This window comes from Dermacentor andersoni, chromosome 5 (assembly GCF_023375885.2).
Source record: "Dermacentor andersoni chromosome 5, qqDerAnde1_hic_scaffold, whole genome shotgun sequence".
NCBI lineage: Eukaryota > Metazoa > Arthropoda > Arachnida > Ixodida > Ixodidae > Dermacentor > Dermacentor andersoni.
The window spans coordinates 43,827,786-43,970,571 of record NC_092818.1 but is presented as its reverse complement, the minus strand read 5'-3'; the positions used below and the strand labels follow the sequence as shown (position 1 = coordinate 43,970,571).

Genomic DNA, 142,786 nt, shown 5'->3' with positions numbered 1-142,786 from the left:
ACTAGGAAGAAGTTGAGCACTGTTCGCTTCACTTTGCTGAGTGCTTGTAGTCTCTGCCTTACGGGGCTATGAGCCATTGCATCTTTGGCTTGCTTACGGGAGCATGAATGCTTACGGGGGTTATGAGCCATTGACAATGATAGCGTTTGCTCACGGAGAAACAAAATGCACGGAACCTTAGCCATACACAGCTTCGCTGTTAAAGAAATGCCTGCGGTGCTTCCAGCGAGGCGCAGACTTGTGAGGCGCAGACGAATGCAAGCTTGGGCACTGTGGTAATGGGAAACGAATCGCCCGCATTTCACGATTTTTCGCGTTACCCTTGCACATCCTCTCTCAGTCGCCCCAATGACTATAAGCAAAAGTGCTGACTGGCCGTCTGTCCAGCCGGAAAAAAATTGCCTATGCACTATTTCTCAAACGCCCAAGAAGAAGAAAAAAAAGAAACGATCGCCATCACCTTCAGACGACTATGCTCGCCGCTATCGTAGTGCTTTCAGTATCACATGGTGTTTTCTTCTTAACACAAGTTAGACCAACAAAGGGTTAGCTTTGTCACTCGTAGTGTTTGGTGCTGCCCGATTCTTCACTGTCTGACATTGGGACTGTATAGATCAGCGCACCCATGAAAATGCCGAAGCTTTTCTTATTGTGAAGCATGTACGGCCTTGCTTAAGCCAGCCATCTATATCGCTCTAAGCAGGAGTATTTCTTTAAAAATAACACTAAACTGCCCCTCGCCCCCGTGGCCGCTGAGCTTGTCACCCCATTTACAGTCTCTTCTTTTTGTTTTAATTGAAGTTTTGTGACCTAGCATATATGTTTATATATATATTGTAACAGGCGTGTTCCTCTCAGCAACGTGTGCACGGCGTCTGGAAAAGGGCCACTAACAAAAGGCAGCCGCAGCCCGAAAAACCGCCAGAGCGAGACACACACGAACGTCAACTTCCTCCGTGCTGTCACAGAGCTGGCGCCGAAGTGCTCCGGTACAACACTCCCCGGGTAGAAAGTAGCCAACCTGGCGACCTACGTAGAAGACAGCGCAGGCGGGTCGTAGCACAATTTAAGCCATGCGACATGAACTGTTTAGCGCCCTCGGAAACGATTGTGGGGAGCTGGCTTGACCGGCTTGATGACATAAGTTCACGGGCGACGTTTGCTCTAGGACTCTGTAAGGACCGTGGTACTTGGACAAGAGCTTAATAGAAATGCCAAGAGTGGTGCATGGAACCCATAGCTAGACGAGCGTTCCGCGGGAATAGTAGGCAGTAGATGCAGAGGCGTCATGGCGAGATTTTTAACGACACTGGTCTTGCGTGGTAAACCAACGCACCAGTTTACGGCATTCTTCTGCATGAGCAGCCGCTTCAGAAATAGGTTTCGCTTCAGAAACGTCAGGTCGGTATGGCAGAATTGCGTCTATGGAGTATGATGGTTCAGGTCCATAGAGAATAAATAAAGATGAGAAACCAGTGGTAGCCTGGGCCACAGATTAATAAGCGTAGGTTATGAATGGAAGTATCCGGTCCCAATTCGTGTGATCGTCGGACACGTACACCCGTGAGCAAGAGTATACGGACCACAGGGTCGCCGAAAAAAACTAAATTTCTTTGTAATTAACCCGCGTAAACTAAAATTGACGAGTCCACTGGAAAGTTCACAATGACAAGTTTCGACCGCAGTCCTCAATTTCAAGTTTCATTCACAGGTGAAGGAAAAATTGGCTTTATCGGGCAATCCCTGGTCCAGGGGCGTAGCCAGGGGTGGGGGGGCTTATGGGGCTTCAGCCCCCGCCCCCGAAATTTTTTCGTGCTGTCCATGCACCGCGGACCAAAGCAACCCCCGGCGCCGGAAATCATACTGGATTTTGTCTAGAATGTCTTTTTCACGCTCGAAAAAACATTTCACCACGAGCATTGCGAACTGGCGCGTGATTTTGCGACAGCGTCCATGCACCGGGAGTTACATAACGCAAGCAGCCCCATCCGAGCACAAAGTTTCAAGGGCGTCTTGATGGCGAACGGGCTCGCCGTGGCATCTCGCGGAAGCTGCGGATTCTACGGAGCGCATGGATGTTAATTCCGAAATTTTATGGGTATAAAGTTCTCATAAACTTTTGATGCGAAACATGCATTGGCATTTTCAAAGTTGTGCTTTCGATCTTCAACTGCGGAACTTTGTTGGTTTAATGCTGTTATAAACATTTGACGCCAAAGGTGTATTGACTTTTCTAAAGTCGTACATCGGAACATACAACAAGGCAACCAAATCAACACGCTATCCGACAAGTTGACAAAGCACGCAGCGAGGTCCGATGAGACGAAGCGTTGTGATGATTTATTTGTGCCCGCCATCTCACACACACAAAAAAATATCAACATTTTTTTTCACCTACTCCAAAGCATGCATGTCAAGACACTGAAGCCATCAAAGGTAGCTACGTTCTTATTTATGTTTTCTACTTTGACTTTTATTCACGAGAAAACATTGACCCTCTTCAATTTTTTTTGTTCTCGCTACCCTACCCGCGGGCTGCCAGAGCCAGCCAGAGCGCATCCGTTTTTCTCGTGTTGCCCCGACCACCGCGCGGCGCAATTCAGTGCGCGTTCGGTTTTCTCTGGCCGAGCGGATTTTTGCCTGGAAGCGTTTGTCTTTTTCTTGGTAGCAGATGAGAAAAAGGAACAATGGTCGCTCGCCACCATCGCTGTGGGGACTCGACGGATTGGACCGCGTTCGCTTGAGAGCAACATCTCCGAAAAGTCTTGTCTAGCCGGTGTAGGATACCGATCAGTATGCGTATGGTTTTCGGTGTACCAAACGTCTCACGTTTGCTTCGATATTCCTTCGGTAGCCACATTATGGGCCCAAAGTAGGCATTCGATTATAGAGATACTTTCCTTTGCGTTTTCTCATTTCGGTGCCCCCGTCCCCAAGAAGGAAAAAAAAAGACATTGTTGTGGCACAGCGAATTGTTGCATGGCGAAAGTTCGATTTTGGACTTTTTTTTCCAGAAAGGAAAGCAATGGGGCCACGGGACGCTTCACTTGCCGGATGCTCTAACTATATTATTGCGATGGCAATTATATGGACACTACCCATGCATTCCTGCCGTCGCTCTCATGTTCCGTATAAAGCCCAAGGGCGCAAGCCCAACCGCGCGCCGCATACTGTATGTGAGAGTGAAAGAGTAGGGGGGGGGGGCTTGGGGGGGGGGGGTGACGACGGTGGCTCAGTCTTGTGCGCGCAAAGCAGAAAAGCGGGGAGGAAGCGCGCCGCCTTCGGTCGCGCGCGATACATTGGGGGGAGTGGATGGAATGGGGGCGGGATCTAAGATTACATGAATCTGTGATTGCGCAACATGTTTATTTGCCTTATTTGATGCATTATATACAGTGAATTTTTCTTAGATACATAGAGACTTATACGTATACTTAATTATCTTGTTGCGAGGTTTTGTGTATAAGTGCAGTGAACTTTGTTTCCAGTGACACTTTTCTGTCCTTTATCAAGCTGCATCTTCGCATTTCTAATGTATGAGGGCGAGTCAAATGAAAGTGATCCAACCAGCCCCGCGCAATAATGGTTCGGTTCATTATCTGCGAGGCACGCGCGTATCACACAGGCATCTATCATTCACAAAATTGACATGCAGGGGTGAGGATAAATGTTCTTTAATGATCTCACACACTGGGTTGAACATGGTTTCGTGACGTAATGGACGCTCCAGAAGTTGAGCAGCGTGGTGCCGTGAGGTTTTTGACAGCTGAAGGTGCTTCCTAAAAAGAAATTTGTCTCCGATGGCTGCCGCGTACCTTGAACATTGCATTTCATTGGCTACTGTGGAGAGTTGGAGCAAACGGTTCAAAGAAGGATGTGAAAGTTGCAAAGACGATCCAAGACCGGGCCAAAGCCACCGTGCAATCAACCACAACAAAATTGCAAAGGTTGATGAGCTGATGAGACAAGAACGGAGGATAAGCATCGATGAACCGGCCGAGCGTGCGAACATTCGTCACGGTTCCGTAACGAATGACGAATTCAATAGACAAACGCATGGAAGCATTGATATCAATTACTTTGGACACAATTTTCGCACATAAGAGCCTATTCTGTTATAAAAAAAACTAATTATTTTACTTGTTTTGACAGTGCGTAGCGTTCAAGAATTCGTTTGCAGCATCTTTGGCAACGGCAATGCCGTTATTATTCATCTATTTGATCCCTCGACAAATTGTTTAAGAGGAAGCTTTAGCTCGGGCTGAACTTCGATTCGATCTATTCAGATACATGTAAAACGCAGAAACGCTTTTCTGAGATAACCGCTGGATCGATTATAATGAAATTTGTTGCATTTGAGAGAGAAAGTTGAATTCTCGTGTCTGTTGGAAGCGGAATTTCAATTTAGGGCCTGAATTTTGTTTAAAACATTCTGAGAAATTCGAATGTTCGAAAAAATATAACCACGATGTTTACAAACTAATATGTCTGCAGCAAGAACAGATATCGCCGTTCTGTAAACGGCATCTACTCTAACAGTCAAAGCGGACAAATTCAGTATGTGAGTTTGTATCTTACATGAATTGGTTACGTTGTGTACAAGGGTTCTGCAAAAGCCCTATTTCCATAATACTAAATTTTTTAAGACTCATGTGTAACATATCAATTTTGTCGCTGTAGATGCACTATTAGGTGCAATTCACAGAATTGTGATATCATATTTTATTGTTGAGCAAGAGTTTTAAACTTGATAGTCTCATTTCCTGAAAATTTGTAATTTTTGCCAATTTTTAATAAAGAATTGACTACCTAAATAAAATCTTTGAAGCACAAAGTCACTAGAATGTAAGTTTTTCTTTTAAATGCAACAGACCTCGTCAAATTTGGTGGAGTAGTTTCCGAGAAAAACGAATTCTCCTTCTACATGTATTTAGATAGGAGGGCCAGAGCTAAAGCTTCCTCTCAAGCAGGAGGCCGAACTGCAACGTGAGCCCCCCCCCCCCCCCCCCCCGAACAAAATTGCTGGCTCCGCCACTGCCCTGGTCCGCATGCTTTTGCTCACGGGTGTACATCGCCAGCATGTCGGCAAGGGTACAATTGAAACGTTCCGCCATGCCGTTAGTTTGACGATGGCAGGCTGAGGCGGTGAGATGTACAATCTGACATTCCTTTAAGATGGCTTCGACGACGTTTGAGAGAAACAGGCGCCCACGGTAGCTTTGTAATTCGCGTGGCGGACCATGTCGCGGAATGACGTGATACGCAACGTCTTTCGCGGTGGCGGTTGGCAGCGCAGATGTTTCAGCATGCCGTGCGAAGTGGTCAACGGCGACAATGACCCACCGGTCGCCGTCAGGAGTGTTCGGAAGGGGACCGGAAAGACCGACTTCAACGCGGTCGAACGGTCGGGCAGAGCAAGGCAATGGCTGTAGAAGACCGGCGGTGCTGTGAGGAGGTGTCTTGCGGCGCTGACACGTAGGGCATGACCGAACATACTGGCGAACGTAGCGATACATGCCGCGCCAGTAGTACCGCAGACGAAGACGGGAGTACGTCCTGAATGTGCTAGCGTGGCCACATTAGGGGTCATCGTGGAAAACGCTGCAAATGTCCAAGCACAGATGACGAGGAATAACAAGAAGCCAACCACCTGTGGCCGTCTGTTAAGTAATTGCGACAACAAATTTCCTTTCGCGAATGACAAAGTGTGGAGCTTGACGACGAAGGGCGCGTGAGGGCGAGTCAGGTGAAGATCGAGATATATGGTCAAGCAGCGAAGTGATCCAGGGACCCTTGGGCTGTTCCGCCGGCATGTCGATGATGGCAAGGGATGACGAATCGCAGGTGGAAGTTGTTGAGCAGACAGGTTCAGAAGGCAGCGGCGAACGGGAGAGGGCGTCAGCGTCCGAGTGTTTTCTTCCCGAGCGATAAATGACACGAATATCATATTCTTGAAGGCGTAAAGCCCAGCGAGCGAGGCGTCGAGTGGGATCTTTCAACGACGACAAGCAACACAGGGCATGGTGGTCGGTGACAATGTCAAACTGACGACCGTAAAGGTAAGTGCGAAATTTACCGATTGCCCTAACAATGGCCAGGCATTCATTTTCCGTTACGGAGTAACTTGACTTTGCCTTTGTTAGCGTACGGCTGGCATATGCCACAACACACTCGTCAAAGCCACGCTTGCGTTGGGCGAGTACGGCGCCTTGTCCGATACCACTAGCGTCCATGTGTATTTCAGTAGGCACGTTAGGATCAAAGTGACGCCGTATTGGAGGGAATGTGAGGAGTCGGCGAAGCGTTGTAAATGACTCACCACACTCGGAATTCAAGCCAGAGGTCAGTGCCGCCGGCAAAAAACTAGGTCGAGGAAGCGATAATGAAGGCGAAATGGCGGATGAAACGCAGGAAATACGAGCGCAAGCCGACGAAGCTACGAAGCTCCTTTAGTGTGCAGGGCTTGGGGTACACGGCAACCGCACGAATCTTCGCAGGATCCGGTAAGATGCCTTCTTTCGAAACTACGTGGCCTAAGATCGTTAGCTAATGGGCGCAAAAATGACATTTTTTTTTCAAGTTTAGCTGTAATCCTGTGGCAGTGAGACACTCGAGAACTTGTTCAACGCGAGTGATGTGAGAGCAAAAATCGGCAGAAAACACTACTAAATCGCCTAAGTAGCACAGAGAGGTCTGCCATGTGAATCCTTTGAGAATAGAGTCCATCATACTCTCGAACGTTGCAGGCGCGTTGCGGAGGCCGAAAGGCATCGCGATAAATTCATATAAACCACCAGGGGTGACAAAAGCCGTTTTTAGGCGGTCGGATTCAGCCGTGGGCACTTGCCAGTAGCCGGAGCGCAGATCCAGCGACGAGAAATATTCGGCTCCTAGAAGGCAATCCAGGGCGCCGTCAAACGCGGTAGCGGATAGACATCATTGCCTGTAATGTTGTTTAGTCGGCGGTAATCGACGCAAAACCTGATCGAACCATACTTGGGTGATAGTCTGTGGGTTCTTGGCTACCAGCATATGGAAGACATCGTCGTGTAAGCCTTTCAGGATGTGCCTTATTTTGTCGGTTTCCGCCATTGAAGCGTTCGCCCGCCTACAGAGGTCGATAACGTCTACAGTATAGCTCGCGAAGGTCTCAGCATTTTGTTGAGCTCGGCCACGCAGGCGGTGTTCAGCGCGAAGCTTGCGCCCGGCTGGCCGACCGAAGTGAGCGTTTCCTTGAAAACCGACCAGATCGTAAAATCGGATTCGTGATTGTTAAACCATAAGCTGACGACATCAGTCAGGTAAAAGATGCCGTGAGTCAGCTTGGCAGCGTCATCCCACTTGTTCCGAGCGCTACAGCATTCATAGTCGGCCAGCCAGTCTTCGACATCGCGATCGTCAGTACTGCTGAACGTGGGAGGGTCACGCTGACGAACCACACCAGCATGGCAGGCGCGTGGTTGCGTACGGCTTGAGAGGTAGTGGTATCCTCAGTCACTGCAGCGGGAGATGGTAGAGTACGGCTGCGGAGCTCCAGGACGAGGAAGGGTACTACCCAGCAGCTTCACCAGATGTAGCAGGCGTGTTCGTCGCAGCAACGTGGGCACGGCGTCTGGAAAAGGGCCACTAGCACAAGGCAGCCACAGCCCGAAAAACCGACAGAGCGAGACACACACGAATGTCAACTTCTTCCTCCGCGCTAACACAGGACTGGCGACGAAGTGTTCCGGTACAATATATATATATAAATGCTCTGCCAGTTTGGGAGCGGCGGCGCTGGCTAACACTCCCAGGCTTCTAGTAGGAAACATAAATACCCAAGAAAGTGGATGGGGGGAGGGGGGGAAACGATGCCGCGGTAGCTCAATTGGTAGAGCATCACACGCGTAATGCGAAGACGTGGGATCGTTCCTCACCTGCGGCAAGTTGTTTTTTCATCCACTTTCATTTCCATTAATTGATAATTTCTTTAATTCCTTTAGTAAGTACAAGCAGTTTCCCCTATGTTGCCCTTGGTGTCAATGTTTGTTGGCTTCTTATGATATGATTGATAAAAGTCGGGCCCCTCTGTTAACCCCCTTTCTTCTAGTTTATTACATAACGAGGGTCTCGAATCTGGCAGCATTCATGCCTTCAGTTAGCATGCGTGGGTTTATTGACCAGTTGCCTTCACTCAAAAAGATCCCGTACTCTTGACGCCTGCTGCAGAAAGAATGTTCGATATCCGCCGCCAAGGTTTGTGAGTGGTGGCGCTTGCTAACACATTCAGGGTTCTAGTAGGAAACATAAATACCCAACAAAGTGGATGGGGAAACGCGCCGCGGTAGCTCAATTGGTAGAGCATCGCACGCGAAATGCGAAGACGTGGGATCGTTACCCACCCGCGGCAAGCTGTTTTTTTCATCCACTTTCATTTCCATTAATTTATCATTTCTTTAATTCCTTTAGTAAGTACAAGTAGTTTCTCCTATGTTGTCCTTGATGTAAATGTTTGCTGGTTTATGATATGATTAATAAAATCGGGCCCCTTGGTTAGCCCCATTTCTTCTCGTTTACTAATAAACGGGTTATTCATTGTGCAAACAGAGGATGGTGTGTCATCACAACACACCTACCGGGGCGTACCACAAGGTGGTCTTGAGTCCAACTCTATTTAACCTGGTGCTCATAGACCTCGTTCATTTCCTTCCACGATCCGACACACACCAAGAAACATAGCACCAACCCTACATTTAAAATCACTACGCCAGAGCAGGGGGAGGCTGTGCTGCTCAGCGCGTTCCCGGAGAACCAACTCTGGGCAGTCCGACTGGCCGACAACGCAGCGAAGACTTAAGGTATGGTCTCCGGAAAGGGAGCTCTGGTGGGGCTAGTCTCCCGGCCTACGCCCCCCTTGAGTCCACCTTTGAAATATTAATGAAGTTTTCCCTTTCTCACTCTCCGCAATCCGTCCATCTGTCGATCTATGTAGACGATATGCATGCCTTTGGTCAGCAGGAGCGACGCGTCCCCAGGTGCGAGCCATACTCCGAAAAGCGGCCACACTAACGTCAGATTTTTTTCGAGCACGAGGTCTGTAGGTGTCATCCGACAAGGGCTCTATGGTCGCTTTCACGAGCAAAGCAATGAGAACGTTCGTTCTCAAAATTAAAAGAGACCCTATCACCTACAAGAGACGCACCGCTTTGTAGGAATGATGATAGATCGAGACCTCTTATGGAGTCCTCACGTCTCCTACCGGAAAAAGAACCTAGCCATGATAACCCATGCCCTCATATTTCTTGCGCGAAAGTCATGCGGTGTGCCTGTGAGGGCGATGCTCCAACTCTCTAACGAACTGTTCCTTGGTCTCCTGCGCTATAGCTTGCATGTACTGGGTGAGACCGGTATTACTAACCTCCATGCCCTCAAGTCTGTGCACGCCCAAGCTCTGCGAATATGTCTTGACCTTTTCAGGTATGCATCCACGGCCGCAGCAATAGCCATCGTGCATGACCACCCCATCAATGCGCATGTTCAAGTAGGCGGATTAAGGATGCCCATCAGGCACCTCGACTCCCGTCCAGCCGCTCGACCTTATTCAGCGTTAAGCAGGATTATTCCCGCCAGCCACAGAAAGTTACCGTTGAACTTCGCGCCTACAGCACGACCATCTCTATCTCTATGCCGCTGTGGTGCCTGCATCCACTCCAAGCCCTTCTTGCCATGCCCGGCATCAAAAAGAAAACGGAGATGTCATCTTCCACCCTCAAACAAACCGTGCTTTCATTATTGCATGAGAAGCACAGAGAACGTATCCATTTTTACACGGACGGTTCTGTCTCCCCCAAAAGTTCAGCTGCAGCAGTGGCAATTCCCGTGAAATCTGTCACCACCCAATTCAAGACGTCTCACGTTACATCATCGACGGCTGCAGAAATCGCAGCTATCCGTGCTGCTCTGGAGTTTATCAGTCACAAATCATCACAGTCATGATACATCTTTCGTGATTAGAAGGGAGCTCTCCAGCGTCTGCTGTCCCCTTTCAACCGCGGACCTAACGTGCACTTAGTCGCAGACATCCGACTACTCCACCATCACACAATTGACAAGGGGCACAACATCATCTACGAGTGGATACCAGGTCTCCGTGGAATTTCGGGAAATCACAGTGCGGATGACGCTGACCCATCGGCGCACGATGGTGCCCATATTATACTAATACCAGTATCCGAGAACAGTTGTAGCTACAAGGTTTCACTTCCTCGCACGCGAGCCTACGCAGATGCTGTGGAACACCAGGAAATTAACCAATGCACCTCTCCACACATTGGATCCACGTCAGCAACTCCGTCTTCCACCAAGGTTTCGTAAGACAAAGATCTAGAACATCGCCACAGCAGTCCTCAGTGAAGTTAAGCTTCTGTAAGGAATTAAATGAGATAACGTCAAGTAAGGAGCGGCATTTTTTTTAATGTAGAAGGAATTCTGGCATACCGTACTATCAATTCATGAAATTTCTGGTACATTGAAGTTTCGAATATTTACCACTTTGTGGTTATTGTGCGAAGTTGTATCTTTTTTAAACTGATGCCAGGGTAAGACGAAATGCAGCAGGAGTTACGTCAGGTGCTACATAGAACGCACTATACAACAGTAGTTCACCAACTGAAGAGCCCACGTCTATGCAAACAGCCTCGTGATCGCACTCTAAGTACAAGTGACGGACGCATTCAACAGCGTAAGGACGCCACCACAGTTCTGCTTCCAGGAGGAATAATGTCGATCCTCACGAAAGACATTGTCATACGAAGGAAAATACAAAGCGGATGCTATTCCGGTAAAAGCCAGGTTTCACTGTAACCATTAGAAAATGAGCAGAAGAAACAATATTTGAAAGAAAAAAAAAAGAACTCGCTAAGATTAGCTCGTTTGCCTCGAATATTTTGGTAGAAGATGCAGAAGTCTGCTGCGTCACTGATATCTTTCCTGTTGTCTCGTCTGTCCCCACCTTTTTCTTGCAGCCCCTCGCACAAATTCATGCTGTCGTGGAGCTTACCGCAAAACTGCTTGAACAAGCAAGACCTTGACCACAGAGAAGAATCACTGAGCCGGTTGAAAGCACCGTCGGAGACGTTCAACGTGGAATGATGTATGCGCATCGTGCTTCGTCTGCGGGCATGTCGAAGCCTAAATGGCTTGTGTGACAAGGCCCGGCAGCGCTGGCAACAGCGATTAGGTCAGTGCATGCACATACAGGCGTTTCCCCAGTGCCGACAAAACATGGTGCAAACAAAAGGAAAATTAAATACATGTTATTACAATGTAGCGTGAACATATTTTCACGCTTATATAGATAAAAAAAATAATGCACGTTATTACAACGTAGTGAACATTTTTGTATGCTCATATATATATACAGGTTAAGATAACCAAATTACTTCAAATAAACACATATCCATACATAAAAAGAAAACTAAAACGGAAGATGACATTTTCTTTAAAGCCTTTTTTGACTGAACCGAGAAAAATTCATCAGGTCGATCATTAAAGATTTTTGGCACATAGACACATCGTCGTGCCTCGCCATACCTAGTTAAGGAACGAGGAACGTTCAAACGAATGTTGTCCCTCAAAAGTCGAGGGGCTACATATGTCTCTCTGAATTGGTCGTTCCAGAAATGACGAAGAACAACAGTTTGCTTAAATAACGACTGAAATGAAGAACAACCTAACGATGAAAATGAAATGTGTACCTGACGCCTGGACACAGCCATAGGCAACACTTTTCAATCCGAAATCGGCCTTCACACACTAAGCAGTCGTGCGATGCTGCACCGACTCAAATTTTTGTATCTCATCCTGCATAATAAGGTACATGTGGATTCTAACACCTATATTTCCTATAACACATCCAGAGAAACCCGTCACAAGCATCACCTAACACTCCAAGAATATTCTTGCACTAACAATACATTCGCCTTGTCGTTCTTCCCGCGAGCAGTTCGCGATTGGAATGCTTTAGCCCAGACGGTAGTCGCTCAGCCCACTGTTGACAAATTTGTTGAAATCGTTGGCGCAACAGTACTGTCAACCACTACTAAATGATGTTATCAACATTGTCTTTATCATTGTATTAATTACCAAATGTTTTTGGAAATGTGTGATGTGAAAGGATGTATGATGCTATCAATTGTATAACCATATGCTTATCCTTCTTCCTTTTTGTCTCTTTGCAAAACATTATATGTAATTGAAATAAGCTCTTTGTGCGGTATGTTTTTGCCATACTTATTGCTGTTAACATAGCTCCATGAAACTCTACTCTTGCCAAGTGCCCTTTTGTATTCTTATGTAAATGCCTGTACTACTATGTCTACAGACCTTTCTAACCCACTCCTGTAAAAATCCCTGATGGGATTGACAGTATCACAAAATAAAGTAAATAAAAAATAAAATATATTTTTTTAGTAAACCGTCAATTCTCGTTTGCCATCGCAATGTGCAGAAAGCGAAAACGGTGATTCGGTATCTCAATATGCTGTATGCGAGTGCATGCACTATGGTTTTCTTTACCGATAATGGCGTGAAACCTTTTATATTAAAAAGCAACCAAGCGACACTCCTAAGTCTGCCACACAGATATTATGCTGATGACATGCTGCAGAGATGATGCTGCCACGACATGCTGCTATCAATAAATAAACAGAGATATGTCACACAGTCTACATACTGAACAGGGGTACATGTACATGAAACGCAGTGCTGGTCGTGCAAGAATACTGGAATGTTTATTGCTGTGGTCTTTAAAGGATTTCTAAAACATATTAACTGTGTCTTCCTGATATTTGCATCAATACAATTTTTCGCAAACCAGTGCGAAAAATTGAGATTGGTCTATAGTTTTGAACCTTTTCTGTGTATTCACTGTTTATTGTATTTTGCAGGGCGCCCACAGATTTCTCATTATTTATATGCTTTGTTAATATTACTGTATCGTCAGCATACTGATAAATAGTGCCTTTAGAAATTACTAGAGGAAGATTGTTTACGAATATCTTAAATGAAGGAGGTGATAAAATCGACCCCTGGGGAACACCGGCTGTAAGCCATTGCTTGCTACTGACGGTTTCCTTGTCGGCCATAACTATCTGTGACCTACCACACATGTAGTTTCGCAGTACGTTGTGGAATGGTCCTCTTAATCCCTTTAAGGTAAGTTTCTCTAGTGGAATGTTATGATTCACTGTGTCAAAAGCTTTTGCTATGTCTAGAAGTAGCACACAGGTGAAAAAGTTGTTTTTAAGCGCAGAACATACTTCATCTGAGAATTCTTCTAATAGGAGTGTGGTACCTCGATTCGCGACAAAATCAAACTGCCTGGGCGATAGCATCGAAAACTTCATTAAGAAAGACGTCATGCATTCGTACAGGAATTTTTCTAGTATCTGGGAAAGTACTGGCAAAATTGAGATTGGTCTATAGTTTTGAACCTTTTCTTTCCTGCCTCCCTTATATAGTGGCTTAACTATAGCTGTTTTCAGAGCCTCGGAAATTACTGCAGTTTCTAAAAAGCCATTAATTAAAGAAAGCAAGATGTTCGCAAGCAAATCGAAGTTTCTTCGTTGAGTGCCTAAAGATGTGCCATCTATTCCTGGTGGTTTATTTTGCCGAAAACTAAAAAGAATCCTTTTCAGGTCAGGTGTTAATAAGCTAGGCATAAAAGCGGACGCCGACACAGATTTCTTCCATGTACAATGATTTTCATGTTGCGATAAAGCGTTTTCAGAAGCCCGCGAGAAAAAATGGTTGAATGCGTTAACTACCACTGTTTTGTCATCTAGAAATGAGTCAATGGGAAAAGAAAGCACGTCACTTCCTCTCCTAAGATTACTTATTATAGACCTCGTTCTGCGGGACTTTCGCGCGATTGGTTGAATTTATTTAAAAAATACATTTTCTTTGCTGTTCGCAAAACCCCGACTGCTCTGTTTCTTGTCATTCTATATTCAGCTTTTAATCTCTCAATTTTAGGAGACCGTTTGCAGCGTTTCCAGAGCCAATCCCTAAATGATATGGCACGCATAATATCGGCATTAAGCCAGCTAACATTATTTCTGCACTTTTTCATAACACTACATGTTCTTAGGCGCCCAAAGTGTTTAAGTTGAGTGGATAACTTTTCGTATACCTTATCGGGTGCACTGCCATCAATCAGCAAAGACTAGGCAAAATTATTGATGGGTTGGTCAAAAATTTTTGTATTAGTGATATGAATTTTCATTTTATTTCTTTTTGTGCTCCCAACCGATTAGTGTTCAACAGCTAGAGAAGGCTTCAAAAGGCGACAGGCCACACAATAGTGTTCGGCTAACCTCTGATTTATGACGCAAGCAGCCAAGGAATAGTCAGATGCGCGCACCGCAATGTGGTCTATGCAGGACGCTGCTATTCGGTTATTTAAGCACTCTTCTCCAGTCGGAGTGTTTATTAGGGATTCCAGACCATAAGAAGGCAAAATGGATAAGTAATCGGAAACAGTACTTGACGTGACGCATAGCGTATTTATGTTCAAATCGCCAGCTAAGCATAACTGCACAGCTGAACCGCATTTGGCAAGTATTTCATCGAGCTCTGCCAAGAATCGCCCCACACTGTTAAATAATAATAATAATAATAATAATAATAATAATAATAATAATAATAATAATAATAATAATAATAATAATAATAATAATAATAGAAAGAAGAAACACCCAAAATGACAGTCGCTACCGAGCCGAGTGCTTGCGAAACTGCTCAAGACGCTGTACATGTCAGAAATATCGGCGTTGTTTGTAACAGCGATCTGTTTGTAGGCCACTGCTTCCTGGAAGACAAGTGTTTTGCTCGCACGTGGGCGGGTGCCTCCCGATAGGAGCGAGCCTTCTTGAAATGCTTCGTTTGCGCGATAGCGATATGTGAGAAGGTAAAGTGGCGCGCCTGAGGCATTCATAATCGCAACTAAGCACGGAGAAAAAAAAAAGAGTTCGAAGCGACTGAGTGGCACCACAGGCGTACTCCGACCGTGCTAAGTTTCCTTGCTCCGTTTGAGTCTTGATTGTACGGGGCAGATTGGCAGCGCGGAAACAAAACATGGGCCACGATTTGTAGCGAGGCATTCAGCTGGATCCTATGTTCTTCTTATTATCCACAGTTCACGAGCAGTCCGTGCGATTGAAAACGCGGGCAAAGGGTCGCTCTGACCGCTGATGAAGCGCGAAAAACGCGAAAAGGGAATAGCATAAAAAATTATGCAAGTCCCACGCAGTGTGGGAATCGATGTAAGCGAAGCTTTCCTTGCTGGATGCTTTGATTGACGATAATTAGCGGTCATGTTGACGGCTAAAGCTTAATTTCTTCAACGTTTAGGTTAACACAAGAGTGGCGAGTTCATGTTAAACTTTACCTTGCGTGCACCACTGCTGTTTGTCTGCGTAGTTGACAGAACACACAGGGCGAGTTGTTTGCTTGAGGCGTTGTTGTGCGCCACATTTTATAACTCCTGGGAGGGTTGAGCGTTGTCATTTCCTCACATGGCACGTCGCATCATGGCAGAAGTATTAAACTTGAATTAGATTATGTGGCTGTACGTGCCAAAACCACACTCGTATTATGAGGTACGTCGTAGTGGTGGACTCCTGATTAATTTTGATACCGTGATGTCCTTTAGCCTGACCCAAAGTGTAAGTGCACGTGCGTTTTCTGTTTTCCCTTCGTCTAAATGCGGCTGCCACGATCGGGATCAAATCCACGAGCTCTGGCAATGCCATAGCCGCAAAGCTAACGCGGCGGGCACAGAATGTGTTGAATTGACAGTCGACCGCTTCCGTAGTGTCTTCTGGACTCTGCGGTGTGTTTTAATTAATGAGGCTCTGCTTCTGCGCGTCCTGTGTAAGTTGCCCGCCTGACATATTTGCATGGCGTTTATTTTTCAGAAATAACGGCAACGTAGCAGCAAGCTTATCCTGTGACTCCGCAACCACTGTCGTATAGTAGTGTTTTTTTTTTGCCTTCTCATATCAGCTCCCCCTTTCTTGTATGGGAACTGCCTCTTCTCCTACATCTCCTTCTTCTGCTTTCTACAGTTCTATCTGCGTGCCCTCTGGCCTCGCACGTTTGTAGAAAGGGAAGTGCTGCAGTTTCTGCAATGCTTCTGAGCGGAGTCGCGGATAATTACAGCTGTCAAGCGGCTAATGTGGCACCGGCCAGGGTACTCCAGAGGGTGTTGTGCAAATTCGACGCGGTGGGGTGAAAACGAGTTTCTCTCGTCGCCTTTCACCTCTTAATCGCGCCTGAACCACCCCCCGACGAGGTGTGTACGACAGCAGCAGCAGGAGCAGGGGGAAAGTCGAAGGAAGAAGCAAAGAAAGCGTCGCTTTAAAAAAGGCATCGCTATACAAAACTGTGGCCATGGACGAGAACGTAAACTAGGAACAAGCGGTGAAATTTTTTTTTGCCCTCTCCCTTTTTCTGAAACCATGTGATACGAAACCTTATAAGATCGACACACCATTTTCTGCCATAATATCAAAAAGGAGGACCTGGCAAACATTTGTTAAGTTGCAAGAAAAGCGGAAGTCAGCTCATGCCCTAGTTTACGTTATTCTCGTTTTTGTATTGTTTGCGCGTTGTGAATTGGCCATAATGAATAAAAAAATAGCCTCTTCCCATACTTTTTTACAGCTATGCGGTCACACGTAATTGATGTTGCAGTCAAAGGGTGCACATCCGTCCACGTAACACACACGAAAAAGTCACGCAGACTCCTGACTGCCAATAAGACTGTCAGAAATTTGAACTTGGGGAAAAAATAAAGGAAGTCTTCTATTGTTTTTTTTTTGCGTGCATGCGTATATGTAGTGAGAGGTGGGTCGGTGAGGGGCTCGAATCCCCGGCCACCTGTCGACGGGCTCGTAGTTTAAAGGTGCTCGCGTGTCGATCATTGGGTTCATGCTAAATAAACCTGCGTGGTCAATGCCCTCACCCACGACGCCTTTCATAGCCTTTTCTCTTCGGGAGGGGGGGGGGGGGAGGGGGCCAGGCCCCACCAGTCATTATTCTTGCTTGTCCCAGTCCTCAGGTAACCTCGATATGGCAACGCATATTGCTATGCGTGGTTTTGGGGGGGGGGGAAGACAGAAAGGCAGGGAGGTTAACTAGACTGAGTATATATAGGAGCGGGACGCAGGTAAAGTGTGCTGAAACAAGTCACGGACAGGGACAGTTAGATGGTCAATATTATTGCGGGGAATTAGGGTAGGTAAGAAACTGTTTACAAGGTATATTGACAAGAATAGCAAACACGTACTGACCGAGGTGGAAGCCAGCCCACGTAAAAGCAAGGCACTTCGTCGTGTTCATCCATTGGCCGTTAGCTTATATTTTTTCTATTTTTTTTGGTGTCACGGAGCAATATAACCTGAAAATCTTTTCCCTGTCACTTTTGTGGCCCCTATGTCATTTCAATATTCATATGTGACCACCGACCACCGTCGTCGCAGCCTGTGGTCTTCGTCCCGCATGCCGTCGTCTTTCTGGTCGTATCTGGTGTCCATCATCAAATATCCTGCGTCGCTTCCATGAATGTGTCACTGTAGATTCCTTCAACAGTGGAATGCCCTCTCGTACATGCATTTACTAGGATATATTCTATCACGATCTATACCTGTATTACATGTAGATCCCTCCTGCGCCACTTATATCTTAATCCTGTTATACTCCGTGTTCCGGTTCAGATCGGCTTTAAGCTTAACCTATCAAGTTCCGTTACATTACCTGGCCACGAATCCATCAAATCTGCAACGTGCGGCAACCAAAGCAATGTGTTCACGAGTATACACACGGACCTCACATATGTACTCCACGTAGAGCAGCCCCACGACGAAAACCGTTGCCACATGCTCAGAAACCTATACCTCTACAGAGCTCACTCACTGACTTAATGTGGTGCCGCTGTGTACCTCTGCATGAAGCGGCACCTTCACCGTTCTACAACCTTATGGTAACGAAACTAAGTTTCATTCCTGCAGTGCAATACCAAGTCACCCACCTTATCCATCACATTGCAATGTATCTCTAACCGTTTAATGCCAATGGTTAATCACACTTTTGCAGGCACATTGCGGTAGGCAGGTAAGTAGGTTCCTCTCTCGCTTCGTTTCAGACCTTCTTCGTAAAAAAGAAAATTCGAGGAAGAAGGCGGAATCGAAGCTCACGCTTGCAGCACCGCGTCCTGATGCTCCAACCATCAAATCACCATCGCACGCGTAATTCTCACATTCCAAAGCCGTCGAGCTGTTCACGAGAAGTGGCCGGTAGACTTAAAACAATACCGGCGAAATTACCGGCATTACCGGCATTGCGTAGCGTGGTTGACCGAGAGCACGTGTTCGCACGCCAGTTTCCATTACGCCAAAGGCGCACGAATGAAATGAGCGAATTTATAGTATTTCATTAACCTCTTCACCAAAGCTTCGCTTGAAGTTGCGTGAAGCACCCAGTATGTGCAAATCTTGTCGTCCCTCCCCTTTGTAATTTACGTATGCGCATTCGGGGCACAATAAATAAATAAATAAATAAATAAATAAATAAATAAATAAATAAATAAATAAATAAATAAATAAATAAATAAACTTTATTGTTACAGTTCGTATGCCTATTTCAACCATGACCGAACGAAAGCGTGAAGAACGAACGAAAAAATAAACTTTCCCAGCTTTTTTTTTTTATCTCATAGCAGCTTTTGTTTATTTGCGTTGAAAAGTATATCTGACATGAGGGCATTACGTGGGATAGGGAGGCGGGGAGTGACTAGAGCACACTGACCCAATTTTGTTCCTTAAAATATGCACTAACGCATTCTGTAAAATTAGGTCACATGCAATAAGGAGAACAACAGCACGCAGATTGTAATATAATGAAGGAAATGCGCAAGGAGTGAGGTAAACCGGCAAATAATAAGGTTAAGCTGACAAATATATACTTGTGAAATAAAGAAAGGAAACAATAGCAATGAAATGAATATGAAAAGGTGCTAGTTAATGCATGTTTTGGCATACAATACAAGACATCAAATCGAATATGGTTTACAGCAGAATAAAGGCAACACATCAACGTTAATGAACAGGAGTGCTGAGCAACCGAACCTAAAACTGCACAATAACCACTTGTGACGACAGAACATCAAGGAAATCACGAAAGCGACTACGATAAATTTTATATGAGACCTTATTTAAAAGAGTTATTAATTTTTTAAAAATCTTGTGACGTCGAGGTAGAAAACGACATGTCAGTATCTTACTCATTGCAAGTGTGTGTTATAAATAACTTTAAATGTGGGATGTTTCACACATAACGCGCTTGATTTTGAAGGATCGTTGCGGGTGCGGAAACAATGCTGCTTGTTTCAGACAGAAATCACCTCGCAGGGACACAACTTGTGAAGCAGTTAAAGGCGAGCACTGTTAAGGCGTCGTGGAAGGGGAGGCAATTCTTTCCGCGTTTTCAGAGCAGTGACGCCACAGTGTAACGCGAGTAGCCAGAGCAAACTAAGTGAAAAGCATTGTTTTCGCGAGCGCCTGATGTTAGCATTTATGTAAGCAGGCTCTTGGTTCGTATAGATGAAAGATCAGTGTTCTTGTATTTGGCGTATCAGTGCAGTGAAAGCAACCTTTGCGCACGTGGACACAAACGTGTTGGAGGCAGCGTTTGAGCAGTCCTATAGGGGGCGGTTGGCTGAGGCAAGGATAAGGTTAATGTTTCGGCGCCACCGTAAGGCAAACACTATATCGACGTTTACATGAATACGACGGAACGCGACAGTAGCGGATCACATGTCTTAGCGCATCACGAGTAACGCGATGCACCAGTGTTTTACATGTAGCGCATTACCCCTGGTGCATTGGTGGCGGAACGCGGTGCCACACATCGAAGGCAAAGCAGTGCTTCCGTTACGGAGAAACAGGGCGAAAAAAAAAACGAGACGAGACAAAATGGACAGGACAGAGGCCAGTCCTGTCCGTCTTGTTTTTAGCAGTGTTTCTCCGTAATTTTGCTAAAGCGACAAGCTCAAGTTCAGACCTTTTTGCAGGGCTTCCGCTGCGTCCGGCGCAGCCGATCCGCAGCAGATTTCCTTCCCATAATTCCTAATGCGATGCGATCGCGGTTACGTGCACTCCGAAAGTCGACTTACTCGTCTCAATCTGCCCCTCTTTGGCTTATTAATGTTACGCGCTTTCCCGGCGCATCAGCCCCGTTTACATGAATGCGATGCGCTTGAGAGCTGATGCGACGCTATGCGATGCGCCACTTGTCGCAGCAATCTAAACGCGACTGCAGTTCAAGGACTGATTGTTTACTTTTTTTGTAAGTAGCTCTAAGCCGAGAGATGAAATTAGTGAAAGACATCGTTCAAGATGCAGAAAACTTTTAAACTATTGACCAGAACGTCCACAAAGCTAGGCGGTCAGCGTTACATGTAGTGTTGGTGTAAAGTACACAATAGTCGTCGAGTTATCCGACACTGAAAGAAACATGAGAAGGTAAGTCATCGATAAAGATAAGAAATATAAAGAGACCGATTCCGATTGCACTGCCCGAGGACCAGCTCCGCCTTGTGGACAGGACCCGGCGTCGGCTAAAAGCCGTGGTCACCTCTGGGTGAAGAAAGCGCGCAGTTGGTTACAAAATAAATTTATCTCATTTTTAGTTAGTTATAACTGAACTATATTTCAGTGTTCTCAATGCAGGCAGGGTGGGGACGTGCTAATTGCAACTCCCCACACCTTACGCTGCTATCAACTTCTTAACCACAGCAATGTAGAAATCATTTTCATCTGTTCGCAAGCTCTCCACTCATCCCTTAATGTGGGCACGTGTTACCGACCTCCGGACGCTAACTGTTCCTTCGTCAACCAATTCCATGATGCGCTACTCTCTATACTCGTATCGCATCCGTGCACAGCGTTAGTCTTGCTCGGCGATTTCAATTTTCCCTCAATAACGTGGAACCATCTCGCCCTCACCGCGTCGAAACGTTCTATCGAAAGCGATTTTATTGACACATGTCTCGCTTTTAACTTATCTCATTTTATCTCATCTTGTCACGAAGACTACAAGAGAAAGCGCACGTTCGCACAGCATGCTAGACCGCGTGCTCACAACCGATCCCGATCGCATTGCAGTACTTACCTGGCCTCAGTGATCACGCAGTACTTCACGGTACATGTTACTTAACATGCATTAAAAATAAACCAAAAGCGTTAAAACTTTATGATGAACGTAACTATGGCGCCATTAACAAAAAAATTAACGGCTTTTGTATACATTTTATGAATGACTTTTCTCAGCGTTCAGTCGAGTCGAACTGGTCCCTATACAAAAATAAAATAAAAGAATTAGTTGGTTTATACGGCCCAGCTCCACCGTGGTTTAACAACACGTTAAATCAACTAAAAACACGAAGAAACGGCCATTTCGTTCGGCAAAACAATCTGACACACTTGCCGCATGGAGTAGGTATCGCACCATCGAAAATGAATTTGATTCTCTTGCAGACAAACCTCAACGTTCCTTTCTATCATCCACATTACCGGCTATGCTACAAAGCAATACTAAACTTTATGATGAACGTAACTATGGCGCCATTAACAAAAAATTTAACGGCTTTTGTATACATTTTATGAATGACTTTTCTCAGCGTTCAGTCGAGTCGAACTGGTCCCTATACAAAAATAAAATAAAAGAATTAGTTGGTTTATACGTCCCAGCTCCACCGTGGTTTAACAACACGTTAAATCAACTAAAAACACGAAGAAATGGCCATTTCGTTCGGCAAAACAATCTGACACACTTGCCGCATGGAGTAGGTATCGCACCATCGAAAATGAATTTGATTCTCTTGCAGACAAACCTCAACGTTCCTTTCTATCATCCACATTACCGGCTATGCTACAAAGCAATACTAAACACTTCTGGCAAGTTATCAACCCTAAACCCAGTTCGCCTATTTCCCTCTGTGATGGCCTTAACATTCCCGTATGAAACGAGGAAATCGCCGAAACATTGAACTCTAGCTTCTCTTCAGTGTTTCTTTTCAGGAGCCCGTAGGTGTTCTCGCAGATTATCTCCGCACTGATCACGATGACATACTTGGCATAACATTTGAAGCTAACGGCATAATAAATATAATCGAGTGTCTGAAACTAACATGCTCAGCTGGAATCGACTGCATCAATGCAAAGATCCCAAAAACATACAAGATACATTTCCGGTGATATTTTATCTCACGTTTTCCAAGAATCACTCGTGGCCACCATTGTACACCATTACTGGAAAGTTAGAAAAATAATTTCTATGCACAAAACGACCACAAATCATCGCGAAAAAAACTGCCGCCCGATATCTATTACAAGTGTTATTTCAAAAATAATAGAGCACCTCATTTATTCACACATCACGAAATTTCTAATATCTGTAAACTTTTTGCACCCCTGCCAACATGGATTCCTAAACGATCGGTCGTGCTCTACCCAACTAGCCCGGTTCATTAACGATATCAGCTCCAGCCTATACGTTAAGGTACCCGTCGGCGCACTCTCTTTAGATTTTGAGAAAGCTTTTGACCTAGTTACTCATAGGCACCTTCTACTTAAACTCTCGAATTTAAACATTAACCCACTTGTTCTAAACTGTTCGTGTGACTTCCTTAATAGTAGTAAACAGTTTGTGTGGGCTAACAACCATGCGTTTCGTAATACACCGGTTGTCTCATGCGTGCCCTAGGGCACGGTTTTGAATCCCTTACTTTTCCTACTTTCCATAAATGATCTTCCCCATAGTACATCTTCTAACGTTCGTTTATTCGCCGACAAGTGTGTCATTTGCCGCCGCATCAATAACAACTTCAGATTAGAACTGCATCAAGTAGAAAAACTGTGCGACACGTGGGTGATGTCCCTCAACACAAAAAAAAACTGCATTCACTCCCTTCCACCGTCCGTCAACGTATCCCACAACATGTAACACCAATTTACGGTTCCCAACTATCTTCCCTACTTTCATAAATATCCTTGTGTCTGCCTAGCTCGTCATCTTACATGGTCGTCTCCTATAACTAACATCACAAACGATGCTAACCGCACCCTCGCTCATTTACGTCGAAACTTGCATCACACCTTGACCTCTGTAAAAATATTTGCTTACCAAACTCTGGCAGAACCAAAACTCGAGTAGGCCAGCACCGTTTAGAACCCACATCAGATTACCCTTTCAGAAGTGTTTGAATCAGTCAAAAAGCATGCTGCAAGGTTCATTTATTCAGAATACTCCCATCTAACTAGCGTCACAGCACTAAAACCTCACACCAACCTTCTGAGTCCTGAATGCCACCGCAAAATTTCGAGGCTTTACAATTTTCACAAATTTTATCACTCCTCAATTAACCCCGCTGTCATCACTCCCGCTCATCGACTATCGTTCCGCACAAGTCACCAAAAAGCAGTTCATCGCTCACATGCCCGTACTTCGGCGCATATGACTTCATTTTTCGTGGAAACAGCAAACGATTGGAACAATGTACCCGTAGATGCTGTAAACAATACCGAACCTGATATATTTAAAGCCATTCTGGCTGACATTCTAAAAAGTTTTATGCATTGCTCGCGCTCTCCAGGTTCTAACACGCTGCATTGAAACCTTTATACTACTACGATATCATCAAGCGATGCTCAAGAGACGAGCCGCCGCGAGAACGACGATGAAGTTGGTCGGTGCGCTTGGCGCGAGCGAGTGTCGGCCTGGCTGCCTGGCTCCAGTGTAAATAGCCTGTAAATAGCCTCTTCTGCCTGTGTCTTTCCACACGCAACATTCTGGTGGGGGTCAGCGATCCCCGTCCTCACTACGGAACTCCGAAATGGTCGGCACACCGAGCTTGTCACCATGACGCACCCACCTCTGCAACGGCTTCGGCTTGTCCCACTGCTCCAATCGTCACGGTCGCCCCACATCGCGACCCAGGTGTGTGTTCTCTGGCCTGGGGGGACAGGATGTTGACGACTGGATCAAGCTGTATGAACACGCCAGTGCTAATAACATGTGGGAACCACACTCGCATGCCTGCCTGTAACTTTGGATTGGCAAAGCAAATTCTACCGCAAGGTATTTGCCTTGCCACCATTGATCGTCTCGGCGACCAATACGTGGCAGCGTTATCCACCGATGGTTCTCGCGAGCTTAGCATGCCCCTCGCGCCAGCCTCGGGTGCCGATCCCAACATAAAGAAAATGGTTGCGACGGACCTGTCCTCTGCGCAGGCTGGAGAGCTTTGCCAAGTATTATCGTCCTACCGAGATATTTTCGACATCGACGATCGCCCCTTTAGGCCAGACGCTCGCGGTCCAGCATCGGATTCTTACTGGCGATGCTACGCCTATTTACCGACGACCGTATCGAGTTGCTGCGTCGGAAGGCCGAGTAATTCAAAACGAAGTCAACAAAATGCTAGCCAAAACATCATTGAGCATTCTTCGAGTCCCTGGGCGTCACCTGTAGTGTTGGTTAAGAAGAAGGATGGCACGTGGCGCTTCTGTGTAGACTACCATCATCTGAACAACATTACTAAGAAGGACGTCTACCCGCTCCCACGTATAGACGACGCCCTTGACTGCCTCCATGGTTCCAGCTATTTCTCTTTTATTGATCTTCGTTCAGGATACTGGCAGATTGCTGTTGACGATATGGACAGAGAAAAAATCGCGTTCATCACACCTGATGGCCTCTACCAATATAAAGTAATGCCATTTGGATTATCCATCGCCCCTGCCACCTTTGAGCGTATCATGGACTCCTTGCTCCAAGGTTTCAAATGGTCCACATGCCTCTGCTACCTTGACGGCTTCATCGTCTTCTCGCCAACGTTCGACACTCACCCTGAACGTCTCACAACTATACTTGATGTATTTCGAAAGGGGAAGCTGCAACTTAAGTCGTCCAAATGTCGTTTTGGCTACCGGCAAATTACTCTTCTGGGCCATCTCGTTGACGCTTCCGGAGTACAGCCTGATCCCGGCAAAACTCGCGCTCTCAAAGAGTGTCCGGTTCCGAAGACAGCCGCAGGCGTTCAAAGTTTTGTAGGGCTATGCTCCTACTTTCGTCGTTTCTTTCCAGATTTTGCGACAATTGCTAGACCCCTAACTAATCTTTTGAAGAAAGGCGTACAATTCTCGTGGGGAACTGGAGAAGTCGCTGCCTTCTCTCGTCTCATCACTCTTCTAACCTCTCCACCCATTCTCGCCCACTTCGACCCTGATGCCCCTACAGAACTGCGTACAGATGCCAGCGGTCATGGCGTAGGTGCCGTTTTAACCCAGCATCAGCGTGGCCAGGATCGCGTTAATGCTTATGCGAGCCGCTTCCTAGCACCATCGGAGCGCAACTATTCCATTACGGAACGAGAATGCCTTGCTGTTGTCTGGGTGGCTGCGAAGTTCCGTCCTTACTTTTACGGTCGCCCTTTTTCCGTAGTCACTGACCATCATGCTCTCTGCTGGCTCTCATCGATAAGTGATACTACAGGCCGGCTTGGTCGATGGGCTTTGAGGCTACAAGAATTTTCATATTCCGTGGTGTACAAGTCTGGCCGCCAGCACCAAGACGCTGACAGCTTGTCGCGTTAACCTGTTGACGACTCTGACTCCTCCAATATTGCCAGTGCTTGCGTATTCTCTGCATCACAGCTGCTTCTTTGCGCCGACGAGCAACGCCGTGACGCCTACATCAGAGCACTCATCGACTGTTTATAACGAGTAGCATCCGACCGATGCTACTCTACGCCTCTTTGTCCTCCGCGACGGTACTCTGTACCGTTGTAACCTTCATCCGGACGGCTCTGAGTTCCTACTTGTAATACCTAAACACCTCCGCTACACCGTTCTAGAAGAACTCCACGACGCACCAGCGGCAGGACATCTCGGCGTATCTCGAACCTATGACCGTGTACGTCGCCGTTTTTTCTGGCCGGGCCTTGCCCGTTCCGTACGACGTTACGTCGCCGCTTGTGAACTTTGCCAACGACGCAAGAAGCCTTCCCAGCTCCCCGCTGGTTACCTGCAGCCGCTCGACATCCCTGCCGAGCCCTTCCATCGTGTCGGCTGAGACCTTCTCGGCCCATTTCCGGAATCTACATCAGGAAACAAGTGGGTTGCAGTCGAGGTGGACTACGCGACCCGCTACGCCGTAACCCGTGGTCTTCCGACCAGTTGCGCAACTGATGTTGCGGACTTCCTCCTACATGATATTATTTTGATGCATGGTGCTCCGCGTCAATTGCTAACAGACCGTGGCCGTACCGTACATTTTTGGCCAAAGTCATCGACGACATCATGCGTGCCTGCTCAAAACGGCATAAATTTACTACCTCCTGCCACCCCCAAACGAAGGGCCTCACTGAGCGCTTGAACCGCACCCTTACAGGCATGCTATCCAAATACGTTTCCGACGACCACCGTGACTGGGACAGGCTCTACCTTACATTACCTTTGCATACAACTCTTCCCGTCTCGAAACTGCTGGCTTTTTCCCGTTTTACCTCTTGTATGGCCGCGAACCAACGCTACCACTGGACACTGTGCTCTTCCGTCCGCCACAGCTTCAACTAGCGATTATGCCCGTGATGCAATCACTCATGCTGACCACGCTCGCCAACTTGCGCGTGCTCGCCTGCAAGTGTCTCAAGCCAAGCAGAAGCAACGCTACGACCACCGTCACCGTGATGTCCATTTTGTGCCCGGCAGCCTCGTGTTGCTTTGGTCACCTTCGCGTAAAGTTGGCCTGTGTGAAAAACTGCTATCTTGTTACACAGGCCCATATCGCGTGCTCCGCAAAGTGACCGATGTCACCTATGAAATCGTTCTAGCCCCGCCCACTACGTCCTCCGCTGTGGCAACCAGTGACATTGTACACGTCGCCCGACTCAAGCCCTACAGCTCTCCACGCGCCCTGGATATTTAACAGCACCGTGACGGTGCTTTTGCCGCCGGGGGGGGGGGGGGGGGGGGGTAATATTACGATATCATCGAGCAATGGTTAAGAGACGAGCCGCCGCGAGAACGACGCTAAAGTTGGTCGGTGCGCTTGCGCGAGCGAGTGTCGGCCTGGCGGCCAGGCTCCAGTGTAAATAGCCTGTAAATAGCCTCTTCTGTCTGTGTCTTTCCACACGCAACAATACGCACACATCAAGTGAGGAAAAATTTTTTAATGCGTTAAATATTCTATATATCCGCATTTACTTATTTTACTACTACACGTGTTGTGTTTACTATTTGGTTGCATTTGTTATGCCGGTATGCATAGTTATTTTGCATTCATGTAATTAGCATTTCTTTCCGGTGATTGAATTGTTTCAACGTACGCTTGAACATAATTCATTTAAAACCCCAGAAAAGTGCTATTTTGAGGTCCTTTAAATAAATAAATAAATAAATAAATAAATAAATGTATCTCAGAACATACAGCAGAGATAGCGGTTATTGAAAAAGACGGGTCGGGACTGCTGACAATGGAAGGTGGAGAAGCAGTTCTAGCTGGAAGCTGTCCACATAACCGACACATGTCTGCGCTCATCGAAAGGTAGATTTCCGTGCAACCGCTATTACGGGTGACAAAGCTCTGGGATTGGTTCCCTCCCGTCCCTCGCTTTGCCGTGGATTCCACTTCCGTCTGTCGAAGAGAGCGGACGTGGTCATCATGTGCTCCGATGGGGCGGTGTTTGCGGCAATGAATAGCCGCGGTAACAGGAATGCGACGCCTGCTGAACGTGAAGATTATGAGGTCATCTTGCCTACATTGCCTACAGGTCGTACAGTTTTGAATACCATATTTTTACATGCCGATATTCGGGCCAGGCCTTATCGAGTTGAAGACTTCAGGGATACGTTGGACCGTCTGGCATTGCTCCCTGAGGTGCTAGCCTTGGGGGCGTACCAGATGAGTCACGTATGGGCCGTCACCTTCAAGAATGCGGAAGGCGTGAAGAAGGCTCTGACCATCGGTGAAATGAAGGTGAAGGGTCGCCGCTGTGTTGTAGTTGACCCGGCGAACCAAGCCCTGTGCCTGAAGTTGCACTGGCTGCTTTTCAATGTTCCCGATGAAGATGTACGTGCTGCACTAGCCATGTTCGGGACGGTAACAGATGTCGTGAAAGAAAAGTGGCGTGTGAATGGCATCCACGAGAAAAGTACGACGACGCGGATGGTGAGCATTAAGCTCCATCCAGGTGTCAAGGTTGACGACCTCCCACACCAGCTTCGTGTTGGTGGGGAACTGGCGCTGCTAATTGCGCCAGGAAGAGCACCAGTGTGTTTGCGCTGTCACACCGCGGGACATATACGACGCGACTGCCGTGTCCCTCGATGTGCTCGGTGCCGTCGTTTTGGGCATGACGAGAGTTCGTGTGTGAAGACGTACGCAAGTGTAACAGGACCAGTTGGAAAAACTGACGCAGCAGAGCTCGTCATGGATGAAGCCGACGCGGAAGAAGCTGCAGGAACGTCGAGTCAAGTGACACAAAAGGAGATACGACCAGCAGACATGCCCTCCTATCCGCAAGAAAATGAACAGCAAGGAGACCATAGCCTTGTAGAAAAGCCCGACGTGAGGGAAGTGCCTGAAAAGACAAGTGTGGGCGCAGAACACGGTGAACCTTCAAAGGATCCAGCGAGCCAACACATGGAAAGCATGGACGTCACGGTACAATCCACCGGAGGCGCAGTCTGCAAACGGGGACGCGAAGCCACAACGGACGAGGCGGACAGACAAGACGTCGTTGGATCTGTGGAACCACCAACGAAAACGGTGGTGACTCGACGCGCGTCATTGAAACCCAAGCCCAACGTTCCACCAAACAGAAAAGCGGTGTTGAAACTGTCAACGTAGCCGCTAGCTTTGACGCTCTGCGGTTCCTTAGGGACTACGTCGACGCACATCAACTATTGAATAAGGACAATTATTGGAGCCTATTGCTGCGCAACCCAAGCCGAAGGTCGAGGATTGCAGGCATCGGGAATCGGTTTGCTTCTTGAAAATAAGCTGCAGGCTTTCTGGTGTGCCTGCGCTCACGAGGTATGCACCATGGCGTATATGCAATTTTAATATATGGCGAGAAATCTCAGCACAGCACTAAAAATTGCGACTATCAATATTCGAGGCTTAAATGCTAGAAAGAAACAATATCAGCTAAATCGCCTTTTCTTGGAGAACGACTTGGACGTAGTAGCTGTACAAGAGACGAAAATAGATAGCGAGGAACAAACTGACCGCATGGTGCTGCCTTTCCGAGCAAGGTACGATGTTTGTGTTTCTCATGCTTTCGGCACATCAGGCGGATGTGCCATTTTCATTAGAAACAATTTAGGAATAGTTGTTGAGACCGTGCTTGTGTGCCAAAGTGGTAGATTTGTTTTAGTGGATTTTGTTATGTCCGAGTCTTGCTGGCGAATAATCTGCCTATATGCGCCGAACGCCGAAAATGAACGTGACGTGTTTTTTGAACGGCTCGAGCAGTACCTGATATGTGAAAGACAAATAATTATGCTTGGAGATTTTAATTGTGCTTGCTTAGTAGCTGATCGAGTGAAAAATGTCCCACTAAGGGATAAGAGTGCCTCACGCTTGATTGCAATGGTGCAAGATCATAATCTAGAAGATATAGGAAATATATTAACTAATGGGACGCAGCCAGTCTTTACACACTACCAGCGTGCGAGCCACGCGAGATTGGATAGGGTATACGTTTCATTGCATTTAGTAGCGGCGTGCCATAGTTATGCCGTTAAACATGTGTCATTCAGCGACCATTGTTTGGTGTCAGTCACAATTGGGACGCATAAAGAGGCCTCGCGCTTTAATTGGGAAATGTGGCTATTTAATGACAAGCTGCTGCATAATGAATCATTCGTAGAGTGCGTAAAGGAAAAGTTCGAACAGCTATTGGCGAAACATGATGACGTGATAGAACGGTGGGAGCTTTTTAAAGAAGCAATAAAGATTTGTGCAATAGAAAAAGCGAGTGTAATGAAATACGAAGAAAGGAAAAAGCAGAAAGAAATACAACGAGAATTGGATTTTATGTACAGAGTGGAAGCTGATAGGCCTGGTACATTCACAAAGCAGATCAATGAACTTAAAAGCCAACTGGAGCTTATCGACGAAGATAAGTACAGAGGAGCGGTTATCCGAGCAAGAGCCGAAAAGCTATGGCTCGGCGAAACGCCCACAAAACGAGCTATTGCAGATGAAAAGGCTTATGCTAGGCAAAACGTAATACGGAAAATAAGTTATAAGAATGAAGTCACTGACGAACAAGCAAAAATAGAGAGAGCGTTTTTAGAGCGCTATAGCGAATTATTTCGAAGAAGTTGCGATGTCCCGGAAGAGTTCGAACGAGAGTTCCTTGCTAGCATGACAAAACTAGATGATGTTGACCGCGAATGTCTGGAAGAACCGATCAGCCATAAAGAAGTTGAAGAGGCCATTGACGATTTAGCTCGAGGGAAGTCTCCTGGACCTGACGGGTTGGGAGCGGCCTTCTATAAGGCCTTCAAAAAAGATGTGAGTCTAATTTTGTACCAGGTAATTGCTGAAGCATATAAACGAAAATATGCACCTCCGCCCTTTGGCCGGTCGCATATAGTGCTCATTCCCAAAACGGAAGACCCAGGGAAATTGCTGTCAGTAGGGTCTTACCGCCCAATAGCATTGACTAACGTTGATTATAAAATATTTACTAAAATCTTGGCAAAGAGGTTGCAGCGAGTTATAACACGAATTTTAGGACCACATCAGACATGCGGAATCAAAGGTAGATCAATCTACACAAATATTCATGTTGCACGAACCATTCTAGAATGTTGCGATGCGTGGGGCGAGCATGTAGCAATGCTGCAGCTTGACCTACAAAAAGCGTTTGATCGTGTATCCCACAATATCCTTTTCGCAGTTCTTGATTATGTAAATGTTGGTTTAGTGTTTTTAGAAGGAGTTAGGATGTGTTATGCTAACTGTACCGCTAATCTTATAATAAATAAGGAGGTAGGTGAGAGATTTCACGTATGCTCAAGTGTGCGCCAGGGGTGACCTTAAGTCCTTTATTATTTGCATTATACCTTGAGCCATTCTGCAGAAAAATTATTTATAACAACAGCATAATAGGTTTTCGTTTGCAGTCAGCGGAAGTAAAACTGCTAACATATGCGGATGATATTGCTTTGTTCTGTAGCGATAAAGAAAGTGTCGCGACCGCGGTAACGGACGTCTTATCGTTCTGTAAAATGACGGGTAGCGTCATAAACTTTGATAAGTGCCTGGGAATATGGCATGGAACCTGGGAAAACACCCCACCTATTTTTGTAAATGTGAAGTGGACCGTTGCGCCGACAAAGTATCTTGGGGTGCCGCTTGAGCACTACAAGGAGACTGCGGGATTCTGGGAAGACGAAACAAAGAAAGTGCAAGAAAAAACAGTTAAATGGGGTGGCCGTAGTCTTTCAATGTTTGCCCGCGCGACGGTCTGCAATTTATTCTCCGTTGCAAAAGTGTGCTATGTATTTGCAAGCATTGTCTATGACTAGATTGCACGTGCAGCGTTTGCACAGGGTACTGGCAGTGTACGTATGGGGGTCAAAGTGGGAGCGAACCAGTCGAACAAATTTATTTCGATCCGTCAAAACAGGAGGGCTTGGACTGGCACATCTGTTCTTGAAACAGATAGTATTTCGTTTTGCGTTTCTTAGAGACCAAAAAGACCCTTTCCTCATTAATGTGATGCAACTGAGACTAGGTACGGCTCTTCCTGAATTCATTATATCTAGTTGCGTAGTTAACAGTGGCCCTATGAGCGGATTTCTGAAAGAAGTGATATGGGCATTTCGATTCTGCTTCCGGCTCCCGAGCTGAACGGATCGCGGGATCATGGGCTCCAATGGAGCGGCATATGCGGCTGTTAGCCGCGGCAACAGGCTTTCGACGGAAGAAGATAAGGATTACCAGATAATTTTGCCTCGGCTACCTACAGGACGTATTGTTTTAAACACAGTTTTTTTGCACGGCGACGCTCGTGTTCGCCCGTTTCGTGTAGAAGATTTTCGAGACGCGCTTCAAGCTGTTGGTATGCTCTCTGGCGTCGTCGCCCTTGGAGCATACCAAATCAACCATGTATGGGCGGTGACGATGAAGACAGCCGAGGCTGCCCAAAAGCTGGCGGCCCTGAAGGAGCTGCAGGTGAAGGGGCGTGGCTGCCTGGTCATCGACCCCAAGGAACAACAGGTGAAGCTTCGTATCCACTGGCTTCTGCATGGGGTGGACGACGAAGACGTGAAGACCGCGCTGGCCTCCTTCGGCAAATTGACGGAAGTGACCCGGGAGCGCTGGCGAGTGGATGGCGTTTCCGACAAGGGCTCGACGACCCGAGCAGTGCTGCTGCAGCTGAAGGCAGGAATGAAAGTCGACGACCTGCCCCACCAGATCCCCGTCGCCGGCGAGCTTGCGCTGGTGGTAGCCCCAGGACGTCCCATGCAGTGCCTGCGCTGCCGGGGCTCTGGCCACGTTCGTCGTGAATGCAAGGTTCCCCGTTGCTCGCGGTGCAGGCTTTTTGGACACAACGACGCGGACTGTGTGCGTTCATACGCAGTAGCCGCGGGTTCGGCGGAGAGCGAGCCGTCGACGTTAGAGCATGTAATGTAGCGGCCACGGGAGCTGGAAACGGCAAAGTGGCGGCAGAAACCGGCGCGACGACCAAGCAAGCCGAAGGAGGAAGGAATATCCCTCCCCCCAAAGAACCAGCAGCTACAGTCGAGAGCGTGAAGACGGCCCCGCAAGAAAATGAGAGCCACCAGCCAGTTACGGATGCAACGCAGGCAGAGGCGGACGACAACGCGACCCCTGCTAGCGCCCGCGCCGAATCCGTCTCGGCACCGGTCAAGAGATCCCTGCAGCACGAGGAGAAAGTCGACGGAAAGGCCGGCGGTGACTCCGAGGCACCACCCGCTAAGACGCTACCTGAAAGGCGCTCCACCCTCAAGCCTAAGCCGAACCTGGAGACTGACCGTAGGCTTACCCCGAAGCCGACCAAAGAGGAACCCGGGCGACGCCCACCGGATGGCCACGGAGGCGTCTAGCGGTCAGCTAGACGTTAAGGTGAGCACCATGCTCCGGGCCTTCTCCCCTCCGGTTTTCACCAATAATGGCTACCAACCCGTCGCTTAGCCTCGGCACGCTAAACGTTCGAGGTCTGGCCGCCAAAAGGAAACAGAGTCAGGTTTACAGACTACTAGTGGACCACGACCTCGACGTTTTAGCCGTGCAAGAAACCAAGGTAGACGGCGAGGAGGAGACCGGGAGCATGGTGCAAAGGTTCACGTATAACTACTATACGGTAGTGAGCCACGCCTTAGGGACTTCGGCAGGGTGTGTGCTGTTCGTGAGGAAGCTCCCTGGTCTTGTTATAGATGGTTACTTCTCCTGTACTTCTGGTCGACCTGTCTTTTGTGACTTCAGCTATTGTAATGTCCAATGGCGCGTGTTTTGCATTTATGCGCCTAATACTGGCAAGAGAGGGCAAGAGAGAACAGCAGAAAAGAATACGCCGCAGGCAGCGCCTAACGCCGTCAAGGGGGGCGTGGCAGCGACACAGACTGAAGACCAGACCGCTGCGTCGAAGCAGGCTGTTGTAGCCCCGAAGATTGACGCAGCGGAGCTAAGCACAAGTACTGCTACGGAAGAAGTACATGGAAAACCTCAAGAGGAGGGAGAAGGCATGGACGTCGTCCAAACAAGCATGAGTAGTGCTCCAGCAAAGAGGACACACGACAAGGCCTGTGTCGAAGAGGTTCAGCATCCTTCTGCGAGTATCGACGAACCACCCCCCAAATCGGGAGGGCAGCGCCGGCCGACGTTTCGCCCGAAGCCCAACATCCCGCCGGACAAAAAGCCGGCGAAGACTACCCCGACGTAGCAACCATGGCTCCCTTCTGGCTTGACAAGGGACGAGAGGCGACCCACAACGGGACTACGACGGCCAGCGCGCTGAGGCTGCGCCAGCCTGCTGCAGAAAGCGAGCACGCCTCTTGGGTGGTGTTGGGGTCTCGGTGCTGACGCCCGTTATTGCCAATGGGTCGCAAGCCCCAAGGGTAGCGTTGGCCTGGCGGCCTGGGGCACTGGAAGCATCCGAAGGTCCCGGCAAAGCAAGGGAAGACTGGTAACAGAACAACTTGTTTATTCTAACATAGCAAAAGAGCGGCCGGTCAGGTCGACCGAAGTGGAGAGACGGGAGAGCACGTAACTCAACAGTACAAATCGGAGCCTCTCTCCTGGCGTCCGGGGGCAGCTGCTCTTATACTCTCGGCGTCGCGGGCCAAAAGGAAGGTCACGGGATGAGCCCACGACACGGCGGAGCATGAGCCCACGACGGCGCGCACGGTCGAGCCGAGAGACCTGCTGAACCGAGTGTAGTGACGCATCGCCAACCCGCCGACGGACAGACCTGCTGGCTCCTCACTTGGGGAGCTCCGCTCCCCGGCTGCCGCGCTTTGACAAGCGTGGGCACACACACACACACGCACATATGAAGACACGTGGCACTGAAACACGCCTGGACACGCTTGGCGGGGAGGCGTTGCGGCGGCGTCGAACGGGCCAAAATGTCTGCCGCTTTGAGCGAAGCCCCGGCGTCCATTGCATCCGCGCCGGCATTACCGCGCGTTGTAGGCGAAACGTAACAGACCGCCCCGCCGGGGGAAGGAGATCCCGGTGGTCAGGGGACTGCATCCGCTGTCCGGAGGGATGTCGCTCGATGATGCTCATAACCGAAGTCGGGCGTCCTTTGGCATTTCTTGAGCGCAGCGCACAGAGAAGGCCTCGTTCTCACGTTCACGTTCACACAGGACACTGCAAAGTGACTTCGGGAGAGTTGACATTTTTGTTCTCGTTTCCGGCAAGCGTTAGAACTACGCCGAAAGTCAACCGCTCAGTCAGCAAGCACGGCACAACCCTCACTAAGCCCTGCCAGGCTCTTTCCCCTTTTATACTGCTGCCTAGTTCCTTACAGTAGTTTAGCAGCACTCAGAACGCGTCCATAAATCGGAAAATTGCACTAGAAAGCACATCATCACTTTGAAACACTACACAAAAGCAATAGGTTAAAAATCCTGCCTCAGGAAGAAAAACATCAGTAACAAGCAATTTTGAGGCTGATTCCCACGTTAGGGGCTTCGACTTAAGCCATCGGCGTTACCGTTGAGACTCCCCTTTTTGTAACGCACCTCAAAGGAATATTGTTGCAAAGCGAGGCTCCAGCGCAGGAGGCGGCCGTTTTTGGGAGAGATGGTCTTCAGCCATTGGAGAGGGCAGTGATCCGTTTCAATGATAAACCTCGAGCCAGCTAGGTAACATGACAATTTCTGAACGGCCCACACGATACACGCACACTCTTTCTCGGTGGCGCTGTACGCCTGCTCACGACTCGTCAGCTTACGACTAGCATACAGGACGGGGTGTTCTACTTCTCCATTTTCCCGTTGGCACAGTACAACGCCCATGCCTCGCTCACTAGCATCACACTGAACAACGAACCCTTTTGTGTAGTCGGGCGATCGTAGCACAGGCTGGCTTGTTAGGGCGCTCTTTAGGGCGCTAAAAGCTCTTTCCTTTGTCTCATCCCAGACGACTGTTTGCGGCTCTGTCTTTCTTAGAGCATCCGTCAAGGGAGCCGCGATATCAGAGTACCTGGGGATGTACCTCTGATAGTAGCCGGCGACACCTAAGAACGACCGAATATCGGTCTTCGTGCGCGGTTGCGGGAAGTCTCGCACAGCGGCCACCTTTATTTCAGAGGGGCGGCGACGACCCCGACCAATCACGTGACCGAGGTAGACAACCTCGGCCTGTGCTAACTGGCACTTGGGAGCCTTGACTGTCAAGCCCGCATCGCGCAGGCGGGTTAGCACTGCCCGCAAGTGCGCCATATGCTCAGGCCAGGATGCGGAGAATATCGCTACGTCGTCTAGATACGGTAAAGCGAATTCTTGCTGTCCCCGCAACACTTTATCCATGAGGCTTGAAAAGCAGTATGGCGCGTTCTTCAAACCAAAACTCAAAACTTTAGGACGGAATGTCCCCATTGGTGAAATGAACGCCGCATACCTACTAGCCTCTTCTGTAAGTGGAACCTGCCAATAACCCCTGACAAGATCTAGGGTGGAAATAAACTGAGCGCTACTCACTCTCTCAAGGCGCTCCTCGATGTTAGGGATCGGATAAATTTGATCCTTAGTGATGGAATTAAGCCTGCGGTAGTCGACGCAAGGACGAGGTTCCTTGCCCGGTACCTCAACTAAAATCAAAGGGGAGGTATAATCACTCTCACCCGCCTCAATAACACCGAGCTGTAGCATTTTCTTTACCTCAGCCTCCATAATATCGCTCTGGCGGGGTGACACCCGGTACGCCTTGGATCGTACTGGCTCTGGGGAGGTAAGTTCTATGTCATGAGTAAGGACAGAAGTCCTACCAGGCCTCTCAGAGAACAGACCTTGAAACTCTTGTAAGAGCTGGTGTAGTTCGGTTTTCTGCTCAGGCGACAGCGATGCTTTACTTATTAAGTCACTAATGACTTGATCGGTGTCTTTCCTGTTCGTCACTGAGCCTAGTCCCGGAAGCTCGACCGGAAGCTCTTCGGGAACGTTTACCAACATGCACACCACTGCTTCCCGTTGCTTATAGGGTTTGAGCAGATTACAGTGGTAAACTTGCTGTGCTTTCCGCTTTCCTGGCAGACTCACCACGTAGTTAACGTCCGACAGTTTTTGAACAATCCGTGCTGGGCCCTCCCACTGCACGTCGAGTTTGTTCTTTAGCGATGTGCGCAATATCATGACCTCATCGCCCACCTCAAAACGACGGGCTCTGGCTGTCCGATCATAATAAACCTTGGCCCTCTGCTGGGCCTCTGCCATTGCTTCACCTGACAACTCCTGTGCCCTTCTTAAGCGTTCGAGGAGCTTAAGCACGTACTCTACCACGACTGGGTCGTCGCCCCTGCCTTCCCATGATTCTCGAAGCATGCGAAGCGGAGATCGCAGCGAGCGACCGTACACCAGTTCAGCTGGCGAAAACCCCGTAGCCGCATGCGGCGCGGTCCTTAATGCAAACATCACTCCAGGCAGACACAGCTCCCAGTCAGTTTGATGTTCAAAACACAATGCTCTCAACACGCGCTTCATGACGGAGTGGAGCTTCTCAACGGAATTCGACTGGGGTTGGTGCACTGAGCTGTGTAACAGCCTTACCCCGCACCTTTCGAGAAAGGCTGTCGTCAAAGCGCTAGTAAACACTGTACCCTGATCTGACTGGATTTCTGCAGGAAAACCAACTCGCGCAAATATGGACAGTAGTGCATTGACTATCTCAACTGAGCTGAGTTCTTTAAGCGGCACTGCTTCAGGGAACTTTGTCGCTGGGCAGATCACAGTCAAAATGTGTCGGTACCCCGTGGCTGTTACCGGCAGAGGTCCCACTGTATCAATAACGAGCCGTCTAAAAGGCTCCGTAATGATAGGTACCAACTTCAACGGCGCCCTCGATTTGTCCCCTGGCTTGCCCACCCGCTGACAGGTGTCGCATGTCTTCACAAAGTGGTCTGCGTCCCGAAAACACCCTGGCCAATAGTACTCTTGCAAGAGACGGTCCTTAGTTTTCTTAACTCCTAGGTGTCCGGACCACGAACCCCCATGCGACAAGCATGAATTTTTCTAAAATTGCCGAACCACTCACGCGATTGACAAAAGAAGATGTCCCTTTTGTGTGGGAGAAAGAACAAGAAGGCGCCTTCTCTGAACTACGACGGCGTTTGCAGAGTCCTCCTATACTTGCCCATTTCGATGAAAATGCTGAAACGGACATCCACACCGACGCGAGTAACGTTGGTCTCGGTGCCATACTTATTCAGTGGCAGAATGGCGAAGAAAAAGTCATTGCGTACGCAAGCCGTACCTTATCGAAAGCCGAGACAAATTACTCAGCTACAGAAAAGGAATGTCTGGCGGTTATATGGGCCATCAGTAAGTTCCGGCCATACTTATATGGCAGACCGTTTCGAGCCATCAGGGACCATCACTCATTGTGCTGGCTGGCGAACCTCAAGGACCCTTCTGGAAGACTCGCTAGATGGAGTTTGCGTCTACAGGAGTATGACATCGCGGTCATTTACAAGCCCGGTCTCAAGCACAATGATGCTGATTGCTTATCACGCGCACCAATCGAGGCTACGTCACCTGAATACGAGCAAGATTTCCCATTTCTTGGGGCTGTGAATATGACGGAAATGGCTCATCATCAGCGTACTGATACGGAATTACTCCTGCTCATCGAGTACCTGGAGGGTCGACAAGTGAAAGTGCCTCGAGTTTTCGTTCGCGGATTGTGTTTGTATGTCCTCCGGAACAACGTCCTCTACAAACGAAACTTCGAGCACAGTGGTGACACGTTTCTACTTCTCGTACCATCATCGCTGCGAGCTGAGATCTTAGAAGCTTGCCATGATGACCCTGCAGCTGGCCACTTAGGCGTTAGTAGTACTCTGGCGAGAATCCGCCAGAAATATTACTGGCCGAAGTTGATGAATTCAGTGCAGCGCTATGCCAAATCGTGCCGAGATTGTCAAAGACGAAAAACACCGCCACTCAAACCAGCAGGTTTTCTGCAACCGATACAGCCACCAACAGCACCATTTGAACAAATAGGAGTGGATTTACTTGGACCATTTCCCGTTTCAACCTCAGGAAAGCGGTGGATTGTGGTAGCAACCGATTATCTGACCCGGTATGCTGAGGCCTCTTTTCTTACAAAAGGAACCACCATTGAAGTGGCTCAGTTTTTTGTCACACGCATAGTAATACGACCTGGCGCACCAAAAGTACTCATAACAGACAAAGGAACTGCTTTTGTGGCCCGTTTGATGCAGTCTGTTATGAAACTAACACATACTGCTCATAGAAAAAACCACAGCGTACCATCCACAAACAAACGGCCTGACTGAACGGCTCAATAGAACGCTCGCTGACATGATCTCAATGTACGTGGACGTCGAGCATCGGACATGAGACAGTATTCTACCATATGCCACCTTTGCGTATAATACTGCAGTACAAGAAACGACACATTTCACGCCATTTGAACTTGTTTACGGTCGGACAGTAACAACAACACTAGACGCGACGTTACCTGTAGACAACAGCACCGAAGACGACCCTGACGTTAGTGAGTACATAGAAAGGGCAGAAGAAGCACGGCAGCTGGCAAGGCACCGTATCATACAACAGCAATACGACGACGCAAACAGGTACAACCTAGGGCGAAGAGAGGTACAGTACAACGCCGGAGACAAAGTGTGGGTATGGACGTCTATACGTATACGCCCGGTCTTTCGGAGAAGTTACTGCGCTGTTACTTTGGCCCCTACAAAGTACTTCGCCGGTTAAGTCCCTTAAATTACGAGGTAACTCCTGAAGGCCAAGTCTGCTCCACACGACGCAGGACTCACCCAGAGGTCGTACACGTAGTACGAATGAAGCCATACTATGAAAGGCATTGATTAACAGAAGTTGCACATACGATCAAGCCTAACACCGGACATCCTCTGACCACTGTCCTTTTAAAGCAGTTGGCCCCTCTAGGCCTTTCCTACGCATCGGGACGATGCTTCTTCGGAGGGGGCTAATGCCGTCAGCATTGCGAGAAGAAAAGGACGACCGACATATCCCAACTGCGTAGCCGCCACACTGCGAGCAGCAAGCAAAGCACCGCTGGCAACGCTCGGCCGGTGCTGACAGGTCGGCTGCTCGTGCGCGAGAATCGGACGATTGGCACGCGACAGGAGGCGACAAAGAGGAGAACGACGTTCGAAGAAGCGTAGCTCGAGGAACGTTTTGTTGTTGCTGCTGAGTATTCAGTCGGGTTTTGTTGACGGGCACAGGTTCGCCCAGAATAAATTAGTTTTCCTAGAAACGGCTGTTGTAACTGTTGGTTACAATATTTTTTTATTTTGTTGATGCTCCAGCGTAATGGACACAGAAGTGTGTGGTCATCGAAAAGTAGATTTCAGCGCAACCGCTTTTACGGGGGGCACTTCCGGCCACCACAGCGTGCGGACGCGGAATGTCGGCTCCCGCAAGGGCGGTGTTTGCGGCCCAAAAGGGCCGCCGTATCAGGTTCATGGATGCTGCTACACAGAAGTACCAGATTATTTTGCCGCAATTGCCGAAAGGTACGACCGTCTCTAATACCGTCTTTTTGCACGGGGATGTCAAGGCGAGGCCCTATCGCGTAGAACATTTTCGAGACGCGCTAGTCCATCTGCAGTTGATGCCGGAAGTGTTGGCTTTAGGATCCTATCAAATGAATCACGTATGGGCTATCACCTTCAAAGATGAAAAAGGAAAGCAGAAGTTCCTGTCTACGGAAGCGTTAACTGTGAAGGGTGAGCGATGCTTGGTGATTGACCCACGCAACCAAGACGTACGCATGAAGCTTTACTGGCTGCTGCACACCACACCAGATGAGGACGTGCGAGCGGCGCTGGCACACTTCGGAACAGTGACCGAGATGACAAAGGAAAAGTGGCGTGTAGCCGGATGCAGTGACAAAGGTTCGCACACAAGACTCGTGTCTTTATGCTTGAAACCTGGCCTCACCACAGAAGACCTTCCGCATCAGCTACGTGTCGGCGAGGACCACGCACTCGTGTTGGTGCTTGGCAGAGCACCGCTCTGCCTCCGGTGTCACGGCACCGGTCATATACGGCGCGAGTGCCGCGTTCCACGTTGCGGGATCTGTCGTCGCTTCGGCCACGAAGATACCCAGTGCGTGCGAAGTTACGCGAACGTGACAGGATTTGCCAAGAGCGACGAGATAAACGAACACTTAATGGACCAAGCCGACGCAGAGGACACAGCAGCGGAGGGCGGTGTCCAGCCTAACTCTGACGAGGCGCTAGCCGCTACGAACCATGACAAAGAGCAGCAGGAGGAAGCCAGCAAAGAAGACAAGATGGCACCGAAGCAAGCGACAGAAAGCAGCAAAGAAGGCGAAGCTGTGCTCGGAACCGCTGAGGAGACCATGGACGACAGCCCTGGAATCGTCGGGGGCAGCGCAGAGGCGGTGAATAGCGGCCACTCAACCGCTGTCTCAAAATGACCAAGAGATGAAAGCGTTGGAAAGGCTGGAAAAGGAGAAGACCGGAATGCAGCTGAAGGACCGCCTGCCAAGACTACCACCTCTCGGCGGCTTTCGCTGAAGCCCAAACCGAACGTGCCACCGGACAAGAGGACACCGCCAGCAGTGCCGCTCCCATAGGGGACCCGCTGGTTTGTAGTAAAGAACGAATGAACTGAGGGTGGACGTGTACGTGGCAGTTTCCATGATGTGTGCCGACAAGGAAGACGCGAGGGCTTCGACCAGTGTGGTGGAGCCATTTAACGATGTCGTCCAGTCCAGGGCTGTAAGTCCGTTACCAGTAAACTTGCATCAGGCGCCAAGTAGTCCGTCTGTCCCTCAGCTTTCTAAACATGGCTTAAAAATAGGGACACTCAATGTGCGTGGCCTGTCGACGAGAAAGCGGCAAGCTCAGCTTAAAAGGCTGTTAGTTGACCATGACATTGATATTCTTGCAGTTCAGGAGACAAAAATTGAAGGTGAGGAACAGACGGATAGAATGGTTGAAATGTTTAAATCAAATTACAATGTTTGTGTTAGTCATGCTAATGGGAAGTCTGGAGGATGTGTTATTTTTCTGCGTAACACTGTCGGTATTATTGAGGAGACTGTAGTAGCGCTCGATAATGGCCGATTAGTTATGTGTGACCTATCTTGCAATGAAGTAGACTGTAGAATTATCTGTATTTACGCCCCGAACAAAGCAAGCGAGCGAAAAGTGTTTTTTGAATATATGGCCACCTTCATAAATTGTGATAGAAGAATTCTTTTATTACGTGATTTTAATTGTGTATATTTGCCCGAGGACACCTCTAAAGATGTGTTCATGAACCACAAGAGTGCAGAAATGCTCCGATCCACCGTTCAAGAGTATGACCTTGTTGATACGGGTGATGTACTACGTGAACACCAAGTAATGTTCACTCATTTTCAAGGGCGGAGTCACGCAAGGCTCGACAGGGCGTATGTGTCCGCGGAACTGGTACCGACTTGTAATCAATACACGGTTAAACATGTCACCTTTAGTGACCACAGTTTAGTGATGTTCACAATTGGTTCAAAAGTGAAGGAGTACCGTTTTAATTGGCAGCTGTGGAATCTCAATGAAAAGTTGCTACAGGACGAAAGATTCGTGGACGAAGTAACGGAAAAAATTAAAAAATTGCGTGCGAGAGAACGTAAAAAATGGTTCTATGCGTGGGATCAATTTAAAAGCGAGGTGAAAAGTTTGGCAATTCAAAGGGCATGTGTTTTAAGCCGTCAGGCTAAACAGCGAGAAATAGAACTAAACAGTATGCTGAAGTATCTTGTAGATGTTGAAAGCGCAGTCCCTGGGCATTTTACGACTGAAATCAAAGAAAAAAAAAGAGCAGCTGGAAGCCATTCAGACTGAAAGATACGAGGCAGCGGTGATAAGATCACGCCCCGAGCGCATCTGGTTAGATGAAGCCCCGACGAAACGGGGCCCTCGGAGACGAAAAGAGATATGCGACAAAAAAACAAATCAAAGAAATTTGCTATCGCGGCGTTCTTTCACGTGATCAAGAAACCATTCGAAGCGCATTCGAAGAAAGCTATTCTAACTTGTTTAACAATAAAGTAGAAATAACTGAGGAGTTCAAGACACATCTTTTGCCCCTCGTGCCAGTACTGCAGGACGAAGTAAAGACGGAACTCGAGAAACCTATAATTATTGAAGAGTTAGAACGAGCAATCGATGAGCTTAGTAAGACAAAGGCTCCGGGGCCCGATGGCCTAGGGCCTAGCTTGTACAAGTTTTTTCAAGCGTCAAATGGCGGAAATACTCTACAACATCATAACTGAAGCGCACGAAGTTAAACGCCTGCCTCCATCTTTCAGTTCCAGCCATGTCGTCCTGATACCAAAGACTGATGAGCCTGCCAAGTTGCAGTCGGTGGAAGCATATCGACCAATTAGTCTCACGAACGTTGATTATAAGGTGTACATGAAGGTCCTGGCCAAAAGGCTTCAGTCAGTTATTTCTTCTGTGGTTGGCCCACATCAGACATGTGGTGTTAAGGGGAGAACGATATTAACCTACATCCACACAGCGAGAAGCGTTCTCGAGTGCTGTGACGTAACCCTCGGACACGTGGCCATGGTACAGTTAGACCTAGAGAAAGCCTTCGATAAGGTTGCTCACAGCATATTGTTTGCTCTGCTCGAACACATCAGCATTGAAAAAATTATTCAAGAAGGGGTGCGAATGGCATACGCGGACTGCAGTGCAAGGCTCATAATTAACAACAAGCTGAGTGCGAGTATACCGGTTCGGTCGAGTGTACGTCAGGGATGCCCGGCCTCGCCCTTGCTTTTCGCCATATTTCTAGAGCCATTCTGTTTAAAAGTGTTGCAGAACGAGAAGATCAATGGATTCCGACTGCATATGCACGAAGTTAAAATCCTGTCATATGCTGATGACATTGCAATTTTTTGTGGCGATCAAGACAGCATTGTTGAGGCAGTCAAAGATGCAAAAATGTTTTGTAATCTTACTGGTAGTGCCATAAGCTGGCAGAAAAGCATCGGTTTTTGGCACGGAGAATGGGAAAGTACGCCTGCTTATGTGAAAAATATCAAATTCATCCAGAATCCCTCTCGATATCTAGGAGTCCCATTGGAATACTACCGCGATGCAAAAACGCATTGGGTAGGTGAAATAAAACGAGTCAAAGCACAGACGGTGAAGTGGGGTGGTCACAACCTGTCTATGTTCGGACGTGCAACAGTGTGTAATTTGTTTCTGGTAGCAAAGGTGTTCTACCTACTGCAAGTTTTATGTTTGTCCAGAGTATGCGTGCAGAAATTGCACCGAATTTTCGCTGTTTATATATGGGGATCGTCATGGGAGCGCACAACTCGTTTAAATTTGTTCCATCCCATGCGCAAAGGAGGCTTGGGCCTATCTCATTTATTCCTAAAGCAGGTAGTTTCAAGATTTTGCTTTTTACGAGACCAAAGAGATGTTTTTTTGCGATCCGTAATTCAATGGCGATTGTGTGATGCGTTGCCCGATTACATTGTGACGTCACATGCTGGACCTAAGGAAGCGATCAAAGGCTTCTGGTCAGAGGTGGTGAATGCTTATCGCCTCCTCAGTGCACATTTTTCCGCAGATTACTTGCATACTGCAAAACGAAAACGATTGTATAAAGACTTATTAGATATTATGTGCCCAGTGCCTGTGTACCGAGCTCTGTATAGCTTAGGACGCGAGAAGGACGTATTGAACCGGGTGAAAAAGATGCCTGTGAAGGCGACCACTAAATCATTTTTCTTTTGTCTGCACACTGGTACGCTCCCTGTCAAGCCGTGGCTCCAAGAGAAAGGATTCTTCCTTCCTTGGGGCGTTAACTGCAACATTTGCCAAAAGCCTGAAACAATAGAGCACATATTCCTAGACTGCTGGGATTCAGTATTTCTGTGGGACATTATCCAGCGAACAATTAAGAAGGATTTGCCGTTGACCACTTTTGGTATTAAGTTCTTGCCGGTGACTGACATAGAGGGCGTGCCGTGTGATATGGTGATGCTCCTCTGTATGCACAGCGTGTGGAAGACTAGGATGGCTGCAAGAAATGAGGAGCTGAATCCAAGACCAGCCAGGGACTATTTCATTGACGATATTATTTATGTGCGCGAAGTCTTAAAAACCCAAACAGAGCCACCACACTGGCTACCTATCCTTGATCAGCTAGTGATGATCAAGCTTTTTTAACTAAGCTCCACATTTGAATGCGCAGCGGTTCTTCTTTTTGACATCACTGCATGTGTTGAATTCAGAGATTGAATTCGTGCTTTGTATATCCTATATGTACAGTTCTCAAAACTGGAAATAAAGAAAAAAAAAAGTCCCTCGCTTTGCCGTGATCGTATAGTGGTTAGTACCTTGCGTTGTGGCCGCAGTAACCCAGGTTCGAATCCTGGTCACGGCAATATATTTTTTTTATTTTCTTGATGCTCAAGCGCAAAGGACACAGATGTGTGCGGTCACCGAAAAGTAGATTTTCGCGCAACCACTATTACGGGTGACAAAGCTCTGGGATTGGTTCCCTCCCGTCCCTCGCTTTGCCGTGATCGTATAGTTGCTAGTACCTTGCGTTGTGGCCGCAATAACCCAGGTTCGAATCCTGGTCACGGCAATATATTTTTTTTATTTTCTTGATGCTCAAGCGTAAAGGACACAGATGTCTGCGGTCATCGAAAAGTAGATTTTCGCGCAACCGCTATTACGGGTGACAAAGCTCTGGGATTCGTTCCCTCCCGTCCCTCGCTTTGCCGTGATCGTATAGTTGCTAGTACCTTGCGTTGTGGCCGCAATAACCCAGGTTCGAATCCTGGTCACGGCAATATATTTTTTTTATTTTCTTGATGCTCAAGCGTAAAGGACACAGATGTCTGCGGTCATCGAAAAGTAGATTTTCGCGCAACCGCTATTACGGGTGACAAAGCTCTGGGATTCGTTCCCTCCCGTCCCTCGCTTTGCCGTGATCGTATAGTGGTTAGTACCTTGCGTTGTGGCCGCAATAACCCAGGTTCGAATCCTGGTCACGGCAATATATTTTTTTTATTTTCTTGATGCTCAAGCGTAAAGGACACAGATGTGTGCGGTCATCGAAAAGTAGATTTTCGCGCAACCGCTATTACGGGTGACAAAGCTCTGGGATTGGTTCTCTCCCGTCCTCGCTTTGCCGTGATCGTGGATTCTGCTTCCGGCCACCGAGCGTGACGGACGCATGATGACGGGCTCCGTTGGAGCGGCTTCAGCGGCCTTTTCTGGCCGCGGAAACAGGACGATGGAACAGGAGGGCACCTACCAAGTTGTTCTGCCAGGTCTGCCAACAGGTCGTTATGTTTTAAATACAGTTTTTTTGCACGCTGATATCACGGCGCGACCGTACCGGATTGAAGATTTCCGTGACGCATTGGCACCGCATTCGCTTCTTCCGGATGTTATCGCCCTGGGGGCGTATCGCATGAGCCATGTCTGGGCTATCACTTTCAAGGACGCGGACGCGGTGAAGAAGATCTCGAGCATCGGGGAGCTGCGTGTAAAAAACCGGCGCTGCCTGGTGATTGACCCGGCGAACCAGGACGTTCGACTGAAGCTCCACTGGCTTCTACACAATGTGCCTGATGAGGACGTGCGTGTCGCCTTTGCGCCCTATGGAAAAGTTACCGAAGTAGCCCGGGAGCACTGGCGTGTACAAGGTATGACAGAGAAGGGATCAACCACCCGGCTTGTCACCCTCAAGTTGAAAGCGGGCGTGAAGTTGGATGACTTGCCACACCAGCTGAGCGTTGGCGGTGAGTTGGCGCTTGTCGTGGTACCAGGCAGACCCCCGCTGTGCCTTCGGTGTCGCGGTACGGGCCACATCCGCAAGGAATGTCGAGTCCCGCGTTGCGGAATCTGCCGACGCTTCGGGCACGAAGAAGACCAGTGTACTCGCACTTACGCGAGCATTACAGGCCCGGGAACCAGCGAGGACGCGTCCGAGATGCTGATGGACGAGACGGATGCTGAGGAAGCAGCCCGTGTGGGTGGACAACCACAGCGCCATACTCAGCCATCGTTCACGACTCTGGTGAAGCAGAAGGCGGGGCCCTCCGGCGCAACAGATGGTAGTGTACAGGCGCAGCATAAGCCTGAACAGGACGACGATGACAAGGCAAAGGAGGCGGCGAAAGCCGCGGACGCTAACGAAAGCAGCGTGGAGACCCCCGGCATTGATACCATGGAGACGAACCAGGAAGCGGCGAGCACCATTGCTGGAAAACGTCCGCATGAAGAAAGCGGGGACGTCAAGCTGCAGCCAGGCGGTAGCGGCGATGAGCCTCCGCCGAAGGCAGGGGGAGTGAGACGCTCGTCTTTAAAACCGCGGCCGAACCTTCCGGCCGACCCGCGGAAGGCGGGGAAACAGCCTCCGTAGTAACACAGTGTCCTGGTTGGTGTCAGCGCCGGTTGTGTTGGTCGACCGGTGTCAAGAGGTCCTGGCAGTCGTGAGGAAGGCTACGTCAACCATGAAGGTAGGCACCATGCGGATAGAGGCGTTTCTTCTTCTAAGACATGGCTTTTAATCTTATTGCTCCACTTCGAGTTGCGACTTTGAACGTCAGAGGTCTGGGAGCAAGAAGGCGACAATACCAGCTTAATCGCCTTCTTCTGGATAACGATATCGACATAATTGCTTTACAAGAGTCGAAAATAGAGAGCCAAGAGCACACTGACCGCATGGTGTCTTCCTTTCAAGCAAACTTTCATGTGTGCGTTTGTCATTCTGTTGGGACGTCGGGTGGGTGCCTTGTATTCATACGTAAGACGTTAAGAGTGAACGTAGAGTCTGTATTTGCATGCCCAAGTGGTCGCCTTTTGATTGCTGATTTCACATTTTCGAATTTTTGGTGGCGAATTGTTTGTGTATATGCTCCTAATGTAGAAAGCGAGCGTAAAATTTTCTTTGAATCACTTGAGCCATGGTTGAATGGCGACAAGCTTTTGCTTGTACTAGGAGACTTCAACTGTGTGTGCGCCGCAGCTGACAGAGTGAAGTTTAGGCCACTCAGAGACAAGAGCTCTGAAGTTTTGAATACTTTTGTGCATGAGTATGGTCTCGAGGATGTTGGCAATGTGTTTTCCACTGGGACCCACCCACAATACACGCACTTTCAGCGGGAGAGCCATGCGAGACTAGACAGAATGTATGTATCTGTCGATCTTATGCCGCTATGCTCAAGTTATGACGTTAAACCTGTGCCTTTCAGTGATCATTGCCTCGTGAGCATGACTTTAGGAATGAAGGGCAGGAAATTGCGCTTTAACTGGCACTTATGGAAATTGAACACAAAGCTTTTGGAGGATGAAGGGTTCATTATACAAATAAAGACCAAGCTAGACAAACTGCTAGACGCGCAGCCAGCTAGTTTTGCAACTGAATGGGAGGGGTTCAAAGAGTGGGTAAAAATGAAAGCAATAGAAAAGAGCAGCGTGGCTCGCTATAAAGAGAAAGAAAAAGAAAAAGAAATGAACGGGCAACTTGAATGGATGCTGAGCATGGAAAATAGCGCGCCGGGAACTTTCACGAAAGAAATACGGGAAGTGAAATGCCAGCTCGAAAGAATCGACGCGGACAGGTATGGGGCCGCCGTCATACGTGCAAGGTCTGAAAAATTGTGGGCTGGCGAAAGGCCGACAAAACGAGCGCTATCAGACGAGAAAAGATACGCTTGCCAGAAAGAAATTAGGAGCATCCGATTTGACGGCCGGACTTCGGAAGATGCGAGAGACATTCAGTGTGCTATAGCCGAACATTTCACAGAACTTCTTAGCAATAAGCTCGAGACCATAGAAGGCTTCCATGTAGACTTCTTGAGGCTGGTGCCAAGACTAGATGATGAAATTAAGGAACGTCTTGAACTGCCTATAACTTTACAGGAGATAGAAAAAGCAATAGACGACCTACCATCTGGGAAAGCTCCTGGACCAGATGGGCTAAGTGCGGCCTTTTATAAAACCTTTAAGCTTCCTGTTGCACAGTGCATGCTCCATGTGATAACTGAGGCTTATGAACGCAAACAGGTTCCATTGTCTTTCAACACGTCTCACATCGTTCTCATTCCCAAGACTGATGATCCGGAAGAACGACTGTTGGTGGGGTCATATCGACCGATTAGTCTCACCAACGTCGACTACAAAGTATTTATGAAGGTTCTAGCAAAAAGACTGCAGTCTGTGATCACGAAATTGGTAGGGTCTCAACAGACGTGTGGAATTAAAGGCCGTAGCATCGCTACAAATATACATGTCGCACGCAACGTATTAGAGTGTGTCGATGCAGTTGGCGGTCAGATAGCAATGATGCAGCTCGACTTGGCGAAAGCCTTTGACCGCGTCTCCCACGAAATCCTTTTTTTCCATCCTGCAACACTCCAAACTAGGCGACATTATAGTAGAGGGCGTAAAAATGGCCTACAAGAACTGTACGACCCGCATTATAGTTAATGGCGATCTCACTGACAGACTTGCTGTACGTTCTTCAGTAAGACAGGGATGCCCGCTTTCCCCCTTGCTTTTTGCAGTGTATTTAGAGCCGCTATGCCTGGCAATTATCAACTCTGACCGAATTTCAGGTTACAGACTGCAGTCATCACACGTGAAAGTACTCGCGTATGCTGACGATATAGCGGTTTTTTGCGCTGATAGACAGAGCATCTGTGAAGCGACAATTGTGATTGAAAAATTCTGCGCTCAGACTGGAAGTCAGATCAATTGGGGGAAAAGTTCCGGTTTTTGGCATGGCGAATGGGACGTAACACCGGGTTGTTTTTCTCGGCTTCGATGGTCCACCTTGCCAACGCGGTATCTAGGAGTACCTCTGGATTGTTATCGGGATCCCAGCTCGTACTGGAAAGAAGAAACTTCGAGAATGAAAGAGAAAGCGGTCGCGTGGCAAGGAAGACAGCTATCAATGTTTTCCCGTGCCTCTATCTGTAATGTCTTTTTGATTTCGAAGCTCTGGTATGTCATGAATGTGCTGTGTGCGACCCGAACAGCTATTCAAAAAATGCATCGTGTTTTTGCTGTTTTTATTTGGGCGTCCACCTGGGAAAGAACTAGCCGAACTAACCTGTTTGTTTCCGTTAAAAGCGGAGGCCTTGGCCTGGCGCATCTTTTTTTGCGTCAAGTGGTCTCGCGATTTATGTTTTTGCGTGATCAAAGTGATCCCTTTCTAAGATCTGTTATGCAAGTGCGCCTACAGAGACTGCTCCCTGGAAGGGTAGTCTCCTGTGATAACATGTGTGGTGCTGTGACAGGATACTTGCGCGAGGTTGTTCTTTCGTGCAAGATGCTGGAAGTACGTTTCAGCCCTGAATACCTATGTAATGTCAATAAGAAAAAGCTGTACAAAGCGTTGGTTGACGTGATGTTGCCGGTACCCATTTATCGGACACCACACTTTGGAGGCCCAGGGCAAGATATTTTAAAAAGAGTTAAGAACATGCCCGTTAGACCTGTGGTCAAAACCTTTTTTTTTAAGCTGCATTCCGGTACGCTGCCTGTTAAAACCTGGCTGCATGATAAAGGTTTTTTCGTGCCATGGACAACAAACTGCTTGTTATGCAGGAAGCCCGAGACAGTGGAACATGTTTTCCTAGAATGTTGGGATCCAATTTTTTATTGGGATGTCCTTCAGAGGACGATTAAAAAGGAACTCCCTTTAAGTCCTTACGGCATCCGGTACTTATCAGTTGAAAGTGAAGAAGTGCCCTACGATTTAATTATGCTTCTTGGCCTCCACAGTTTGTGGAAAACGCGAATGCAGGTGCGACATGCAGACATAAATACAAGATCCACACGTGAAAACTTCATCGAAAGTGTAGTTTATCTTCGCGAATGTTTCAGGGCTCAGACTGATCCACCAGAGTGGATATCACTGTTTGATGATTTGTCACAAATGAAAAGTTTTTAGCACCACTCGCCTCAGCCCAAGTGTGGCTGAAGTGTTTTACCATATGTTACTTTGTATTACACGTCCAAGACGGCAATAAAGAAAAAAAAAAAAAAAAAAAGCTTTGCCGTGATCGTATAGTGGTTAGTACCTTGCGTTGTGGCCGCAATAACCCAGGTTCGAATCCTGGTCACGGCAATATATTTTTTTTATTTTCTTGATGCTCAAGCGTAAAGGACACAGATGTGTACGGTCATCGAAAAGTAGATTTTCGCGCAACCGCTATTACGGGTGACAAAGCTCTGGGATTGGTTCCCTCTCGTCCCTCGCTTTGCCGTGATCGTATAGTGGTTAGTACCTTGCGTTGTGGCCGCAATAACCCAGGTTCGAATCCTGGTCACGGCAATATATTTTTTTTATTTTCTTGATGCTCAAGCGTAAAGGACACAGATGTGTGCGGTCAGCGAAAAGTCGATTTTCGCGCAACCGCTATTGCGGGTGACAAAGCTCTGGGATTGGTTCCCTCCCGTCCCTCGCTTTGCCGTGATCGTATAGTGGTTAGTACCTTGCGTTGTGGCCGCAATAACCCAGGTTCGAATCCTGGTCACGGCAATATATTTTTTTTTATTTTCTTGATGCTCAAGCGTAAAGGACACAGATCTGTGCGGTCATCGAAAAGTAGATTTTCGCGCAACTGCTATTACGGGTGACAAAGCTCTGGGATTGGTTCTCTCCCGTCCCTCGCTTTGCCGTGATCGTATAGTGGTTAGTACCTTGCGTTGTGGCCGCAATAACCCAGGTTCGAATCCTGGTCACGGCAATATATTTTTTTTATTTTCTTGATGCTCAAGCGTAAAGGACACAGATGTGTACGGTCATCGAAAAGTAGATTTTCGCGCAACCGCTATTACGGGTGACAAAGCTCTGGGATTGGTTCCCTCCCGTCCCTCGCTTTGCCGTGATCGTATAGTGGTTAGTACCTTGCGTTGTGGCCGCAATAACCCAGGTTCGAATCCTGGTCACGGCAATATATTTTTTTTATTTTCTTGATGCTCAAGCGTAAAGGACACAGATGTGTGCGGTCATCGAAAAGTAGATTTTCGCGCAACCGCTATTACGGGTGACAAAGCTCTGGGATTGGTTCTCTCCCGTCCCTCGCTTTGCCGTGATCGTATAGGGGTTAGTACCTTGCGTTGTGGCCGCAATAACCCAGGTTCGAATCCTGGTCACGGCAATATATTTTTTTTATTTTCTTGATGCTCAAGCGTAAAGGACACAGATGTGTACGGTCATCGAAAAGTAGATTTTCGCGCAACCGCTATTACGGGTGACAAAGCTCTGGGATTGGTTCCCTCCCGTCCCTCGCTTTGCCGTGATCGTATAGTGGTTTGTACCTTGCGTTGTGGCCGCAATAACCCAGGTTCGAATCCTGGTCACGGCAATATATTTTTTTTATTTTCTTGATGCTCAAGCGTAAAGGACACAGATGTGTGCGGTCAGCGAAAAGTAGATTTTCGCGCAACCGCTATTGCGGGTGACAAAGCTCTGGGATTGGTTCCCTCCCGTCCCTCGCTTTGCCGTGATCGTATAGTGGTTAGTACCTTGCGTTGTGGCCGCAATAACCGAGGTTCGAATCCTGGTCACGGCAATATATTTTTTTTTATTTTCTTGATGCTCAAGCGTAAAGGACACAGATCTGTGCGGTCATCGAAAAGTAGATTTTCGCGCAACCGCTATTACGGGTGACAAAGCTCTGGGATTGGTTCCCTCCCGTCCCTCGCTTTGCCGTGATCGTATAGTGGTTAGTACCTTGCGTTGTGGCCGCAATAACCCAGGTTCGAATCCTGGTCACGGCAATATATTTTTTTTATTTTCTTGATGCTCAAGCGTAAAGGACACAGATGTGTGCGGTCATCGAAAAGTAGATTTTCGCGCAACCGCTATTACGGGTGACAAAGCTCTGGGATTGGTTCTCTCCCGTCCTCGCTTTGCCGTGATCGTATAGTGGTTAGTACCTTGCGTTGTGGCCGCAATAACCCAGGTTCGAATCCTGGTCACGGCAATATATTTTTTTTATTTTCTTGATGCTCAAGCGTAAAGGACACAGATGTGTGCGGTCAGCGAAAAGTAGATTTTCGCGCAACCGCTATTGCGGGTGACAAAGCTCTGGGATTGGTTCCCTCCCGTCCCTCGCTTTGCCGTGATCGTATAGTGGTTAGTACCTTGCGTTGTGGCCGCAATAACCCAGGTTCGAATCCTGGTCACGGCAATATATTTTTTTTTATTTTCTTGATGCTCAAGCGTAAAGGACACAGATCTGTGCGGTCATCGAAAAGTAGATTTTCGCGCAACCGCTATTACGGGTGACAAAGCTCTGGGATTGGTTCTCTCCCGTCCCTCGCTTTACCGTGATCGTATAGTGGTTAGTACCTTGCGTTGTGGCCGCAATAACCCAGGTTCGAATCCTGGTCACGGCAATATATTTTTTTTATTTTCTTGATGCTCAAGCGTAAAGGACACAGATGTGTGCGGTCATCGAAAAGTAGATTTTCGCGCAACCGCTATTACGGGTGACAAAGCTCTGGGATTGGTTCCCTCCCGTCCCTCGCTTTGCCGTGATCGATTCTACTTCCGGCTTCCGTCCGGTACGGTCGTGGAATGTCGAGCTCCGCAGGAGCGGCTGTTGCGGCCCGTTCGAGCCGCGGAATCAGGTTTTCGGAAACGACCCAACAGGATTATCAACTTGTTTTGCCACATCTGCCATCAGGAACTACTGTACTTACTACTGTGTTCTTACACGGTGACTTGAAGGCAAGGCCTTATCGCGTCGAGCATTTTCGCGATGCACTAGTCCGCCACCAGCTCATGTCGGAAGTTGTTGCCCTCGGGGCCCACCAAATGAACCACGTCTGGGCCATCACCTTCAATGACGTTCAAGGCAAGAAGAAGCTTTTGTCTACCAACGCTTTTAGCGTGAAAGACCACCGTTGTACTGTGATAGACCCCTGCAACCAAGATGTGAGAATGAAGTTGTACTGGCTTCTCCACACCACGCCCGATGAAGACGTCAAAGCAGCCCTGGCACCATTCAGAACTGTGACCGAAATCTCCAGAGAAAAATGGCGTGTTACCGGTTGCAACGACAAGGGGTCACATACACGCCTAGTGTAGTTGCATTTGAAGGCAGGGATGTCAGTCGAAGACCTGCCGCACCAGGTGCGAGTAGGGGAGGATCATGCTCTAGTCATCGTGCCAGGAAGGCCTCCGCTTTGCCTGCGGTGTCATTGTACTGGCCATATACGTCGCGAATGTCGCGTGCCGCGCTGTGGGCTGTGTCACCGCTACGGCCACGAAGAGACCCAGTGCGTGCGTAGCTACGCGAACGTCACTGGGCCGGGTCGCAGCGACATATTAGACGAACACCTGATGAATCAGGTCGACGCCGAAGAGACAGCAGCAGCAAGCGAAACACATCCCAGCGAGGACAAGACGCCTGAGGCCACGCCCCCCGATGTAGACGAAGCGCAGAAACTTCAGAGTGCCATTGAAGAACTACCGCAAAAGCTTACACCTGCAAACGATGCCGTAAGCGTAATTACTGTCAAAGAGCCTGGGCCCAGCGAAACACGGGAAGGCAAGAAGGAAGAAACGTGCACCGACGTCACTATGGGAATGCCGGCTACGGCAGTCACTAAGCGCCCGCGAGAAAAAGCGAGCAGCGACGACCAGCGCTCTGACTCAAAGTGTGCAGAAGAACCTCCCTCCAAAACAGCGTCCACCCGTAGGTCTAGCTTCAAGCCAAAACCTACCGTGCCACCAGACAGGAAACCAGTGCCGTCCATGCCCCCGCATTAGCGGGAGCATGGTTCGGCTAATCACTTCGTTGCGGGACCGGTGAAAGACTTACATCTACAATGGACAATCACGGATGGCAACTCAACTAAGCGACGGGCTGCATCGGGTGCAGCAAAGACAGCAGTGGTCACTGGTCTAGCGTTGTAAGTTTCCACTCATCTGAACAGCATCCTGTGTCGGTTTGTGTAAACTTCACTTACAATGGCCGTTAATCCTGGAATAGCCCTTCGTGTTGCAACACTAAACGTACGCGGCTTCGGAGCCCGAAAGCGGCAACTACAACTGAGCCGCCTGTTATTAGAAAGTGATATCGACATTCTAGCTATCCAGGAAACAAAAATTGAAAGCGAGGAACAAACTGATGTGATGGTGGAAATCTTTCGGTCAAGATATAATCTCTGTGTGCCACGCCGTGGGTAAATCAGGGGGGTGCGCAATTTTCTTGCGTAACTCCGTCGGAATTGTAGAGCAGTCTGTCATCGCTTCTGAAAGTGGCCGCTTAGTACTTTGCGATTTTTATGTTAAAGAGGCACTATGGCGAATTATTTGCATTTATGCACCAAACAAAGCTAGTGAGCGTTTAGATTTTTTCCGATACATCGAAACCTTCTTGAAATGCGAAAGAAATGTGTTACTATTAGGGGACTTCAATTGCGTATGCATGGCTGAAGACAACGCCAAGAACCTACCGATACATGATAAGAGCGCATTGCAACTTAGCGCAATCGTTCAGGAATACGACCTAATTGATATAGGCGATGTACTGCGAGAAAAGCGAGTTCAGTTCACGCATTTCCAAGGCACAAGCCACGCCCGACTTGACCGAGTATATCTGACAGCAAGCCTCTTATCTTTTTGCACAACATATGCCGTTAAGCATGTAAGCTTTAGCGATCATAGCTTAGTGACTGTTACAATAGGCACAAAGCGTAAAACGAGCACCTTTAATTGGGACCTCTGGAAATTCAATGATAGCCTCCTGCAAGACGAAATCTTTATCGAAGTAATAACGGCAAAAATTAAAGAAATGCAGGAGAACGACTTCATCAGCCCTGTCGAGTTGTGGGAGCACTTTAAGTGTGAAGTTAAGATGAGCGCTATCGAAAGAGCTAGTGTCGTGCGCTACAAGGCAAGACAGAAAGAAACCGAGTTGCAGCGTACTCTAGACTATCTCTTAAATGCGGAAAGCACTGTTCCCCGTCTGCTTGCAAACAAAGTTAAAGAAGTCAAAAGGCAACTTGAAATTATTGATTCGGAAAAATATCAAGGTGCGATGATAAGGTCGCGTGCCGAGCGGCTCTGGATGGGCGAAACACCTACCAAGCGAGCGTTAAGCGACGAAAGAAGCTACGCTACGAGAAACGCAATAACAGAGCTGCGCTGCCAAGGTGCGCTTTCCACAGACCAAAAGGTTATCGAACGAGCGCTAGTGCAACGTTTCAGAAACTTGCTAGGCTGCGGGGCGAATGTGCGAGAGGGCTTTGACACCCATTTTCTGAAATTAATGCCACGATTAGAAGATGAAGTAAAAACACAACTTCAAAGACCAATAAGTGTTAGTGAACTGGAAAATGCGATAGATGACTTGCCTACAGGGAAAGCTCCGGGGCCCGACGTGCTTGGCGCCGCTTTTTATAAATTCTTTAAGCATCAAATGGCAAAAATGCTCCTCAGAGTTATAGAAGAAGCTTATGAATCCAAAATGATGCCTCCGTCATTTAAAAGAAGCCACGTCGTACTACTACCAAAGACCAAAGACCCTGTAAAATTACTGTCACCCGAAGCATACCGACCCATAAGTCTAACTAACACGGATTATAAGGTTTTATGAAAGTTATAGCTAAGCGACTTCAGTCGGTGATTACAAACTTGGTCGGTGAACATCAAACTTGTGGAATCAAAGGGAGAACCATACTCACGAATATTCATGTGACCAGAAGTATATTGGAACTATGTGACCTAATGCACGGACGGGTAGCCATGATTCAACTCGACTTAGAAATAGCTTTCGATAAGGTAACCCACAGCATTCTTTTCTCCCTCTTAGAACACATCAACGTAGGTAACATCATATATGATGGAGTAAAAATGGCCTACACTGGCTGTTCTTCAAAACTAATTATTAATAAAAAATTAACCGAAAGCATCACAGCATACTCTGGTGTAAAACAGGGATGCCCTGCCAGTTCATTGCTATTTGCAATTTACCTCGAACCGCTGTGCTTAAATATAATGATGAATAAAAAGATACGCGGTTTCCGGCTCTTATCACGTGAAATAAAGGTCTTATCCTATGCTGACGATATCGCAGTATTCTGCACTGACAAGGAAAGCATTCAGGAAGCTATGTATACCGCAAGAACTTTCTGCAGCCTTACAGGAAGTGCAATAAGCTGGCAAAAATGCTTAGGTTTTTGGCATGGCGAATGGGAATCTACGCCAGAAATTTTTGACACTATAAATTTCAGCGAGACAACTGCTACTTACCTCGGCGTACCACTCGAACATTACCGCGACACGACCGAGCAGTGGTCAGCAGAAACTGAGCGGGCAAACGAGCAAACAAGAAACTGGGTAGGAAGGAACCTCTCAATGTTTGCGCGTGCAACTGTGTGTAACTCATTCCTCGTGGCTAAAGTGTTCTATATGTTGCAAGTATTATGTATGTCTAGGATGTGTGTCCAAAAATTGCACAGGATATTCGCAATGTTTGTTTGGGGATCGGGATGGGAACGTACAAGCAGGCTAAACTTATTTCATTCCGTGAATAACGGAGGCCTTGGTTTGTGTAATTTGTTTTTAAGACAAGTAGTCTCAAGGTTTATTTTCCTACGCGACCAAAGGAATGCATTTCTACAAACTGTTATACACGTCCAACTACACAATGCCTTATCTGAGTTCATTGTTACATCATGTGGAACACCACAAGTAGTGGTGAAAGGATATACGCGCGAAGTGGTAAGCGCTTTTCGTTTGCTCAAAGCCCATTTCTCACTTGAATATTTGTCTGCTGTCGGCCGGAAGAAATTGTATAAAGACCTCGTGGATATTTTGTGCCCCGTGCCTATATACCGCTCAACATACACTCTAGGGCCTGAACGCAATGTCTTGAAACGTGTAAAAAGAATGTCTATCAGGCCGACTACCAAATCTTTCTTCTTTCTTGTGCACAGTGGCACGCTTCCCGTAAAACCATGGCTAAGAGAGAAGGCTCTGTTTGTACCATGGAGTATCGATTGCGGTATATGCCATAAACGGGAAACTATAGACCATATATTTCTAGATTGTTGGGACTCAGTGTTCTTGTGGGACATCCTACAAAGAACCATCAAAAAAGAATTCCCTCTGACACCATTCGGTATTCGCTTTCTGCCTTTTGAAAACACGGGAGACGTGCCGTGCGACACAATAATGTTGCTCTGCATGCACAGTGTCTGGAAGACAAGAATGGATGTAAGGCATGAAGCTCTCCACCTCGTTCTGCTCAGGAATATTTCGGGGAAAACATCCTGCACCTACGTGACATACATAAGGCCAAAGGGGAGCCACCAGCGTGGCTACCCATATTAGACAAATTAGCCACAGTTCGGTTCCCCTAACCAAGCTGCTTTACCCAATATGCAGCCGGTGTTTTTACCAAAGTACAACTACCTCTTTCTGTTTTTAACTCTAACGCGTGGAATGTTCTACTGCTGAGAGCAAACGTGTTACCTTTCTTGTACGTGCGTTGTGTGTAAAAACGGTAATAAAGAAGAAAAAAAACTCGCTTTGCCGTGATCGTATAGTGGTTAGTACCTTGCGTTGTGGCCGCAATAACCCAGGTTCGAATCCTGGTCACGGCAATATATTTTTTTTTTATTTTCTTGATGCTCAAGCGTAAAGGACACAGATGTGTGCGGTCATCGAAAAGTAGATTTTCACGCAACCGCTATTACGGGTGACAAAGCTCTGGGATTGGTTCCCTCCCGTCCCTCGCTTTGCCGTGATCATTCTACTTCCGGCCACCGAACGTGACGGACGGCGAATCATGAGCTCCAGTGGAGCGGCGACAGCGGCCTTTGTTGGCCGCGGAAACAGGTGGAACAGCGATGACGACGCAGGCTATCAGATTATTTTGCCTCCACTGCCAAAGGGGCGCGTCGTGCTAAACACCGTGTTTTTGCACGGTGACGTGCGAGCTAGACCCTACAAAGTAGAAGATTTCCGGGACGCTCTTGGCCCAACAGGATTGCTGCCGGAAGTGCTTGCCCTCGGGGCCTACCAGATTAACCACGTCTGGGCAGTGACTATGAACACCGCGGACGCCACGAAAAGGATGCTGAAAGTCAAGGAGCTGAAGGTAAAGGGGCGGCGCTGCATCGTGGTCGACCCTCAGGATCAGCAGGTGCGGCTGCGTCTCCATTGGTTAATACATGGTGTGGCCGATGAAGATGTAAGAACGGCATTGGCGGCTTTCGGTAAAGCCGTACAAGTCCCCCGAGAGCGATGGCGCGTTCAGGGTATCAACGACAAGGGGACGACTACCCGGTCCGTCTTGCTCAAGCTCAACAGCGGCGTGAAGGTGGAAGATCTCCCGCACCAAATTAGGGTCGCCGGTGAGTTGGCCCTAGTCGTCGTTCCTGGCAGGCCAATGCAGTGCTTGCGCTGTCAAGGCACTGGTCATGTACGACAAGACTGCAAGGTTCCCCGGTGCTCGCAATGCCGTCGGTTTGGACACGCCGAGGACCAGTGCGTACGTACATACGCCTCTATGACTGGGCCAGCCGAAGGCAATGACACAGCAAGGCTGGTAATGGACGCGGCCGAGGCCGAAGACGCGGCGAAAGGGGCAGGAGACCAGGCAACTCCATGTGCTGTAGGCGGTGTGCTTGCACCTGATGCGGGCGCGGGGACACCACCGGACAAGGAAAACTCTACGGAAGGTGTGGCAAAAACGCCAGCAGAAGAGACCAAGGAAGAAAGCAAGAGCAGCCTAACGGAAGCTAGCGAGCAAGTGAAGACAGCTGAGGACCAGTCGGCGCAGAACCACCCTATGAGCAGCAATGTCGGAGCCTCGGTCAAACGGCCTCTTGAGAAGGCTGCAGACAGCAGCGCAGTGAACCAAGGAAGTGGGGAAGACGGGCCGCCTTCGAAGACGCCAACGGGCAGGCGCAGCAGCTACAAGCCACGACCGAACACCGCTATCGCAGACAAGTCCGAGAAGAAGCAGCCACCGCTCTCCAGTGGTACCGGTCCACCGGGCGGCTCCGGGGGCGTCTAGCTGTGTGCTAGGCGCTAAAGGTAAACACCATGCTCCGGGCCAAAACCTTTCACTAGACCTATAATCATGGCTCCCAACCCGTCGCTTAGATTGGCCACGCTAAACGTTCGAGGTCTGGCCGCCAAGCGAAAGCAGAGCCAAGTGTGTAGGCTGCTGGTGGACTATGACCTTGACGTGTTAGCCGTGCAAGAGACAAAAGTAGATGGTGATGAAGAGACCCGCAGCATGGTGCAGCGGTTTACGCCACGGTACTATGCGGTAGTGAGCCACGCCTTAGGGACGTCGGCGGGCTGCGTGCTGTTTGTTAGAAAATTACCCGGTATAACGGTGCAAGGTTTTTATTCATGTCCAACTGGCAGATTAGGTTTCTGTGATTTTGCTTTGCATGGAATTGAATGGCGGGTGGTATGTATTTATGCCCCAAATGCGTTGGAGGAACGGGCTTTGTTTTTTTCCATGCTAAAAGAGTATATATCTTCTGAAAAGCAGATGGTGCTGTTAGGTGATTTTATTTTGTGTTCTCAATGCCCGAGATCGGTCTAATAGAGATTTAAGGAGCGATAAAAGTAGGGATGTCTTGAACGAGATAATTACTGAATGCGAATTAGCGGATGTGGCGGAATGTATGATAGGGACGCGAAATGTGCGTTTCACGCACTTTCAAGGAAACAGCCATGCGCGTTTAGATCGTACTTACTTGTCGCTTCAAGCAATACCAATGTGTAATAGTTACAGTGTATATCCTATTTCCTTCACTGATCATTGTCTGGTTAAATGTGGCTTAGGAAGGAAGAAAAAAGGCGGCAGCTTCTCTTGGGAGCTGTGGAAAATGAATTCAAACTTAACTACTGACGAAAGTTTCGGAGAATATGTATCGGACTGCATCAAAAAAATTCTAATGAGAGGCGAGGGTGAACTAAAAGATCGATGGGAAGTGTTTAAACAGTGCATTGAAATGAAAGCCATCGATCGTTCCGTCGCAATAATGCATGAAACAAAAAAGAAAGATAAGGAACTGCGAATAATCTTGGAAAAGCTGACAGAACTGGAGTGCCAAGAACCGAGAGCATACAAAAGCGACATACGGAATATTAAGCAGAAACTTGAACTGCATGATGAGGAACGCTGTCGCGGAGCGATAGTTCGTGCTCGAGCCGAATCCTTTGCGATAGGGGAGGCACCCACAAAAAGGGCGCTCGGACTGGAAAAATCGCACGCTCGACGTAATCATATTGACGTGATCGAGGTGGGTGGTAACGAAGTTACAGATAATGATAGTATCGCATGTGCGTTTTTTGAACACTACGAAAATCTGTTCGCATTTAGGCAGGTGGACCTAGAACGGTTTAAGACGAACTTCTTGAAAAGAATGCCACAACTGACTGAAGAAAGAAAAGTTGCATTAGAAACGCCGATAACTGTTTTTGAAGTGGAACGCGCAATTGACAGTTTGAATCCTGGCAAGTCACCGGGCCCTGATGGGCTTTGCGCTCTGTGGTACAAGCGGTTTAAAAAGAAATTGTCAGCAGTACTTGTAGCAATTTTCAACGAAGCATACGATGGTAAGGCGTTACCGCCATCTTTCGGTCAATCACACACGGTGTTGATTCCGAAGACAGAGGATGTAGATAAGTTGAAAAGTGTAACATCGTACAGACCAATAGCACTCACAAATGTAGACTATAATATACTAATGAAAGTCTTAGCAGCTAGACTTCAGTCGGTTGTTAAAGACATAGTCGGCCCACACCAAACGTGTGGAATTAAGGGTCGCACTATTGCGACGAATGTTCACAAGATGCGCTCAGTTCTTGAATGTTGTGACTCCCTTGAAGCGTGTGTGGCCATACTTCAATTGGATCTGGAGAAGGCATTTGATTGCGTAGCGCATGCTATTTTGTTTGCAGTGTTGGAAAACATTAATGTCGGATCCGTCATCACGGATAGTGCAGCTCTGGCGTATCGGAACTGCTCTACCAGACTAATTATTACCAAGAATTGGGGGCCCCCATTAAAGTGCAGCGTTCCGTGCGTCAAGGCTGTCCCATCAGTCCACTTTTGTTTTGTATATATATTGAAACATTATGTTTGTCAATTATTGAAAATAATTCTATCCGTGGTTTTCGTTTACAATCTTCAGAGGTAAAACTGCTCGCATATGCCGATGATATGGCGGTATGTTGTATTGACTACGAAGGCATTGAAGAAACCATTCGAAGTGTTAAATTTTTCAGCGACGTTACAGGGAGCCCGCTGCAGAGGGTGCTAAGAATACCTGGCTCCGGACAGGCTGCCATTGGAATCTGAACCTGGCAACGTTTAACGTTAGAACGCTATCTAGTGAGGCGAGTCTAGCAGTGTTATTGGAGGAATTAGAAGGTAGTAAATGGGATATAATAGGGCTCAGTGAGGTTAGGAGGACAAAAGAAGCATATACAGTGCTAAAAAGCGGGCATGTACTGTGTTACCGGGGCTTAGCGGAGAGACGAGAACTAGGAGTCGGATTCCTGATTAATAAGGAAATAGCTGGTAACATACAGGAATTCTATAACATTAACGAGAGGGTGGCATGTCTTGTTGTGAAACTTAATAAGAGGTACAAAATGAAGGTTGTACAGGTCTACGCTCCTACATCTAGTCATGATGACCAGGAAGTCGAAAGCTTTTATGAAGGCGTAGAATCGGCGATGGGTAAAGTCAAAACAAAATACACTATACTGATGGGCGACTTCAATGCCAGGGTAGGCAAGAAGCAGGCTGGAGACAAGTCAGTGGGGGAATATGGCATAGGGTCTAGGAATAGCAGAGGAGAATTATTAGTAGAGTTTGCAGAACAGAATAATATGCGGATAATGAATACCTTTTTCCGCAAGCGGGTTAGTCGAAAGTGGACGTGGAGGAGCCCGAATGGTGAGACTAGAAATGAAATCGACTTCATACTCTGCGCGAACCCTGGCATCATTCAAGATGTAGACGTGCTCGGCAAGGTACGCTGCAGTGACCACAGGATGGTAAGAACTCGAATTAGCCTAGACTTGAGGAGGGAACGAAAGAAACTGGTACACAAGAAGCCAATCAATGAGTTAGCGGTAAGAGGGAAACTAGAGGAATTCCGGAACAAACTACAGAACAGGTATTCGGCTTTAACTCAGGAAGAGGACCTTAGTGTTGAAGCAATGAACGACAATCTCATGGGCATCATTAAGGAGTGCGCAATAGAAGTCGGCGGTAACGCCGTTAGACAAGAAACCAGTAAGCTATCGCAGGAGACGAAAGATCTGATCAAGAAACTCCAATGTATGAAAGCCTCTAATCCTACAGCTAGAATAGAACTGGCAGAACTTTCTAAGTTAATCAACAAGCGTAAGACAGCGGACATCAGGAACTATAATATGGATAGAATTGAACAGGCTCTCAGGAACGGAGGAAGCCTAAAAACAGTCAAGAAGAAACTAGGAATAGGCAAGAATCAGATGTGTGCGTTAAGAGACAAAGCCGGCAATATCGTTACTAATATGGATGAGATAGTTCAAGTGGCTGAGGAGTTCTATAGAGATTTATACAGTACCAGTGGCACCCACGACGATAGTGGAAGAGAGAATAGCCTAGAGGAATTCGAAATCCCACAGGTAACGCCAGAAGAAGTAAAGAAAGCCTTAGGAGCTATGCACAGGGGGAAGGCAGCTGGGGAGGATCAGGTAACAGCAGATTTGTTGAAGGATGGTGGTCAGATTGTTCTAGAGAAACTGGCCACCCTGTATACGCAATGCCTCATAACCTCGAGCGTACCGGAATCTTGGAAGAACGCTAACATAATCCTAATCCATAAGAAAGGGGACGCCAAAGACTTGAAAAATTATAGACCGATCAGCTTACTGTCCGTTGCCTACAAAGTATTTACTAAGGTAATCGCAAATAGAATCAGGAACACCTTAGACTTCTGTCAACCAAAGGACCAGGCAGGATTCCGTAAAGGCTACTCAACAATAGACCATATTCACACTATCAATCAAGTGATAGAGAAATTTGCAGAATATAACCAACCCTTATATATAGCTTTCATTGATTACGAGAAAGCGTTTGATTCAGTCGAAACCTCAGGAGTCATGGAGGCATTACGGAATCAGGGTGTAGATGAGCCATATGTAAAAATACTGGAAGATATCTATAGCGGCTCCACAGCCACCGTAGTCCTCCACAAAGAAAGCAACAAAATCCCTATAAAGAAAGGCGTCAGACAGGGAGATACGATATCTCCAATGCTATTCACAGCATGTTTACAGGAGGTATTCAGAGGCCTGGAGTGGGAAGAATTGGGGATAAAAGTTGATGGAGAATACCTTAACAACTTGCGATTCGCTGATGATATTGCCTTGCTTAGTAACTCAGGAGACCAATTGCAATGCATGCTCACTGACCTGGAGAGGCAAAGCAGAAGGGTGGGTCTGAAAATTAATCTGCAGAAAACTAAAGTATTGTTTAACAGTCTCGGAAGAGAACAGCAGTTTACGATAGGTAGCGAAGCACTGGAAGTGGTAAGGGAATACATCTACTTAGGGCAGGTAGTGACCACGGATCCGGATCATGAGACTGAAATAACCAGAAGAATAAGAATGGGTTGGGGTGCGTTTGGCAGGCATTCTCAAATCATGAACAGCAGGTTGCCACTATCCCTCAAAAGGAAAATGTACAACAGCTTTGTGTTACCAGTACTCACATATGGGGCAGAAACCTGGAGGCTTACGAAAAGGGTTCTGCTGAAACTGAGGACGACGCAACGAGCTATGGAAAGAAGAATGATAGGTGTAACGTTAAGGGATAAGAAAAGAGCAGATTGGGTGAGGCAACAAACGCGGGTAAACGACATCTTAGTTGAAATCAAGAAAAAGAAATGGGCATGGGCCGGACATGTAATGAGGAGGGAAGATAACCGATGGTCACTAAGAGTTACGGACTGGATTCCAAGGGAAGGGAAGCGTAGCAGGGGGCGGCAGAAAGTTAGGTGGGCGGATGACATTAAGACGTTTGCAGGGACAACATGGCCACAATTAGTACATGACCGGGGTAGTTGGAGAAGTATGGGAGAGGCCTTTGCCCTGCAGTGGGCGTAACTAGGATGATGATGATGATGATGATGATGATGATGACAGGGAGCCGAGTAAACTGGGGAAAGTGTCTGGGATTTTGGCACGGCGTGTGGCCGTTCACCCCGGGCATTTTAGCCAATGTTGTATGGCAGAAAACGCCTGTGAAGTACCTTGGTGTGCCACTTGAGTTCTACAAAAATAATAATGACTACTGGCAGCAACAAGCAGAACTCTTACGCGAAAAGGCGAATGCTTGGAGGGCGAATTATCTCTCTATGTTTGCGAGGGCAACCGTGTGTAACATGTTTTTTGTGGCTAAGCTATGGTATGCGATAGAAGTGATGCACTGTTCTAGGGTAAATGTGCAGAAACTTCATAGGGTTTTTGCGACCTTTGTGTGGGGATCGACGTGGGAAAGGTGCAGTCGCACAAATTTGTTCAGGAGTGTGAAGTGTGGGGGACTTGGACTGGCACACCTTTTTGTCAAACAATTAGTTAATAGATTTTTCTTTTTTCGCGAGGTCAGCGACCCATTTCTGCAAACAGTGTGCCAGGCCAGATTAGGGCGACTGCTACCTGAATATGTTATTAGCACGCAAGTTCTGACGGGGACGGCACAAGGTTATTTTCAGGAAGTAGTAGCGAGTGTGCGATTTTTGAGTGTGCGTTTTTCTAATGATTATTTATATTCTGTTAAAAAGAGGAAACTGTATAAAGACTTATGTGATATAGTGTTGCCAATCCCGTTGTACAGGGTGATATACAGTGCAGGCCTGGGTCAGAACATACTCAAACGGGTTAAAAGAATGCAAGTAGCACCAAGTGCAAAAACTTTCTTTTTCAAACTGGATACCGGAACTCTCCCTGTAAGAACCTTCTTAGAGGAGCGTGGGTTTTATATGCCATGGGGGTCTCACTGCATTATTTGCAAAAAGCCGGAAACGATCGACCACGTTTTCCTTCACTGTTGGGAAGCGGTGTTCTTCTGGGATGTGTTGCAGAGGACAATCAAAAAATAATTCCCACTAGACACGCATGGAATTAGGTACCTTGCGATAGACAACGAAGAAGGGGTACCTTTCGATCTAATCATGCTGACAGGCCTGCACAGTATATGGCGCTCAAGAATGACTGGCTTCTACTGTGAACCGGATGCAAGACCAGCAAGGCTGTACTTTAGAGAGAGCATTGCTCGGTTAGTAGAAGTGGAAAAAACAAAAGAATGTCTTTCTCCCTGGGTAGCCAGGGTAGAAACCTTAGTCACACTAAAGGAATTTTAAGCGACAACGTCAGTCAGAAGACGACTGATGGCTTTTAGCTCAATGTGTTGACAAATTGTATTGTAACCCCGTCTTGACTTTTCATGTGTTGTAAGTGTATTGTCGTTGCAAAACCGGTAATAAAGAAAAAAAAGTATAGTGGTTAGTACCTTGCGTTGTGGCCGCAATAACACAGGTTCGAATCCTGGTCACGGCAAAAATTTTTTTTATTTTGTCGACGAGCCCACATGACGGACATACATGACTGCGCTCATCAAAAAGTAGATATCCGTGCAACCGCTATTACGGGTGACAAAGCTCTGGGATTGATTGCCTCCCGTCCCTCGCTTCGCCGTGATCGTATAGTGGTTAGTACCTTGCGTTGTGGCCGCAATAACCCAGGTTCGAATCCTGGTCACGGCAAATTTTTTTTTTTATTTTGTCGATGAGCCCACATGACGGACATACATGTCTGCGCTCATCAAAAAGTAGATTTCCGTGCGACCGCTATTACGGGTGACAAAGCTCTGGCATTTATTCCCTCCCCTCCCTCGCTTTGCCGTGATCGTATAGTGGTTAGTACCTTGCGTTGTGGCCGCAATAACCCAGGTTCGAATCCTGGTCACGGCAAAATTTTTTTTTATTTTGTCGATGAGCCTACATGACGGAAATACATGACTGCGCTCATCAAAAAGTAGATATCCGTGCGACCGCTATTACGGGTGACAAAGCTCTGGGATTGATTCCCTCCCTCGCTTTGCCGTGATCGTATTGTCACGTAGTCGTGACGTCAAAGAACACAGTAGCAATACTGTGGAAAACAAAACTTTTATTGGGCGAACCTGTGCCCACAAATCAGGCTACACTTATAGCACAACGATAGCGGCGAACACGGTCGGCGATCGTCGAAATCTGATCAGCGGGTCAAGCGCGTCGGCTTTTATAGAGCAGTTATCGAATGTTCCAGACTAAATGCTGGGACCCGCATGCATTCTACAAAGATCTACACCATTCGTGTCAAGCGATGAAATCAGATAACACAAGGCTCGGCGAGAACAGACAGCGGATAGAAGCATCGATAACTTTCCAGAAACTTCGGATACATGCATGCGCGTCCCGCGCTGTGCGATAACATTTGTTAGGCGGCGAAACGTGGTCGCCCGGTAAATATAAGTACACGTGTCAATACCCCCCTCTTAAAAAGCATTGACCCGATGCTGCAAACCAAAGTAATACAGAAAAGCACTCGTAGCAAAGAAAACAACAAAATAAGGAAGTTCGTCAGCGTCCGTAAAAGGGTTTAAGACGCACCACGTGGACCACTTCAGATCGTGCGTGGCGCCGCTGTGAATGCAAAATGCCGTCTGGCACGACCTCATAGTCTAGTGCGCCAATACGTCGGATGACCTTGTAGGGTCCGAAATATCGTCGCAGTAGTTCTTCACTGAGTCGTCGTCGGCGCATCGGGGTCCACACCCAAACACGGTCGCCGGGCTGGTACTCGACGAAGCGTCGTCGGAGGTTGTAGTGTAGGCTGTCGGTCCTCTGCTGGTTCTTGATTCGCAGGCGGGCGAGCTGTCGGGCTTCTTCGGCGTGCTGGAGATAGGTAGCGACGTCAAGATTCTCTTCGTCAGTTGCGTGCGGCAGCATGGCGTCGAGCGTCGTCGTCGGGTTCCTGCCGTAAACCAGCTTAAACGGCGTGATCTGTGTTGTTTCTTGCACTGCCGTGTTGTAAGCGAAGGTTACATACGGCAGGACGGCATCCCAGGTCTTGTGTTCGACGTCGACGTACATTGCTAGCATGTCGGCGAGGGTCTTATTCAGCCGCTCCGTAAGACCATTCGTCTGTGGGTGGTAGGCAGTTGTCCTCCTGTGCCTTGTCTGACTGTATTGCAGAATGGCCTGGGTGAGCTCCGCTGTGAAGGCCGTTCCTCTGTCGGTGATGAGGACTTCTGGGGCGCCATGTCGCAGCAGGATATTTTCGACAAAGAATTTCGCTACTTCGGCGGCGCTACCTTTCGGCAGTGCTTTAGTTTCAGCGAAGCGGGTGAGGTAGTCCGTCGCCACGACGATCCACTTATTTCCGGTTGTTGACGTCGGAAAGGGTCCCAACAGGTCCATCCCCATCTGCTGGAATGGGCGGCAAGGAGGCTCGATTGGCTGTAGTAATCCGGCTGGTCTTGTCGGCGGTGTCTTGCGTCGCTGACAGTCTCGGCATGTTCTGACATAACGGGCGACGTCGGCGGTCAGGCGCGGCCAATAATACCCTTCCTTTATCCTCGACAGCGTCCGGGAGAATCCAAGGTGCCCAGCGGTTGGATCGTCGTGTAGGGCGTGCAATACTTCTGGACGAAGTCCTGACGGGACAACAAGAAGGTAATTGGCGCGCACTGGTGAGAAGTTCTTCTTTACGAGTAGGTTGTTTTGAAGCGAGAACGAAGATAATCCTCGCTTAAATGCCCTGGGGACAACGTCGGTGTGCCCTTCCAAATACTCGATGAGGTTTTTCAACTCCGGGTCTGCTCGCTGCTGTTCAGCGAAGTCTTCTGCGCTTAAAATGCCGAGGAAGGCGTCGTCATCTTCGTCATCTTGCGGCGGCGAGTCAATGGGGGCGCGTGATAGGCAATCGGCATCAGAGTGTTTTCGTCCGGACTTATAGGTTACAGCGATATCATATTCTTGCAGTCTTAGGCTCCACCGCGCCAGCCGTCCTGAAGGATCCTTTAAATTCGCTAGCCAACACAAAGCGTGATGGTCGCTGACGACTTTGAATGGCCTGCCATATAGGTACGGGCGAAATTTCGCTGTAGCCCAAACGATGGCGAGGCATTCCTTTTCGGTTGTAGAATAATTGCTTTCCGCTTTTGACAACGACCGGCTAGCGTAAGCTATCACGTGTTCATGACCACCTTTTCTCTGGACTAGCACGGCACCGAGGCCTAGGCTACTGGCGTCAGTGTGGATTTCGGTATCGGCGTGCTCGTCGAAGTGCGCAAGTACGGGCGGCGACTGCATGCGTCGTTTGAGTTCTTGAAATGCGTCGGCCTGCGGCGTTTCCCACTGGAACTCGACGTCACATTTAGTTAGCTGTGTCAGCGGCTCAGCGATACGTGAAAAGTCCTTGACAAATCGCCTGTAGTAGGCACACATGCCAAGAAATCTACGCACTGCCTTCTTGTCGATGGGCTGCGGGAACTTTGCAATGGCAGCTGTCTTCTGCGGGTCGGGGCGAACTCCAGACTTGCTGATGACGTGGCCTAGGAAAAGAAGCTCATGGTAAGCGAAGCAGCACTTTTCTGGCTTCAGAGTGAGCCCTGATGACTTGATGGCCTCTAGTACTGTTGCAAGCCGCCTAAGGTGATCGTCGAAATTTTCGGCGAAGACGACGACGTCATCCAAGTAAACAAGACAGGTTTGCCACTTCAATCCTGCTAACACCGTGTCCATGACGCGCTGGAATGTTGCAGGCGCCGAGCAGAGTCCGAATGGCATGACCTTGAACTCGTAGAGGCCGTCTGGCGTGATGAAGGCGGTCTTTTCGCGATCTCTCTCGTCGACTTCTATTTGCCAGTAGCCAGACTTGAGATCCATCGACGAGAAGTATTTTGCGTTGCAGAGGCGATCTAATACGTCGTCTATCCGTGGTAGGGGGTATACATCCTTCTTTGTGATTTTGTTCAGTCGACGATAATCGACGCAGAAACGTAAGGTGCCGTCCTTTTTCTTCACCAAGACAACAGGGGATGCCCACGGGCTTTTCGACGGCTGGATGATGTCGTCGCGCAGCATTTCTTCAACTTGTTGTCTTATAGCTTCACGTTCTCGCGGCGAAACTCGGTAAGGGCTCTGGCGGAGTGGTCGAGCGCTCTCCTCGGTTATTATGCGATGCTTGGCGACTGGTGTTTGTCGAATCCTCGATGACGTCGAAAAGCAGCCTTTGTATCGTTGGAGCAGACTTTTGAGCTGCTGTTGCTTAATCACGGAGAGACTTGGATTAATGTCGTAGTCTGGTTCGGGAACCATGGTCGTCGGGGTAGATGCGGCGGAATCCGAGAGGACAAACGCATTACTGGTTTCCAGAATTTCCTCGATGTACGCGATCGTCGTGCCCTTGTTGATGTGCTTGAACTCCTGGCTGAAGTTTGTCAGCAACACTTCAGTTTTTCCTCCATGCAGTCGAGCGATCCCTCTTGCGACGCAAATTTCACGGTCTAGTAGTAGACGTTGGTCACCCTCGATGACGCCTTCTACGTCGGCAGGCGTTTTGGTGCCTACGGAAATGACAATGCTGGAGCGAGGCGGGATGCTGACTTGACTTTCGAGCGCACTTAAGGCACGGTGACTACTAGAGCTCTCCGACGATATCGCTCGATCTTCCGACAGCGTTATGGACTTCGACTTCAGGTCAATGATTGCGCCGTGTTGGTTCAGGAAGTCCATGCTGAGAATGACGTCTCGCGAACACTGTTGGAGGATAACGAAGGTGGCAGGGTAAGTCCGGTCATGAACGGTAATTCTTGCCGTGCAGATTCCAGTTGGCGTAATGAGGTGTCCTCCAGCGGTCCGAATTTGGGGACCGTCCCATGCAGTCTTAACCTTCTTCAACTGGGCGGCGATGTGTCCACTCATTACGGAGTAATCGGCCCCTGTGTCGACTAAGGCAGTGACTGCGTGGCCGTCGAGAAGCACGTCGAGGTCGGTGGTTCTTTGTCTGGCGTTGCAGTTGGGTCTTGGCGTCGGATCACGGCTGCGTCGTGTTGAACTGAAGCTGGAACGTCGCGTCGTCAAGTCGTCTTTCGTCGGTGTAGTCTTGGCTTCCAGACTTCTTCGGGACGGCGGCGTGTCGTCATTAGGTCGTCGAGATGGTTTCTTCGTCGTCTTCGTCGGCGGCGGAGGATCTTCGTCAGTTCGACGACCAGCAACCGCACCTCCATCGATTGCTGCTTTTAGTTTTCCGGATATGGGCTCGCAGAGCGGCCCCGGGCTGGGCCGGTGTATGGTCGGCGCTGCGGCGACAGGTAGCGGCCTGGAGACGGCGAACGGGACGGTCGTCGAGGGCTCCATTGAGTAGCGGCGAGGTAGTCGGCGATGTCGCGGGGGCGTTCACCTTGCTGCGGGCGCGGAGCGTTCACGGCGAAACCTCGCAGTCCCATCTCCCGGTATGGACATCGTCGGTAGACGTGACCCGCTTCTCCGCAGTGGTAGCAGAGCGGGCGGTGGTCAGGAGCGCGCCAAATGTCCGTCTTTCTCGGGTAGCTGCGCTGGGCGACGGGTGGGCGCGTTGGCGGCGGCGGCGGTGGTCGACGGAATTGCGGCGTTGCAGGGCCCTGCCGCGGTCGTGGAGGGGGACCTTGACGGCGGGCGACGGCGGCGTAGGTCATCGCTTCTGGCTGGGGCTGCGATGATTGTGGTTGTAACTCGGGAACTCCGAGCGATCGCTGAACTTCTTCTTTGACAATTTCGGCGACTGTGGCCACTTGAGGTTGCGATGAAGGGAAGATCCTTTGAAGCTCCTCTCGTACGACTGCCCTGATGGTCTCGCGCAGGTCGTCGGTGGCCAGTGACTGAACTCCGGCGTAGTTTGTCGAGCTCGTGCGGCGGTTGAATTGCCGGTTCCGCATTTCGAGTGTCTTCTCAATGCTCGTGGCCTCGCGAAGGAACTCTTCTACGGTCGTCGGTGGGCTTCGTATCATTGCGCCGAAAAGTTCCTCCTTTACACCACGCATCAGCAGGCGGACTTTCTTCTCCTCGGACATTTCCGGGTCGGCGTGGCGGAACAGACGGTTCATTTCCTCAGTGAAGATCGCGATCGTCTCATTCGGCAGCTGCGCTCTGGTCTCCAGTAGAGCTTGGGCTCGCTCTTTTCGCACGACGCTTGTAAATGTTTGCAGAAAGCCGCTTCGGAACAGGTCCCACGTCGTCAGGGTGGCTTCTCGATTCTCGAACCACGTCCTGGCGGCGTCCTCCAATGCGAAATAAACATGTCGCAGCTTGTCCTCGTTTGCCCAGCTGTTAAATTTAGCGACCCTCTCATACGTTTCCAGCCAGCTTTCCGGGTCCTCAAATGTGGAACCGCGGAACGTCGGTGGTTCCCTGGGCTGCTACAGCACGATGGGGGACGCTGGGGCTGCCATTGGAGTTGCCTTGGGCACAATCTTCTTGGTCTCAGGTAACAGTGCGTGCTCCGGGGGCAGCTGTTGAAGACGGCGGCTTGCTCGATGTTCCGGGACGGCGCTGGTGTTGTCTTTGCGGTCCGGGCTTGAGTTACGGCTTGTCGGGGGCGTCCGGTACATGAAGGTAAAGCACCTCCACCAGATGTCACGTAGTCGTGACGTCAAAGAACACAGTAGCAATACTGTGGAACACAAAACTTTTATTGGGCGAACCTGTGCCCACAAATCAGGCTACACTTATAGCACAACGATAGCGGCGAACACGGTCGGCGATCGTCGAAATCTGATCAGCGGGTCAAGCGCGTCGGCTTTTATAGAGCAGTTATCGAATGTTCCAGACTAAATGCTGGGACCCGCATGCATTCTACAAAGATCTACACCATTCGTGTCAAGCGATGAAATCAGATAACACAAGGCTCGGCGAGAACAGACAGCGGATAGAAGCATCGATAACTTTCCAGAAACTTCGGATACATGCATGCGCGTCCCGCGCTGTGCGATAACATTTGTTAGGCGCAAAACGTGTCGCCCGATAAAGACAAGTACACGTGTCAGTATAGTGGTTAGTACCTTGCGTTGTGGCCGCAATAACCCAGGTTCGAATCCTGGTCACGGCAAAATTTTTTTTTATTTTGTCGATGAGCCCACATGACGGACATACATGTCTGCGCTCATCAAAAAGTAGATATCCGTGCGACCGCTATTACGGGTGACAAAGCTCTGGGATTGATTCCCTCCCCTCCCTCGCTTTCCCGTGAGGGCATTCCACTTCCGGCCACCACAGCGGACGGTCACGGAATGTTGTGCTCCGTAGGGGCGGTTCATGCGGCCCAGCCGGGCCGCGGTATCAGGCTTACGGAAACGTCTTCACAGGATTACCAGCTGGTTTTGCCGCATCTGCCATCAGGTATGACCGTGTGTAATACCGTGTTTTTGCACGGTGATTTGAAGGCCAGGCCCTATCGAGTCGAACATTTTCGCGATGCGCTTGACCGTCATAAGCTGTTGCCGGAGGTGGTGGCCCTCGGGGCCTACCAGATGAACCATGTCTGGGCTATAACATTCAAGGACGAAGTCGGAAAAAAGAAGCTGCTGTCAGCGAAGGCCTTTAGTGTCAAAGAACACCGCTGCGTCGCCATTGACCCTTGCAACCAGGATATTAGAATGAAGCTGTTCTGGCTGCTTCACACGACTCCCGACGAGGACGTCAGAGCAGCCTTGGCGCCGTTCGGAACGGTGACCGAAATTTCCAGGGAGCGGTGGCGAGTACCAGGGTGCGGCGACAAAGGTTCTCACACGCGTCTGGTATCGTTACGGCTGAAGGCTGGTATGACCATGGAAGACATCCCGCATCAGCTACGAGTATCAGAGGACCATGCGCTCGTGATTGTTCCAGGCAGAGCTCCGCTCTGCCTCCGATGCCGCGGCACCGGCCATATACGGCGCGAGTGCCGTGTGCCACGCTGTGGACTCTGTCGTCGTTTCGGCCACGACGAGACCCAGTGCGTGAGAAGCTACGCTAACGTGACAGGGTCTGGCCGGAGCGACGCGTTAGACGAGCACTTGATGAATCAAGCGGACGCGGAAGAGACTGCTGGAGCGGGCGGAGACCCACGAGGCACGGAAGAGAAGCCAGTGGTCATGGCAAGCGTCAAGTGCCAACCCAGAAAGGGCAGTAGCGAGGCAGTGGCCAAGAATGAAGTGCAAAGTGAACCGTCTGCAGAAAATTCTACGGTGCGTGAAAGTGAGGGGGACGCGGAGGCTGCCGAGGGCGTTCTGCGACAGGGCAACTCTGGCGCTGCCTTCATCGAAGAATCCGACGAGAAAATGGACCAGGCCAGCGCCGTCTCAAAGAGACCTCGCGAAATACCCGATCAAGATGTCAGGCTTGAGCAAGACGACGGTGACAGCAGCGAAGGGCCACCCACGAAGGCTTCCTCTTTCCGGCGGTCTACACTCAAGCCCAAGCCGAACGTTCCGCTCGAGAGGAGGCCGACGCGAGAACATCCACCTGAGGGGCGCCAGACGCCGACCAATCCGCCAGACGGGCGACAGACGCCGACCGTCCCACCAGACGGGCGACAGACGCCGACTGTCCCACCAGATAAGCGGACAACGCCGACAGTTCCCCCGCGGTAGCGGGGTGCTGTTCGGTAGAAGGCTCACTAAGGACTAGGTGCTGCGGAACCTTTAAGTGAATGATGAGTAGCGCATTTGGTAACGTCATGCCTTCGCCGTATGAGACGGAGCTTATGATGGTGTAGGGTTTTGTTTTTTGTAAGTTTGGCGGTCTTTGATCTCCGAAATGTGTTGTAGTTTGTGCTTGCTCTTCTCTTTCAATGGCAAATAATCATGGAATAGCAATACGTATTGGCACGCTTAACGTACGAGGGCTAACGGCTAGACGGCGACAAGCACAATTAAGTCGCCTGATGCTGGAAAACGACATAGATATTCTTGCTGTTCAAGAAACTAAAATTGAAAGCGAAGAGCAAACGGACAAAATGGTTCAAGTTTTTAAATCCCGTTACAACACTTGTGTTTGTCATGGAGTAGGTAAGGCCGGTGGCTGTCTTTTATTTTTGCGTAATTCAATAGGTATTGTTGCGCAGAGTGTAATGTCGGCCCAAGATGGGCGATTGGTCCTATGTGATTGTCTGTGTGTACGATCCAAACAAAATTAGTGATAGGAAATTTTTTTTTAACTTTGTTGAGTCACACCTGACGTGTGAAAGAAATGTTGTTCTTCTTGGTGACTTCAATTGTGTTTGCATGTCCGAAGATAGGGTGCCCAGTAAAATAATACGGGATACAAGTGCGCATCAACTCTGCGCAATCGTGGCAGACTATGATTTAGTAGACGTAGGAAGCATATTAAGCGGTAACAGTGTTGTTTTTACTCATTTCCAAGGGCAGAGTCACGCTCGACTAGATCGTTTGTACGTATCAGCAAACCTTGCGCGAACGGTCAATAGCTACGCAGTAAAGCACGTGAGCTTCAGTGATCACAGCCTAGTAACGTGTACATTGGGCACGAAACATAGAGGGTCTCACTTTAACTGGGAACTGTGGAAAATGAACGAAATGATCTTAAGTGATGAAAGGTTTGTCAAAACGGTAAAAGGAAAAATTGACGTAATGCAAATAGATGCTACAACAAATTGGGCTGAGCTGTGGGAGCAGTTTAAAATTGAAGTGAAAATGAGTGCGATCGAGAGGGCTTGTGTGATGCGTCATAAAGCTAAACAAAGAGAGAAAGAACTGCAAAGCATGCTCGATTATTTTCTAAACGCGGAGTGCACAATACCGGGATTGTTTTCGAAACAGATTAGAGAAATTAAACGCGAACTTGAAAGGGTGGACGCTCAAATTTACCAAGGAGCCGCGATAAGAGCACGATCCGAGAGGCTGTGGCTGGGAGAGGCGCCAACTAAGCGCGCGCTCAGTGACGAAAAGGGTTACGCATCCAAAAACATAATAAAAGAAATTTGTTTTAACAACACAATGTCAAAAGACCCAGAAGTAATTGAAAAAGCTTTCGTTGAACACTACCGAGCGTTGCTCGGTAGGCAGGTGCCCGTAACAGAAGAGTTTGTGAACACCTTTCTAACACTTCTGCCAAAATTACAAGACGAAATAAAAGAGGGACTCGAGAGACCGATCTCTGCGAAAGAAATTACAGAAGCCATAGAAGACTTGGGTAAAGGAAAGGCGCCTGGACCAGACGGCCTAGGAGCAGCTTTCTATAAAACTTTCAAGGCCAAAATAAGCGAGATACTGCACTGTGTAATATCAGAAGCTCATGAAACTAAGCACTTGCCGCCATCATTCAGAAAAAGTCATGTTGTGCTTATACCGAAAACCACCGATACGGTAAAGCTGAAATCTGTCGCTGGATACAGGCCCATAAGTCTTACGAATTCGGATTATAAAATCTACATGAAGGTGCTCGGAAAAAGGATGCAGTCAGTTATTAAATCCATAGTAGGCCCACACCAAACATGCGGTATTAGGAATAGAACAATATTGTCGAATATTCACATCGCTAGGAGTATATTGGAATGCTGTGATGCGAACCTCGAATGTGTAGCAATGGTTCAGTTAGACCTAGAAAAAGCTTTTGACAGGGTTGCTCACAGCATACTTTTTGCCCTGCTAAAACACATTAATGTAGGAGAAGTGATTCAGGACGGAGTAGCCATGGCTTATGAGAACTGTTCCGATCACCTTATCATCAATAAAAGACTCAGCGAAAATATACCAGTATTATCCAGTGTGCGCCAGGGGTGCCCTTTGTCGCCCTTACTTCTTGCGATTTTTCTTGAACCTTTCTGTTTGAAGGTACGAGAAAACGAAAACATTCGCGGCTACCGTCTTTTAACTCAGGAAGTAAAAATACTAGCTTACGCAGATGACATCGCACTTTTTTGCATTGACCAAGAGAGCATTCGGGAGGCAGTCAAGGATGCAAGAAAGTTTTGCAGTCTAACGGGGAGTGCCATAAGCTGGCCAAAAAGCTTAGGCTTCTGGCACGGTGAATGGGACAGCCGGCCTGCAGTGTTAGAAACAGTACCGTTCACAGATACGCCAACCAGTTATCTTGGTGTTCCTTTGGAATACTATCGCGATACCACGACGCAATGGACTGAACAAACTGAGCGGGCTAAAGCACAAACAACGAAGTGGGGAGGCAAGAATCTGTCAATATTCACGAGAGCCACTGTCTGCAATTTATTTCTTGTCGCTAAAGTGTTTTATATGTTGCAAGTTTTTTGTATATCCCGAGTGTGTGTACAAAAGTTGCACAGGGTTTTTGCTATGTTCGTGTGGGGATCAGGATGGGAGCGCACGAGTCGTCTGAATCTGTTTCACGCTGTGCAGAAAGGAGGGTTGGGTGTGTCGCATTTATTTTTGAAACAAGTAGTGTCGCGTTTCATGTTCTTGCGCGACGAAAGCGATTGTTTTTTGCGGTGCGTTATCCAGACGCGATTAGGTGACGCACTGCCAGAATATGTTGTGACGTCGTATGGCATGCGTCAAGTGGTTGTCCAAGGTTTTTTGTTTGAAGTGATAAGCTCTTTCCGTTTTCTAAAAGTACACTTTTCTTTGGAATACCTGAACACAGTCGCAAGAAAGCGATTATACCGAGATTTAGTTAATATCATGTGTCCAGTACCAATATACCGTGCAGTATATGCACTGGGGCGTGAGCAGAATGTCTTAAAAAGAGTTAAGAAAATGCCTGTAAGAGCAACAACAAAAACTTTTTTTTTCATGCTACACACTGGCACGCTTCCTGTCAAGCCATGGCTGCAGGAGAAGGGGATCTTTGTACCCTGGAGTGTGAATTGCCAGATATGTCAGAAACCGGAGACAATGGAGCATATTTTTCTGGAGTGCAGGGACTCAGTCTTCCTTTGGGACATTCTATAAAGGACACTAAAAAAAAGAATTTCCTTTAACACCTTTTGGAATCCGTTTTTTACCGTTTGAAGAGACAGAAGGCGTGCCATGTGATATGGTGATGTTACTCTGCATGCACAGCGTGTGGAAAACACGAATGGTGGTGCGTAATGAGGATGTTGACGCAAAACCGGCCAAAGAATATTTTGCTGAAAATGTATTGTACATTAGCGAAGCGTTTAAAGCGCTCAGCGAACCACCTGAGTGGTTAACAGCATTTGAACAGCTTGCAAACATTCAGCCTTTTTAAACCAAAATTAAACGACAAGGTACACCCGCACATTGAACTGTCTTTTTTGTTTTGTAATCGCAGCGGAGAATAGCCGTGAATCGTGTATTTGTTATAAAACAGGCAATAAAGAAAAAAAACTCGCTTTGCCGTGATCGTATAGTGGTTAGTACCTTGCGTTGTGGCCGCAATAACCCAGGTTCGAATCCTGGTCACGGCAAAAATTTTTTTTATTTTGTCGACGAGCCCACATGACGGAAATACATGACTGCGCTCATCAAAAAGTAGATATCCGTGCGACCGCTATTACGGGTGACAAAGCTCTGGGATTGATTCCCTCCCCTCCCTCGCTTTGCCGTGATCGTATAGTGGTTAGTACCTTGCGTTGTGGCCGCAATAACCCAGGTTCGAATGCTGGTCACGGCAAATTTTTTTTTTTTTTGTCGATGAGGCTGCCGCTAGGGGGCTAAGCAGTGCTGACGCACTTCGCATGGGCTCCTGCATTTTTCGGCAATTTTCCGGACACCTGCTTTTATTAATCGAAACTGTGGCATCGACAGAAGCGGCACGGGAAGCGGTACCGGAGGATATCAAGTTTACGAGCGGTACGTGGAATTCTCGTCATTTTTTGCCATTTGAAGGTTTCACGCCACGCCAACGGAGCTAACCCTATAAGGCTAAGCGGCCAACCGAACGCGCGTGACCCGTGACCCGCGGAGCGTGTCCCGTGAGCGCTCGTGAGCCGCCGCTCGCTCTCTTCGAGACCGACTCGGCGCTGCCGCTGTGTACCAATGACTGAGGCATCCGACGCAGCAAGGACTGCACGAGAACTGAACCAGGAAAACAACAGCACTGAAATGCAGGTGGAGACGACACGAGAGCATCAACAACTGGAAGCGGAGTGGACGTATGACGAGAGCAGCGGAAAGGCAATAGACATCCAGGAAAAATGGCACACATGGGAGAGGAAAGGCAAGAAGACTCAGGCGCATATAAAACCCACAGCCGAGGAAGCAGACCAACTACGAACGCAGCAAGCCGGAGCAACAATACCTATTGCGGGAAACATGTGACATTATAGAAAACCAAGACTTCCGCCTTTGCCAGTGGACGACACGAAGATCATCTACAGACCTAAGGCAGGACTACAACTCTCCAAATGGACATTGGTGGCAGTGACACATGCCATCGGCCGAGCTAGCAAGTTGTCCCAAAAAGACTTCTATGACAACATCCGGATTCAAGTGCAACATGTCGAGAATATAATAATCGCAAGTACACCAAACAAAGACATGGCGTACGATATGCTCCTCAAGATCACCAGCATCCAGCTTGGAGGGTCTATTTACGAAGTTAAAGCACATGTCAGAACACCAGAGGGCATCAGCAAAGGCGTAATCTACAACATCCCGCCAGGCACGAGCGAGGAAGAACTACTACAAGGACTACGAGTACCCGCACGATACACGGTCCTCGCAGCACGCATGCTGGGAAGATCGTCTACAGCACTCATCTACTTCGACGGACCGCACGTCCCATACAACATCATATATAAATGCTGTGACTACCGCTGCAAACCATACAGGAAATCCGTGCAATACTGCCGAACCTGCGGAGAACTAGGGCATCGGCAAGATATCTGCCCGAAACCCCTCATCAACTTCTGCTACATGTGCGGGATGGAAAATCAACCGCAAGAACATGACTGCCAACCGAGTTGTAAAATCTGCCAACAACCCCATGAGACAGCAGGAAAGGGGTGCCGACACAAACTGAAACCAAATCCACCACCGTACAAGACCAGACTGCAATGGGAAAACAAGAACCAAGAGCAGCAACGCAGATGGAATACAGATTCAGAGTCGGACTTCCCGGCACTATCCGTATCAAGCAATACCTCAATACACAGTCCACGCAGATCCAGAAGTGACTCCAAATCAACAGGCGATGAAGCAAACAATAGACCCCGGTCAAGATCACGGTCTGGATCCCGTACACGCAACCCACAAAAGCGAGTCACGTATGCAGACGCTGCAGGAGGAAACGCACGAGCACAAGAACCCACGGAAACCGAACGAGATCTGCGAGCACAACTCCAAAACCAGAAAGCCCTCATTGACAAACTCATACAAAGGTGCCAAGAACAAAATACCGCCAATCAAGCTTCGAAACCTCAAGGAAAGCCAAACATCCCACCGCCCCTTACGGAAGAAAGAATCAAGGAAATCGTAACAATGGAGGTGCGGAAGCAGATACAGGAGGCCATGACCACTTTTGCAAAGGAGATAACGCAACAGCTCCAGCAACACATCACCGCTCAGCTGACCCCTATCCATGCTACCCTCCAAGACCTCAGCAACTTCATGTCCTATGCCAAGCAGAACCACGTAACGAAAGCCACAGTAGAAAAGCTGCTGAACAACACCGACACGGCTCGCAAGAAAGCACGTAAAGACCTCCACAATGCAGCCAGACCGGAATCTATGGCCCGGGGCGAAAACAACGATATCGGACAAGATGGCGAGTAATACCAAGAGATTACCACAACTCCCAATGAAGCTCTGGCAATGGAACTGTCGCTCTATCCGAACCAAAAGAACAAACCTCCAAGAACTGACCAAACTGGAACAACCAGATATCATCGCTCTCCAAGAAACTTATCACACCAATCTGCGCATACAGGGATATGATACACACACCGGATCTCAGAGAACAGCCATCCTAACGAAGAAAAATCTAACCACGCAAGGTCACACAATCCAGGGAACAACCGTGGAACACACCCTAGTGGAAGTGCTACCTGAGAAGAAGACAAACCAAAGACTATACGTACTATGCTTATATAGTCCACCCAGGGATCCATTATCCGACTTTGTAAACTTCATCACCCAAGCCAGAAGACTATCTAAAGGCCATAAACTCGTAATAATGGGGGATTTTAATGCCCCGCACACAGCATGGGGTTACCAGCACACGACGAAGAAAGGAGCGCGAGTGTACGATTCGGCGCAACAGAATCACCTCACCCTCTGGAATGATCCTAAACTAACGACTCGAATAGGCAACAGTGTGTCCACGGACACAAATCCCGACCTCACCTTTACAATAGGAATATCCAAGGCAGAATGGACCCGACTTGAAGAAAATCTCGGCAGCGACCACCACATCCTTCAGCTTGAAATCCTGCACCATAAAAAGCCGAGCAGAACCGGAACGGCAAGGCTGACGGACTGGAAGGCCTTCCGAGAGCATGACATAGAAGAAAACATCGAAAATATTGAAGAGTGGCTCACCGAAGTGGTCAAGGCGGCGGAGAAGCATACTAAAGTCATCCAACTCACAATGGACACGCCGGCCGTAGACTCTCACCTCCTACATCTTTGGGATGCCAGAAGAGGACTACTGAGGCGGTGGAAAAAGATGAAACTTAACCGCAAACTGCAGAAACGGATTGCTCACATAACAAAGAAAGCAGAAGAATACGGAGATCAACTGAGCAGTCAGAACTGGCATAAGCTGTGCGACCAACTTCAAGGCACACTCAGCACGAAGAAGACCTGGCATATACTGCGAGCACTTCTAGCTACCACCAAAAACAAGTCCCAGCAAAGACATGACCTCAAGAAAATCATTAACTCCCATCCAGGAACTGAGAAACAAATTCTGGAAGAAATCAAGCGTAAACTTGTCGGAGACAATGCCCCCAAGGTTACCGATCCCAGACCGTACAAAGGCGAACCAAATCCCACCCTCGACAGCCCTTTCACGCTTCCTGAACTCCATGCCGCCCTTGCCAAATTGACCCGTAACACATCGCCAGAAAATGACAAGGTGACCAACAAGATCCTACGAAACCTCCCAGACAAGGCCCTAAATGGGCTCCTCGACTACATGAATAACTGCTGGGAAAATGGCAAGCTCCCGGCAGAATGGAAGCACGCAGAAGTCATTATGATCCCGAAACACAACAAGCCACTACAAATCAGCAACCTACGGCCCATATCCCTTACTTCCTGCGCTGGAAAGCTTCTCGAACACATGGTTCACGACCGCCTCACCACATACCTCGAAGACTCAGGTCGCATGCCTGACACAATGTTTGGCTTCCGACAGCACCTCTCAGCACAAGATGTACTACTACAGCTCAAGGAAGACCTCTTGGACTACCTAGAACGCCACAAAAAGTTCTCTATTTTAACAATAGATGTTAAAGGAGCCTTCGATAATGTGAAGCATGAAGCAATCCTCCAAAATCTCCAAGACACAAACTGCGGAATCCGGACCTACCAATACGTACACGACTTTCTCAAAGATCGCACGGCTACGGTGGGTATCGGCAACATCCGAAGCGACAAGTTCGAAATGCCCAACAAAGGAACTCCACAAGGGTCAGTCATTTCACCTTTGCTGTTCAATCTCGCCATGATTAAGCTCCCACAACAACTCGAAGGAATCGAAGATTTAAGCCATGCAACATACGCCGACGATATAACGTTATGGACAAAAGCGTCCACAACCGGCCAACAGCAAACTACCCTCCAAGAGGCAATCGATCAGATAGAACAGTACCTCTCAAGATGCGGGCTCCAGTGCGCCCCCGAAAAATCAGAGCTACTTATACTCAAGGCAAGGACCCGGGGAAGACCACCAGCCTACGTCGCTCCAGATCCCAACGTCAGGCTCAATGGAATCGATGTCCCTCAAGTTGGCTCACTCCGCGACCTTGGCCTCGCAATACATAAAGACTGTTCTGGTGCAGCTACACTTCCGAAGCTTCAGAGGACCCTAACACAAGTAACCCATCTCATTCGGCGTATAACCACCCAAAGAAGAGGACTTAAAGAGCAAGAAACCGTCCAATTAATCCAAGCACTCCTTATAAGCCGGATCACATATGGCACCCCGTATCTACTCCTCAAGAAAGCTGAAATTGAAAAACTCAACATCATCATCAGAAAAGCAATCAAGAGCGCACTAGGACTACCCAGTACGACCTCAACCACGACACTCCTGAAACTTGGCCTTCATAATACCTGGGAAGAAATGAGTGAAGCGCACAGAGCCAGCCAGTTGGAACGCCTTAAGCTGACTCAAACAGGCAGAGCAGTACTTCGCAAACTCGCATACAGCGAAAACTTGATAGCAGACTCAGATGCGAAAGCCCGATTGCCGCCACTTCTTCGTGACTCTATCTCAGTCGCTCCAATACCTCGCAACATGCATGCAACATACCAGAAAGACAGAAGACAAGCAAGAGTCAGAGCGCTGAGCAAGAAATACTCAAAGGACCCCAACACGAGATATACAGATGCGGCAAAATACCCAGCTAGAAGAGCATACGCAATTACCGTGACCAACAACCAAGGGAAGGAGCTAATCGCTGCCACCATACCGGCCAGAAATCCAGAAACGGCGTAGGAAGTGGCCATCGTCCTCGGCATCGCCACATGCAAAGACACAGCAATCATCTTGAGCGATTCGCAAACGGCATGTAGAAACCTACGAAAAGGCCGAATTTCTGCCGCAGCAGTGAAGATTCTGAAAGAAATAACAAGACGTCAAAAACTACCCGAAACCTACGTCGTATGGACCCCAGGCCACGAACACCTGGCAGGAAACGAAGCAGCACACGCTGTCGCCCGAGAGCATACCAGCCGGGATTTCCTGCCACATGGTCTCCGGAAAGCGACGAGGGTGGAGGACATTCCCATCAATTACGCCGTAATATTGCAACATTACCGACTGGAAAGAAGACAATATCCTCTACCACATCCAAAATTAAGCAAGGAAGAAGCCACCGCCCTCCGCAGACTACAAACGAATACTTATGTCCATGGAATTATCATGCACCGAATGCACCCCACCGAATTCTCATACCTATGCCGATATTGTGAGGTACCAGACACCCTACAACACATGGTGCTGGTGTGCCCACACCGCGAGAACAACACTCAAGATGATGCCCCTGAACCGCTACAAGACACCGAAGAAACGTGGGAGGCAATGTTAAAGGCACAGAGCCTGGAAGATCAGCGAAGTCTGGTGGACCGGGCCCGGGCTGCGGCATTAGCCAACGGCTTTCTGGACTAAGAGAGCCGCCCACCTAGGGTGAAGAAAGAACACTTTCTCGCTGTTTCACACAATAAACGTTCATTCCTCCTCCTCCTTGTCGATGAGCCCACATGACGGACATACATGTCTGCGCTCATCAAAAAGTAGATTTCCGTGCGACCGCTATTACGGGTGACAAAGCTCTGGGATTGATTCCCTCCCCTCCCGCGCTTTGCCGTGATCGTATAGTGGTTAGTACCTTGCGTTGTGGCCGCAATAACCCAGGTTCGAATCCTGGTCACGGCAAAATTTTTTTTTATTTTGTCGATGAGCCCACATGACGGAAATACATGACTGCGCTCATCAAAAAGTAGATATCCGTGCGACCGCTATTACGGGTGACAAAGCTCTGGGATTGATTGCCTCCCGGCCCTCGCTTCGCCGTGATCGTATAGTGGTTAGTACCTTGCGTTGTGGCCGCAATAACCCAGGTTCGAATCCTGGTCACGGCAAAAATTTTTTTTTATTTTGTCGACGAGCCCACATGACGGACATACATGACTGCGCTCATCAAAAAGTAGATATCCGTGCGAGCGCTATTACGGGTAAAGCACTCGAGACGTAAGCAGATTGAGGCCATCGAATATGAAGGGGTGGTATTAACGGATAACAATGATATAGGGCGTGCTTTCTTTGAGCATTACAAAGAACGTTTTACATTCAGGCCTGTCAACATGCACGATTTCAAGAAATTATTTTTGCAACGAATCCCACAGCTGTCGAGTGAGGTTAAAGAAACCTTAGAACGACCATTAACAGAACATGAAGTGATGAAAGCCATCGAAGACCTGAATCCTGGGAAGTCGCCAGGTCCAGACGGTCTTTGTGCCGCTTGGTACAAATCGTTCGAAAGCCACCTAGCTCCTATCTTAACAGCAGTTTTCAATGAAGCATATGAACTGAAAATACTTCCACCATCCTTTGGCCAGTCTCATACAGTACTAATACCGAAAACAGAAGAGACCGAAAAGCTCAAGCAACTTTCCTCCTACAGACCCATAGCGCTTACTAACTGCGACTACAAAATATTGATGAATGTGTTGGCACGACGGGTCAGGTCAGTTATTCAGGAAGTAGTCGGCCCACACCAGACGTGTGGTATTCGTGGAAGAACCATTTTCACTAACATCCATAAAATGAAGTGTGTGCTGGAGTGCTGTGACGCCATGTGCGATGCAGTAGCCATCCTCCAGCTAGACTTGGAGAAGGCGTTTGATTGTGTTTCTCACGACATATTGCTTACCATCCTTGAACACGTTAATTTTGGCCACATAATCGCTGAAGGGGTGACCATGGCGTACCGGAGCTGCTATACCAGACTTATAATTAATCAGATGTTGGGGGCCCCCATTAACGTGAAGCGCTCCGTTCGCCAGGGTTGTCCACTCAGTCCACTCCTGTTTTGTGTCTACATAGAAACGCTATGTCTGGCCATCATCGAAAATGAATGTATTAAGGGGTTTAGTCTTCAATCAGCAGAAGTGAAGCTACTGGCATACGCTGACGATGTGGCTGTGTGCTGTAAAGACAAACAAAGTGTATTGAATACTGTTAATATCGTCAAAAAGTTTGGTAACGTCACTAACAGCTACGTTAACTGGCAGAAATGTTTGGGGTTTTGGCATGGAAGATGGGCGTCTACACCAGACCACTTTTCGAACGTAAACTGGGTCACGACGCCAGTTAAGTACCTTGGAGCACCCCTTGATGCCTACAAGGACAGTAGCGAGTACTGGAAGGAGCGTACAAAAGAACTAAAAGAAAAAGCCGACCGATGGAACGCCTGTCACTTGTCAATGTTCGCGAGAGCTACAGCGTGCAACATGTTTCTCGTGTCAAAGATCTGGTACGTAATGCAGGTCCTACAGTGCTCTCGTATTAATGTGCAGAAACTGCACCGCGTGTTCGCTGTATTCGTGTGGGCATCGAGCTGGGAGCGATGCAGCCGAGATAATCTCTTCCGACGTGTGAAGGATGGTGGTCTGGGGTTGGCGCACCTTTTCTTGCGTCAACTGGTGAATAGATTCTCCTTCTTTCGAGATACAAACGACCCATTTCTGCGCACGGTGATCCAAATGAGGCTGTCAAGATCACTTCCCGAATTCGTTGTAGGTACGAAAATAATGCCAGGACCAGTCCGTGGTTTCTTTCGGGAAATAGTTCAGAGTGTTTCTTTTTTGCGTGTTCGTTTTTCAAGTGCATATTTGTGGAGTGTAAAACGGAAAAAGTTATATCGTGATTTATGTGACAGTGTTTTGCTGGTACCTATGTACAGAGCCCCATACAGTGGAGGCCCAGGCCTAGATGTATTGAAAAGGGTGAAGAAGATGCCACTTCAACCAGCCACTAAATCGTTCTTTTTTAAATTACACACCGGTACTCTACCTGTTAAAATCTTCCTTGAACAACGTGGGTTCTACATGCCATGGGGAACCCACTGCCTTATATGTAAAAAAACAAAGCATAGATCACGTCTTCATCCACTGTTGGGAAGGGGTCTTTTTCTGGGACGTGTTACAAAGGACTCTAAAAAAGGAGCTACCTATAGATCCCCTCGGAATCAGGTTTCTGCCAGTATATGACGACGAAGGTTTCCCGTACGACCTGATCATGCTTACGGGCCTCCACTGTTTATGGCGCGCCAGAATGGCGGGTTACCATTGTGACCCGGATGCCCGACCGGCGCGTCTGTACTTTTGTGAATCCATGCAACGGTATGTGGAAGTTATCAAGTTGCAACAGCCTGTTCCTGAGTGGCTGTCGAGGGTTGAACCCCTTACAGCACTAAAGGAATTTTAATCCGACAACGTCGTGCCACAGTAGCGGACGGCAGCGAATGTAAATATTACTGTTCTTTGTTCCGTTTGTGTGTTCATCCCTTTTTGCTTCTTTGGTCTTTGTTTATATCATTTACGAATTTGTGTTGTGATATGTCGAGGGCTGGCAATAAAGAAAAAAAAAGAGCGCTATTACGGGTGACAAAGCTCTGGGATTGATTCCCTCCCCTCCCTCGCTTTGCCGTGATCGTATAGTGGTTAGTACCTTGCGTTGTGGCCGCAATAACTCAGGTTCGAATCCTGGTCACGGCAAATTTTTTTTTAATTTGGCGATGAGCCCACATGACGGAAATACATGACTGCGCTCATCAAAAAGTAGATATCCGTGCGACCGCTATTACGGGTGACAAAGCTCTGGGATTGATTCCCTCCCCTCCCTCGCTTTGCCGTGATCATTCTGCTTCCGGCAGCCGAGCTGATTGGATCGTTGAATCATGGCCTCAAGCGGGGCGGCGACAGCGGTCACTTTGGGCAGCGGAAACAGGTTCAGCAACGACGATGAAAGGGACTACCAGTTTATTTTGCCCCAACTGCCAAAAGGACGAATTGTTCTCAACACCGTCTTTTTACACGGTGATGTAAGAGCCAGGCCGTACAAGGTCGAGGATTTTCGGGATGCGCTTACGCCCACAAGCCTGCTGCCGGAAGTTGTGTGCCTCGGGGCCTACCAGGTCAATCACGTCTGGGCCGTGACCCTCAGTGACGCAGCTGCAACAAAACGCCTGCTGGCCCTGAAAGAGCTTCAGGTGAAAGGGCGTCGATGTGTCATCGTCGACCCGCAGGACCAGCAGGTGAAACTCCGGCTTCACTGGCTACTGTACGGCGTTTCCGACGAGGACGTCCGGGCGGCATTCACAACCTTCGGCAAGGTAGAAGAGGTGAGCAGGGAGCGTTGGCGCGTCCAAGGCATGGGAGACAAGACCTCGACCACCCGGACCGTGCTACTGAAGCTGAGAAGCGGCATTAAAGTGGAAGACCTGCCTCACCAGGTCCGCGTCGGCGGAGAGCTGGCATTGGTTGTCGTACCTGGGCGGCCCATGCAGTGCCTGCGCTGCCAAGGGACAGGACACGTACGCCGTGATTGCAAAGTCCCCCGCTGTTCGAGATGCAGACGGTTCGGCCACGTCGACGCTGACTGCGTTAAATCTTACGCGGCCGTGACAGGACCAGCAGCGAGTGATGTTGCTGCAGAGCACGTCATGGACGCAGTCGAGACAGAAGAAGCTGCTAAGGGAGCCGGTGTGCAAGTGCTTTCATTGACGACAAATGCCACGACGGTACCGGAGGTCGCTCAAGCCAAGGTAGTCGAGGGTGCTGAGCAGGTGACTGGGCCTGCACGTGTCGGGAGGGACGAAGACCCTGTGAAGGCAGGTGCTAATGAAGGCGAACGCGAGGAGAATGAGTCGGCGATGCAACAGGGCGAGGATGCAAACGACGGGGACCGGGCGGCTAGTCTCGGTGCCACCTCCAAGCGCCCCCGTGACGAGGGCGGAGACAAGGACAGCGCGGCATCCAGCACAAGTGATGGGCCACCAGCGAACACGCCTCTTGGGAGGCGGTCGGTCTTCAAGCCGAAGCCAAATGTTCCGCCCGAGAGAAAGCCTGGTGACAAAGCACAGCAAAAGAATAACGCCGGGAAGACGGGTGGTCCCGGAGGCGGCTAGCCGAGGGCTGGTCGTGAAAGGTAAGCAGCATGCTCCGGGTCTATCTCATACTTTAGTTCATAATGGCTCCTAATCCGTCGCTCACTATTGCCACACTAAACGTGAGAGGGTTGGCGGCCAAGCGTAGGCAAAGCCAAGTCCTACGGTTGGCCGCTGACCAAGACCTAGACGTTCTAGCTGTCCAGGAGACAAAGGCTGACGGAGAGGAGGAGACCGGGAGCATGGTGCGGCGTTTCATGACTAGATATTATGCGGTCGTGAGCCATGCGGTAGGGACGTCCGCCGGTTGTGTCCTGTTTGTTAAGAAGTTGCCTGGCCTTGTTGTTAAAAATGTATTTTCATGTCAAACCGGAAGGATCGTTTTGTGATTTTGTTTTTCGTGAATTGGAATTCAGAGTCATGTGCATATATGCACTGAATGCTGTGGAAGAACGCGCTTCATTTTTTGCGAACCTTTTTCAGTATATTAGCACTGATAAGTGCATGGTTTTGTTGGGGGATTTCAATTGTGTTTTGAGGGCTCGGGATAGAGTCAATAATGCTGGTATTCGCGATAAAAGCAGTAGTGTGTTGGCTAAGCTAATTAGTGATAATGAACTGGACGATGTCTGTGAGTGCCTGGAGGGGGAGCGGGAAGTCATGTACACACGATTCCAAGGTAGTAGTCATGCGCGGTTAGACCGCATATACGTATCGCAAGACATAATTCCAAAGTGCCATAGTTATTCGGTGGCACCAGTATCGTTTTCAGATCACTGCATTGTGAAATGTCATATAGGCACGGATAGGAAGAAACAAGATTTTAATTGGGAACTATGGAAAATGAATGCCTTACTACTAAAAGACGAGCCATTTGTAGAGGCAGTACGTGAGGCCGTCAGGAAAGTAAGTGAAGAAAACAGTGAAACAATAGCAGAGAAATGGGAATACTTCAAACAAAACGTAAAAATGAAAGCTTTAGAAAGATCGAGCTGCTTACGATTTGAGAAGGAAATGAAAGAAAGGGGCTTACGAAAGACACTTAAGCAGCTGATAGCGCTGGAGTGCGAAGAGCCTGGGACGTATAAGCAAGATGTAGGAGCCATTAAAGAAAAAATTGAGCAGCTTGACAAGGAACGGTATCAAGGTGCGATTGTGCGAGCAAGAGCAACTGCATTAGTAGCTGGAGAGACGCCCACTAAACGGGCGCTGGGACTCGAAAAAGCGCAAGCTCGACGGAATCATGTCGACAGAATTTTATGGAACGGCACAGTTGCCGACGATAGTAAGAGCATAGGCCGAGCGTTTCTAGAGTATTATCAGTCACTCTTTGCGTTTCAAGAAGTGAATATAGACGAGTTCAGAAGGGCCTTTCTATCTCGGATGCCGCGAGTGAGTGACGATACAAAACAACGATTGGAATGGAAAATAACAGAACGTGAAGTTGAAAAAGCGATTGATGATTTGAACCAAGGCAAATCACCTGGACCGGACGGTCTGGGCGCGTGTTTATATAAAGCTTTTAAGAAAGAACTGTCGCCGTTACTAACAGAGCTGTTTAATGATGCGTATGATAACAAAACTTTGCCGCCTTCTTTTGGAAAAGCTCATACCATACTCATCCCTATGAGTGACCAAGTGGAGAAACTTAGGCTAGTAACATCTTACAGGCCAATATCTTTAACCAATGTTGATTATAAGGTTTTTATGAAAGTTTTGGCTGCTAGACTTCAAAGCGTCATAAATGACATAGTGGCAGACCGCCAAACGTGTGGTATCAAAGGAAGGTCCATTTTTTCGAATATTCACACGATGCGGTGCGTGCTGGAGTGCTGTGACGCCACCTCGGGTGGAGTCGCGGTGCTCCAGCTGGACCTCGAGAAAGCGTTTGATTGTGTCTCTCATGATATTTTGTTTGCCATTTTGGATCACGTTAATGTTGGTTCCATCATCACTGAGGGAGTGGCCTTGGCGTACCAGAACTGCACAACACGCTTAATTGTGAATAAATCATTGGGGGCCCCCATTAACGTCATGCGTTCTGTGCGTCAGGGCTGCCCTCTCAGTCCTCTTTTGTTTGACATTTACATAGAAACTATGTGTTTGGCAATAACTGAGAATGAGCAAATACGCGGGTATAGCTTGGCAGCCACACAAATCAAGCTCTTGGCATATGCAGATGACATCGCGGTGTGTTGTACAAGCAAAGAAAGTGTGACGGAAACAATAAGGGTAGTGAAAAATTTTTGTGATGTGACGGGCAGTAGAGTGAACTGGGGAAAGTCCCTCGGTTTGTGGCACGGAGAGTGGTCTTCGGCCCCGGACCATTTTGCAAATGTGAGCTGGATAAAAACCCCGACCAAGTACTTAGGTGTCCCCATGGGCAGTTACAAAAATAGCGACGAATACTGGACGAACCAAGCAAAAGAAACAAGACAAAAAGCAGACAGGTGGAAAGGCATCAACCTGTCGATTTTCGCAAAAGCAACTGTGTGTAACATGTTTTTTTATTACGAAGTTGTGGTACGTCATGCAAACGTTGTACTGTTCAAGGGTAAACGTGCAAAGGTTGCACAGAGTGTTCGCGGTTTTTATCTGGGGCTCTACCTGGGAAAGGAGTAGCCGAACCAATCTGTTCCGGCACGTGAAGAAAGGGGGGCTGGGCTTGGCGCATCTTTTTGTACGCCAGCTTGTGAACAGGTTTTTGTTTTTTCGGGATGTGCGTGATCCGTTTCTGCGCACTGTATGCAACTCTGGTTGAGAGGTGCTTTGCCGGCACTTATTGTTAGTACAGATAGTATGCCCGGAACGCTTCGTAGCTATCTTAAAGAAGTTGCAGATAGTGTGCGCTTTCTTTCTGTGCGTTTTAGAGCGCAGCTCTTTGGCGTCCGTTCCTGGGTTTCGCGTCGTCGTCGGCGTTGTCGTCGGCCTCGTAACCAGCTCCGCCCCCCTTTCATCCCCCCAGCGCTAGCAGCGACCGACTGATACCGCTGGATGCCGCTGACGCCGCTAGAGAGTCAAGATAACGTGACTGCATAGAACACCGTCGCCGCCATGCAGAAAGAGGAGGAAAGGGTCCCCCCCCCCTGTTCTTGTGTGGCGGATAGGGTGCTCTTCAGTTGCCGACGCGCCGGTTATTTCACGTAGGCCCCGGCACGTCGACGAATACGTGACCACCTTCCCACGGCTAGACCTGGTTCTTAGCGCTGCGGAAGCGAGGGTATCATATTGTTTGTGTCGGCATCGGCGGCGTTGTCCCTGAAACCAACTCCGCAGCTGGGGTTGACTCACTATCGGCGTCAGCGGCATCAGTCAGTCGCTGCTATCTCTTCCCTCCTCCCTTTATCGTGTTGTCCGCTTGCTGCGCGCGCTTCTGCCCCCATCGTTTGCCGCTGGGTGTACACGCCGCCCCCCTCCCCCCTCTTCCTGCGAGTCTCCGGTTGTCAAAGCGCCGGCTCGAACTTAATTCCTTTCTTCGCTCCTCCTCCAATGCAACCCCTGTGCGGTGGCAATCAGAGAGCCAGATCGGTGGCGGCGGATCTGTATATGTGCACCGCCCGAGCCGAAATTTCCGCTGCCGTTCGCCCTGTGCGGTGGCAATCAGAGAGCCAGATCGGTGGCGGCGGATCTGTATATGTGCACTGCCCGAGCCGAAATTGCCGCTGCCGTTCGCCACTGCGAAATTATCTGCCAGTTCTTTCTGAGCCATGAGCGAGACGACCGATGGAAGTCCTCCGTCTGCTGCTGCTGCTGCTAAACGAGCTGCCAGAGCAGAGGCCCAGCGCCGTCGCCGTCAGAATCCAGAGGTGCGTGCCGCCGAAGCAGAAGCTTACCGTCGCCGCCGTCGAGATGATCCAGGAGTACTCACGAAAGACGTCGTGCACTTCCTGCAACTCGCATTAACCATCCATCGATCCACACCGATGTTAGTAGTGGGGGACTTTAATGTTGACATAAAGACAAACAGCAATTTCCTAACACTTATGCGGCAGAACATCCCGTTCCTCTCGCTCGTAACGCGTCCCACGGCTGTGACAACCTCGCGAGGCACTTGTATAGATCTCGTCTTTGAGAATCAAGCATTGGTGTACCAAGTCGAACATATATCAGTCTATTTCTCCGACCACAAAGCTTCCTTCATGACTGTCAAGAACTGTTAGTGGAGTCTTTGTTAAAGGAATACGTGTGAAAAATAAAAAAAAAATTCTGTGATAGCGCACACATGTGTTGCTCGGTTTCTTTGCCTCAATCTATCGAAAAGGTGAAACAGCTTATTTGCTGCGCTCAAATTTCGCATTAGGAAGTAACGTAATCGTCGGTAATTTTTTTCTTTTGAGTATTTATGTAACGTTAAAAGGAAAACATTGTATAAAGATATTTGCGATATTGTATTTCCAGTGCCATTGTACAGAGCGCTATACAGTGGAAGATCAGGACTGGATGTCCTTAAGCGAGTGAAAAATATGGAGGTGCCTACTGGGGTATAGACATTCTTTTTTAAATTACACACAGGAACACTCTCAGTGAAGACATTCATGGAAGAACGTGGCTTTCTTGTACCCTTTGGCTCGCACTGCTTGATTTGCAAGCAACCAGAAACAATAGACCATGTTTTTTTGCATTGCTGGGCCGGAGTGTTCTTCTGGGATGTCCTACAAAGAACAATGAAGGAGTTACCGTTAAATCCGCATGGCATCAGGTACTTAGCGGTAACGAATGACGACGGGGTTCCCTTCGACCTAATAATGCTCAAGGGCCTTCATAGTTTATGGCGTGCAAGGATGTCTGGGTTCTACTGCGACCCGGACGCTAGGCCTGCGCGTACGTATTTCCGCGAAAGCATGTCTCGTTTCATTGAAATAAAGAAAATACAAGAATCTGTACCCGAATGGCTGTCGAGGATAGAACCTCTGACAGCACTGAAAGAATTTTAATTAGACAACGCCAGTCCTTATAGGACTGATGGCATGTATGTTCTTTCAAAATGTTTTGTATTTGTTAATTGTGCATTGTAATTTTGTTCTGTATTAGGTGCTCTGTACAATGTCGAAGACCGGCAATAAATAAATAAATAAATAAAAAACGGGTGACAAAGCTCTGGGATTGATTGCCTCCCGTCCCTCGCTTCGCCGTGATCGTATAGTGGTTAGTACCTTGCGTTGTGGCCGCAATAACCCAGGTTCGAATCCTGGTCACGGCAAAATTTTTTTTTATTTTGTCGATGAGCCCACATGACGGAAATACATGACTGCGCTCATCAAAAAGTAGATATCCGTGCGACCGCTATTACGGGTGACAAAGCTCTGGGATTGATTCCCTCCCCTCCCTCGCTTTGCCGTGATCGTATAGTGGTTAATACCTTGCGTTGTGGCCGCAATAACCCAGGTTCGAATCCTGGTCACGGCAATTTTTTTTAATTTGGCGATGAGCCCACATGACGGAAATACATGACTGCGCTCATCAAAAAGTAGATATCCGTGCGACCGCTATTACGGGTGACAAAGCTCTGGGATTGATTCCCTCCCCTCCCTCGCTTTGCCGTGATCGTATAGTGGTTAGTACCTTGCGTTGTGGCCGCAATAACCCAGGTTCGAATCCTGGTCACGGCAAATCTTTTTTGTAATTTGGCGATGAGCCCACATGACGGAAATACATTTGTTTTTTTTTCTTTATTGCCGACTTCGACGTACTCAATCAAGGTTTACAAAGATAAAACGTGTGGACCACACTTTGGCCAACACGGTATTAAAATCTTTTTAACAATGCTAATTCATCAAATAAGGAGATCCATTGTGGTGGATCAGGCAGCGCTTTGAACGCATCTCTTACACACACAACACTCTCAATGAAGTTTTCCCGAGACGATCGAACAACAATGTCTCCGTTTTGAAATTGCAATCTAGTTTTCCACATAGCGTGGAGGCTCAGGATCATAATAAGGTCATACGGGACATCCTCGGCGTTATCAATCGGTAAGAAGCGTATTCCATATGGGTCTAGGGGTAACTGTTTTTTCAATGTTCTCTGCAGAACATCCCAGTGAAAGATGGCGTCCCAGCAATCTAAGATTGCATGTTCTATTGTTTCCGGTTTTTTACATAATAAGCAGTCGGTGCTCCAGGGGATGAAAATACCCTTCTCATGAAGCCAGGTCTTAACGGGAAGTGTGTTTGTGTGCAATTTGAAGAAAAAAGATTTAGCTGACGGCCGTATTGGCATTTTTTTCACCCTCTTTAAAACGTCTTGTCCTGGGCCTCCACGTTGCGGAGAACGGTACAAAGGTGGAGGGAACATCGTGTCCACGAGATCTCTGTATAGTTTTTTCTTGGTAACGGTGGACAGGTATTGCTGTGAAAAACGTACGTTCAACATCTTATATGAACATACCACTTCACGTAGGTAACCAGTCACTGCTCCTGGCATATTGTGAACAGTCGAAACAATGAATCCTGGAAGTTGTCTACACAGCCGTACCTGTATCACTGTCCGGAGAAACGGATCGTTTTGATCCCGTAAAAACACAAAGCGTGAGACGACTTGTCGCAGAAACAAATGAGCTAAACCAAGCCCACCTTTCTTGACCGGGAGGAACAAGTTCATTCGACTCATCCTCTCCCAGGTGGAGGCCCAAATGAAAATGGCGAAAACACGGTGAACTTTTTGTACGCTTACCCTCGCAGCACACAACACATTCATAACGTACCATATCTTAGAAACTAAAAAAAGGTTGCAAACAGTGGCTCTAGAAAACATTGACAATTGTTTTCCTCTCCACCCGTCAGCCTTTTCCTTTGCTTTCGACACTTGATCTAGCCAGTACGATTCAGGTTCACGGTAATTTCCGAGAGGCACACCCAAGTATTGGGTTGGTAACGTCGACCATTTCAGTCGATAAAAGGTCTCCGGCGTGTCTTCCCAACTACCATGCCAGAAGCCGTAACTCTTATCCCAGTTTATCTGGGCTGCAGTTGAATCACAAAATTTTTCAACCACAGTCGTTGCCTCCTTAATGCTCGCTTTGGTTGTTCAGAAAATCGCGATATCGTCGGCATATGCCAAAATTTTAACGTGTGCTGCCTGCAGCCGATAGCCTGCTATGCGCTCGTTATTTCTGATCGCCAAACAGAGTGGTTCGAGATAAGCAGCAAATAGAAGGGGCGACAGCGGGCATCCTTGCCGCACCGACGAGAGCACGGGAAAGCTATCGGTGAGCTCCCCATTAACAATGATGCGCGTTAAGCATTCTCTGTACGCCATCATGACGCCTTCCGTTATGACTTTGCCAACGTTCGCATGTTCCAGCATGGAGAACAAAGCCTTGTGCGAGACGAGGTCGAAAGCCTTTGCCAAATCGATCTGCATCATCGCGACGTGATCGCCAATCACATCGCAGCACTCAAGCACACTTCGAGCCGTGTGTACATTCGTTGCAATGCTGCGGCCTTTAATGCCACAAGTCTGGTGCGGCCCTACCAATGTCTTAATTACACTTTGCAGTCGTTTGGCCAAAGCTTTCGTGAATATTTTATAGTCGACATTGGCTAGAGTTATCGGACGATATGACCCTGGCAACGAAAGTTTTTCCTCGTCATCACTCTTCGGAATTAGCACGATATGCGAGGTTGTGAATGACAAGGGCAATCTTTTTCGCTCATGCGCTTCGCTGATAACTTCGTGAAGAACAGGGGCCAATGCAGACTTGAAGGTTTTATAGAAAGTGGCCCCCAAGCCATCTGGCCCAGGTGCTTTACCGATGGTTAACTCGTCTATTGCGCACTCTATCTCACTCAGGCTAATTGGCAGTTCCAGCCGTGTCCTGACTTCTTCATCGAGCTTTGGCATCAGCGAGAGAAATTCATTCTGGTAGTTACATTTAGGATTCCGCGGATGAGCTAAAATTGCTTTAAAGTGATCGGCGATCCCTTGCTTGATGTCATTTTTGTCCGATGTTATGTGATTGCCTTTAGCTAGCTGGCGGATTTCTTTCCGACAAGCGTACTTTTTCTCGTCTGATAAAGCTCGTTTCGTTGGAGTTTCTCCCGCCCACAACTTCTCAGACCTTGATCTCACAAGTGCTGCTCTGTATTTTTCTGTATCTATCCTTTCTAGTTCAGTTCTCACTTCCTTTAATTCGTTAACATACACACCAGGCTCGACACTTTCCATGCTAATAAAAAATTGCAGTTGCTGGCGAAGCTTTGTTTCTGCTTGTTTCAGGTTGTGTCGAATGACACTGCTTCTTTCAATGGCCATTGTTTTTACTTTCTGTTTAAATTCTTCCCATTGAATGGCAAAGCTTAATGGCTTGGCTGAAGTCAGGTTTTCTAGTTCCTTCGCTACAGCATCGACAAAAGGATCGTCATTCAACAACTGCGCATTCATTTTCCAGAGATCCCAGTTAAACGGCCGTTTGCTCTGTCCTTTCCCGAACGTGGCAGTTACCAAGCAGTGATCACTGTATGCTACAGCTTGCACATCATATTCGCAGCATAAGGGCACTAGTTCGGCTGACACGTATAATCTATCTAATCGAGCGTGGCTGTCACGTTGGAAGTGGGTAAAACGCGGGCGAGTACCGCTGGCAAAAACACTACCCACATCTTCCAGGTCATAATCATGCACCACTGCGTTAAGAAATTCGGCACGCTTATCACGAACGCGTGAACATTTTGCTCGGTCTTCAGCATAGCAAACACAGTTAAAATCACCCAGCAGTATTACGACCTTGGAACAGTTTACGTACGCTTCAAGACGCTCAAAGAAAGATCGACGGTCCGTTTCAATATTCGGCGCATAGATACAAATAGCACGGTAATCCACATCCTCAAAACAGAAATCAGCCACTAAGAGGCGCCCAGTTTCACACGAAAACACTGACTGCACACAAATGCCAAAATTATTTCTTAGGAATATAGCGCAGCCGCCTGATCCACCAACCGCATGACAAACGCACACGTCAAAGTGCGCTCTAAAATTGGACACCATTCTGTCGGTTAGCTCTTGGCTCTCAATTTTCGTTTCTTGGATTCCTACTATATGTAAGTCATTATCCAAGAGGAGACGACTTAGCTGACATTGCCGTCTTCTTGCACTGAGCCCTCGTACATTTAACGTTGCTACACGTAGCATTCCTTCGAAATTAACCGCCATGACTACACGGTAGAATGGTGCCCATCACAATTACACAAGTATGAGCGCTCATGAAGGTGCGCCGGCAACCACGTGGAATGCCTCTAAAGGAGACGCCGCTCGACCTTCCGGAAAGGGCACTCAAGTGCAACTTGGGCCCCCCTTCCTGGCAAGGTTCTGAAAAACTAGCGCTCAGGATGACGGCCATTGCACTCACCAACCCCCCAACCCCACTCGAATTAGACAGCACGGAATTACGGAGGCGGTTTACCCGCCTGCCGTGGATCGACCGTAACGTTCGGCCGAAGCTTCAAGGTCGACCTCCTTATACCTGGCGCTTTGGGCGGTGGCTCGTCTCCGCCGCTGCCGTCCTGTTTCGCCGTCCGGCTAACGGTCTGGTTGTGGGGCCGTTTCCCCGTCGGTTGGGTAGTTGGGCCGGTAAGGGTGTCCATGCCTTCAGGTTCAACGAGGCAGTAGGTCCCCTCCGCCTCAGGTGGGGTTTTCTCTTCAACATTCGGCATGGCCGCGGTACCCTCTGCAGTCGCTTGTTGGTGTCCTGTGACAACAGCCTGAGCGACTTGTTTCTCCTCCTGTTCAAGCCGCACCGCCGGCTTTGCCACGACGTCAACTGCATCACCCGCCGCGGACGACGTGTCTTCCATGTCCGCCTCGTCCATGAGTAGGGCGGAGTTGTCCTCGTTGCCCACGGGTCCGGTGACGCTAGCGTACGTGCGCTCACACTGGCTGTCCTCATGACCGAAGCGTCGGCAGGCACCACACCGTGGAATACGGCACTCGCGACGAATGTGGCCCGTGCCGCGGCAGCGTAAGCAGAGAGGGGCCCTGCCCGGCACAACCACGAGAGCCAGTTCGCCGGCGACGCTCACCTGATGCGGAAGGTCGTCGAGCTTTACGCCCGGCTTCAACTTCAGCGTAACGAGCCTTGTAGTTGAGTTCTTATCAGCCACGCCGTGAACCCGCCAGCGCTCGCGGACGACGTCGGTGACCTTTCCAAACGGCGCGAAGGCAAAACGTACGTCCTCGTCAGGAACGCTGGGCAGCAGCCAATGCACTTTCAGGCGTACGTCCTGGTTGCGTATTTTCATCCGCTAGCAGCTACAACGGGGCGTGCCACTTTTGACGGAGCTCGACGTTTCTGCGCAGGCGCGAGTAAGAGCGGGCGCGAGAGAGAAAATCTGGGGGCTTTTGCTCCTTGAATATATGACTCAGCCTAGGCACTACGGAGGAGGTTTCTTAGATTGCGTTGTATTCGTTTGTCCCCTGACATGCCGGCATTGCGCAGTTCGGTCGAGTTGGTTTATACGCTCCGCCGCTGGCTGCCCGCGCGGTGAGGCAGTGGGCGCGGACGCCGCTTGGTGATCGCTGTGTCTGAAGGGACAATGTTCTGACTGGTGTTTTATAAGTCACGGGTCGAATTTTCCGTCGCGACGATAGATCGGATTTTTTACAAGCACTGCTCCAGGAGGGCACATGTAACCGGCAAACGGAGGCCTCAGGAGAGCACCTGAGGTTATATTAAAGCAGGCGGCGCAGGATCTCCGGGGCACCCAAGCGGTAGCGGGGGGATCAAAGCTGGAAGCCGGGCGGCCCGTGGGTTGGGGCCGCAGAGGCCGAAGCGTGCCTGGGGGTGTTCGCATAAAACATTGGCTGTCCGCGATAGCGGACAGCCGATCTTATACTCCCCTGGCACGCGCAGGCCTCTGCGAGCCCCAACCCACGGACCAGTCCGGCTTCTAGCTTTGATATCCCCGTTGCCGCTTTGGTGTCCTGGAGGCGCCGCCAATAATGCGAAATAATGACACGTTGTTTTCATTAGTAAAAACATGATCGATTAAATATGATTGCGTCGAGCCGCCAACTTGCGATGCTAAGTTCAGCACAACCGCGCCCCGCGACTTCTGCCGGCACGGCGCGCCTAGGGACAAGCGCATACACCGCGCCCCAAGATACTCCTCCGTAGTACCTAGGCAGAGTCGTATTTTCAAGAATCAAAACTCCCCACATTTCCTCTCTCGCACCCGCTCTCACTCGCGCATGCGCGCAAACGTCCGTCGTCTCCGCAAGTTCCACGCCCCGTTGTACCTACGAGCAGTTGGAAATACGCGTCCTGGTTGGCGGGGTCGATAACGAGACACCGGCCCTTCTTGACCTGCAGCTCTCCAACGCTGACGATCTTTTTCACCGCGTCGCTGTCCTTGAAGGTCACGGCCCACACATGGCTCATACGGTAGGCCCCGAGAGCAGCCACTTCCGGCAGGAGCGATAACTGAGCGAGCGCATCCCGAAAATCTTCCACCCGGTATGGGCGGGCCCTGATATCACAGTGTAGAAAAACGGTATTCAAAACACAACGCCCTGTTGGCAGACTAGGCAAAACAACTTGATACTCGTCGTCCGAGGCAGAAATCCTGTTACTGCGGCCCGTGTGGGCCGCTGAAGCCGCTCCTACGGAGCCCATGATTTCCACGTCCGTCACGCTCGGTGGCCGGAAGTGGAAATACATGACGGAAATACATGACTGCGCTCATCAAAAAGTAGATAGCCGTGCGACCGCTATTACGGGTGACAAAGCTCTGGGATTGGTTCCCTCCCTTCCCTCGCTTTGCCGTGATCGTATAGTGGTTAGTACCTTGCGTTGTGGCCGCAATAACCCAGGTTCGAATCCTGGTCGCGGCAGAATATTTTTTTTTTATTTTGTCGATGAGCCCACATGACGGAAATACATGACTGCGCTCATCAAAATGTAAATAGCCGTGCGACCGCTATTACGGGTGACAAAGCTCTGGGATTGATTCCCTCCCCTCCCTCGCTTTGCCGTGATCGTATAGTGGTTAGTACCTTGCGTTGTGGCCGCAATAACCCAGGTTCGAATCCTGGTCACGGCAAATCTTTTTTTTTAATTTGGCGATGAGCCCACATGACGGAAATACATGACTGCGCTCATCAAAAAGTAGATATCCGTGCGACCGCTATTACGGGTGACAAAGCTCTGGGATTGATTCCCTCCCCTCCCTCGCTTTGCCGTGATCGTATAGTGGTTAGTACCTTGCGTTGTGGCCGCAATAACCCAGGTTCGAATCCTGGTCACGGCAAATTTTTTTTTTTTTATTTTGTCGATGAGCCCACATGATGGAAATACATGACTGCGCTCATCAAAAAGTAGATATCCGTGCGACCACTATTACGGGTGACAAAGCTCTGGGATTGATTCCCTCCCCTCCCTCGCTTTGCCGTGATCGTATAGTGGTTAGTTCCTTGCGTTGTGGCCGCAATAACCCAGGTTCGAATCCTGGTCACGGCAAATTTTTTTTTCTAATTTGGCGATGAGCCCACATGACGGAAATACATGACTGCGCTCATCAAAAGGTAGATATCCGTGCGACCGCTATTACGGGTGACAAAGCTCTGGGATTGATTCCCTCCCGTCCCTCGCTTTGCCGTGATCGTATAGTGGTTAGTACCTTGCGTTGTGGCCGCAATAACCCAGGTTCGAATCCTGGTCACGGCAAAAATTTTTTTTTTATTTTGTCGATGAGCCCACATGACGGAAATACATGACTGCGCTCATCAAGAAGTAGATAGCCGTGCGACCGCTATTACGGGTGACAAAGCTCTGGGATTGGTTCCCTCCCTTCCCTCGCTTTGCCGTGATCGTATAGTGGTTAGTACCTTGCGTTGTGGCCGCAATAACCCAGGTTCGAATCCTGGTCACGGCAGAATTTTTTTTTTTATTTTGTCGATGAGCCCACATGACGGAAATACATGACTGCGCTCATCAAAATGTAAATAGCCGTGCGACCGCTATTACGGGTGACAAAGCTCTGGGATTGATTCCCTCCCCTCCCTCGCTTTGCCGTGATCGTATAGTGGTTAGTACCTTGCGTTGTGGCCGCAATAACCCAGGTTCGAATCCTGGTCACGGCAAATCTTTTTTTTTAATTTGGCGATGAGCCCACATGACGGAAATACATGACTGCGCTCATCAAAAAGTAGATATCCGTGCGACCGCTATTACGGGTGACAAAGCTCTGGGATTGATTCCCTCCCCTCCCTCGCTTTGCCGTGATCGTATAGTGGTTAGTACCTTGCGTTGTGGCCGCAATAACCCAGGTTCGAATCCTGGTCACGGCAAATTTTTTTCTTTAATTTGGCGATGAGCCCACATGACGGAAATACATGACTGCGCTCATCAAAAAGTAGATATCCGTGCGACCGCTATTACGGGTGACAAAGCTCTGGGATTGATTCCCTCCCCTCCCTCGCTTTGCCGTGATCGTATAGTGGTTAGTACCTTGCGTTGTGGCCGCAATAACCCAGGTTCGAATCCTGGTCACGGCAAATTTTTTTTTTTATTTTGTCGATGAGCCCACATGATGGAAATACATGACTGCGCTCATCAAAAAGTAGATATCCGTGCGACCACTATTACGGGTGACAAAGCTCTGGCATTGATTCCCTCCCCTCCCTCGCTTTGCCGTGATCGTATAGTGGTTAGTTCCTTGCGTTGTGGCCGCAATAACCCAGGTTCGAATCCTGGTCACGGCAAATTTTTTTTTCTAATTTGGCGATGAGCCCACATGACGGAAATACATGACTGCGCTCATCAAAAGGTAGATATCCGTGCGACCGCTATTACGGATGACAAAGCTCTGGGATTGATTCCCTCCCGTCCCTCGCTTTGCCGTGATTGTATAATGGTTAGTACCTTGCGTTGTGGCCGCAATAACGCAGGTTCGAATCCTGGTCACGGCAATTTTTTTTTTTATTTTGTTGACGAGCCCACATGACGGACATACATGACTGCGCTCATCAAAAAGTAGATATCCGTGCGACCGCTATTACGGGTGACAAAGCTGGAGTCCACTTCCGGACGCGCTAGCGAAAGGTTGTGTCGCCATGAGCTCCGATGGAGCGGATACAGTGGCCCATATGGGTCGTGGAAACAGGTTTTTCGCCGAAGAAACCCAAGGATATGAAGTCGTTCTGCCACAGTTACCTAAAGGTGCGTGTATTACAAATACTGTTTTTCTACACGGAGATATCAGGGCAAGACCTTATCGTGTGGAAGATGTCCGAGACACGATGGTTCGTCTGGGAATGCTGCCCGAGGTGCTTGCTTTGGGGGCTTTCCAGATGAACCACGTATGGGCGGTGACCTTCAGCACAGCAGAAGGAATGAAGAAGATGCTCGCGGTTGGTGACGTCAAGATAAAGGAGAGGCGATGCATCGTTATCGACCCAAATAAGCAAGACGTTCGGCTAAAGCTACATTGGCTTTTGCATTATGTACCGGATGACGATGTACGCACCGCGTTTGCGGCCTACGGGAAGGTGACACAAGTATCGAAGGAGCGATGGCGCGTCCATGGTATCACGGACAAAGGAACTTCGACTCGTACCGTGGCACTGGAACTGAAAACCGGAGTTACTATCGAGGACCTACCACATCAGCTTCGAGTGGGTGGCATGACAACACTTCTGGTTGTGCCAGGCCGAGCACCACTGTGCCTACGGTGTCGCCGAACGGGGCATATTAGACGTGACTGTCGAATACCGCGGTGCGGTCAGTGCAGGCGCTATGGTCATGAAGACAACGAATGCACTCAGACATATGCTAAGGTGGCAGGTACGGTTACAGCCGACCGTGTCTCGGAGCACATCATGGACCAAGTTGCCGCAGAGGAAGCAGCCAGCAGCAGAATGCGGGAGCCCGTGTACACGCCCCTTTCTAAATTGTCGACGGAGAAAGAAAAGAATGTGGAACGCGCGGAAGAGGTCGGGCATTCTATCGAGCCAACCAAAGCGGTCAACGATGCTCCAGTGGACGAAAACAACATAGACGAAGGAAAGAATACCACCGCGTCAAACAGCCAGCCAGAAGACATGGACGTCGTGAGTGCAGACGTAAGTGGCGCAACTCCAAAGCGACCGATTGAAGAGGTCGCTCCTGACGGCGGCCGACTAGGCAAGGGGACAGGGAGTGAGCCGGCGACGAAGGTGGCCACGGGCAGGCGAATCAGCACTAAGCCCACACCCAACATCGGAGCGGGCACCCGACCGCCGCGGAAGCCACCCTCGTAGCAACGAGGGTTGTGCTTCAACCGAGGGCCTTAAAACCATAGACGGAAAAGGACACGGCTAGAATGGCTTCAGCATCATGTGACGTGTGTGGTGGGTGCACGCCGTGTGCGTGTATACCCGCAAGTCCTTCAAGGTTTTGCACCGGCGACGCCAGGCCTATGTGTGAGGTAGGAACCATGCGATTTGTTCCTACTGGCACGCGGACTTCGCAATCTAGAACCGCGTTACGGGTTGCCACATTGAACGTTCGTGGACTACGGTCTAGACGAAGGCAATATCAGGTCAGTCGTCTCTTCCGCGAGTATGACCTTGACTTGATAGCTGTTCAGGAGACCAAGGTTGAAAGTCAGGAGCAAACGGATCGCATGGTCGAACCTTTTAGGTATTTGTATAATGTTTGCGTATGTCACTCCCTTGCCACTTCTGGAGGCTGTGCCATTTTTGTGCGTAGTTCTTTAGGTCTTGTGGAAGAATATGTTTATTCTAGTGAAGACGGCCGAATTGTACTTTGTGATTTTCTGTTCTTGTTTCAGAAATGGCGCGTCATTTGTGTATATGCACCAAATAGCGTTAAAGATCGTCTCAGGTTTTTTGCAACTGTTGAACCATATTTAAAATGTGAAAGAAAAGTGATTCTTCTCGGTGATTTTAACTGTGTATGCCTGAAGGAAGATAGGACCAAGGGATTGCCAGTTCGGGATCAAAGTGCTTTGTTTTTATCTACGATTATGCAGGAGTGTGGACTAGATGATGTCGGAAGTGTACTGCAAAAAGGAAGTGGCACTGTCTATACACATTTCCAACGTGATTGCCACCCGTTTAGACAGAGCGTACGTGGCAGACGTGCTTGTACCACTTTGCAACAATTATGAGGTTAAGCCGGTAGCGTTTACTGACCACAGTGTCGTGATGTTTTCAATAGGCGTAAAAAAAAGTAGGTCAGGTTTTTCGTGGAAGTTGTGGAAACTCAATAACAAATTACTTAACGATAAAGTCTTTGTAGACAATGTGAAAGTACTTATAGAAAAATTGCACTTGTTTGAGTCGGGGAGATTTGTTGACGCATGGGAGCCGTTTAAGGAAGAAGTAAAAATTAGTGCTATCGAGAGATCTTCCATTTTACACCAGAATGAAAAAAGAAAAGAAAGGGAACTACAGTGTCAGCTGGAATTCTTGTTGACAGTCGAGAGCGCGCAGCCAGGCACTTTCAATAAAGAAATAAGAAAAATAAGGAATCAGCTTGAAATAATGGATATATAAAAATACAGAGGCGCAGTTATACGCGCACGCGCAGAACACCTCTGGCTCGGCGAAACACCTACGAAACGATCCTTGAGCGAGGAGAAGCGGTACGCTTCACGTAAGGAGATAACGCAGATAACGTACGGTGAAGAGATTACAAGGGACAAATTGATGATCCAACAAGCGTTTGTCGAATATTACAAAGGATTGCTGGGATGCAGCGGTAAAAGTGAGGCCTCTTTACACGGTGAATTTTTGACATCAATGCCTACATTAGATAACGAAACCAAAGTACGCCTTGAAATGCCAATTGGCTTAACCGAAATAGAAAGAGCAATAGACGATCTTACTGAAGGGAAAACGCCGGGTCCAGACGGACTTGGTGCTGCTTTTTATAAGGCGTTTAAGCATGACCTCTCGAAGGCTCTTTTGCGGCTTTTCGCTGAGGCGTATGAAATAAAAGATGCACCACCATCCTTTAGAAGGTCGCATATTGTACTGATACCCAAAAGTGATGATCCAGTGAAGGTTTTATCGGTGAGTGCTTATCGTCCTATAAGCCTCACCAATGTAAATTATAAGGTCTTCATGAAGGTGCTAGCCAAAAGACTGCAGACTGTAATACGACTAATCGTAGGACCTCACCAAACGTGCGGCATAAAGGGCAGAACAGTAGGAACGAACATTCACACAGCGAGGAGCATCCTAGAATGCTGTGATGCATGGGACAGGAAAATCGCGATGTTACAATTAGACCTCGAAAAGGCTTTCGATCGTGTAGTGCATGACGTACTTTTTACAGTATTGGAACATGTAAATGTCGGGAATGTTATCTTAGAAGGTGTGAAAATGTCATACAAAAATTGTGAGGCTAATATTGTCATTAACAAGGAAGTCACTGAAAATATTCATATTGCCAGGAGCGTTCGCCAGGGGTGTCCAATTTCTCCTTTATTGTTTGCTATTTACTTAGAGCCCTTTTGTTTGAGCATAACTCACAATAACAAAGTACATGGTTTTAAGCTTATGATGGCGGAGGTCAAATTATTGTCTTATGCTGATGACATTGCTGTTTTCTGTGAAAACAGAGAAAGTATTAGCGAAGCTGTGAGAGTAGTCGACAAGTACTGCAAGTGGTCCGGTAGTGCAATAAACTGGGATAAATGTGTAGGTCTGTGGCATGGCACCTGGGAGGCAATGCCAGATTTTTTCGAAAATGTGAAATGGAGGGACGTACCCACAAAGTATCTCGGGGTGCCACTAGAGGGATATAAAGATCCAGATGAATATTGGAAGGACGAAATAGAAATGCTGAGAGAGAAAGTAAATAAGTGGGGAGGGAAAAACTTCTCGATATTCGCCCGGTCAATAGTCTGCAATATCTTTTTAGCAGCGAAAGTTTGGTACGTGCTTCAGGTGCTGTGCATGAATAGGCTAAACATTCAGAAGATACACAGAATCTTTGCCACTTTTGTTTGGGGATCCCAATGGGAACGCACGAGTCGTACAAATCTTTTTCGATCAGTGAGAGCTGGTGGGCTGGGATTGGCCCATTTGTTTTAAAGACAGATGGCATCGAGGTTTACTTTTCTACGAGATCAGAGTCATCCATTCCTGCCCACCATGTTACAAGTTAGACTATGCTGTTATTTACCTGAATTCATTGTATCGACTTCTTGTGCAGGGCGAATGGGTATACGTGGTTATCTGCGCGAAGTAGTATCGGCGTTCAGTATATTAAAGGTTCGTTTTTCTCTGCAGTACTTGTGCGAAGTTAAGAAAAAACGGCTGTATAAAGATCTTATCGACGTAATGATGCCAGAACCCTTGTATCGCACCATGTATGCGATCGGGCCCGGAAAAGATGTCTTTAAAAGAATCAAAAGAATGGTAGTACGGCCATCAGCCAAGACCTTTTTTTTTTCAGCTACATACTGGTACGTTGCCCGTGAAACCATGGCTAGAGGAAAAGGGCCTATTTGTTCCGTGGAGTACTAATTGCCTCTTGTGCCGTAAGCCGGAAAGTATTGATCACATCTTTTTGGAGTGTTGGGATGCCGTATTTCATTGGGACATCCTTCAGCGAACTTTAAAGAAAGACCTCCCTATAACACCATACGGTATTCGTTTTCTGCCGGTTCAGTGTGAAAGTGGCATGCCGTATGATATGTTTATGTTGTTGAGTATGCACGCAATTTGGAAGACGCGTATGGCGGTGAGGCATGCGGATGTAAACGCACGTCCAGCCAGAGAATACTTTATAGAAAGTATAGCTCACACCAGGGATGTATATCGCGCAGGCGAAGAACAGCCGGAATGGCTACCCGTTCTGAATGACCTCATGTCATTATAATCATCCCCACGTCAAACAAAGCGTGTTTGACGTTTTTAAACATTTGTCAGTGTCATTTTTTCTGTAAAAGCGTTTTTTTCTGTTGTTCTTTGCACGTGATGTACCAATCAGCGAATAAAAAAAAAAGTCGGTTTGCCGTGATCGTATAGTGGTTAGTACCTTGCCTTGTGGCCGCAATAACCCAGGTTTGAATCCTGGTCACGGCAATATATATATTTTTTTATTTTGTTGATGCTCCCGCGTAACGGACACAGATGTGTGCGGTCATCGAAAAGTAGATTTTCGCGCAGCCGTTATTACGGGGGAAAAAAGCTCTGGGATTGATTCCCTCCCGTCCGTCGCTTTGCCGTGATCGTATAGTGGTTAGTACATTGCGTTGTGGCCTCAATAACCCAGGTTCGAATCCTGGTCACGGCAATATATATATGTTTTTTATTTTGTTGATGCTCCCGCGCAACGGACACACATGTGGGCGGTCATCGAAAAGTAGATTTTCGCGCAACCGCTATTACGGGGGGACAAAGCTCTGGGATTGATTCCCTCCCGTCCGTCGCTTTGCCGTGACCCACTTCCGGCCACTGTAGTGTACGGACATGGCTGTCATGAGCTCCGTCGGAGCGGCATCAGCGGCCCAGCAGGGCCGCGGTTCTAGGTTTTTTGTCAACGAGGATTCTGATTATCAGGTGCTACTGCCTCAACTACCAACAGGGCGACTTGTTACGAATACCTTATTTTTGCATGCTGATATGCGTGCAAGGCCATACCGGGTGGAAAATTTCCGTGACATGCTGTCAAGCATGAAGTTGTTATCTGACGTTGTCGCCTTAGGGGCGTATCGAATGAGCCATGTGTGGGCCGTGACTTTCAAAAGTTATGACGAAGTGAAGGAACTGCTACGGGCAAAGGACTTGAAGGTGAAGGACAGACCATGCATCGTCGTCGACCCTGGAAATCGAGCATTGCACCTCAACCTACACTGGATGCTACACAACGTGCCGGACGACGACATCCGTGAAGCCCTGGCGCCTTACGGCCGAATCACGGATGTGGCAAGAGAGCGGTGGCGGGTGCATGGCCTTCAGGATAAAGGTTCGTCAACGCGCCTGGTCACCCTGATGCCGAGGAAGGGCTTGGGGGCGGATGATGTGCCTCATCTGTTACGGGTAGCCGGTGAGGAAGCTCTCGTGGTGATTCCTGGAAGACCACCGCTCTGCCTTCGTTGCCGTAACACAGGACACATCCGGCGCGACTGCCGCGTCCCGCGCTGTGCCCGTTGTCGTCGTCACGGCCATGACGAGTCACAATGCGTGAGGACATACGCAAACGTGACGGGGCCGACGGCTGCTGATGAAAGCGCTGAACTTCTTATGGATGAAGTGGATGCCGAGGAAGCCTCTGCCGGGAGCGCCAACGAGGCGAAGGTCGCAGCCACACAACCACCGAAACCGCAGGGGCAAACGACTGCCGGAGCGGTGGGTGTGCCAGGAACGCCTACGCGACCTGTGAGCAAGAGCTCGGCCGTCGACCTCCATAAGCAAGACACCGTGACCAATGAAACGCCTGCCGTCTCGACTATAGCGTCAGCGGACAACGAAGCGATGGACGTCACCAATGCTAGTGTGGTGGTCCGGAAGCGAACACACGAAGAATCAACAAGCGACGGCGGGAAAACTGGCCAACCGAACAGCGAGGAACCGTCGCCAAAGTCGGTGGTAACGCGCCGGCCGTCATTACGACCGACGCCGAATATTCCGCCGGACAAAAGACCGGCGGCGCCGACGCCTAAGAAGTCGTAGGAACTTGTGCCTGCAAAGGCACTCAGACACGAGCTTGCGAGGGCCCATCGCTACCGAAGGCGCGGAGAGGTCCGCTGCTGCTCAGGCAAGGTATTTTGTGGACTGCACTTCAATGTGTCGCGAAACAATTGCTCTGTCGGTTAGCACTTGTAGACCAAAATATAAGTAGACCTAGAAGTGTTACGTGTTATTATATACGTTTTCTTTTGTGACTACTTTTCACGCTTATTAACAATGGATTTGAAGAGGGGAATACGAGTTACTACTATTAATGTACGCGGCCTCGCTTCAAGACGGAGGCAGTACCAGCTCAGCCGACTATGCGTTGAAAATGAACTCGATATTATAGCTATACAAGAGACGAAAGTTGAAAGCGAGGAGCAAACAAACAAAATGGTAACACCTTTTAGAACATATTATAACATATGCACATGTCATGCTGTCGGCACGTCTGGTGGATGCGCTGTCTTGGTTCGAAGGAGAATTGGTATAAATGAAGAAATGGTTACTGTGAGCGAAAGTGGGCGTTTTATTGTTCTTGATTTTTCTTTTAATGGAGCACAATGGAGGATTATGTGTGTATGCGCCAAATGATAACAATGAAAGATGTCGGTTTTTCTCGAATCTAGAAGAGTACCTTCGTTGTGACAAGTACATCATCTTTCGTGGTGACTTTAATTGTGTGTGTCATGCAGAAGATCGTTCTAAACGTAAAATCCCGCGGGACAAGAGTGCAGTGATATTGAACACCTTAGTAAATGATTACAACCTAGAAGACATTGGTCGCCTTTTGGCCAGTACTTTGCAGCCGCAATTTACACACTATCAACGAGATAGCCAAGCACGACTTGACAGAGCTTACATCTCGTTAGATCTTGTGCCTCTGTGCGATAACTATGTCGTGCAGCGGGTGTCCTTTAGCGATCACAGTATAGTGTGGTTTGCGCTCGGTGCCAAGCCAAAAAAGCCGCGGTTCGATTGGGCACTTTGGAAATTCAACCAAAAACACCTAAGTGATGACAAATTTATAAACGATGTAAACCATGAAATTAAAAACATGTTGAGTAATGAGAGTGTACCTTGGGCAGAAGTATAGGAAGTCTTTAAGGTTCGCGTGAAAATGGTTGCAATTGAAGTAGGAACCGTTAGACGACACAATGAAACAACGAAAGAAAATGAGCTCCAGAAGGAACTCAATTTTCTGATTTTCATGGACAGTGCGGAACCTGGAAAATTTAGTGAAGAAATCAGAGCAGTTAAAAGCGCGATGGAAGCTATTGACACGGAAAAATATAGAGCAGCGGTTATTCGAGCACGGACGGAAAGACTGTGGGTTGATGGAACGCCGAACAAACGCGCCCTTGCCGATGAAAAGAGGTACGCAAGGAAAAATGAAATAAGACAGATTAATTATCGGGATGAGGTTACTTCCGACTCGAATATGATTGAACAGGCCTTTACTGAACACTACCGCAAGTTGTTCGGCGTCCCAATCCACGTGGGAGCTGAGCTTGAAGCAAATTTCGTGAATTTTATGCCGCGCGTTAATGACGCGGTAAAAGCCAGTCTCGAGGAACCGATAAGCGTCCGCGAAATAGAACACGTGATCGAAGAACTTCCTGCAGGTAAATCACCGGGTCCCGATGGCTTAGGAGCCGCCTTTTATAAGGCATTTTCACCTGGGGTTGCTCAAGTGTTGGAACATGTATACTCAGAGGCACATAAAAATAAGCGACTGCCACCTTCTTTCAGAAGTGCACACATGGTTTTAATACCGAAGACAGATGACCACAAGGTGCTTTTATCGGTTAGGGCATACAGGCCAATTAGCCTTACAAATACCGATTATAAAATACTCATGAAGGTATTGGCAAAGAGACTTCAAACAGTCATTACAAATCTTGTCGGTCCGCATCAAACTTGCGGCATAAAAGGCCGCACTATTACTACAAACAGCCACGTAGCACGAAGCGTTCTAGAGTGTTGTGATGCTTTCACTAGACGCGTTGCTCTGTTGCAACTCGACCTGGCGAAAGCCTTCGACCGGGTGTCCCACGATGCTCTTCTTCTTGTTTTGGAATATGTTAACGTAGGGAAAGTAATTTTAGATGGCGTCAAAATAGCCTACGACCAAAGCACGACACAGATTATAATTAATAAGTCCCTCAGCGAAAAGCTTTCACTAAGATCTTCCCTTGGACAAGGGTGTCCATTAAGTCCATTGCTTTTTGCATTGTACCTCGAGCCTTTCTGTTTAGCACTGATACGCAATGACAACGTCCGAGGATTTCAGCTACAGCTTTCTGAAGTCAAGGTACTGGCATACGCTGATGACATCGCAGTCTTCTGCGAGGATCGTGAGAGCATTCTTGAAGCTGTGCGTCTTGCAAAGAAATACTGCAAACAATCTGGATCCCAGATCAATTGGGAAAAGAGCATCAGTATATGGCACGGTCATTGGCACATTATACCAGCCCACTTTGCAAACATCCGGTGGTCAACAACGCCAACTAAGTACTTGGGTGTGCCGCTCGAGCACTATAATGATACCGCACAGTACTGGTCCGATGAAGCTGATAGAATGAGTGAAAAATGAAAGGGTTGGCTTGCCCGAGATTTGTCAATGTTTGGACGCGCTTCTGTCTGCAACCTTTTTTTAGTAGCGAAAGTGTGGCCTATTATGCAAGTCTTATCAATGTGTCGTTCAAGTGTGCAAAAAATGCATCGTGTCTTTGCCGTATTCATATGGGCTTCTAGTTGGGAGAGGGTAAGCAGAACCAATTTGTTTCGTTCAGCCCGCAGTGGTGGGCTAGGTCTGTCGCATTTGTTTATGAGACAAATTGTGTCGCGTTTTCTTTTTTTTTTCGTGATCAGACAAATGATTTTCTGCGCACAGTAATTCAAGTCCGTTTGGGAAAAGCACTGCCGCAATATGTTGTAAAGACCAGTGATGTGCATGAAGGGAGGAAGCATTAGGGGATATCTGCGCGAAGTGGTTGATTCACTTCATATGTTGCGTGCGCGGTTTTCCATAGAATATCTGTGCTCTGTGACAAGAAAAAGATTGTATAAAGATTTAGTTGACCCAATGTGGCCAATACCATTGTACAGATCTGTAAACTGGGGAGGCCAAGGAGATGATGCTCTGAAACGGGTGAAAAAAATGCCTATTAGACCCCCTCAAAAAACGTTTTTCATTAAGCTACACACAAACACGCTACAAGTAAAAACATGGTTAGACGAAAAATGAATATATGGGCCATGGACAGTAAACTGCTTGCTTTGTAGAAAGCCCGAGACCATCGAACACGTTTTCATCGATTGCTGGGATCCAAATATTTCATTGGGATGTCTTACAACGTACACTTAAAAAAGAACTACCGATTACACCTCTTGGTATTCGATATTTGCCAACCGATAATGAAGAGGAGTTCCGTACAATATGTTTATGCTCCTTGGCCTCCACAGTCTGCGGAAAACGAGAATGGCAGTGCGACACTCGGATGTCGATACCCGCCCGGCGAGAATAAACTTCATCAAAAGTGTCGCGTATATTCGGGAAATATATCGTGCCCAGAGTGAGCCTCCCCAGTTGGTGGCCATTCTCGATGATCTGATCAAGCTGAAGCGATTTTAATGTATCATGTTAGCCAAAGCGTGGCTGATATGTTTTAGCATTTGAATGTGTTCGTGGTTTGAGCTGCAAACAGGCAATAAAGAAAAAAAGAAAGCTTTGCCGTGATCGTATAGTGGTTAGTACCTTGCGTTGTGGCCGCAGTAACCCAGGTTCGAATCCTGGTCACGGCAATATATATTCTTTAATTTTGTTGGTGCTCCCGCGCAACGGACACGTGCGCGGGAGCACCTAAAACGTGCACCTAAATCTAAGTACACGGGTGTTTTGGCATTTCGCCCCCATCGAAATGCGGCCGCCGTGAACGGGATTCAATCCCGCGACCTCGTGCTCAGCAGCCCAACACCATAGCCACTGGGCAACCATGGTGGGTCGTCTTCGAAACGAAAGCAAGATCAAGAATGGAGTTTGCTTACCCTTGCATACGCGTTGGTTCCCTAACAAGCTGGGTTAAAGAAAAACTAAACATAGGATTCAGAAGGATTTCACAACTACTGTGCTCGTTTCTACCAATTGTCAGATTTCCCCAGTCAATCCTCGTTAAGTTGAAGTCTTTGTACGCTCGTTGATTTTACGGCACAGAAAGTCGTGCAATTCAGCAAGATAGTCAGTCGGTGCATTTGGTCGTCGGTATATGCCGCCGACGAACACTGACATTCCATTGACAGTGATACTGCACCACACACTCTCTTGATTGGGTATTCCTTCGTCTTTCTTAAATGATAAGCCTTCTTTAATAGCAATGGCAACGCCTCCTCCCCGACTATCGCGGTCGAAACGAACGATAGAATAGGAATTGGGAAGCACCTCTGAATCGTGAATGTGAGAATGCAACCAGGTTTCAGTGATGACAATTATATCGGGGCTGTATACAAGCACTATTTCTTCCAATCTATCGGTTTTATTGACAACGCTTCTTGAATTCAAACATAATAGCGAGAGTTGAGGTGAATTTTGTCACGAGCTGGAGTGACTGTTTTCATAAGCCACACGGCTTTCGCGCTTCACGAGTGTCCTTTAATTTTCAATGCTATTCCAGGCATACAGATCGCTGTTTATCCTCGCTTTATCAAATATTAATTTGACCTTGTCTCCTCTGGTACGATTTTCTTGGGATGAATGCCATAGTTGCCGGCGCATTTCCCGTACTGCTGGTGAGAAGTCTTCCGAGATTGGTATCTTTTCGCCTTGCAACTTGGAACAGTTTCGAAAAACAGACATTTTCTCAGTGAAATCGAAAAACGAAGGATTACTGGGCGTTCACGTGCAGTACGTTTCTTGGCGATACGATGAATCCGTTCAATAGATTTAACTTCAACTGCAAGAATGTCCTTGAAAATGTCAAGTGTTACGCGTTTTTCCAATATTGCCGGGCTTTCATTGTCTGCCTCTTTGAGACCGTATATGATTAGATTGTTCCGACGACTTCTGTTTTCCAGGTCTTCTAATTTATTGCTTAACCGAGCCATCTCCCGATTCATAGTGTTAATAGCTTCCTCGCATTTTAGAACGTTTTCATTATAAAGCTGGAGAGAAGCAAGATTTGTCTCTATTTCCGTAAGCCTGACTTGGACACTCAGTAGACCTGAGTCTAACTGATGTTGTGATGTCTTAATTGCGGTAACAGCACTTAAAATCACATCCAGTTTGTCTTGATCTGGCCCTGGGTTCTCTTCAATGTCACCACTAAGGTTTAGTAACACGAAAATAACACGAGATAGGTCGACACAACACTGGAACAAGTAGTGGGGACTCGGCAGCACCAGTAATCCAACACAGTTACTTTTAAAAGGACTACTACAAAATTGTTTCTCGCCAACCTGTACAAAGCAGAACACGAAATTCAGCATCGTGCGCCGTACGGTGCCGCCGAGTCCACTGAAAGGTGCGGCCGGTCGATCCATCTTTTTATGCTCTTCTCATGATGTCATTCGCCTGGGTCGTGCGCAGAACGAGGGGTCCATTTTGAGCAGCCTTGCGCAGCTGTCCTCTCGCTGCGGTGCTTTCGGTGGGAAAACGCGTGCATCAGTTGTCCGCGCGTGATTGTGCAGACACAATGCTGTTGGTGCCTCTGTACATAGATGGGATGCGTAATCAGTCGGTGGCAAGGAACAGCCATGGGCGGATCCAGGCAGCCACAGGAACACCTGTACAAAGCAGAACACGAAATTCAGCATCGTGTGCCGTACGATGCACAAAGTAGATTTTCGCGCAACCGCTATTACGGGGGGTCAAAGCTCTGGGATTGATTCCCTCCCCTCCCTCGCTTTGCCGTTATCGTATGGTGGTTAGTATTGTGGCCGCAATAAACCAGGTTCGAATCCTGGTCACGGCAATATACATTTCTTTAAATATTGTTGGTGCTCCCACGCAACGGACACAGCGAATGGTACATGTGTGCGCTCATCGAAAAGTAGATTTTCGCGCAACCGCTATTATGGGGGGGGGGACAAAACTCTGGGATTGATTCCCCTCCCTCGCTTTGCCGGGATCGTATAGTGGTTAGTACCTTGCGTTGTGGCCACAATAACCCAGCTTCGAATCCTGGTCACGGCAATATATATTTTTTAATTTTGTTGGTGCTCCCGCGCAACGGACACAGATGTGTGCGCTCATCGAAAAGTAGATTTTCGCGCAACCGCCATTACGGGGGGACAAAGCTCTGGAATTGATTCCCTCCCGTCCGTCGCTTTGCCGTGATGGGGATTGTACATCCTGCTACCGTTCGGTGCGGGCGCAGAATGACTTGCTCCGGTGGGGCGGTGTTTGCGGCTCAGCCGAGCTGCAGAATCAGGATTATTGCCGATGAAGACGAGGAATACCAAGTTGTTTTGCCTGAACTGCCTACAGGACCCTGCGTTTTGAATACTGGTTTCCTTCACGCGGACGTGACCACAAGGCCATTTCGCGCGGAAGATTTCCGGGACATGCTGGCTCGTCTGGGACTACTGCCCGAGGTTGTCACTTTGGGGGCGTTCGAGATGAACCACGTGTGGGCGGTTACGTTCTGGAACTCGGAGTCTACGAAGAAAATGTTGGCGTGTGGTGAAGCTGAGGTAAAAGAAAGAAGGTGCCTAGTGTTGGACCCGGCTAACCAGGTAATTTTTGCGCCACCGCTGTCACGGGGCTTGAAAGCTCTGGGCTTTGTTCCCTCCCGTCCCTCGGTTTGCCGTGATCGTATGGTGGTTAGTACCTTGCGTTGTGGCCGCAGTATCCCAGGTTCGAATCTTGGACACGGCAATAGTTTTTGTGTTGTTGTTGATATCGAACTCGCATGTCTGCGCTCATCGAAAGGTAGATTTTTGCGCCACCGCTATCACGGGGCTCGAAAGCTTTGGGATTTGTTCCCTCCCGTCCCTCGGTTTGCCGTGATCGTATAGTGGTTAGTACCTTCGTTGTGGCCGCAATAGCCCAGGTTCGAATCTTGGACACGGCAATAGTTTTTTGGGTTGTTGTCGATGTTCCCGTATATTGAACTCGCATGTCTGCGCTCATCGAAAGGTAGACCGCGCACCCTAAAAAAAGTTTACTCCCTTCGAGGCTTGTCTTGTCCCACAACGATAATCATCATCTGCCTTACTTGCGTTTCCTCTCTTGAAAACTCGGCGCTCGCTACTTTCCTGTCGAGAGGGCTGTGTCAAGCTGATAACGCGCAAGCCATTCGTGACTAAGAAGTACCGGCCTCGCAGCATTAAAGAAAGGAAGTGCAGGCAAGACAGATGACGATTATTGTTTGGGGACAAAATACAACCCAAAGGGAGTAAACTTTTTTTAGGGTGTAGTCATAGCTCACATAAATCCACACTTGAGCAAGGTCTTGTATGCATCCCATAATGGTCGACAAATTTGCTTTAATTAGCTTCACCACAATATAGAGATTTGATGGGCTCAACTGTACAAAATGCAGTGTGGAGAAGCATATTTTCTTTATATATATATATATATATATATATATATATATATATATATATAATGTGGCTCATGTCCCTAAACGTGTCGAAGTGCAAAGTAGTTTCTTTTTCTCGAAAAACTGTTAACTCTCACTTTTCTTATCATCTCGATTCTAACATAGTTGACCACACCATAGAATATAAGTACTTAGGAGTGCTCCTTACACACAATCTTTCATGGACTAAACACATCACCTCCATTTCAGCTAACGCCTCCAGATCATTGGGATATCTGCGCCGCAACTTAAGAAGTGCGCCTTCACCGCTACGAAAACTAGCTTACGTAACTATTGTACGGCCACAAATTGAGTACGCCTCTTGTATATGGTCTCCTCATCAAAATTACCTCATCGAACTCCTGGAGAGCATCCAGAATAGAGCGAGCTGTTTCATTTCTAAAAATTATAGTAACCAGTCAAGTGTAACCCAAATAAAAATCGATCTTTCGTTGCAACCACTAACTACTCGCCGTGATATTTCCCTTCTATTATTATTTCATAGATTTGTTCACACAGTTGGCCTAACATTATCAAACCTGAAGAAAGCATCCTCGACGTCACAACGACTGAACAAGCAGTTCAGCTTCACCCGAATTTATGGCAACACGCACGCTTTTAATTTTTCAGCTTTGCCCCGTGCGGTCCGCTTATGGAACGCACTGCCAGATACCATTGCATGCCAAACTAAACACACTGCATTTCGCAATCTACTAACCAATCAATATGCCGTTTCAACCGTCTAAACACGTCATGTCCTTTGTAATTTTCTTGCATTTTTTCTGCAATGTTAAAGAATTTCAGTGCTCCCATTCTTTTTACAATACTTACTACTGTATAACATGCAAAAACGTTTACGATGTTATTGTGCTATTATGTTATTGTTTACCATTTATTGTTATTGCTCTACATATGGTATTTGCTAACGTATTAATTTTCCATGTTCTGTTGCTGATGTTTATTTCTTTCCCGACTCCATACTAATATGTTACCGTATTTCCCCCCTTACACTATGCCTTCTCGAAGGCCTGTAAGGTACATGTAAATAAATAAATAAATAAATAAATATATATCAGGTATGTACGCAGGATATTTTTTCGGGGGGGGGGGGGGGGCAACCCAAGGTAACGTTTCTATGCAAATGAGGCGGATGGTACTTTTGCTAGTACAAATGGGAATAATCCCACCATTCGCCATATATACGCGTAAACCCGCAAAAGAGAATTGAAATAACGTGTATCTCACAGGTACGCCTGTGAGATACACCTTTTCTTCACTTCGCAAACAACGAACCACATCAAACGAACTCGCGCATGAAAGATGGGCAGGAAGAACCTTGTCAAGAACAAGTAAAATAAAGATTTCTAGTAGCGTCTTTTTCAATTAGCTCTGGAATAATTACAGAGAAATGAATATTTTTGGAACAATCAGTTTTTTTGGATCCCTCGTTTACTGCTCTACCAAGTGCCAAAACCGACTCGTGCTCTTATTTGGGAAGTTACGTATGATGCGTGGTCACGAGTCCCGTAAAACCGCGTAGAGAGCAGGACGCTGCGGTTCTAGACGTACTGCGCCCACCGCGGAAGGTGAGAAAAACACCACTATTAGCACAGCAGGGAAGTGGCTACGTCAGGCGGCTCGATTGATAACTGTAGAAGCGTCATTCAAAACACACGGAATTACTCGCCACATCCGGCGGCGTTCTCTTTACTTCCTTTCTAAATAAAAAGATGTTGGTTATTTATATTTAAAAACAGTTTTCGCTTTTCTTCCCTGTTTGGCTGTCACCTTGGCTTTCTCTCTTAGCAGATCGCTTAATTTCTCATCTCCTTGCGACTCTTGTTTCCAGCTGCCAATTTTGCTCGAAAAGTGCTGTACAATTAGGTAAAAACCAGACGAGGTAACGGGTCACAGTCATATTGCTTATGGGTTGAGCGGGTATTGCTATGACTGAAGTTGGACGCTGTTTCGCAGTATTTTATTTTCCGCCTTTTCTAACGCATATCACGGGTGTATGGTTCCGAGGATCTGCCAGTGTCGCGGCGAGCCGTCACTCGAGAAAATAATGAAGCAAAAGGAAAAGTTAAACGCAACTGGCGTTTTCTCCGGCCACAACTCGTTCCACAAGCATACAGACCAGCTGACTATGAACCGAATCCCTTTCCTGGCCCCTGGATCAGTCTAAACAAAGAAGGTTGAACTAATGAAGCAACGGCGTGGCGCGTGATCGTTGAATAGATGGGGAAATAAAAATTGTGTTGGGCATTTTAAGTAAAATACTATATTTAAAACAATAAACTAGGCCTTGCTTGCTACAATAGATGGTGACAACTGAATTGATCTTGAGTTAATCGCGCGGGCAACGAATCGATGAGAAATCTGGCCTCCACATCCCACTAGATGCCGATAACTACCGCCATCCGGAAGGAGTGCAAAAATTGACAACCATTCTACTCTGTGAAGATGGAATGGCAGCGAAAGCTGACACTCAAAGCTCTCAAACAAAAAGCAAAGTGTTTCACATCCGCTGCGGGGCGGCCTTAAGATAGTACAATATCGGGCCGACCCGTGGCAAAGGTGAAGCAGCATCCCGAAGATTCCGAAGGGCGCGTTATAGGTTCCCGAGTCCACAGGGGTATGTGCCATTTATCTTGGACCCTTTTTGCACTATCACTAGGATCGGCCCACATTATGATTTTTTTTCTGTTTACGGACGCCGAAAGAGAACACTACGGAAGTTAGTCATACACTGCTTTCGCTGTAAAAGGCAGCAAAATGTTGACCGCCTAGTAGATTGATTTGTCGACGCTTTAGGGAATGTGTGTCAGGGTGGTGGCGTGGGCGGATAGGGGTCGGGGGGGCGGGGGGGAGGCATGCCGCTTAATTTCGGGGGGGGGGCCCTCGCCCCCCACTGAGTACGTGCCTGATTATATATATATATATATATATATATATATATATATATATATATATATATATATATATAGCCAGAAATTTCGTTCGGGGGGGGGGGGGGGGGGGGCTCACGTTGCAGGTGGACCTCCTCCTTAAGAGGAAACATTAGGTCGGATGCTCCTATCTAAATACATGTAGGAGGAGAATTCGTTTTTCTCGGCAACCACTGTACCAAATTTGACGAGGTTTGTTGCATTAAAAAAAAACTTTAATTCTAGTGACTGTTTGTTTCGAATTTTCGATTGAGGTCGTCAATATTTTATTGAAAAGTGCCAAAAATCGAAAATTTTCAGAAAACGAAACAATTAAGTATACAACTCTGTAAATCAGCAATGATAATTGATATCACAATTCTGTGAATTGCACATAATAGTACATCTACAGCAGAAAAAATTGGTATGTTACACATGAGTCTCAAAAAATTAAGTATTATGGAAATACGGCTTTTGCAGAACCCTTGTACATAACATAACCAAGTCACGAAAGATACACATTGACATATCGAATTTGTCCGCTTTGAATGGTGTAATGGATGCCGTTTACAGAAACGCGATATCTGTTCTTGATGCATAGCTATTATTATTTAAACTTCGTGCTTCTATTTTTTCTTTTCAAACTTCCGAATTTTTCGAAATATTTTAAACATGGTTCAGGCCCTAAATCAAAATTCCGCTTCCAACAGACACTAGAATTTAACATACTCTCTCAAATGCAACAAATTTCATTAAAAGCGATTTAGGAGTTATCTCAGACAACCGTTTCTGCCGTTTTACATGTATCTGAATAGGCCACGCCGGAGTTGGGCCCGAGCTAAAGTTTTCTCTTAAACAATTGCCTAGGGATCAAATACACGAATAATAACTGCATTGCCATTGCCAAAGATGCTGCAAACGAATTGTTGAACGCTACGCACTGTCAATACAAGTAAAATATGTATTTTTTCATAAAATAATATACTCGTAGTGCCAAAAATTGTGCCCAACATAACTGATGTCAATGCTTCCATGTATTTTGTCTATTTAATAAGTAAAGATAATATCACACGAACTTCAGAACTACATCAGTTGGAAGCCAGCAAAGCAGTGCATGCTGCTGATATGAAAAATATAAAGGCCATAAAATGAACAAGTTGAGGACAAATATGTTAATGACACTTTGTCATTCAAGATCCTTGTTTACATTCTTGTACATATGCAACAGCCAGTGAAAAATCTCAATGACGCTGCCATTTGTTCCAATGTATTACGCAGCAGCAGCTGTCACCGGTCGTGTATCCTGAGTAATTGCACCGAAATTGTAGTCGCAACAGAGACCACGTATAAAAAGCATGGGTTCTGCAGAATATACGAGGGCGAGTCAATTGAAAGTGAGCTAATGCGAATATATAACAAACGGGGTACTTTAATTAAAAGTAGCCCCCATGAGCATTTAGACATTTGTCCCGATGACTAAAGAGTCGGGCAATTCCCGTCTCATAAAGCTCCTTGGGTCGCTCCTTCAAAACGTCTGCAACTGACTTTCACGACATCGTCCGAGACGAATCTAGTTCCCTTGAGCTGTTTTTTCGGTTGCCCCAAAATGTGGAAGTCGCAAGGCGACAGGTCTGAGCTGTATGGCGGATGTTGCAGCGTTTCCCGCTTGAACTTTGCCAGTTTTGTATTAACCACATCAGCGACGTGGGAACGGGCATTGTCGTGGAACAAGATGACCCCATTCGTCAATTTTCCACGTAGTTTGCTCTTGATTGCGACACGCAGCCGATCCGGCGTTTCACAATACCGGAAACAATTGATAGTCTCTCATGATTTAGAAAATTCTATCAGTAATGGCCCCCGACGATCGAAAAATAAAAGTCAACAACACCTTACTGGCGGAAATGACGGCCTTTGCTTTCTTTGGGGAAGGTGAATTTGAATGTTTCCATTGTAAGCTTTGCCGTCGTGTTTCAGGCTCTTAGTAGTGGCATGATGGTTTGTCTCCGATCACAATTGCAGACCAGAAATCGTTACCTTTATTGTGATACCGGATCAGATGAGTAAACGCAGCGCTGATCTTCTCCGTATTCTGGCGGTGGTTCAAAATCTTGTTCATCCATTGCGCACACAAGAACCGATAACCGAGATGTTCATGAATTATGGCGTCAACCAAACCGTGACTGATGTTCACACGCTCTGCCAGTTCATCGATGCTTATCCTCCGTTCTTGTCTCATCAGCTCATCAACTTTTGGAATTTTGTTAGGGGTGATTGCACGATGGCTTGGGCCCGGTCTGGGATCGTCTTTGCAAATTTCACGTCCTTCTTTGAACCGCTTGTTCCAACGCTTCACAGTGGCCAATGAAATGCAATGTTCCATGTACACGGCAGCCATACGGTGACTAATTTCTTTTTGGGAAACACCTTCAGCTGTCAAAACCTGGCGGCACCACGCTGCTCAACTTCTGGAGAGTCCATTACGGCGCGCAACCATGTTCAACCCAGTGTATGAGAGCGTTAAAGAACATTTATCCTCACACCTGCGTGTCACTTTTGTAAATGAGAGATGCCTGTGTGCTACGCGCAGGCCTTGCAGATAATGAACAGAACCATAATTGCGCAGGGTGGGTAGGCTCACTTTCATTTGACTCGCCCTGGTACATTAGAAATGCGAAGAAGCAATGCAATATACAAATGCGAAGATACAGCTTGATAAAGGGCAAAAAGTGCCACTGCAAACGAAGTTCACTGCACGTATACACAAAACCTCGCAACAAGATATTTAAACATACGTATAAGTAAGTTTCCAATAAATCTACGTATCTAAGAAAAAGTCACGGTATATAATGCGTCAAATAAGGCAAATAAACATGTTGCGCAATCACAGATTCACACAATCCTAGATCCTGCACCCATTCCATCCACTCCCCCCGATGTATCGCGCGCGACGGAAGGCGGCGCGCTTGCTCCTCACTTTTCTCCCTTGCGCCCACAAGACTGAGCCACTATCGTCGGCTCACCCATTTCCCCCCACCCCCCACACGCTTTCACTCGCACATACAGCTTGCGGCGCGGGGTTAGATGTCATAGCACTTGGACTTTATGCGGAACATGATGGCGACGGCGACGGCAGGAATGCGCCTAGAGTGTCCATATAATTGCTATCGCAATAATATAATAAGAGTATCCGGCAGCTTCAGCGTCCCATGGCCCATTAATTTCCGCAAAAGAAATAACAAAATAGCACTTTCACCATACGACAATTCGCTGCACCGCAACAACGCTTCTTTTTTCGTTTTGTGGTGCGGGGGCACCGTAATGAAAAAAAAAACGCAAGGTATGTTGGTCACAATAGAGTGCCTACTTTGGGCAACTGATATGGCTATTAAAGGAATATCGAAGAAAACACGAGACGCTTGGTCCACCAAGAACCAGGCGCATACTGCTCGGCATCCTTTACCGGCGAGACAAGACTTTCTGGAGAGGTTGCGCTCAAGCGAACGCGGTGCAATCCGTCGAGTCCCCACAGTGATGGCGGCTAGCGACCATTGTTTCTTTTTCTCGTCTGCTAGCTATAAAGCGTCCAAAGCTCTGCCAGGCGAAAATACACTCGGCCAGAGAAAACCGAACGCGCACCGAAGTGCGCTGCGCGGTGGTCGGGGCAACACGAGAAAAACGCATGCGCTCTGGCTGGCTCTGGCAGCGCGCGGGTAGGGGAGCGAGAAGAAGAAAAAAGAAAAAAGAAAAAAGAAAATGAAGAGGCTCAATGTGTCCTCGCGATTAAAAGTCAAAGTAGAAAAAACTAAATAAGAACGTAGTTGCCTTGGCTGGCTTTAGTGTCTTCACTGGATGCTTTGGCGCAGGTGAAAAAAAAAAATGATGTTTTTTTATGTGACATGACGGCACGAATGAACCACCACAACGCTTCGTCTCATCGGGCCTCGCTACGGGCTTTGTCAACTTGTCTGATAGCGTGTTGATTTGGTTTGTCTCGTTGTATGGCCCGATGTGCGACTTTGGAAAAGTCAATGCACCTTTGGCGTCAAATATTTATGGGAGCATTAAACTTACAAAGTTCCGCAATTGAAAATCTAAAGCACACGTTTGGAAATGTCAATGTACCTTACACATCAGATGTATATGAGAACTTTGTACCCATAAAGTTTCAGAATTGATATCCACGCGCTCCGTAAATTCCATGATAGAGTGTAGATTCCGCGGCCTCCGCGAAATGCCGCGGCGAGCCCATTCGCCATGAAAACACCCTTGAAACTTTGTGCTCGGATGGGGCTGCTTGCGTTATGTGACTCCCAGTGCATGGGCGTTGCCGCCAAATTCAGCCTGAGTTCGCAATTTTCGCGGTGAAATGGCTCTTCGAGCGTGAAAAAGACGCTCTAGACAAAATCCAGAATGATTTCCGGCGCCGGGGGTTGCTTTTGTCGGCGGTGCACATGGACAGCACGAAAAAATTTCGGGGGGGGCTGAAGCCCCATAAGCCCCCCCCCCCTGGCTACGCCCCTGATATATATATATATGCAACCCCGTTCTTGGGGTCATTACAGGGAGGGTGATGTGTCAAGAATACATGATACATAATTTTCTTTCTGTGTAGCATACAAATTCACTGGCGCTCTTGGTAGTTACCAACAGCAAAAACGAGGGAAAAAAAGGAGCAATGAACAGTAGTTATACAAAGTCAACAAAAATGCTAGTAGCAAAAATTTAGTATACATCCTCGCAAACGAAAGTATCTAACGCATTTTCAAATTCGGCAGAGCCTTCGTTGCTTACAATTGCATTAGGCAATCTGTTCCACATTTCAATCGTGTCAGGAAAAAAGGAGAAACGAAAAGCATCAGTGCGTGTTAAATAAGGTTGAATACCTCTGCTATTGTTTAGACGATTGCATCTCCTTCCTGGAGGTTATAGATATAGATCCTTGTTTATTTTTGTTCGCCCACTCATGATTTTAAAAAGAAACTTTAGCCTATGCTTATGTCTGCGTTCTTCGAGAGGCCCTAGTTCACGAGATTTTAACAAGGCTGTAACAGATTCCATTCGTCGGTATTTAACGCCTTACAGACTGTTGACGCACGCATAGACAAATAGGTCTCTATCCATCGTATTAATTCTTTACCTATTCCTATTTTATCGAGCTTAAAAAGCAATTTACGGTGAGAAACCTTATCGAAACCTTTCCTAAAATCAACACTTTTTACGTCTGTTTGTAGGTGTGCATCCACGATCAAGTAGAAATCATCGAGTGTTTCTGATAACTGTGTCACCGTAAATAGACCACTCCTAAATCCATGCTGGATTGTGGAAAGTAACTCGTTAGTGTCAAGAAAACTAATAATATGTTTCACAATAACGCGTTCTAGGGCCTTGCAGCAAACTGACGTCAAGGATATGGGTCGGTAATTGTTTACTTGCGTACGGTTGCCATCTTTAAAAACAGGGATTACTATTGCATTGCGCCAGTCTTGTGGAGGTTAATGAGTTTCAATTGACTTCGCAAATATTATCTCTAAGTAAAGGGAAACCGATTCGGCATATCGTTTCGAAAATTCAGTTGGTAGACCATCCGGTCTGCTTCTCTTCTTCGCGTCTACTTCAAGCAGCCATTGTAAAACACCTTCACTGCTGATAATAACTGGTTACATAGAGGTCCTCATGTCGCCGTTCATGCATTCGCCTACCTTAACACCTTTGTCGGTTGTATAAACAGACTGAAAGAAGCGATTGAAAGTATCAGCTAAATCCAACTCGTGTCAGGACTTTTCCTTCATGTTCGATCTGTTCAATTTTTTTCTTTCTGTCACTTAAGTAACGCCAAAATTTGTGTGGTGAACTTTTAAGAAAGTTGGCAAGTGTGTGATCAAAGAACTGTTTTTGTTCGATTTCACAAGAGCTTCTTTCATCTCAATTTTTATAGCTGCAACTTCCATCGCTCTCACTTTCTGGTTTCATAGTCTTTTAATTTTCCGTTTCATATGGATGATGCTGCTTGTTATCCAGGGGTTTCGTTTGCGCGTTTTCTTAATACGAGTTGAAACAAAGTGCTCGGTATATATATATATATACACCGAGCGCTTTGTATATATTTATATATATATATATATATATATATATATATATACACCGAGCGCTTTGTTCCAACTCGTATTAAGAAAACGTGCAAACGAAACCCCGCTCGGTATATATATACCGAGCGCTTTGTTCCAACTATTAGGAACTATGCTTACTGCATTTTGTACAGTTGAGCCCATAAATTGTCTATATTGCGGTGCAGCTAATTAAAGCAAATTTGTCGACCATTATGACTTGCATACAAGACGCGCAGGCGCGTGACACATAGCGGCTGTATATATATATATATATATATATATATATATATATATATATATATATATATATATATATATATATATATATACAGTTTGTTGGCTACTCATGATATGACTATATATATCTATATATATAGATATATATAGTCATACTGTTGGCTACTCATGATATGACTATATATATCTATATGTATATATATATATATATATATATATATATATATATATATATATATTGCATATGCTTTTCTAACAAACGTCAAAGGTCCCGGCTGAGATTACTGCTGATGTTAAGGCCATAAGAAGCGGACAAAGATCCCTTGAATTAAAAGTTTCTGGCAATATGAAAAGGCTAGACGCACTAGAGGAAAAGTTGGAAAATGTTGATAATGTCAGCCTGAAAGTTTCCAGCATAATGAAAGTAATTCAAAAAGTTAGCACTCGGAATAACCTTTTTGAGTCTCATTTAAAGGAATCGGAAGATCGGTCGCACCGTGACAATTTAATTTTCCATGGTCTCCCTGATAACAATGAGACATGGCAACAAACAGAATCGAATATAACTACAAATTTTAGCAGTATTACTGACCCACTTCTTGTAGACGCAATCCAACGTGCACACCACCTAGGCTCGTATACGCCTAATAAATCCCGCCCTGTTATTGCGAAGTTCGCAAACTTCAAACCCAAAGAACAACCACTGTCTCTGCGCAGCGAATTCAAGCCTAAAAACTTCAATCTGAGGGAGGATTTTTCCGTCGCTGCACAAACCGCGCGAAAAAAATGTGATAGCATTCGGTTATTGAGAGCCAAGTCTCTTCTGAGCCTTTCAAATTGCGATATGATGAGTTATTCCTGAACGGAGGAATGAACCTTATTCCATACGTGTACAACGCCAATTCGGATCACATTGAACAACTCAAGCAGCATAGTGATAACATAGCGCTTACATATTCTGTTCCGCCACATTCTCTGATCTAGGAAAGCACAAGGGGCAGTGGTTCATTCTCTTCGTTTACTCAAGCTTTAGTTATATATTCTAATGTGAGAAGCACCTCCAACAAATACGATTTTTTATGTTCTGCAATTTACACATGTTCTGCAAAAATAACTTACTAAAACATGGTTGCCTGCGCATGTCACTGACACAGAAGTGTTTTACGATCGTTGCGATCATACTGCATGTAGAGGAGGTGGCGCCATTTTGGCAATTTCAAATGACATTTCATCTTCTCTTGTCTGTACGAGCGACGATTTAGAGGCTGTCTGGGTTTCCGTAACCCTTGGTCACAAAAAATGCATACTAGGTGAGTGCTATCGCTCACCCTCTCCACAACCTATGTTTTTCCATGACCTACGAAACAGTATAAACCTTGTTCGCACGCGATTTCCTTCATCTCCCGTCCTACTTCTGGGCACGTTTACTCTTCCAAACATAACCTGGAATGAGCAACCTTCTTCCCTCTCTCCCTTTTTAGCACAGCACTTGTGCTCAGTTTTTTTCATTGACACAACTAGTAACACAACCTACACGTGGAGCTTCAAATGCCGCAAGCACCCTTCACCTGGTTTCGACATCCCACCCTGATACAATCTCGGAGATTTCACACCTACCAGGTATAAGCGATCACTGCCTACTTGCATTTTCAATTAACGCTTTAACCCCCAAACTAAATAAAATCGGAAAAACTATACATATTTGCAAATACGCTTTGTCATAAATAACGAATTAACTGCATTTCTCGGCATTTTACTACCGAATTGTATAAATTCCTTGCTTCAGCGCCATTGGGTCATGTTTGCCACCAAAGTTCTGGAACTAACTGAAATGTACATTCCATCCCGCATCATTACCTACAATTCTGATGCTTCTTAGTACAAATCCCATCTTAAGCGCATATGTAACTGCAAAAGAATGTCTATAGCGCTTTGCAAAGCACTCGCCAACTGCCACAAGCTGGTCTGCTTATAAGTTCGCATTCGACACGCACATAAAAGCCCTAAAAATGCTAAATCTAACTTTCTGTCTAACGTACTTCCATCAATGTTAAAGACTAACATTAAAAAGTTTTGGGTACGTGTAATCAACCCCTTACATGATAAGCACCTAGCTCTGGAATAACCACTGAGCATCCTTATTCCTAAGGAAGTGCGCTGCCGCCCTTAATGACGCATTTGTGCAAAAATTTTCTGTCCTCTACGGTGACCGCCTACCTCCTATTTGCCAGTACGATTATGTATTTGTGCCTCCAGTGATCGTGGATACGGCTGGCATTGCAAAATTAATTGATTCCCAGAACCCACACTCATTGTCTGGTTACGACTCTATTACCTCAAAATTTCTTCAAAATACCAACGCCGTTCGCTTAGTTACAGTATTAACAAAACCTTTTTAGCCATCACTGGATACATCTACTCAACCTAGCCGATGGTAAATTGGGAAGGTGGTTTCACTGCATAAATCAAGTAATAAGAATTTAACAGCTAATTATCGTCCCATGTCACTCTCAAGCACTTGCTGTAAATTGCTCAAACATATAATTTTCAAATAACTTGTTAACTTCTTGGAATCCAATGCATTTCTCACACCAGCTCAGCATCGATTTAGAAAAACATATTCATGTGAAACTCAGCTTGCATTCTTTACGCAAAAATTGCATCGTATTCTCGATCATTCATCATTTGCAGATTGCATTCTTTCAGACTTCGCTGAAGCATTTGATAAGGTCTGACATAAACTTCTACTTTATAAGCTAAGTCAGTTGAACGTTGATTCTAGCATCCTGAACTGGATTGAATGCTTTCTATCTAATCGCTCTCAATTTGTAACTGCGAACGGCCATAACTCCCCACTTCGAAGCGTAACTTCCGGTGTACCTCGAGATTCAGTACTCGGGCCTCTTTTGTTTCTTATTTATATTGCTACGGAACAGAATTTGCGATGACGAAGAGGCGAGCAGTGTGAAGACGACGACGACGATTAGAGGCTAGCGCGGGCTGTTGCCTCTTGGCCAAGTGCGGCGTATTTTCTTGTAAATATACTTGTATATAGCTTTTCGTCTGCGTCTTCCTACGTAACATATCTGGTGGAGGTGGACGTTCCCTGTACCTCGTCACAGAGCTTCGCTGTGGACGGTACGTCGAGCCTTCCTTCATGGCTCCCGGCGACGACAACTCGACTCAGCCGCCTACGACACCTGCTGCCACTTCGACGACCTACATCGCTCTCCCCACTCCCCGTGATCCTGGCGTATTCTCGGGCAAAGATGGGAAAGACGTCGAGGACTGGATCAGCCTGTACGAACACATCAGCCGCAATAACCGGTGGGACCCTACTATCATGCTCGCCAACGTAGTTTTTTACCTCGGTGGCACACCTCAATTTTGGTTTCGGACGCACTAAGATGAGCTCACCATTTGGGATTCGCTTAAGCAAAAACTCCGAGACTTGTTCGGCAACCCCTACGGTCACCAAATTGCCGCGCAGAAGGCGCTTTCCGGCCGTATGCAGATGTCAACAGAGCCCTATGTCACGTACATTCAGGACGTCTTGGCTCTGTGCCGCAAAGTTGACGCACACATGACTGAGTCAGACAAGGTTTCCCATATCCTCAAAGGCATTGCCGATGACGCCCTCAACTTGCTCGTTTTCAACAACGTGGTGACGGTGGATGCAGTTATAAAAGAGTGCCGCCGCCTGGAACTCGCTAAAAGCCGACGTATCGACCAGCAGTTTGCCCGTCTGCCCAACACCCCTGGAACATCTTCCTGTGCTGACGCTCCTCGTCCCAACAACACTGGCGATGTTACCAGGACCGTCCGGCGTGAGATCGAGGCCGCCTATCCGGCTGCCTTCGACTCCAGCTCCTCCAACGCACCTGCAGTCACGGTTTCCCTGATCCAGGCAGTTGTCTGCCAGGAGTTCGAAAACATGGGTCTTCACACCATCTGCTCGGCCCATCGGCCTGATACCCACCCGGCTTCTTCGATTCCACCCCGTCCCGCATCTTATTACCCACCGCGTTTCCGCAACCCATCTGAATGGCGCACTGCTGACGACAAGCCCATTTGTTTTCACTGCCGTCGCATCGGGCACATTTCTCGGCACTGTCGAAGTCGCTGGACTTCCCCGACCCGGTCTGCTTATACTGCCTACTCTCGCCCCTCAGGTGGCCCTTCTCGTCCCTGTGCCGCACGCTCCGATAATGCCGCCACTGATTATCCTGCGCCGAACCGTCGTTCGCCTTCGCCCCAACGACGACAATCTCGCTCTCCCCAGCCCCGTCGTGCCATTTCGCCAACTCCCTATGGACTCCGCTCCCAGCCGGAAAACTAGACGATGCAGCGCCTCGAGGTGGCGCTGCATTGCTCCGTACGCCGCCAAATCCTATACTGACGTTGTCCCCTTGACGTCGTGGACTTTCTCTTGCGTGACATTATCTTGCTTCATGGCGCCCCGCGACAGCTGCTTACTGACCGTGGTCGTCACTTCCTCTCGAAAGTTATCGCCGATATTGTGCGTTCCTGCTACATTCAACACAAGCTGACTACCTCATACCATCCTCAAGCCAATGGCCTGACAGAGCGGTTAAACCGTACTCTTACCGATATGCTGTCCAAGTACGTTTCCAAGGACCACCACGACTGGCATATTGCCCTTCCTTACGTCACATTTGCGTATAGTTCTTCCCGGCACGACACTTCCGCATTTTCTCCATTTTATCTACTTTACGGTCGCGAACCGACCTCGCCCCTAGACACGGCACTTCCTCCCGCTGCGATCGCAACAAGCGAGTATGCGCGCGACGCCATCGCCCTCGCCGACCATGCACGCCAGCTTGCCCGTGCTCGACTGACGGACTCGCAAACCACGCAGCAGCGTCGGTACAACGCCCGCCACCGTGATGTACAGTTTTCGCCTGGTGCACTCGTGCTCCTGTGGTCGCCCTCTCGTCACGTCGGACTTTCAAAAAAGCTCCTTTCGTGATGCACAGGGCCCTAGCGCGTGCTGCGCCAGGTGATGCCTGTGACGTACGAAATTGCTCCTGTGAGTTCAACCTCGTCCTCTACTCTGGCATCTAGTGATGTCGCGCACGTCTGTAGGCTCAAGGCCTACTAGACTGCTTCCGAGTCCGGCCTGCAGTCGCTCCGGGACGGCGCATTTGCCGCCGGGGGTAGTGCTTCGGAACAGTATTAGCGATGATGAAGAGGTGAGCAGTGTGAAGACGACGACGACGATTAAAGGCTAGCGCGGGCTATTGCCTCTTGGCCAATCGCGGCGTATTTCCTTGTAAATATACTTGTATATAGCTTTTCGTCTGCGTCTTTCTACGTAACAATATTAATGACCTCCTTCCTGACTATCACCTAACATTCACTTATTTACTGATGATTGTGTTATCTTTCGTGAAATAACTAATTCAGAGGATGCTAACCACCTTCAGTGCGATCTAATTAGTGTAGCTAACTGATGGAAATATTGGCTACTGGAATTAAACAATGTCACATGTAAAGTGATGTGCGTATCTCGAATAAATAATTGCATGCATACATATTACCTAAATAATGTTCCATTGGGATTAGTTCACTCTTATTCATACCTAGGTGTGCATATCTCTGCTAATTTGTCTTGGAATGTTCATACCCACTCCGTAATCCGCAATGCTAACCTCATGCTTGGCTACCTCCACCGTAACTTTTCAACAGCCCCTTCATCCCTAAAAATGCTTCTTTATACTACCCTTATACGTCCGAAACTTGAATATGCATGCGCTGTTTAGAATCCTGCCATTGAAAAAGTAATTAATTCATTAGAACTCGTACAAAATAATTCAGTTCGTTTCATCTTACGTAATTACAACACAACTGCAAGTGTGTCTGTCATGAAAACCAACCTTGCACTTACCCCACTTTATTCTAATCGTAAAATCGCACGTTTAGTCCTTTTTCATAAATTATAGCATCATTCAACACTCCGCAATGATTTCATTTTTCAGCCACAATACATACCGCCTCGAATCGACCACCGTTATAAAGACGGTCTTGAATCACGTCACACTAAAACTTTTTTGCAGTCATATTTTCTGGGGTCATCCACGACACGGAACCATCTTCCTGGTGAAGTCGTATCCATATTTACGATAACCAAAGATTTCTAGCAGCTCTAAGTAACATTGTGTAATTGAAACATATTTTATTCCTGTTGTATATACTGTATGGTTGTAACCTAAGTGCTTCTGTATTTACCGCTTTACTATCTTAGTTTGCGAAAAATTTCTCATGACGTTGTTAACCCTAGCTAAGGCTATATAATCACAAGCCTTGGTACTTCAACAGTCTAACTGCTTAGATTCGTTTCTTTTACCATTTGCTGTAAGTTAACCCACTTTCCTATTTAATGCCTTTGGCCCTGAGGGTAATCACATTGCTAAACGCATGTGATATTTGCTTGTTTGAAAGAGGCGCGTGGGCGCCATCATTCGAGAAAAGAGGAGGAAGAACAGACTGGGCTCGCGCTGTTAATCGTACCGGTCAGCGCTGCAATCGCTGTGGTAAATACAACTTGTAAATAATTGCTCGTCTTACTGACTCGTCCTTCGCGTAACATTGTAGTGTAGGTGCGGGGTACGTTCCACCTCCACCATGTGTGTGTGTATATATATATATATATACATATATATATATATATATATATATATATATATATATATATATATATATATATATATATATATATATATTATATATATATATATACACACTCACACACGTGGGAAAGGGTCTTGTACGTGTTTTTAATGGTTGTCGACAGATTTGCTTAATCTTGACCACAATACAGACAGGTAATGCGGTGAATCATACAAACTGCATTACCGTGAAGCATACTGAGATTGAAAGGGGGTTCTGTGCAACTCTCACGGGGACTATAGTAAGTGTTCCATAATTACAAACGCGCGTACACGTTGTCTTCTGTCACGGTACGAGCACTGAACCATCTAATAGGTGTACCGACAGCCATACAGAGGAGTTTCTGGTGTGGTGTTTTAAGCCATTGTTTTGCCCTCATGATTCCTCTGTTCGCGCCCTCGTTACACATCCACTCGCGGACAACAATAAAACCGACTAATAGACCCATCTATTCGCTGCAATGCATAATTGTTGTCTGCAAATGGGCTTTACAGCAGCATTAAGTATTATGCTGTGAAGCGCTATCGGAAAAATGTTTAAACTCGAATAAACACATTGCACTTCCTCGTGGTTTCGCGATTTTCGGTGTCTCGCAAATAGCCAGTGTGTACATATATATATATATACATATATATATATATATATATATATAGTCATATTATAAGAAGCCAACAAACACTGACACCAAGGACAACATAGAGGAAATTACTTGTGCTTAATAAATTAAATAAAGAACCGAGAAATGAATGGAAGTTAAAGTGGATGGAAAAACAACTTGCCGCAGGTGGGAACCGAACCCACAACTTTCGCATTTCGCGTGTGATGCTCTACAAATTGAGCTACCGCGGCGTCGTTGCCCCATCCACTTTTTCGGGGTATTATATATATATATATATATATATATATATATATATATATATATATATATATATATATATATATATATATATATATATATATATATATATATATATATATTAAGTTTTTACGATATGTTCCAGCAGTTGCGGTGGCTGCAATGAACTTTTACACCAAAATCTATGGGCTTCATCACATAAAATTTGTACTGCAGTGAAGATGTATCGACGTGTACTATACATATCTGACTGTACTGGTACTATGATAAACCATCCGCAAAGTGAAACCAATAACTGTTTAGCTTGAGTTTCGTGGTTTTAGTGTCTTCGTGCAAGTGAGATGTTTCCAATTTGCTAGTTTTTCGTCAGTGATGTTCATTATTACGCTGTACTGCGGAGGAGCTGCACGTCAGAAGTACATATTCGTTACTCGTTGTGCAGCGGCTAAGAAATTAGTGGTTCTCGCCATGAACTGCTGTCCATAGTCAGAGTGGTCGCAGTGATCTCACAGTCCCGTCAAATCAAATCTGTACTCATATGGCTCATACTACGTGTCTTTTGGCGTGTGCTACCAATCAGTAGTTCATTCTGTCTGCTGTTTGCAGTCCGTTAAAGCTGTGTGTGCTAGTATTTAGAAACTTGGACAATGTGCAACGATTTACTCTTTTTTATGTTTTATATTTGCATTTTTTTATGTTTTTCCCTTCGTGTTTTTAGTGTAATACAAGGCGTTGTGCAGGTTAATGATGCGGGACTTGTAAAAGATAGCGCTGTTTTTTGAACACTTAAACATGCATGGTTTTGAATCTGGCTTCGGTTATATGTGTAAAAGGCAGAAAATGCTTTCCGGTAACATTCTCGGTTGCAGCGAACGATGTATAAATATAGCTGATTTTGTAATACCTTCACGATTTTTCTGCGCTGCAGTTCAATTGATAGCGCACTACCAATACCTACACAATGCACTATAAAAATGTCTTTCCACACTACACGTTACAATTTTTGATGGGGTGTTTGCACCTGTGAAATTCAGAAGCCGTTGTGTTGTGGCTCCCCACTGTACGTGTCCGACATTTGTGGCATGTTCGCTATTATAGGAAATAAAGGTGGCAGTCAGGAAATGCTCTGCTTTCTTTTACCCGATCATGTCGGCGTTCCGATGGTCTATGTTTTAGGCAGTGAGAGTTGTCACTTGATAGTTCTTTATGTACTGTCATCGAAAGCTTCATAGTTAGCCTTTGCAAAATATGAAATAGATGATCATATCTTGGTGGTGAAGGACAAGGCGAAGACACACAAGAATACATGACACTCACTCCAAGGTGTGATGATTAATCACCAACTAGCCCAGCTTTCCACATTAATGAACTAGAAGATTTACTTGTGGTGGGAAACAATGACGCAATACAAATGTCAGCTTTTCATATGAAAGCATGCAGTGATTCATGCATGTGTGCTTTTTCAATCCAGCAAGCCCATAAAGGCAGCCCTGTCAGAATAACTTATTCTCATTTGAGAACAAACCAAAGTTATTGTCGAAATGTTCTTTTCCATACTCATTTGAACGACTCTGAGATGCCCTTGTACTTATGGCTTAACCAGGGATAGGTAGTTGGTCAGCACACTTGGTCAGGCAATGGCCTGGCCAACTAAGGTATTACCACTTGACCAGAATTTAACAGTGGTTTTAAATTACACCTTATGGCACGAGATTTTGTGTAGAGCAAGTTATTCGAAACATAGAAGGGCTTCTAAATGCATCCCTTTAACAATTATTTAAAATAGATATTTAAATCAGTGCATTGCTGTCATAAAGTACAGCACCACACAATTAATTAGGTGACCGACAGTCACTGAACAAGATAATCTTCTGCCTGGAGTCAACATTTGGACAAAGGAACTTGCCTTCATTAGGGCAACAACTCATTTCCACATAGCTCATCACTCGCAAGGGTCAAGGAGGATAAACAGGTGCGTAAGAGTAAAATGACGGCTATGGAAAGGGTAAGTGAAAAGCTTTGAATGCAAGGATTAGTTTGCGACAGTAAAAGGGGTGTGCTGAGGGCTCTGCCAAGTGGGGTGACGAAAAAAACCCGCAGAACTTCAAATGAACCCTTACACACCAGTATGCGTCAATCTACTGTGGCAGTCCTTTAGGGAAACCTAATTAAGGTAAGGCTTGCACTCTCAACTCTGTGGACAGCTGAAAGCATCTCACAATCATTTCACGTAATGTCCTGGCCATGACCAAATATAATCTGGAGCTCCTACTGTTCATCTTCTGTGTGGAACACCTGGCTCATAAATAAAGTCAAGAACGCAAACCTCATCAGGAACACCGATTTTGTTTTTTCTACAACAATGGTTTTTTGTAGGATCATTTCTGATCACTAACTCAGCCACGCTAGCATCTATGAGTGGTATATATGACGACTAAATTAATATCTGGTATTTTATGATATCTTAAGCTTGTTTTTAACTAGTATATGCACTTGAACTGATTTGACTTATGGTTGTCCGGCTTTGCCAAGGTTCACTTTTTATATATTCGGTATGCGTTTGTTGGGTTCACGGCAACTTTATTTTTAATAATCAGTATGTTGTGGCAATCTAAATGTACCAACAACCATCATATTGCACTCATTTATCTCCATCTAAGTTGAAAAAGAAACAAAAAGGAAGAACCATGCTAACTAATGAATATGTTTTGCCTTTAATGTACATATATGACTAAACCTGTCTTCCATACCTATTAATACAGCTAGGGATACAGTACAGCATGGAGCCCCCCTGGTCGCTTGAAAGTTCTGAGAACCGTGCAGCTGTAACTGATATCAATATAAATGACCTTTCTTCTGTATATATTCCAAGTAATACTCAATAAACAGGATTGTGGAAATAGGCCTAATGCGGATGCTATTAAGCCAATTTGTCAAAAGACATTGCTACCCGATTTTAGTGAAGCCAATCTGCAGCTCCTTTTTATAAATTCAGGTGCATAAAAAACGGTAATACTATAAACCTGATGATAAAGAAGTCATTGTAGAGAATCTGGTTCATATTTTAATGTTCGGAACAGGAGCCAGAAATGTCACCGATGTCACCTGCCATTGTTAATGATGTATGGGCATGTCCTACAGACATTATTCTTAATGTGCTATTGAGCCCCCTCCCCTCCCTCTTTACATCGTTGTCCAAACAGATAAACCATGTAGGTGGCTGTGTTAAGACTTTTTCTTTATTATTGCCTTTCACTGAAAGCCATGACCCAAGCTCAGTATTCCTTTGTCTAAGCAATGCAACTTTGTGTCATCAAGCTTAGATATTAAAAAGAACTGGTCTGCCAAAGGCTCTTTCATAGTAGCCTAATAATTTACCCACCGTTTCTTTGCAAAAGCTGCCCCAAATTTTTCACCACGTGCCTTGCATTCTTAGACGTTTGTCCTTGCTGTCTAGTTTTGGAATTGTTGACGTACGTCATTTCAGGCGTGCTTTCTAGCAAGATTGGTAGACTTAGCTTCAATTGTACGAACAATACTTGCCAGGTGTGCAGCTTGTGTTCCCCTACTTGATTCTGAAATAAAATACTTGTACACTTGGCCAAAGACAAGCTCAGTTCATAAGCAGTACTTTGCATTCTCTAGCAATGCCACGGACAAGACACGATTTCTCTCAGTCAGGCTTTTGATCGATGGAAATGCATAATCCATGGAACAGCGCAAAAGAAGCAAATTTATTCTTTCTAAGCAGGTAAAACACGTTGCCAACTGAGGCTTTAAAATGCTTTAGTCACTTCTGGTCAGAAAAAAAATTCTGGGGTTTTATGTGCGAGAACCATGATTATGAGGCGCACCGTAATGGGGGACTCCGCATTAATTCTGACCACCTGGGTTTCCTTAGTGTGTGCCAAATGCACAATGCATGGGTGTCTTAGGATTTCACCCCCATCGGGGTGATAGAGCGATATGGAAGGGGATAAAAAAGCGCTTGGTAGCACATACTGCACTAGTGTGCTTAAATGAGCTGGTTAGTGCACGTTTACAATTAAATTTAACAGCGCTGAAGATGGGTGCAGAGAACACGACATACAGCGTTAGAGGGATGGAGCCTCAAAACGCCGTAAATAAATTACTATAGTAGCTTTTTTACAGCCACTTTTGTTTTGCAGGGGGATACTATGCCCTGATGTCGTGACACAGTATATGGTCATGTGGGAGCAGGACATTGCGACGCTACGTCACTGGCTCTGGCTCATTCAGTCGTCCGCTATGCTGCTACACTGGCCTTCACGAGTAGCAGCATAAGTCGACCGAGCTAGCCGAAGGCCCCAAGAGAGTGTCAAAACGCAGCAATGTCCTTTTCCCATGTGACCCCATAGTGTTGTGATGTCACTACACAGTATCCTTCTAGAAAACAAAACCGAAACAGGCTCTAGGAAAGCTATTATACTAAATCACGCCACTCCAGGGCTTGCTACTATTTTTTAGAGCTCTAGAGCCTTAATCTAACGACAAAAAAAGAAGAATGAATAATCAAAGATATCATGTCAGTACCTCTTCAACTGGAACTTTGCAGAAGATGACCGGCCTAAAGTGTATTGGGTGCTTTGAATAAGCATTTATGGTCTGAGCAAGTGTTGTAAATGCTAAAGAAAAGTGGAAGGGGGTTAACCCCCAGGCATAGTTTTGTTGGTAAGGTACTTTATTTGAAAAATCTTAAGGAGCTAAGTAACATTTTCTTGGTGCAAATATTGGCTTGCATAGCTGTAACTGGCACAACAATTGTTGAAGCTTGAAGCAGCATCGACTCTGTCACGGGCACTCAAGCAGTGGGCATTCCTTCTCTGGACAAAGACCTAGAGTGAGGGGGCAGTGTAGAACTGAAAAATATTGCCGTCCAGCATGAATGCAAAGACATACTTTATGTTATGCACAACATACCGTATCTGTCAATGATAAACTTCCGCACAGCCATAAAATACAAATATTCCTGCTCGTGGATAGACATAGATGGCTGCCTTATAGATGACATTTAACACGACAGCCATCTGGCTTTGCCGAGGTATGTAGTAGCGTAACAGCCATGCAAATGTTGGCAAACTGTATGGCAAAATCTATGCAAGTTAAAGGGCAATATTGCTTCCTGTCAAGATAACCTGACTCAGTACAATGCCGGTGCAATTTGTATCTCGGTATTTCTGCCCAAAATAGACCCTATTTACACATTGCATTTCTGCCCACATTTACTCTCACACTACTGCGCACAAATGTTCTTTTCTTTCCCATTGTCAAACTTTTATTTTGGCCACCACTATAGGAGTTTAACTAATGCTAATGTTAACTGACTTTTCTGCGAAGCTAAAACTGCACATATTCAGCTTATCCAAGCGACACATCCCGATTTGCTCACAAGGAATAAATTTTATTCCATCTATTTCAGGCTTCCAGGTCGAGTTTGCGCAGTTATGCAATTTCGGAGCTGTTTATGATGTTTTATGTATTGTGCGGTGGGGCAGTGTTACTTTAATCTTGTGCTTGAAAGGAAATCCTTTTTTTTTAACATAAAGTATAATTTTCACTTTTTTCTTGAATTCGGGTGCTTGAGTTGTTTCCCGCAATCTTTCTGCATTCGAGTGCGTGACTCTGTCTTTCCAAGCTGCCAAGTGCCTGCGCTTCCCCCTTGTGCTCTTCTTGATGCGTTCAGTATGATGCCTGTCCGTTTGATCGCACACGAAAGCGCAAACTCTCCTTTGACTTATCGTTCTGGTTCTGATCCCGACTGCCACACCTTATCTCAAAGAATCCTTGTCTCGTTTTTCTGCAAGCTTCATTACGCCCTCCCCCCCCCCCCTTTGTTGTGCGTTTCTGTCTTTATGACAAATGTTTAACATTTCTTTAGCAGTGGTGCCAGATGTATTATCAGTCCCAGTTAAAGGAAAGCTGCCGCCGTCTTGAGGGCAGAGACAGCACCCATTGGCCGACACAGCATAGCAGACCTACTGACAGAGAACCGAGTGCCTTTTGGGGCACAATTATTCAGATTCACCTCTGAGTTTGTGTGCTTTTGGAGCTATGACTGTTGGTTCTGCAACGCATCTATTTGCTGTGAGAATATCGCTACTCAAGTAGTGTTAATTTCTTGCAGCATTCTTTAGACCGAGTTACTTAGCTTCATCAATGGGCATCCTCTCGTCATGTGAACAAACCCAGCTCTGTGGTCTACTTATTAAAATCCATGCTGGCATAGTGGATGTGACATGCTTTCTTGTCTAATTTGGTCAATCGGACCTCGAGCTTCACTTTACTGCAGCTGATGTCCAATTCAATCTATTCTCAAGCCTCTACGTCATTCTTGTTGATCCAGACTACTATTATGAATCTGGTCGTCTAGTTTGTTCAACGCCTGTCGCATCAATTGCAGATGCAAGCAAACTCGCAGTTCCTCCAATGTTTAATACTGCGGTGAGAGTTGTGGCTACTTAACGGGCAAAGCTTCCAAATTTCAGGTGGCATGACCTCAGTGTTCCAGCCTCGCAAACCTTGGAGTGCCCATCTTGATGAAGGGGCTGAACATTGGCAGGCACACAGCTGGTGGTTTCAAGGGCTAGGCCTGCACGATCAGCCTTCTGATGAGACTTGCTATCCCAGCCTTGTGGGCTATGGAGCAGTCATCATTGTGGTGGCGAGATAAGTCTGCATTCTATATGCTGTTCACTTCAAGGGTTAGGCCTACAAGATGGATGTCACTGAAGAAATTTATCGTCCCAGCCTTGCAAGCTTTGCAGTGGTCATAGCAGTTGTCCTTCGCATCGATAGGCAGGTCATCGGCTGCTCTGAAGGCTGGGCTGACAGGTTGTGCCATTCACCTCCAGGGGCATCCTGGCTTTGTGAACTTCAGGTCGTTGTGCTGAAAGGCAAGGTCAGACAGGAGCTTAAGCAAGCGGGAGGTGCTCCCACCTAACAAGCCTACAGACGACGCCTGCAGCCACAGTCCGAGCCCTGGGTATTACGGCACAAAATGTAAAGAACTCAGACAGATGCCATGGCTACCCCAATATTTCTGTTTTAATGGAACTCTCATGAGAAAGATGATGATATAAGAGTGATGCTATCTTCCTCTTCTGTTTGTAATAGGTACGAGGGCGTTCAAGGCAAGGAAACAGGAAAATTGAAAGACCTATTTGTACGCATTAAGTAAGCGACCTATTACTGCGGACCACGAAGCCCCGGGCGAGGAAAATGAAGGGAATAGCTGGAACATGGAGGAAAGCCACATAGGAATGTCGCCCCGTGGATTGTGCTGAATCCATGCCGTCAAGACTTCACTGGACTAATGCAACCAGTCAAGGCCTGGCCAACACATCACTACACGAGTACGCTTTGCAACTTCACCAGGCCACAGAATTCTAACACAAGGCCTGTGAGCTCCCGTTTCTGTGGCCAGAACACAAGCTTAGAAGCTTTGGGTCCGAACTTGCAGACAGCTGCCTGGCCAGGACATTTTCTCCAGATGTTCCCGTTCAAGGTTACCGATATGGTCACCGCTTCTTTAGCCAAGTGTGGACATTACGTTCGTGGTGTCTTGGACCCTTCGGTCAAGCCTGCAGTTGCTAGGGTGAGTGCATTGCTGCTTCCCTCATCGTCTCACCTTGCTGCAACAGTCAAATGTTTTCTTTGGCTGAAGAATATTTTTTTCATTCGCTTTTTGTGCCACTGCTTTATTTGTTGTGGTCTGCTGTTCACGTCAAATCAAAATACCATTTTACTCTTAGCTTCTAACTTAAACCTTTACAATTTACTTCCCCTTCCATGGGTGCCTTAAACTTTTTGTTGCATGCATGCAATGGCTTTATTTTCGTTTGGGTACTATGAGGTTTTGGGTAAGTCACCCATTCCAAATATAAAGAACCTGCATCATATCTACTGATTATGGGTAGCCATGTGGAAAGCAGGCAAATGCAGTGAATATGTAATTGCTAAAAAATCCCTCCACATAGTTAGATGGTCTGTTGCGATTTTTAGGCCTGCCAATCTTCTAAGAACACGGCTGTGCAAGCCAGAAAATACTTAAATTTAAAAGAATATACAAAAGATTATTCGGTTATTCATTATGTTGACAGTTTATTAAGTAATGACTGGCAGATGATCATGCAGCTCAATATAGTCGCAGCCGCAATGGGTCTGTGCTGCAGACATGCAGAAATTTATATTAAGTTTATTAATTCAATATTCACGTAACATCTGACGAGAACTCAGTTGCTGTATACATTGGTCCTATCAGTTGACGTCGCAGTCGTGCAGGTAAGTCTGCATAATGAATGAGCGCAAAAAACTGGGCCATAAAAATCGCTCAGTGGCTTGTTTTATTTGAAATTGATTTTGCCCAAACTACACACAAATGAAAAATCATCACATATGTCTCAATATGACAAACAAAAACGAGTAGGATCTCGAATGGCAAGACGACGAGGAGAACAAAGCCAGAAAGTGATTGAGCTTGGTTCGAAACCTGACAGCAGCTTCAAAGCATGGCCAGCAGGTTGGCCCAAGATGCTACACAATAGATCTATGTTGGGAAGAGTTCAAGGGCATTCTGGTCAGCTCCATGCTTGATCCATAGTACTATCTGCAATGCGTGTCAACAATTGGCCTCCTGAAAGTTGTTTCCTATGCAAGCATGGTTGTGTGTCTTTCAGCTCAAGAAGGGAAGTAGTAGTTACCTGCTTCTGTGCCTGACTTGACAGATGAGCACGCTTAATAAATCAGGACGTGTCAATAGTGTACTGAGTAGGCGTATGTTAGCAGGCTAGGATTTTCTTTGTCTTCAGTTATATTTCACATCATTTTACCTGTTGCACAATGCAGATCAATGAAGGCCTAAGCACAAGAGGGAAGATGAAAAAGTGAATGCATACATGACTTTATTTAATGACAAAATTAATCTTTTCTGCTTCGATGACATAATACATACCTGCCAGCGTTTACAATTTCATCACAAAATGTAAGATTTCTAAGGTTGCTTACAATTCTTCTATTGACATAAATAATTATAATGTGGGCATTTCTTAGGCACTTCATCATCTGCACATGATCATCATCACAT

General features: G+C 47.4%; 2 protein-coding genes, 31 non-coding genes and 1 pseudogene across 33 annotated transcripts; all 34 read left to right on the top strand.

The window, feature by feature from the left end:
• The first annotated feature begins 27,726 nt into the window (after positions 1 to 27,726).
• Positions 27,727 to 28,950, top strand: LOC126530106 (uncharacterized). The gene has a single exon (XM_050177548.3). The coding sequence runs from the start codon at positions 27,763 to 27,765 to the stop codon at positions 28,948 to 28,950; it is 1,188 nt and encodes a 395-aa protein (XP_050033505.1). The 5' UTR covers positions 27,727 to 27,762.
• A 16,211-nt stretch (positions 28,951 to 45,161) lies between these two features.
• TRNAH-GUG (transfer RNA histidin (anticodon GUG)) lies at positions 45,162 to 45,233 on the top strand. The gene has a single exon. It is a non-coding gene; the product is annotated as a tRNA-His (tRNA).
• Positions 45,234 to 45,649: 416 nt separating this feature from the next.
• On the top strand, positions 45,650 to 53,915 carry LOC126520241 (uncharacterized). Its single transcript, XM_072288311.1, has 2 exons — positions 45,650 to 47,118; positions 53,512 to 53,915. Exons 1-2 carry the CDS (start codon positions 46,035 to 46,037, stop codon positions 53,913 to 53,915), a joined length of 1,488 nt encoding a protein of 495 aa, XP_072144412.1. The 5' UTR covers positions 45,650 to 46,034.
• TRNAH-GUG (transfer RNA histidin (anticodon GUG)) lies at positions 45,783 to 45,854 on the top strand. The gene has a single exon. It is a non-coding gene; the product is annotated as a tRNA-His (tRNA).
• On the top strand, positions 50,871 to 50,942 carry TRNAH-GUG (transfer RNA histidin (anticodon GUG)). The gene has a single exon. It is a non-coding gene; the product is annotated as a tRNA-His (tRNA).
• Positions 51,078 to 51,149, top strand: TRNAH-GUG (transfer RNA histidin (anticodon GUG)). The gene has a single exon. It is a non-coding gene; the product is annotated as a tRNA-His (tRNA).
• Positions 51,285 to 51,356, top strand: TRNAH-GUG (transfer RNA histidin (anticodon GUG)). Its single transcript has one exon. It is a non-coding gene; the product is annotated as a tRNA-His (tRNA).
• On the top strand, positions 51,493 to 51,564 carry TRNAH-GUG (transfer RNA histidin (anticodon GUG)). Its single transcript has one exon. It is a non-coding gene; the product is annotated as a tRNA-His (tRNA).
• Positions 51,700 to 51,771, top strand: TRNAH-GUG (transfer RNA histidin (anticodon GUG)). Its single transcript has one exon. It is a non-coding gene; the product is annotated as a tRNA-His (tRNA).
• TRNAH-GUG (transfer RNA histidin (anticodon GUG)) lies at positions 51,907 to 51,978 on the top strand. The gene has a single exon. It is a non-coding gene; the product is annotated as a tRNA-His (tRNA).
• On the top strand, positions 52,114 to 52,185 carry TRNAH-GUG (transfer RNA histidin (anticodon GUG)). The gene has a single exon. It is a non-coding gene; the product is annotated as a tRNA-His (tRNA).
• Positions 52,529 to 52,600, top strand: TRNAH-GUG (transfer RNA histidin (anticodon GUG)). The gene has a single exon. It is a non-coding gene; the product is annotated as a tRNA-His (tRNA).
• TRNAH-GUG (transfer RNA histidin (anticodon GUG)) lies at positions 52,735 to 52,806 on the top strand. The gene has a single exon. It is a non-coding gene; the product is annotated as a tRNA-His (tRNA).
• TRNAH-GUG (transfer RNA histidin (anticodon GUG)) lies at positions 52,942 to 53,013 on the top strand. The gene has a single exon. It is a non-coding gene; the product is annotated as a tRNA-His (tRNA).
• Positions 53,916 to 58,369: 4,454 nt separating the features above from the next.
• Positions 58,370 to 58,441, top strand: TRNAH-GUG (transfer RNA histidin (anticodon GUG)). Its single transcript has one exon. It is a non-coding gene; the product is annotated as a tRNA-His (tRNA).
• Positions 58,442 to 66,556: 8,115 nt separating this feature from the next.
• Positions 66,557 to 66,628, top strand: TRNAH-GUG (transfer RNA histidin (anticodon GUG)). Its single transcript has one exon. It is a non-coding gene; the product is annotated as a tRNA-His (tRNA).
• Positions 66,629 to 66,763: 135 nt separating this feature from the next.
• Positions 66,764 to 66,835, top strand: TRNAH-GUG (transfer RNA histidin (anticodon GUG)). Its single transcript has one exon. It is a non-coding gene; the product is annotated as a tRNA-His (tRNA).
• An 11,383-nt stretch (positions 66,836 to 78,218) lies between these two features.
• TRNAH-GUG (transfer RNA histidin (anticodon GUG)) lies at positions 78,219 to 78,290 on the top strand. The gene has a single exon. It is a non-coding gene; the product is annotated as a tRNA-His (tRNA).
• Positions 78,291 to 84,355: 6,065 nt separating this feature from the next.
• Positions 84,356 to 84,427, top strand: TRNAH-GUG (transfer RNA histidin (anticodon GUG)). The gene has a single exon. It is a non-coding gene; the product is annotated as a tRNA-His (tRNA).
• A 134-nt stretch (positions 84,428 to 84,561) lies between these two features.
• Positions 84,562 to 84,633, top strand: TRNAH-GUG (transfer RNA histidin (anticodon GUG)). Its single transcript has one exon. It is a non-coding gene; the product is annotated as a tRNA-His (tRNA).
• Positions 84,634 to 93,789: 9,156 nt separating this feature from the next.
• TRNAH-GUG (transfer RNA histidin (anticodon GUG)) lies at positions 93,790 to 93,861 on the top strand. The gene has a single exon. It is a non-coding gene; the product is annotated as a tRNA-His (tRNA).
• Positions 93,862 to 93,995: 134 nt separating this feature from the next.
• On the top strand, positions 93,996 to 94,067 carry TRNAH-GUG (transfer RNA histidin (anticodon GUG)). Its single transcript has one exon. It is a non-coding gene; the product is annotated as a tRNA-His (tRNA).
• Positions 94,068 to 94,198: 131 nt separating this feature from the next.
• TRNAH-GUG (transfer RNA histidin (anticodon GUG)) lies at positions 94,199 to 94,270 on the top strand. The gene has a single exon. It is a non-coding gene; the product is annotated as a tRNA-His (tRNA).
• Positions 94,271 to 100,415: 6,145 nt separating this feature from the next.
• TRNAH-GUG (transfer RNA histidin (anticodon GUG)) lies at positions 100,416 to 100,487 on the top strand. Its single transcript has one exon. It is a non-coding gene; the product is annotated as a tRNA-His (tRNA).
• A 137-nt stretch (positions 100,488 to 100,624) lies between these two features.
• On the top strand, positions 100,625 to 100,696 carry TRNAH-GUG (transfer RNA histidin (anticodon GUG)). The gene has a single exon. It is a non-coding gene; the product is annotated as a tRNA-His (tRNA).
• A 135-nt stretch (positions 100,697 to 100,831) lies between these two features.
• TRNAH-GUG (transfer RNA histidin (anticodon GUG)) lies at positions 100,832 to 100,903 on the top strand. Its single transcript has one exon. It is a non-coding gene; the product is annotated as a tRNA-His (tRNA).
• Positions 100,904 to 101,247: 344 nt separating this feature from the next.
• Positions 101,248 to 101,319, top strand: TRNAH-GUG (transfer RNA histidin (anticodon GUG)). The gene has a single exon. It is a non-coding gene; the product is annotated as a tRNA-His (tRNA).
• Positions 101,320 to 101,455: 136 nt separating this feature from the next.
• TRNAH-GUG (transfer RNA histidin (anticodon GUG)) lies at positions 101,456 to 101,527 on the top strand. Its single transcript has one exon. It is a non-coding gene; the product is annotated as a tRNA-His (tRNA).
• A 136-nt stretch (positions 101,528 to 101,663) lies between these two features.
• Positions 101,664 to 101,735, top strand: TRNAH-GUG (transfer RNA histidin (anticodon GUG)). Its single transcript has one exon. It is a non-coding gene; the product is annotated as a tRNA-His (tRNA).
• A 135-nt stretch (positions 101,736 to 101,870) lies between these two features.
• On the top strand, positions 101,871 to 101,942 carry TRNAH-GUG (transfer RNA histidin (anticodon GUG)). The gene has a single exon. It is a non-coding gene; the product is annotated as a tRNA-His (tRNA).
• A 135-nt stretch (positions 101,943 to 102,077) lies between these two features.
• Positions 102,078 to 102,149, top strand: TRNAH-GUG (transfer RNA histidin (anticodon GUG)). The gene has a single exon. It is a non-coding gene; the product is annotated as a tRNA-His (tRNA).
• A 4,293-nt stretch (positions 102,150 to 106,442) lies between these two features.
• LOC126520276 (uncharacterized) lies at positions 106,443 to 107,606 on the top strand (annotated as a pseudogene).
• A 226-nt stretch (positions 107,607 to 107,832) lies between these two features.
• On the top strand, positions 107,833 to 107,904 carry TRNAH-GUG (transfer RNA histidin (anticodon GUG)). Its single transcript has one exon. It is a non-coding gene; the product is annotated as a tRNA-His (tRNA).
• A 5,114-nt stretch (positions 107,905 to 113,018) lies between these two features.
• On the top strand, positions 113,019 to 113,090 carry TRNAH-GUG (transfer RNA histidin (anticodon GUG)). The gene has a single exon. It is a non-coding gene; the product is annotated as a tRNA-His (tRNA).
• The last annotated feature ends 29,696 nt before the right edge of the window (positions 113,091 to 142,786 follow it).

What these genes read in the sequence shown, in the direction of transcription:
- LOC126530106 (XM_050177548.3), top strand. Translation starts at nt 27,763, where the DNA reads ATGTGCTCCGATGGGGCGGTGTTTGCGGCAATGAATAGCCGCGGTAAC.
- LOC126520241 (XM_072288311.1), top strand. Translation starts at nt 46,035, where the DNA reads ATGATGACGGGCTCCGTTGGAGCGGCTTCAGCGGCCTTTTCTGGCCGC. An exon ending in CGTCAAGCTGCAGCCAGGCG is followed by an intron (nt 47,119 to 53,511) that starts GTAGCGGCGATG and finishes ATCTGCCATCAG; the next exon opens with GAACTACTGTACTTACTACT.